We start from the raw sequence: 144,179 nt of genomic DNA, 5'->3' as shown, positions 1-144,179 counted from the left end.
CCTAAGTTATCATAGAATCCCTACAGTACAATGCCTACATTCTAGTACGAGGGCGTAGGATAAGGGGTAGCAAATTTAAAACAGAGTTGAGGAGAAACTACTTCTCCCAAAGAGTTGTGAATGTGTGAAATTCACTACCCCAAAGTGTGGTGGATGCTGGGACAGTGAGTAAATTTAAGGAGGAGTTAGATTTTTAATTGGTAATGGGTTGAAGGGTCATGGGGAGAAGGCGAGAAAATGGGAATGAGGAGAATATCAACCGTGATCGAATGGCGGAGCGGACTCGATGGGCCAAATGGCCTCATTGTGCTTCTATATCTTATGAACTTATGAATATATGAAAGAAGTCAAATTACTTTTATGGGACTGGTGGACCGGAAATGAACCAAGGGCCCAAAGGATAATCTGGGATCCTACCCTCCATGTCAACCTCCCGCCCCACATCCTCAACCTCATCCCCAGCCCCTTCTCTGATAGGCCGGGTCTGATGTAAACACCTCCTGTACAGGAGTGCTGCTGTTCAGTTACATGAGCTGCTGGGACTTGATCGATTAACGGGTCGTGCGAGGGCTGCTCTTGGATGTTTCGAGAGTAACCTAGTGCTTCACGTCGTTAGTGTACGCTTAAACTGGACCAAATGCTGGGCAAGACGACATCTCTGTGACTATCACTGTTTGCTGTGCAGATACATGGATTTGGGCCAGTATCTGTGGGAGTTTGTGCATTCTCCCCGTGCTTGCGTGGGTTTTATCCGGGTGCTCCGGTTTCCTCCCACACCCCGAAGATGTGCTCTTAGGCTGATTGGTGTAACAAATTGTCCCTAAATTAGCCTCCCCTCAATCTGGTTTCCAATGTGGAGTGCCATAAGTGCAGACAAGGGTCATGGGCCGAAGAAGGAACTCACAATGTTAAAATGGCGGCGCGGGCTCGTTGGGCCGAAGGGCCTGTTTCCCGTGCTGTGTAGTTCTTTGTTCTTTGTCTCTTCTTGCCATTCTTTGAGGAGAGGTTCTGCTTCCTTTCCTGTGCAGCATGGGGGAGGATATGTTGCGGGGAGGTCTTCATAAACTGTGGGGCTATCTGGTGTCGTTCCTCAAGCCAGTTTCCTGCAGCCTCCTAATGGGCTGCCGGACCCCTCAAACAGGCAAACCTTCCATTCGATTCCATAGTCTTCAGGCTAAGGAATCAGGAGGGATCCACCTGGAGACGATGCCCCCTTCCAGAGTGTTGCTGTGCTGGACTGCAAATGTTGGACTGAATGCAGGGCTAGCCAGCTTTTTAAAACAGCAACAACACTTGCTTCTGCATAGGATGGTGCCTGGATGGGTGTCCGGTGCCTGGCTCATGCCCACATTGAATGTGCCCTATGCCCCCAGGCTGGTAGGTGATCCCCTGCCACATGATCACTGTCAGTCTGCCACATTCCTTCAGTTCAGCAGCAGCATTTACCATCAGGCATCGCCACCCAGGAGACAAACTCAGCATCTCAATAAACAAGACAAAATACAGCAGGCACCCTGTCTCTTTTAGCAATGTCCTGCTGGACATTATCACAGTTATCTTTTGAAAATGTTTGGGTGATTTTTGGTCATCCAGGCACTCTGAGGCTGCAAATCCACTGAGTGTGAAACTCTGATCATTCTGCAGCTCAGTTTCAGACACCCGAGGTTATATTTAAGAATGAACAAGCCAGTACTTCATGTCCATTTCTGACTGGCCAGCAAAATAACCTTTAAACTTATAGCTTTCAGCAACAGGTTTGTGCCCACCCACAAAAAGCTGGTTGAAGACAGGACCAATGTCCCCCTCCAAGATTCCCACAGGGATGAACCAGGTTCAATTCCCGACTTGGATACAGCCATCTCAGTGTGTCTTCACGTGTGATTAGATAGGGTGGCACTGGGCGATGGCCCAGGTCACAAGTGATGCAGCAGGAGGAAACAGAGAACAGATGCAGCTGGAGGAATTGGTGTGAGCTAGGTACTTTTCTGCTTTAGTTTCATTTCCTTAGCTGGGCCTCAAATTTAAGCTGACTTTAAATTCCCCGTTTGAGCCACGACTCAGCAGCAGCACTCAGGCCTCTCACTCAGATTGAATTCCAGTCAATCATGAGTGAGAGGGCATGAGTACACAATGGAAGTGGCGAGGTGTTGTACAGTCAGAGTGCACAGATTCAGTGAAGTCACAGGGAGAGAGAACCAACAGCGATAGACGTGCTCTCACATATCGGAGTTTCCTGAGGCACTGTGGGGTCCTGGGCAGGATGTTGAGGGGTCCACCTGCAGCTCATGTGTGTCACCATAGCTTAGGGCTATGAGCACATGAGCTCCTCCACTGAGAAAGTGGCCAACCTCATAGAGAGTCATAGGCTGCAGTACCTGCAGGAACTGTGCACTGACTTTCACAGAACACGAGGCACATTATGTAACCTTGACCAGTCAGTGGTTTATAGAACCACAGAAAAGTTACAGCACAGAAGGAGGCCATTTAGCCCATCTTGTCCATGCCAGCCCGAGGACACCGGTGTCTTCACTAATCCCACCTCCCTGCACCTGGCCCAAAGCCCTGTAGTTTATGGCACTTAAGCGTTTAGGATCTCAGTCTCCATCACCAACTTGGGCAAGTGGATTACAGGCACCCACCACCCTCTGTGTAAAAATAATTCTTCCTCATGCCCCCTCTACACTGATTGCCACTTATCTCGAATCTATGTCCCCTGCTTCTAGAATTCTCCGCCAAGGGAAACAATTTTATCCTGTCCACTCTATCCTTCCCCCATAATTTTGGCCAAAGTCTAGTCAAGTACTTATTCTATCGTTTTCTGAAGTTGGAGAAGAATCATAGAGGTTTAAAGAATGGAAACAGGCCCTTGGGTCCAACTTGGCTCTGCCGCCCCTTTTTTTAAAACCCCTAAGCTAGTTGGAGAAGATCGGCTAAGGGTATTTTATGTAACTGCGATCCAATATACATTAAAGCCTGCTCACTGTTAGTTGCCTGGGTTTACTATAAATCACCCAGACAATGTGCACACTTCAAGTCACAGGGAGCATTGCTGACCATCTCCAGAATGGCAGAGAGGCTGAACTCATCCCCTCCAGAAGAAAAACAGCCAGTATTTCTAAGCCTAAGTCTCACATCGGTAGTGGGTGATGAAAGATTGATACTCACTTAATGCCTTTCCCAACATCTCAAAATGCTTCAGATTTTATTTTAAATTGTAGCACCGTTGTGGGGAACATGGCAACTGGTTTCCACTCAAGGTCCCACAAACAGCAAATTCATAATGACCAGATAATCGGCTTTTCTTTCAGAGAGAAATATTGACTGAGACAGCAGGAAGAACTCCACCGCTCTTTTTCAACATAACGGCATCATAAGGGAATTTTTTTTGTTCTTACGTCCAGCTTTGAGGGTAAGCGGGACCCCTTGGTTTAAGGTTTCATCCAAAAGACTGGCAACCACTGAAGGTGCAACACTGGAGAGTCAGCTCAGATTCTCTGCTCATGTCTCTGCAATGTGACTTGAACCCACAATCGACTGGGTGAGAGGCAAGAGTGCTGAGTCATGGCTTAGAAAAAGAAAGATTAGCTTGGGTCATCTCAAAGAGTGATTAATATTGAGGTTCTTACAAGGAAATGAAAGCTAAAAGTACCTAAATATCCCTGATTCTAATGTAATTTGACTGAGTATCCTATTTTCGTTTTGTTTGGGTTTGTTTAAAAGCAGGAATTTTAAGGTTACATTTGTAATATCTGACATATTATTGTCACTTGTCTATTTGTCCCCAGTTGGCCCATGTTCAATCCTTGTGTGGCAAAACTGGGGATTTTTTTTTGATTTGATTTATTATTGTCACATGCGTTAGTATACAGTGAAAAGTATTGTTTCTTCCGCACTATACAGGCAAAGCTTACAGTTCATAGGCAAGGAAAGGAGAGAGTGCAGAATGTAATGTTACAGTCATAGCTAGGGTGTGGAGAAAGATCAATTTAATTCAAAAATTCATATAACTCCAGTCGAACAGGGTGAAAGTGTGGGTGGCACGGTGGCACAATGCTTAACACTACTGCCTCATAGCGCCAGGGACCAGGATTCGATTCCCAACTTGGGTCACTGTCTGTGCACGTTCTCCCCATGTCTGCGCAGGTTTCGTCCGAGTGGTCTGGTTTCCTCCCACAGTCCGAAAGGCGTGCTGGTTAGGTGCACTGGCTGTGCTAAATTCTCCATCAGTGTACCCGAACGGGTACCGGAGTGTGGCAACTAGGGGATTTTCACAGTATCCTCATTGCAGTGTTAATGTGAACTTACTTGTGACACTAATAAATAAACTTAAACTTAAATAATGCCAGCGTGAAGCCAACTCTCAGAAACACTTACCTAAAAGGAGACGGGAGATCATAGACCCACAGAGGAGATTGTCTGATCTGTAAATGAATCAGGATTCTGGGGCTTTTGCCCACATGCTGACAAATATATTCTTGGCCGAAACATTAATAGATTTTGGCTGAACAGCTATGAGGGCTGAAAATCTTCAGCAACTCTGTTATTCTCTTGCAACAACTGCTGGAAACATTGCTGAGGGCCAGATACACCAGATCCCAGGCTTATTCCCAATCTTCCCCTTTGTTCTATCAGGGTGAAGCCTTTATCTATACCAAATATAGCATCATCATAAGGGAGTGCAGGACCAAGGATAGGGATTCTGCATGTTAGGAATTCCCGTGTTGGACTCTCAGGGATCCCATCAGAATCACGGCCTGGACCCTGGAAATGTTTCAATGGGCCTCCTACGATTTGCTTCTGGGTGGAGGAATGGACTCAATATCCAGTTGTAGACATCCTTTAGTAGGCATGAGTGTTTGCCACTGCCGTGAATATCTGACTGATCCAGGATCAAAGGCAGAAATGTCCAGAAGGTGTCTTTCAAGTGTGTGAGGGTTTCCATCCTCAGCATGTGTCCATGGCAGAGGTGGTAGGAGTGATCGCTACTCAGTCCTTGTGGGGGCTATTACCATCTTTACATTGAAGACGTCACATGCAATGTCATATAGTACCATAGCACCATGCCAAATAGGACACATTGAGGACAGATCTGACCGTTCGAAACTAGATACCATGGGACAGTGTGAATGATCAACGACAACAGAACTGTACTCCAGCCCAAGCTGTAACCTCATGGCTTGGTATGTCAGTGAGTCCCCCATCAGTTACATTAATATCACCAAATATGGTTGAATGAAGAACAAAAGGGTATGCCAGCAGCAGCATCATACAGATCGGAAATGAGGTGCCAACCTAGAGAAGTACACAGAGCAAAACAGAGGAATTCAGATCTAAGTGGTTCCAAAACCAGAGGACCAAGTCTTAGATCCAAACACTGGTGCATCCAGTTATAAAATGCCTTGTACATATGCTGGCTGAAAGAAGGTGGGCTTGTCTCCAACTGTTAGACCCAAGTGTAAGATTCAGCCCTTTGTGTACAGAAGGCTGAAGCGTTCACAACAATGTGGAAAAATCTGGCACTCTATAAAATTGGAATGTCTCGTCATGCAGCTGCCAGTTGTCATGGATGAAATTGTTTTCTCCCGCAGCACCGAAATAAATAAATCACCCAAATTAAACCATAAATAAAGTTTGTGTACATTCTCCAGATCCTGCTGCTGATCTCTGCTGCCTTTACTCAAAGTGCCTAACAACCCCAAATACTACTTGGCAGCAGCGAGAGCACAAATACAACAGAAATCCGTAGATTCCTTGGATTTTCCAGCACAGAAGGAGGTCATTCGGCCCATCCTGGGGTTGCTTGACAAGAAGCCACCCAGCTTAATCTCACTCTCTGGCTCTTGGTCCACACATTGCCTTGAAGGTTATGGCACTTCAAGTACTTTTTAAATGTTGCCATGGTTTCCTCTTCATTCATGTGAGCGAGTATGTCACTACATCGGCATGTGACCTCCCATTCTGCGGGCAATCCCTTCCCCCAGATTCAGGAAATGAGAGAAAAACAGGAGGAAGAATAAGGTGAGCTTAATGAAAGGTCCATTTCTTTTCTGCTCCTAGTTGTCTGGTTTACATGATTCAATAGATGGCTGGAAATGGACAAATGGACTATTGACTTATTTGTTATTTTAAATATTGTACTTTTAACTTATTTCTGTATGATACCGCTGCTCCATGTCATCTCACTTTATAAAAAAGTCTGATTAACAGAATTAGCCTGAATGCAGCTTTTGTATTTCAGAGATGAAATACTAACATGGTAGGGAACCCATGCGATCGCAACTGTAGTACACTCAATTATAAGAGAATTATTAGATCCGTATCACTAACAGAACATGCATTGGTAGAATTATTGGTTAATGGAACTTAAACTGCTGGTAGAAAATGCACAAAACTGATATAGAGGGAGGAAAATTTAACTTTGCAGAAATTAAATTCAAATCAGGGGAGGTGGTGGTACTGTCACTAGACTAGTAATCCAGAGACCCATAGCAAGATCTGGGGAACTGGGTTCGAATCCCACCATGATCCTGGCAGATGGTGAAATTTGAATTCAATAGAAATCTGGAATTAAGAGTCTAGTGATGACCATGAATCTATCGTCAATTAGTCTAAAGATTGAGTGGGCAGGAAGAAAAGCAATGGTTGGGAAATCTGCCATCCTTACCTGGTCTGGCCTACATGTGACTCAGGATCCACAGCAATGTGGTTCACTCTTAGGTTCTCTCTGAAACAGCCTAGCAAGCCATTCAGTTGAAGGACACTTAGGGATTGCCAACAAATGCTGGCCCAGCCAGCAATGCTCACACCAAGAATGAATAAAACAAAATGGGAGTACCACTCCAATAATTTTTCTTGCTAGCACTGAGCTAACAAGGAAAAAAAACAGCCAGAGTTCCTCTCACTAAGTACTTCCATTGAGAAATAAGGTAAAGAAATGATTGTGTTTTACAGTACTGCTTCCTCCCAAAGTTTATGATCTTACCCACATTCACTGTCAGTGACCAAACATGATTCATGGGTAAGATATTGGAACACTGTTTAAAAAAGTTGCACTTATATAGCAATTTTCACAGCTTCAGGGCTTATAGACAATGAAATGCTTTTGTAGTGTAGTCACTGGTATAATGCAGAAAATGTGTCAGTCAATTTGAGCACAGCAAGATCCCGTAAAGAGCAATGTGCTAACAATCCGACAACCGGTTTTAGTTTTGTAATATTGGCTGAGGCAGCAGTATTGGCCGGGGCAACTCCTTAACCTTCTGTGAATTGGTATCAATGAATTTTCTACATCCACCTGCGGAGGCAGTTTCACATCTCCTTCGAGCAAGGACAGCATGGTAGCACAGTGGTTAGCACTGCTGCCTCACAGCACCAGAGACCCAGGTTCGATTCCGATTCAGGTCACTGTCTGTGTGGAGTCTGCACATTCTCCCCATGTTTATGTGGGTTTCCTCTGAACGCTCCGGTTTCCTCCCATAGTCCAAAAGACATGTAGGTTAGATGCATTGGCCATGCTAAAATTCTCCCCCAGTGTAGCCAAACAGGCACCGGAGTGTGGCGACTAGGGGTTTTTCACAGTAACTTCATTGCAGTGTTAACGTAAGCCTACTTGTCACACTAATAAATAAACTTTAAACAATAGCACCTTCAACACTGCAGCACCCCCTCAGTACTGCACTGGGAGAGTCAGCCCAGGCTTCAATGCTCAGAGTATCTGGAACAGAATTTAAATGTACAATTCTGACTCAAAGGGGAAGTTGTGTCAATACAGCCAAAGCTGGCATCCATTCACCTGAGCCTTGCCAGAACCTTCCAGAAGATCGGCTGAGCACTTCTTTGTAAATCTTCAGTGATTGGTTTCAGACATAGTGTCATGTCTCTGAGAGGAAATAAAACAGATTATTATTCAGACATATAATAAAGATAAGCTGGCTGAAACCATAAGGATAATCATTGTATGGGATGGCTTTCTAAACAATCACTGCACCTGTTGTAAGATCTTGAGAAATTTGCCACACTTTGTCCCACAGTACAATAATGTCAGCTCAACTGATATTGGGAAATGCCAGGTACAGATTGCAAGTACATGGTACGAATGGGCATTTATGACTAGATATTTCACAATTACTGGTTAATGGATAATGTTTAGCAGAAGGCAAGCCCAGACTGATGACAGTTTTCAAAGATTCTCTCCTTGCTACCATTATGAACGCCAATTGAATCTTTGTTTTTCTCCCCCAGCAGTCTGTCACTGGTTCAGTCATTGAGCTGGGGTCAATCTGGATGAGGATTTACAATTCTCGTCTGTTCCTGGAGGTTTGGGTTACAGTGGTTAGCACTGCTGCCTCACAGTGCCAGGGACCCAGGTTCGATTCCCAGCTTGGGTTACTGTCTGTGTGGAGTTTGCACATTCTCCCCGTGTCTGCATGGGTTTCCTCCGGCTACTCCAGTTTCCTCCCACAGATCTGTAGTGGTAAGTTGTTAGAGGGTATTCTGAGAGACAGGATCTACAGGCATTTAGAGACTCAAGGACTGATTAGGGACAGTCAACATGGCTTTGTGAGTGGAAAATCGTGTCTCATAAATTTGATTGAGGTTTTTTGAAGGGGTAACCAAGAAGATAGATGATGGCAGTGCAGTTGATGTTATCTACTTGGACTTTAGCAAGGCCTTTGACAATGTACCACATGGTAGGTTGTTGCATAAGGTTAGACCTCACGGGATCCAGGGAGAGGAATCTAAATGGATACAAAATTGGCTTGATGACAGAAGTCAGAGGGTGGTTATAGAGGGTTGTTTTTCAAACTGGAGACCTATGACCAGCGGTGTGCCTCAGGGGTCAATGCTGGGTCCACTGTTACTTGTCATTTATATTAATAATTTGGATGAGAATATAGGAGGCATGGTTTGCAGATGACACCAAAATTGATGGCATAGTGGACAGTGAAGAAGGTTATCGAGGATTGCAACGGGATCTTGATCAATTGAGCCAATGGGCTGACAAATGGCAGATGGAGTTTAATTTTGATAAATGAGATGTGATGCATTTTGGTAGATTGAACCAGGGCAGGACTTACTCAGTTAATGGTAGAGCACTGGGGAGAGTTATAGAACAAAGCGATGTAGGGGTACATGTTCATAGCTCCTTGAAAGTGGAGTCACAGGTGGACAGAGTGGTGAAGAAGACATTCAACATGCTTGGTTTCATTGGTCAGAACATTGAATACAGGAGTTGAGACACTTTGTTGAAATTGTACAAGGCATTGATAAGGCCACACTTAGAATACTGTATACAGTTCTGTTCGCCCTATTATAGAAAGGAAATTATTAAACTAGAAAGAGTACAGAAAAGATTTACTAGGATACTACCAGGACTTAATGGTTTGAGTTATAACGAGAGGTTGGATAGACTGGGACTTTTTTCTCTGGAGCATAAGAGGCAGAGGGGTGATCTTATAGAGCTCTATAAAATAATGAGGAGCATGGATCTGCTAGATAGTCAATATCTTTTCCCAAAGGTAGGAGTGCCTAAAACTAGAGGGCATAGGTTTAAGGTGAGAGGGGAGAGATACAAAAGTGTCCACTGAGGCAATTTTTTCACACAGAGAGTGGTGAGTATTTGGAACAAGCTGCCAGCGGTAGAAGTAGGGGTGGGTTAAGTGTTTAGACAGTTACATAGGTAAGACAGGTAGAGGGATAAGGGCCAAATGCGGGCAATTGGGACAAGCTTAATAGTTAAAACAAAGGGACAAGTTGAGCCAAAGGGCCTGTTTCCACGCTGTAAATTTCTATGGCTCTATAACTGTGTGTTCGGCACCAGCCACTCACCATCATTGAAATTCTACCCATAGCTTCAATCTCCATTAGCAATTGTCAGTTTGGATGAGTGGAATCTGTGACCTACATGGCGGTCTTTAACAGGACTGCAGGCTGCTCAAAAACAGATGCAAAAATGCCTCACAGCACCAGAGACCCAGATTCAATTCCAGCCTCAGGTCGCTGTCTGTGTGGAGTTTGCACATTCTCCCCGTTTGCGTGGGTTTCCTCCGCGTGCTCCGGTTTTTTTTCCCACAGTCCAAAGATGTGCGTGTTAGGTGGATTGGCCATGCTAAATTGCCCCTTAGTGTCAGAGGGATTAGTAGGTTAAATGTGTGGGGTTACAGGAATAGGGCCTGGGGGGGATTGTGATCAGTGCAGCCTTGATGGGCTGAATGGCCTCCTTCTGCACTGCAGGGATTCTATGATTGTACATGCCGGAGCTGCCAGATTTCCAAGCCAGCAATCTTACCTTTTTTTTTGCCGTGAGACCTTTTTCTTTTCAAATAAAATGGACTAATTTCTTCACTCTGTCAGCAATCTTACTCCCGTGGCCAAGTGAGCTTGGCTTGCAGACAACATCCCAGTGGCAGTCTGAAAGCAGCCACCAGGAGATGATGGTGTGGGGTGGATTCCCCTCTAATTTCCCTCCTTCACTACGGAGAAGCATCTATTCTTAGCTTGACTGCTTTTCACAGAGTGGGTGTGAGTCACTGTCACTGACCTTTCTCCCACCCTGGGATGCAGGGCATCGGGACTCTGCCCCGTGAAGCCACCGACTCGATTTATTCCCTGAATCTCAATTTAAAGTCTCAACATTTGTGAGGCTGAGAGGTGATGGCTGACTTGTCGAGGCTGTCGCAGCGTCTAGGACGCCATCGATTACAAACCCGGTAATGTGTCTTGTTGGCTATCAATCAACATGAATCCCTTAGCAAGGGAATTAAACAGAAACACACGTGAAGCCTGTTAGTTCCAGTGGATGAGTGTCTAAAAATATTACAACCCAGATTGCACTGGCATTCTGGATGAAGAAAGCAAATTCTTTTCATTCTGTCGGAGAATATATCTGACAAAAATACAAGCACATCTGTTAAAAAAAAATTAAATTAATGGGGTGGCACATTTTGTGTTCAGTGCGAAGAGGTTTACTTTATACCGACAGGGCAACGTGCAGAGAAACCTAAGTTATACTGAACATGTATTTACTGCAAAATGAACAGTTTCCAGCTGATTGACTGGATGTCTTTGAAACTTTGTTTATTAACAAAGAACAAAGAAAATTACAGCACAGGATCAGGCCCTCCAAGGCCCCGCACCGACCATGCTGCCTGACTGAAAAACAATCACGTGTGACCATCTTCATGTTCAGAACTCCAGAGTGAAGAACTTCCTCTTCTTCTGAGTCCAAAATGGTCGCCCTCTTTTCCTGGGACTATGAACCAAATTTGCACAGGGTGGGAAATGCTCCAGTGGGAAATGCTCCAAACCTCTGCCAGAATGGTGCCGGAGCCTTGATCCCGGATATCCTGCCTCCACACCCAGCACCCACCATTTTTACCAAGGGGGGATTGGGTGTGGGTTGTAGCTTACACATTCGTGGGTCATGGAGGAGCTGCATATCTGAAAGAGCGGCTGCGTGTGGTGTTGAACATTGTGCACCCATCAGCGAATGTCACCACTTCTGACCTTATGGTGATAGGTCATTAATGAAGCAGGTGAGGGACGCCTGCAGTGATGTCCTGGAACTGACCCCCACCTTCCTTTGTGCCAGGTGTGACTCAACTGGCAGAGAATATTGTCCGGATTCACATTGACTCCAGTTTTGCTCTTCGATGCCACGCTGATGTCTGCCTTGATGTCAAGGGCACTCACTCTCACCTCACCCCTTGAGGTCAGCTCTTTTGTCCATGTTTGAAGCAAGACTGTAATGGGTTTAAGAGCTGACTGACCTTGGTGGAACCCAAACAGTGCGGTAGCGAGTAGTTAATTGCTAAGCAAGTGTCGCTTAATAGCACTGTCGATGACTCCTCCCATCACTTTACTGATGATTCATTGCATTAATATTGGCCTATTTAACTCAATCTCTCCATATAGGAAGATCTCTTCATCCAAGGCATCAATTTAAAGTTTTTTAAAGTTTATTTATTAGTGTCACAAGTAGGCTTACATTAACACTGCAATCAAATTACTGTGAAGATCCCCTAGTCGCTACAATCCAGTGCCTGTTAGGGTACACTGCGGGAGAACTTAGCACAGCCAATGCACATCGTTTGGACTGTGGGAGAAAACGGATGCACCCAAACGAAACCCACGGGGAGAATGTGTAAACTCTGCACAATCAGTGATCCAAGCTGAGAATCAAACCCAGGTCCCTGGAGGTGTGAAGCAGCAGTGCTAACCACTGTGCAATCATGCAATTTTGAGAGCCTCTCTTGCAAGTTTTTGCAAGGCAAGTTTATCCTGCCTTTTGGTAAACCGTATACTCCAGATGTGGTCTCACTGAGGACCGTAGAATTGCAGCAAGACTTCCTTACTCTGGTAGACCAAACCACTTGCAATACCATTTAGCATCCCAATCGCTTGCCTGTATGTCAACTTTATAATTCATGTAGCCAAGTACCTGAAGATAAGCATTCATGAACCATGCACCATGTAAGGATCCTACAGTGCAGAAGGAAGCCATTCAAGTCTGCACCGACCACAATCCCACCCGGCCCTATCCCCATAATCCCATGCATTTACCCTGCTAATTCCCGACACCACAATTTACCATGGCCAATCCACCTGACCCATACATCTTTGGACTGTGGGAGGAAACCAGAGCATCCAGAGGAAACCCACGCAGAGAATGTGCAGTCTCCACATGGGCAGTGACCCAAGCCAGGAATTGGATCCGGGTCCCTGGTGCCGTGAGGCAGCAGTGCTAACCATTGTGCCACCCCTGAAATATTCTGCTTTTCCATTCTCCCTGCCAACGTGGATAGTTTCACTCTTTCTTGAATTATTGCACGGCACAATTTTCAGGCTAATAGCGTGAACCTTTGGGCTTCTGGTCAGAGATCTAGCAGAGAAATGTAACTTGGTCTAAACAGGGGCACAGAATGCACTTTAATGTGTAGTTTGGCACTTGCAACCGCATTATCTCTTTGTAATACATTAGATGGGAATTGGAGCAACATTTTTCATGCGACTACAGTTCCCAGCCATTAATTATCTGATATTAAGAACGTAAAATAGTCGAAGGAAACGTTACAGTGACAGAAACTGGCAGTTAATAGAGTAATCAATGCATAAGTACATAAATGATCAAGCACAGGGCGTGTTACGAATGGACTGTAGTCAGTGGAGCAATTTAACCTTGCTACATGTTCACCACAAACCTCAGACCAGCTTAAAGACCCACATGTCATCCTGTTTACAAAGAGTGATGATTAGTTTTGAGTTATTTACCACTTTAACTTCCACAAAATACACATTACTGTGCAATGCCATATTCGGTGCCTGTGCTGGAACGTCCTAACCATGTATGTCCCTACAACACAGGGACTGCAGCTCACCACCACCTTTTCAACAGCAATTAGGGACAGGTAATAAATGCCAGCCTAGCCAATGACACCCACGCCCTGGAACTGAACAGAAAGAGTTGGATTTCTGCGTCAGTGTCACCCTATCATCTTAGAACTTAAACACAAGTCAGGAGACACTCAGCAGTACATAAAATCACTTGAAAAATTCCAATAGCAATGCCACAGCCGCACTCTGTGGATTTAATGAGAGAATCACCAAGCAAATGCCAGTGCACTTCCTGCTCCACAAGCACCGAAGAAAAATCTTATGAAAAATCCATCTGGATGGACTGGACCTTGTATAGTCCTGCCAGATCCTGTTTTTTCAACTTTCAAATGGCCTATATTCGTAGAGTCCATAGAATCATAGAATCCCTACAGTGCAGAAGGAGGCCATTTGACCCTTTGAAGTTGCACTGACTCTCTCTGACAGAGTATCTTTCCCTATCCCTGTAACACCACCCATTTACCATAGTCAATCCACCTAAACTAACCATTTATAGAGTGTGGGAGGAAATCGGAACACTCGGAGGAAACCCACACAGGCACAGGGCGGATGTGGAAACTCTACTCAGACAGTTACCCAAGGCCAAGAATTGCGCCTGGGTCCCTGGTGCTGTGAGGCAGCAGTGGTAACCACTGTACCAATGTGCTGCCCTATAATATTCCAGGGGGAACGACAGAGAAAGTGCTACAAAGACACTCTGAAACTCTCCTTGAGTGAAATAGACCTTAATGACGGAGAGGAGCTTGCTGCCAAACATTCATTTATTCATCAGGCTGCGTCACACTTTGTTCTTCATCATGAGTAAGAGCGGCAGCAGAGAAGGAAAGAGAAGGAAGCAAATCCTGCACGCCAAATCCATCTAATTTTTGGACGCCCTGCCCCATGTGGTCAAAGATCTGTGGGTGAGGAATCAGCCTGCTCAATCACATGGAGAATGGTGACAGAAACATATGATCCTGAGAAGACATCAACCTCAAATGGAGGGACAGCTGACAATGATAATTAAAAGAAGAAGCTGTGATCAGATTCCTTTATTTTAATTATAGAGTAAAAATATCATAGAACAAATGAGAGGTTTTCCTTTTAATGAGAAAGGAAGATGCGTTTCAGAAGAAAAGGATGATTGAATATCTTGCAGAGGCTGATATAGTTGAAAGAAGATAGAAGTTGTGGGTGGGTGGGCTCATCACTGTTGTTGAACTGACATAAGGGAGGAAATTCTAATCTGTTACAGAAGTGTCTAATGACATTGTCATCAGGAGAAGCAATAGAGGTGTTAAACTATACTGTTAAATTAGTTGGAAAAATTGAACTTTGAGGCCCACTACATTGCTGAATTTTGATTGTAGTATTTTTGCTGAAGAGAGAAACATAGGCCAGAATTTTGTCACACTCTGGTGGGTTCCGAGGCAAAGTCATGGGGTAATGTAAAATTGTAGGACCGGACTCACTCCAGGATCCAACCACTCCAACCCAGCTGCAATTCCATGGTTGGGTGGGCAGGGCCATGGACAGGAAGTTCACCCACGCCCCTATTAAATCCCTCATTAAGGGCCATTTCTCATCCAGCCTCAATTTTTAGGCTGGTAGGTGCCAGTAGGATCAGAGTGCCAAACTGAAAAGGAAGGCCCCTTCAAATTTGGGGCACCCATCCCTCAGTGGCCTAGGAGTTCTGGTCCTCCATTCCCTCCCGGCCCACCCCTTGACATCAAGATCATCCCCCTGGGCATCCCCTGCTCTCCTGCCCCTGGGACCGCTTGTACTTACCTGAAGTGCAGTTCCGGGACTTAGGCTCAGGAATGGCACTGCAGTACCTCTTCTGATCACTGCAGTGCTATGCCAGGAGAGGCTGGAGAGCTATCGGCCAATTTCTTTGATGAATAATTCTCCAAGACAAGATTTCCATCCAAAGGCAGATGGGAGTCATGACTGCTGCCAATCAATGGGGATGTATTCTCCACCAACAGTCAGGGTGGAGGGCATCAAGCCCTCTCCAACCAAAAATTCAGGCTCTACAGTTAAAACTTTTAGTCTTATTCCCATCAGAACAAATTTGCAAGAAATCTAAAAAGGAAAAATCATTTATACTGCATGAGGAGAAGGTGATGATCCATTGGCAAGTGAAATCTGATTAGTTGAGACATTGCAATAGAGAATGGAACTGTTAAGCTGTTGTTTCAGTTCAAACCCTGCAGGCCAACCCTGTTTAGGCAAGGTATTGCTATGGGAAATGAACCAGGAAATGGTTTTCCCCAAGCTTTTGTTTTGTCGAAAAAGGCACAATGCATGAATATGTTATTTCTGTCTGCATAGGACAGGACCCTGTGGGAGAATATATGCAGCTTCTATCACACCCACGTAAGACACATTGTGAGCATAACTGATAATCTTAAATTGGTTGTCAGTGAAGCTCTTAACACAATTAGAATTGTTTGGCAAATGTTTCCAGTTATGGAACCACATCTTATGATAGAAACCATGGCCACACGCACACACCCCAAGACTGGAAATTCCCTCCCAAGATCAACAGACATTCACATGGTCCACTGAATTCTATCCTGCACATCACAATTCCCACAGTGGGCTGGATGGGAAAATTTCATCCAATGTCCTGCAAGCACGGCCTGGTTGAATACATTAGGTAATTTGCTTGCTGCAAACAGCCAAAGTGTTGTTTACATGTCCACCAGTCATTGGTACATATGACCTACACTGGCACTTAAATTCATATACCACACTACTCATTCATGTGGCAAGCAAAACATCTTGATGTTGTTCCCTTTGAGAGTTGGTATTCTTGCTAATCTGTCCTGATGAGTCCAAGACAAAAACTTTGAGAACATGTCTCTTTTTTTCAGCAATACACAAGTTCTGTACCACCTAGCAATTATTTGTAGTATCTTTGTTAAAGTTCCAGCTACATGTTAGCAAATGGAACAGTTATTCAGCTGGACCAGACATGTGAGGTTCAGGCTGATTCAAAGGGTATATATACTACTTTGTTGGGGCGGGGAATTCATTTTTTAAAGGAAGGAACATTCCAGCTGTGTTTGGTTCCCTTGGAGCAAGATAAACCAAAGACCAGATAAAGTCATGGGCATTTGTTGAAAAAATTAAATTTGTTATATTTTGAATATAATGTTCCGATCTGCTTAAGAACAGGACATGGCGTTCTCGTGGGACATTCTTTTGAATGTCAGGGATGAGGGGGAGGGCAGTAAAATGCCAAGCTTCCCAGAATGCACTCCCAACTTGGCGTAAGACCAAAGTGTGTCCCTGGTCAAGTCCAATTCGTAGCAAGAAAACCCGTTTCTCATATACCGTAAATTTACTGTTTAACCGAATGGACCAAGCTAAAGGAGTCAATGAGGCAATACATCACACATTACAACTTACTACTGATGTTTTGTAGGAACTTGAGGCAAAAGAGCTTCGAGAAGAGTTGGTGATTCCCAGGAGTCTTAGCAGCGGATTTGTATCATTACGTCTAGCAGTGAGAAACCTCACCCATCACATGTTCGAAAATTCTAGGCAACGTACCATTAATTCATCTAATTTAAATGGATAAACACCTCTGTTAAAAGAAGTTGACAGAAGAGCTTCACACAGGCTGTTTCTCACTTCATGTTTTTAAGGGTTTCACAGGTTAAGGGGATAGGATCCCTGGGAGGGATTATGGTTACTGCAAGCTCGATGGGCTAAAATGGCCTCCTTCTGCATTTAGATTCTGTGTTTCTATAAGTCTTGACTTGGAAGGTAGAAAGAAATAATATTTGCCCAAATGCAGAAAACAAAATGCAGGAAATAGTGTCAGAGGGTGACTTCCAAGGAAATAAATCTCATGCCTTTACCGCTTATATTACCAATAAATTCCATATCCATCACTGGATATACTGCACTTCTGTATAATTTAGAGGGCTGATTTTACACTACCCCACCAGCTAATGTATCCAATTAACAGCAGGCCATATTTCTCCTGAACTATCTAAATTTATCCCTATTGTTCCATTTACTGTCACATCAGCCACGCTGTTTGTCTGTTTAAACTGGGCATTGCAGTGTATGGATGGCCTCTTTCTTTATTGCTACTTTTGATGAACACTTAGGCTTTTTTTTTTGCCTTGCAAACCTTTTCTTTCCAAATTAGTATCTTACACCCTCTTGCTTCCATCTGTTATGTACTTTATACTAAACAGTGAACAAGAATCAAATTCCTTTCAGAGTCTGGAACAGTCCTAGTGGATTTGAAGTTAGCATATGCAACTCCACAATTCAAGAAAGGAATGAGCGACAAAATAGGGAACTACCGTCCAGTTAGCCTGACGTCAATCATCGGGAAAAAGTTGGAACATTTTATTAAGGAAGCCTTAACAATGGTAGCAAGGTCAGACAAGGTTACTATGATTCCATGAACTGGAAATCATATTTGACAAATTCATTTGAGTTTTTTTAAGGCTATAATGAGTAAGGTAGATAAAGGGGAAGCAGTAGATGTAGTATACTCGGATTTCTAAAAGGCATTTGATAGGGTGTCACTCAAAAGATTAAGTGGCAAGATAAAGGTTTGTGAAACTGGGGGAAATATATTGGCATGGATAGAGAATTTGTTAATAGATAGAAAGCAAAGAGTTGGGTGCTATTTTCAAGTTGACAGGCCATGCCTAATGGAGTGTTGCAAGGATCCACTACTAGTGTTGGGTCCACTACTACTTATAATCAATATTAATAATTTAGATGAAAAGACAGAGAATAATACTTATAATTTTATTAATGATACAAAGCTATGTGGGAAAGTAAGCTATGAAGAGGACACAAAGCAAAGAAATAGACAGATTAAGTGAGTGGGCAACAAGGTAGCAATGGAATATAATGTAGGGAACTTTTGTTGATTTTATTTATTATTGTCACATACAGTGTAAAGTATTGTTTCTTGCGTGCTATACAGATAAAACATACTGTTCATAGAGTACATAGGGGAGAGGGAGAGGACAGAGTGCAGAATGCGCAGTCAAAGCTAGGGTGTGGAAAAAGATCAACTTAATATAAGGTAGATCTTTTCAAAAGTCTGATGGCAGCATGTTGGAACATGACCTCAGACTTTTGTATCTTTTTCTCAATGGAAGAGATTGGAAAGGAGTATATCTAGGATGTGTAAGGTCAATGTTTACGCTGCTGCTTTTCTAAGGGAGTGGGAACTGCAGATGGAGTCAATGGATGGAGATTAGTTTGCGTGGATTATGTTCACAACCTTTTGTTGTTTCTTGCAGTCTTGGTCAGAGCAGGAGCCATACCTGTGGTACATCCAAAAAGGATGCTTCATAAAATCAGTGCAGAAGGAGGCCATTCAGTCCATTGAGTCTGCACCAACCATAATCCTACCCATGCCCTTTCCATTGACTTTAGCTAGTCCCCTGACACTGAGGGGCAATTTAGCATGGCCAATCCACCTAATCTGCACATCTTTGGATTGAGGGAGGAAACTGGAGCACTGGGACACTGGAAGATGTGCAAGATCCACACAGTCAGTGACCCAAGCCGGGAATCAAACCCAAGTCCCTGGTGCTGTGAGGCAGCAGTTCTAACCACAGTGCCACCATGCATCTGTAAAAACTGGGGAGAGTCATAGGTTGTAAGAAGAGAAAAATTGAATATTTTTCAAAAGATGTGAAACTTGTAAATATTGATGTTCGGAGGCTTCAGTGAATTTGTACGAGAGACATAGAAGGTTAGCATGCATGAGGAAGGAAAATGGCACGTTGGCCTTTATTGCAAGACGATTGGAGTACAAGAATAAAGAGATGTTTCTACAATTGTATTGGGCTTTGGTGAGACTAAACCTGGAGAACTTTTTGCAGTTATAGGCTGCAATCTTCTGGAGGCTGGAATTGTCCAGTGCCACTGAGAGTGAATGGGGTTCTGGAGCACCAAACGTTCCATTCTCACTTGAGATGGATTTCGCCAGAGATGAGACCAGAGAATCCTACCTGTACGCTGGAACTTCCCAGCCGTTCTCACCAGTGAGATTTTCCAGTCCTGCCGACAGCATATCCCGCTGCAAGTTTCACTGCAATAATGGGTGCATTCAATAGGGAACTCCATTGACGACAGGGGGGCCAGAAGATCCTTCTACTGGTCAATAGTGGGCTACCGCCCAAAACACACGGCTGTTGCAGTGTAAACCCGGCCCGTAGTCTCCATTTTTAAGGAATGGTATTGTTGCATGTTCAGTAATCTCAGAGATAAAAGAGTTGTCCTATGATGAAAGGCTGAGAAAATTGGGCCTATAATCCCCAAGGTTCAAAAGAACGTGCGAGGAGATCTCACTGAAACTTATGAGATGCTGAAGGGACTTGATAGGGTGGAATGTGAGGCTGTTTTCACCTGGATGGGGAGTCTAGAACAAGGGGTCACAATCTCAGGATAAGGGCAGGCCACTTAGGACCCAGATGAGGAGAAATTTCTTAGCCAGAGGGTTGTGAATCTTTGGAATTCTCTACCTCAGAGGGATGCTCCAACACTGAATATATTTAAGGCTGGGGCAGACGGATTTTCCCCGTCTCAGGTAATCGAGGGGTATCATGGGAGCAGGCAGGAAAGTGGAGTTAAGGCCAATGATCAGGCATGATCACATTAAAGGACAGGGCGAGTTCATGGGATGTGTAAACTTCTCCTGTTCCCATTGCTAATGTTCTGGTGGAACCTCCAGACAGATGGGATGGCAAAGGGAGGTGGTGAAGGTGTTTCCATTAGTGGGAGAAACTAGGGCACAGCCTCAGAGTAAAGGGACGATGCTTCAGAACCGAGATGAAGAGAATTTCTTCAGCCAGAAGATGGTGATTCTATGGAATTCATTGCCACAGAGGGCTGTGGAAGCCAGGTCATTGAGTGTCTTTAAACAGAGATAGATAGATTCTTGATTGGTAAGGGGATCAGAGATAAAAGACTAGAAGAATGGGTTTGAGAAACATATCAGCCATGGTGAAATGGAGGAGCAGACTCAATGGGTTGAAAGGCCCAATATCTTATGGTCTTATTTCCTTCAAGGGTTAAATGCTGCTCGCCCTTTTGCCAAGAATCACCATTACCGACCAGAGAACTCTCTCAAACAGGAGACCTTCAGTGCTTGCTCACAATGAGGCTGACATATACTTATGGCATCAGTCAGAGGTTAGGTTGTAGGCAATGTGTTCTCTGCTAGTTATAGTTTTGGTAGAATTAATGGTACTGTTTTGTTCTGTTCTCACTTGAGTTTCAAAGTTCCAAAGTCCAGAGTGAATGATTTTGTATCATTTTCTGTTTTGCTGTGCATATAACAGAACAATGTTTATATACATAACAACAATGATTTCAAAAAGTCATTCATTAGACAGGAAGCACAAAGGAGGCGGAACTGCTGTCTATGTACAAGTAACTCAAAGAAATATTGCAAATTTGAAACACAAATTTTGGTGGCACAGTGGTTAACACTGCTGCTTCACAGTGCCAGGGACCTGGGTTCAATTCCAGCCTCAGGTGTGGAGTCTGCACGTTGTCCCAGTGTCCACGTGGGTTTCCTTTGGGTGTTCCGGTTTCCTCCCACAGTCCAAAGATGGGTGGGTTAGGTGGATTGGCCATGCTGAATTGCCCCTTAGTGTCAGGGGGATTAGCAGGGTAAATATGCAGAGTTCCAGGAATAGGGCCTGGGTGGGATAATAAACAGTGCAGACTCAATGGGCCAAATGGCCTCCTTTTGCACTGTAGAAATGCTATGATTCCATGAAATCAGAAATTGCTGAGGACAATTACAGGTTCAGGCAGCAGAGAGAATATAGACAACAGAGAAACAGAGAAAGTAAAAAACAAGATTGTTGACTAACCATAGGGGTGGAATTTAGCTTTGGCGACAGAGGTGGCACCCACCAGTCAGAGAACCAGTGGGATGTGCCACGTTGTTTCTCTCCAGGAGACTGAGTGTTGTTACAAGGTGAGCAGTCACTTACTTGAACAGCCTCAGGTTTCCCCCACACCCATATAATTAATCCCCCAGGAGAGTGGAAATCCCCTTCACAAGAACTGCTGGCCAATCAGATACCAATGGCATTCCAGTGGTGGCAATGCCACTGGCAGAGATGACCACCATTGGCATGAGCCCGGGCCTTGACCAGGGATCACCGCTGGATCCTTGGAGGGAGGTGAGTGGGGTGGGATTGGCAAAGGGAGGGGATAGGATGCAAGGACTGAGGCACCCTCCACCCTCCACCTTCCTAATGCTGGGTCCCTCGATTGAACACTACGACCCGAATTTTCCGGCCGCTCACGCCAACGGAATTCTCTGATCCCGCTGCAGTGACCGGAGATTTGGCCTAGTGTCAAAATCTTCACCCTCTTTTGCAGAGGCAGAGGGGCGTGAATAGAAGGGAAATTCCGGCCTGAATGTCTACGAACAATGACTCCCCCCACCCCCACCACCACCCGCTCCCCCAACCGCACCCCTCCCCCCATCCCCCACCTTCCGATAAGCAGAGCAATAGGTGGTTTTCTGGATGGACGGGAAGCCCATTATTAAATCTCAGTAGGCTCAGGGATAATTGGTTGGAAGAGCTTCATGAGCCTAATTGTCTTCCCATCACGATGGGGTGTGTTTCCCACATCACCTGCTTCACGTCACCCATCCCACTGCCAGGAGTCAGACCTCCGAGCCTGGCCCCCATCCTGTCTGATCTAGTGGGCTCCATTAAACACCACCCAGAAGTCAATCTCTATCAATCAGGCGACAGAGCTGGAACAGCAACAGAGGCCAAAGGGAACCCTAGGTCCAAAGCAGAATTATTTCCCTCTCCAGCACACAATGCTTACCACATATCACATTAAGAATTACTCATAATTACTCCCTATTTTTCTTCAGCAAGTATGATGTGGTGTTTGAGGTTTCTAAAAAAATGGCAGGGACTTCCTCCGAAGTTTCAGTCACTTACAAGAATATAGATAAATCATCTCTAAGGGAATGAACTGGGAAGTTTAACGTTGTATTACATATCATTTTAAAGTATCTATTTCTGTCTAAGACTGTGAATTCTAACTGCTCCAAATACATTTTTTAAAAATATTCTTTCACGGGACATGGGCATTCCTGACTAGGCCAGCATTTATTGCCCATCCCTAATTGCCCTTGAGAAAGTGGTGGTGAATAAAGCAGGACAAAAGATATTCCGCAAATGCTATGGTGACATTGTAATGTGATTTTTGTATTCAAACCAAGTTTGTCTTCATCACATCTGCTGATTTATGTGCACCAGGCGGCATAACAGGTAGAAAAAATATAAGAGATTCAGGACATGGAGAAGTAGAAATGTTTTTCCACAGTCATAGAACATAGAACACTACAACACAAACAGGCTCTTCGGCCCACAAGTTGCGCCGATCATCTCCCTACCTACCAGGCCTATCTGGTCACAAGACTATGAAATGCACTCAAACAAAAGCAATAAACTATAGATACAGGAAACCTGAGGAAAAAGCAGAAGCTACAGGACACCCAGCAGGTCTGGCAGAATTTGTGAAGAGTGAAGAACAGAGTTGATAATTGGGTTAACAGGCTTTCACCAGAACTGGAATGTCAGTGGTTTTTCTTCAGGACTGCTGTACATGGTGTTTAGGAATCCTCCTCCCACTGGTTGGAGAGAAGTCTTGCCACCTACACAGCATCCACAGTATTTTGTCTTTATCCGCTTGTAGCCTCCTTATGTCCTCTTCAGAACATACTTTCCGAACCATCTTTGTGTCATCTGAAAACTTAGACACCATACCACTGGTCCCTTCATCCAATTCATTTATATAACTTATAAAGAGTGGAGGTCCCAGCACTAATCCCTGTGACACACCAATCATTATATCCTGCTAACCAGAAAATGACCCATTTATGTCTACTCTCTGTTTCCTGTTAGCTAACCAATCTTTTTTTAAATTTATTCATGGGTCATGGGCGTCACTGGCTGGCCAACATTTATTGCCCATCCCTAGTTGCCTGAGGCTAGTTGAGAGTCAACCACATTGCAGTGGCTCTGGAGTCAAATGTAAGCCAGACCAGGTAAGGATGACAGATTTCCTCCCCTAAAGGACATTAGTGAACCAGATGGGTTTTTCTGATAATTGACAATGGTTTCATGGTCATCAGTAGATTCTTCATTCCAGGTTCTTTTTATTGAATTCAAATTCCACAATCTGCCATAGCGGGATTTGAATCCGGCTCCTCAGAACATTGGCTGAGTTTCTGGGTTAATAGTCTAACAATAATACCACTGGATCATCGCCTCCCCTTCTATCCATCTTATCCCTGCAAGTGTTTATTTTCTCCAGAACCTTCCATATGGCACCTTATCACTTGCCTCCAGAAAATCTAAGTACAGTACATCCAATGGTTCCCCTTTATCCATTACACCTGTTATTTCTTCAAAGAACCCCAATAAGTTGGTTAAATATGACTTTCTTTTCACAAAACCATGCTGACTCTGTCTGATAACGTTGTGTTGACCTAAGTGCACTGCTATAACATCTTTAATAATAGCTTCTAACATTTTTCCATGATGGATGTTAAGCTAATTGGCCTTGGTTTCCTGCTTTCTCTCTCCCTTTTTGAATAAAGGAGTTACATTTGCTATTTTTCAATCTAAAGGAACCTTACGCGAATCTCGGGAATTTTGGAAAATTAAAACCAATGCATCAACTAACTCGCTTGCCACTTCTTTTACAATCCTAGGATGAAATCTATCAGGACCCAGGGACTTGTCAACACACAATTTCAGTATAACTTCCCTGGTGATTGTAATTTTCTTGAGTTTCTCCCTTCAAATTCCTAGTTTATAGCAATTTCGGAGATGTTACTTATATTCTCTATAGTGAAGATTGATGCAAAATACCTGTTCAATTCACCTGCTATCTCCTTATTTTCCATTATTAATTCCCCAGACTTACTTTCTGTAGGACCAACACTCACATTGTTAACTCACTTCTATTTTAAATATTTCTAGAATCTGTTGCAGGACAGCAAGGTAGCACAGTGGTTAGATTTGCTGCCTCAAAGTGCCAGGGACCTGGGTTCAATTCCCTGCTTGGGTCACTGTCTGTGTTTGCACTTTTTCCTATTCGCTGTGTAGGTTTCCTCCAGGTGCTCCAGTTTCCTCCTTCAATCCAAAAGACACACTGGTTAGATGCATTGGCCATGATAAATTCTCCATCTATGTACCCGAACAGGTGCCTGAATGTGGCGACTTGAGGATTTTCACAGTAACTTCATTGTAGTGTTAATGTAAGCTTACTTGAGTCAGTAATGAATAAAAAAAACAACTATCTGACTTTATAATTCCAGCCAGTTTTTTCTCATACTCTATTTTTTTCTATTCATTCATGGGACATGAGCGTTGCTCGCTGGTGAACATTTATTGCCCATCCCTAGTTGCCATTGAACTGAATGGCTTGCTAGGCCATTTCAGAGGGCAGTTGAGAGTCAACCACATTACTGTGGCTCTGAAGTTACATGTAGACCAGACCAAGCAAGGACGGCAGATTTCCTTCCCTAAAGGGCATTAGTGAATGTTCCCCTCCTTATTAATCTGTTAGTCATTTTTTGTTGTTTCTTATATTCTAGCCAATCTTCTGATCTTCCACCCCCTTTATACAATTATGTGCTTTTTCTTTAAGTCCCGTATTATCTTTCACTAGCCCTGCTTTCGTAGTTCATAATGGCCTTTGTTTCAGTTTAAAACACTAGTCTTAGGCCTACTTCTCCCCCTCAAACTAAATGTAAAATTCAATCATACTATGATCACTGCTATCAGGGACACCTTCTCAATGAGGTCATTAATTAATCCTATCTGATTGCACAATACCAGGTCTGGTATCTCCAGCTCTCTGGTGTGCTCTAGAACATGCTGATCTAAGAAATTATCACAACAACATTTTATGAATTTGTCATCTACATTATCTTTGTCCATCTGATTATTCCAGTCTTTTTGTAGGTTAAAATCCCCATGGTAATTTATAAACCTTTCTGACAAGCTCCCATTATTCCGTCTTTGATAAATTTTAAGTTTATTTATTAGTGACATAAGTAGGCTTACATTAATACTGCAATGAAGTTACTATGAAAATCCCCTTGTTGCCACAGTCTGGCACTTGTGCAGGTACACAGACGGAGAATTTGTTATGGCCAATGCATCTAACCAGCACATCGTTTGGAGTGTGTGAGAAAACTGGAGCACCCGGAGGAAACCCATGCACGGACTGGGAGAATGTGCAGACTCTACATAGACAGTGACCCAAGCTGGGAATCAAACCTGGGCTCCTGGCGCTGTAAGGCAGTAGTGCTAACTGCTGTGTCACCATGTCACCTGATCCCCCATCCTACTACATGATTACTGTTCGGGGTCGTACACCTCTCCTACAATTGACTTCTTGCTTTTATATAACCTCATCTTTACCTAAACTGCTTCTAAATCCCGCTTTGCTGAATTTAATCCAGCCTTCTCTATTGCGCTAATGTCATCTCTGATTAACAGAACCAACCCTCCAGCTTTTCCTAACTGCCCATTCCATCCTAAAAGTCACCCTTCAATGCTTGGGTCCTGATCGATGCCGTCCTGCAGCCACATCTCTGAAATGGTTATTAGATCATTTTTATTCATCTCTATTTACATTGAGTTTATTTGTTTTGTTTCAAATGCTACGTGCAGTTACAGACCTTTACTTTTATAAGAACATAAGAAATAGGAAATAGGAGCAGGAGTAGGCCATCCAGCCCTTCGAACCTGCCCCGCCATTCAGTAAGATCATGGCTGATCTGTCGCTGCTCAGTTCTACTTTCCCGCCCTCTCCCCATAACCCTTAATCCCCTCTCCTATCAAAAACCCATCAACCCGCGTCTTAAAAATATTTAGCGAGGCAGCCTCCACCACTTCAACGGGCAGAGAATTCCAGAGATTCACCACCCTTTGAGTGAAGAAGTTCCTCCTCAAATCCGTTCTAAACCGCCCCCCTTTTATCTTGAGGCTGTGCCCCCTAGTCCTACTGTCTTTTTTGAGCGGGAAGAGTCTCTCCACCTCTATCCTATCCATCCCATTCATCATCTTATACGTCTCAATGAGATCTCCCCTCATTCTTCTAAACTCTAACGAGTACAAGCCCAGTTTATTCAGCCTCTCCTCATAGCTCAACCCCCTCAACTCCGGTATCAGCCTAGTAAACCTCCTCTGCACTCCCTCCAAGGCCAAAATATCTTTGCGCAGGTGCGGCGCCCAAAACTGCACACAGTACTCCAGCTGCGGCCTCACCAATGCCCTATACAGCTGCAGCAAGACCTCCCTACTTTTATATTCAATCCCCTTCGCTATGAAGGCCAGCATCCCATTAGCCTTCCTGACCACCTGCTGCACCTGCAAGCTGGGTTTTTGCGACTCATGCACAAGGACTCCGAGGTCCCTCTGCACCGTCGCCTGCTGCAGTTTTTCGCCCCGTAAGTAATAGTTCTTCCTACCATTCTTCCTACCAAAGTGGACCACCTCACACTTGCCAACATTTAATTCCATTTGCCATTTGTAACCTCTAGTCTTTTTTGGTGAAGACTGGTGCTCTCTGTCCCTTCCTGTTACAGCCCTGTTTAGCATTTCCCATATTAATAACTCTCTCTCTCTTGCCTTTTCTCTACTCTTTGATTTACCACACCTTCATATACAACTACCATGAGCTATTATAGGGGTAGCGATGACCTAGTGGTATAATCGTAAGACTATTAATCCAGAAACTCTGGGGACTTTAGGTTTGAATCCCATCCTTGGCAGATTGTGGAATTTGAATTCAATTTTAAAAATCTGAAATTAAGAATCTACTGATGACCACTGCCGATTGTTGGGAAAAACCTGTCCGGTTCATTAATGTCCTTTCGGGAAGGAAATCTGCCATCCTTACCCGGTCTGGACTACATGTGAAACCAGAGCCACTGCAATGTGGTTGATTCTCAAGTGTCCTTGGGCAACTGGGAATGGGCAATAAATGCTGGCCAGGTATCGCGACGTTCATGAATAAAAACAAAATCATTCAGATACCTCAGAGTATGGCAATACCTAACACCACTCAAAAACAAATGTGTCTCAAACTCAGAATTTCCATGAACGTTGTTCTTTCACTTCTGTCACTTAGTCTTGGCTTTGATCATTTCCAGATTACAATGGGCCTGACCCTGCTGTCTGCAGAATAATCCGCTTTAACTGCAGCCTCAGAAGGCCACTCCTCGCTACACCGATGTGAGCATTTATCACAGCTATTTTTATTTATCTCCTGAGTGAGATTTGAAAACTTGAGTGAAATTTGTACTAATCAGGGCCCAGATTGAGATCATGTTAAATCTATTTCATGTGAGTACTTGACAATCAACAGAAACCTTCATATGTCAGAGCTGCATTGATTCCAGAAGTGAAAGGACCCTGTGGTAAGCCAACATTACAGGGTTCCCCATTTCAGTTGTACTTGGTACCTTGTATCCAAGTAACACTGGGTGTCACAGCCGATGGGAGCCTGTTTCTGACATAATAAACAGGTGGGTATTTTCACCACGGATCCAGAATTGCTTCCTTTTTCTTTTAGAAATTGTTGAATTGCAAATTTATCGTTGATGAAATTTTGTTTATTCATTTTACTGCCACGTGGCCATATTTAATAACAAAGATCAAACAGCTTGCTGCAGATCATCAAGTTATCAAATACTTAACTTCAATGTATTTTACCTTTTAGCCTGCCATGAGTAAAGCAGCAAATTATTTTTGCAAGCCTGAGAAATGCAGACTGGAAACCAGACTTTATTGTATGGGGATGGCACAGTGGTCAGCACTGCTGCCTCACAGCACCAGGGACCTGGGTTCGATTCCCGGTGACACAGTGGTCAGCACTGCTGCCTCACAGCACCAGGGACCCGGGTTCGATTCCCGGTGACACAGGGGTCAGCACTGCTGCCTCACAGCACCAGGGGCCCGGGTTCGATTCCCGGTGACACAGGGGTCAGCACTGCTGCCTCACAGCACCAGGGACCCGGGTTCGATTCCCGGTGACAGAGGGGTCAGCACTGCTGCCTCACAGCACCAGGGGCCCGGGTTCGATTCCCGGTGACACAGGGGTCAGCACTGCTGCCTCACAGCACCAGGGAACTGGGTTCGATTCCCGGTGACACAGGGGTCAGCACTGCTGCCTCACAGCACCAGGGGCCCGGGTTCGATTCCCGGTGACACAGGGGTCAGCACTGCTGCCTCACAGCACCAGGGACCCGGGTTCGATTCCCGGTGACAGAGGGGTCAGCACTGCTGCCTCACAGCACCAGGGGCCCGGGTTCGATTCCCGGTGACACAGGGGTCAGCACTGCTGCCTCACAGCACCAGGGACCCGGGTTCGATTCCCGGTGACACAGGGGTCAGCACTGCTGCCTCACAGCACCAGGGAACTGGGTTCGATTCCCGGTGACACAGGGGTCAGCGCTGCTGCCTCACAGCACCAGGGGACTGGGTTCGATTCCCGGTGACACAGTGGTCAGCACTGCTGCCTCACAGCACCAGGGACCCGGGTTCGATTCCCGGTAACACAGGGGTCAGCACTGCTGCCTCACAGCACCAGGGAACTGGGTTCGATTCCCGGTGACACAGTGGTCAGCACTGCTGCCTCACAGCACCAGGGACCCGGGTTCGATTCCCGGTGACACAGTGGTCAGCACTGCTGCCTCACAGCACCAGGGACCCGGGTTCGATTCCCGGTAACACAGGGGTCAGCACTGCTGCCTCACAGCACCAGGGAACTGGGTTCGATTCCCGGTGACACAGTGGTCAGCACTGCTGCCTCACAGCACCAGGGGACTGGGTTCGATTCCCGGTGACACAGTGGTCAGCACTGCTGCCTCACAGCACCAGGGACCCGGGTTCGATTCCCGGTAACATAGGGGTCAGCACTGCTGCCTCACAGCACCAGGGAACTGGGTTCGATTCCCGGTGACACAGGGGTCAGCACTGCTGCCTCACAGCACCAGGGACCCGGATTCGATTCCCGGTGACACAGTGGTCAGCACTGCTGCCTCACAGCACCAGGGGACTGGGTTCGATTCCCGGTGACACAGGGGTCAGCACTGCTGCCTCACAGCACCAGGGACCCGGGTTTGATTCCCGGTGACACAGTGGTCAGCACTGCTGCCTCACAGCACCAGGAGCCCGGGTTCGATTCCCGGTGACACAGTGGTCAGCACTGCTGCCTCACAGCACCAAGGAACTGGGTTCGATTCTCAACTTTCGTCACGGTCTATGCAGAGTCTGCACATTCTCCCCATGTCTGCATGGGCTTCCTCCGGGTGCTCTGGCTTCCTCACACTGCCTGAAAGATGTGCGGGTTAGGTGCACTGAGCCGAACAGGTGCCAGACTGTGGTGACTAGGGGAATTTCACAGTAAATTCATCGCAATAAACTTTTTTTAAAAATCTGCTCTTACCCTATATTTTTATGAAATACGTTTGCTCACCCATGCCATGATCACAAGCAGGAGATTTAGTGACTCAGTGGCACCATTGTACATGGCCTACATGGGTTTGTAGAGTGACATTTTTGCCAGCAGACAATATCCTCACTCTTAAATGGTTCCCTGATGCCTTTGTATGTGCTGTCCATTGCTCCAGGGACATTGGGAATCACTCCAGTATCCAGCAAACCATCCTGACCTGTTGTTACTGTGCGTGGAACATTATGAAGCGAGTATAAGGGATTGCAGCCTGGCGAATGCAGTGCTAACCCGGATTATAAATTCCAAATGTATCATCAGTGTCGTGGAGCAAGGGTACGTCAACCACGAGAGATAGTTTAGAGCTTCCAGGTTTAGAATTCTTAGATTGCAATCAGGGAGCAAGCTTGGTTTTCTTGGCTCCTTTTTTGAATAAAAGGTTATAAAGGTACCTGTCATTGATTTTCACCCAGGGCAGGTGCCAGAGAGGGGAGGAGAGGGGACAGGTTATTTGGGGGCTGTTGAAGAATCCTGATCAGAGTAGGCCCCAATCCCTATCCAACAGATCAGTCATCACTTCCTGTTAAGGATTCTTGAATGGGTGTTAGACCTCTGACTTACATATGTAAGGAGCCTAATATCTGTCTCCCTGACACAACAAATTTAACGATGCCTGCATGATTGACCAGAGGCCTTCCGGAAAAGTACCCTGTCAAGTGCCTATTGTATGCCCAAACAATGGGCAAAAATCATAACAGTTTCACCTTCAAGCCAAAGAGAGTCAAGCACTTTGCGAAAACTTTACATATGAAGTTTGGGAGGGAGGAGGAGGTGGTGGCCTAATGGTATTATTGCTAAACCATTAATCCAGAAACCCAGCTAATGTTCTGAGGACAGAGGTTCAAATCCAGCCACAGAATTTGAATTCAAGTTTTTAAAAATCTGGAACTAAAACTCTATTGATATCCATGAAACTATTGTCGATTGTTGAAAAAAAAATCTAGCTCACTAATATGCTTTAGGGAAGGAAATCTACCATCCTGACCTGGTCTGGCCTACATGTGACTCCAGAGCCTCAGCAATGTGGTTGAACTCCAAGGGCAACTAGGGACAGGGCAGTAAATGCTAGCCAGCCAGCGACACCCCGGTGCCACAAATGAATATTTTAAAAATGATGTAGTGCAAACAAAAATGTCCTCTCAAAATGCATCTCTGAAAATGATCTTCTTGTTATTGTGAAGGCTTTCTGTGAGAAGAAGTATTTAATATAGAAATATTGAAACATAAGTTTGAATACATGTGTTTGTTCATAACATTTTGTTATTGATTGTTATCCCTGTCATCAACATGCTCATGATTGATTAATCTGATCTATTGACTGGATACCTCAATTCTTAAGAGTGCAATGAAGTACCTCCTCTTGCCTTTCTTCTTTCCAGCTATGAAGCCCAGAGCTTGAACCCATACCTAACCTTCCATCTGACCTCACTTATCAGGAAAATAATTGTGAAGGCATTACAAGCAGACAGAAAAAGAAACTTAAAATGGACAACCTCTCCACTCATTCTAGAAATATTTGCAGTGATGTGTAGAGCCCCCACCTTGTAAATCTTGCTAGCTAAGATATTCCTCGTGATCCAAGGAGTGTCCCCTTCCAACAGCACTATAAATTGTCTGGGTTTTTTTGCATTTCCCTTTTGTTGTCTTTTGGCATAATTTACTGACAAGAATACCATTGTTATACCAGAGAAAGAATAAAAGGTTGCATTTTTTAAGTGCCATTTCTGTAGGTAAGGTTGCAAGTATAGAAATCAATTTATCATAGTGTAAAGCGATATAATGTAACTGTAGTTGACACCATAATGCAGCTGTTTTATCTCAACTGTCAAAGCTTTGTCAGATAGTTATATATCACATCTGATCCAAGTACTGTATTCTTGATTAGAAAGTACTTGAATGCTGGTGGGTTATCTATCAACTGCACGTTACACACATCTGTCTGGGAAAGCAGCTGACTTGTATTAACCATTTAGGTATTAGACTCGCTGCTTATATTTTTTTCCAACTGATTCATGAAAGGAACTTGTAATCGAATCAGTTCATCAGCTTGAAGGATGTAACAGTTCACAGCTCAGGACATCCGTGTGCTTTGGGAGTTCAAATCCTCATTGGTATGGGTCTAGTAAGTCGTGTGGGTTCGTGGCCAAGGCTTCAGATGATTGTCTCTCAGGCATGTACGGTTTCACCCAAGGGAAGGGGGTAGTACACGCACTAAGATTTCACACCTACAGAATACTTGGCACACTCTTCTTGGCTCTGAACCTCACTGCGAACAGGCAGTTTGCCCTATTCATTTAACATTGAGCAGGAACTGTACACAGGATGCACACTTTACTGCAACAGTCAGTATCTCCTACTCACCTTCATTGATTTGGGCGTTTCTGACAGACTGTGTGGTTACAGCTTTCCTGTTCTGAGAAAATCTCAATTTAGGTATATGGGGGAAGGGGAGGACTGTTAAAGATTTGAGTCTTTTGCCTTGTGAAGCTTTAGTGTGAAACTAGACCAGATTTCACAACGTGGTTCAAAACATTATCAAGGGAAACAGAATTTGTGTTGAGAAAGCGTAACCTTCCGTTGCAAATCCATGTGACAGTGGCCTTTTCTTGAGTCCTTGGCAACTATTTTCATAAAGTTTTGACTCAGTTAAAATGCACAAAATGAGCATTGTACCGTGACATGAACAAGATCTTTTTTGCAAAAGAATTGCACCTGTGGAAAATATTAATGTGCTAATGCGCTGTATGTGGTTAATGTGCGAAACTGTAATGTAAAAACAAAAGATCACTGTCTCATTATTGTCTTTAAAGGGAAATAATTTCACAGATATTTTGAAGTTTTTTTTGTAATTTTATTCGTATCTGTCCTGACACCTCTACAGTTCCCAGGGTAACCACCATTCTGCCCATCAACAATCACTCCTTTCTGCGAGGGTGCATCATAATTTCCAGCAAAGGGCCACCTTCCATCACCACCCCCTGCATGGGCACAACTCCGATCGGGAGATAAGGACTCAACTTGCAACCTAGCTTTACGTTACTGAGAGTTACAGTACTAATGCTCAACACCACTCAATACTTTTAATTAGAACCCATTTAGGATTCCCCTGAGCAGGTACTGCACAGTGGCGAAAGGAGCAGCAGCAGGGCAAGAGGAGCAGCAAGATCAGAGGTGAGAGGGGCAGCAGTGGGGCGAATGGAACAATGAAAGCGGGGTGAGAGGAACAGTCCTGACAGTTTGGGTGTAACACACCGAAGGTGCCCACCGATCCCAGCACCTTGTTTCCATGGTGACTTTGATGAGGGTGGAAGTGAAACACCAACACTTCTTTTTTAGTTTTTAGTCTATTTATTTTTTACCAGTAGGCTTACATTAACATTGCAGTGAAGTTGTTGTGAAAATCCCCCAGTTGCCACATTCCGGTGCCTTTTCAGATAGAACATAGAACATAGAACATTACAGCGCGGAACAGGCCCTTCGGCCCACAATGTTGCGCCGACCAGTCTTATTTTTAAAAAAAAACATTGACCCACTAACCTAAACCAATCCCTTTTCGTCCATAAACCTATCCACAAATCTCTTAAACGCCCCCAAACTAGGCGCATTTACAACTGCAGCAGGCAGGGCATTCCAGTCCCTCACCACCCTCTGGGTAAAGAACCTGCCCCTGACATCCGTCCTATAACTACCCCCCCTTAATTTAAAGCCATGCCCCCTCGTGCTAGCTTTCTCCATCCGAGGAAACAGGCTATCACCATCCACCCTATCTAAACCTCAATAAACTGAAGAATTCAGATAAACTGAAGAAGAATTTAGTGTGACCAATGCACCTCTTTTGGACGTGGGATGCAACAGGAGCACCCAGAGGAAACCAGCGCAGACACGGGGAGAATATGCAGACCACACAGATAGTCACCCAAGCTGGAAAACCCACGCAGATACCCGGAGAACGTGTAGGCTCCTCATAGGCGGTGACCCAAGGGCAGAATTGAACCTGGGTCCCTGGCACTGAGAGGCAGCAGTGCTAACCACTGTGCCGTCCTATATGCACCGTTCAACCACATGCTTAGTGTTAGGGGGCCTGTATGCCACTCCCACAATTGACTTCCTGCCTTTATGATATCCTCATCTTTACCCAGGCTGCTTCTATATCCTGCTTTGCTGAATTTAATCCAGCCTTCTCTATTGTGCTACTGTCGTCTTTGATTAATAGAACTACTCCTCCACTTTTCCTTTCCATGCTAAAAGTCAGCCTTTAATATTCAGGTCTGGATCTATGCCATCCTGCGAGTCATGCCTCTGTAATGGTTATTAGATCATAGATCTGACCCTAGGCCGGAATTGAACCCCAGTCGCTGGCACTGTGAAGCAGCAGTGCTAACCACTGTGCCACCGTGCCACCCTTTAGCTTAGTTGTTTGTAGTCATTGGTGTTATGTGCTTTGTGCTGTGTGAGGGGTCAAACAGCCTTCAAATGGGAGCAATGGGATTTAGGAAAGTAACAATCTGATGTTTCGGGACAGTTCACAGATTTTCAAATTAATAAAGGAGCATATCTAATTAGATATATATACATAATATATATGTACGGAAATGCTCAAGGTGGGTGATAACACCTTCCTGCTCCTGTGAGTGCTTGTCTCTTACTAGAGAGCATATTCCACCATCTTTTAACAATGGCTGCTCTCTGCTTCAACCCCATTTATCTACCTTTGTTCCATTTCCTTTGATACACTAACCTATTAAAAATCACAGTTTGAAAACGCTGTGGGGAAGGTATTTCTGATTTTGTACATCAATAGCAAAAGCTTTAATTTGACGATTTTGCCCGTTTATTCAGGATCCGTTACCAGAAGAAATTGTTCATGCGCGGCAACCACGCTGAGTCACTCCATCATTTTAAATGCCTTATGATCTGATCACCTCCTGAACCCAAGGGGAATACAAACCAAATTTATGCTGCCTGTCCGTATAATTTAGTGTTTAGGATCCCTGGTGCTATGGCGAATCTCCCTCCAAGGTCAGTGTAACTATCCTGAGGTTCTTCGTCCAAAACTGAACATAATACTTCAGATCAGGTTTGACTCTGCATGAAAAGGATCACTTACCTCTCCATTGAAATCCAGCTGTCTGAAGCTAAAAGCCAACATTATATTAGCCTTTTAAAATTACTTTTGATAGCTGTGTGGTTGATTTTAGTGATTCATGCACCTGGACCCCTAAATATCATTGCTTCTCTACAGCTCATAATCTCCCTTTATTAATAAAATATCCTTATTTGTTTTTCTCAAATTCAAAGGCCTCACACTTCCCCATGTTGAAGTCCATTTGTCATCACTTTGGCCATTAATTAGCCATTAGCAAGAACTGTGCTGGCCAGGCCCACAGAGAGGCCATATATCTGTCTCCCAGTTGAAGCAAAACCTCCCCTGGTGAATCCATAGAATTCCTACAATGCAGAAGGAAGCCATTTGGCCCTTTGAGTCTGTACTGACCACAATCCCACCCAGGCCCTATTCCCAAAACCCCCTCTGCTAATCCCCCTGTCACCAAGAGGCAATTATCATAGCTGATCAACCCGCACTTCTTTGGAGTGTGGCGGAAAACCGGAGCACCCAGAGGAAACCCACGCAGACACGGGGAGAATGTGCAAACTCCACAGTTAGTGACCCAAAGCCAGAATTAAACCCAAGCCCTTGGCGCCATGAGGCAGCAGGGCTAACCACTATGCTATCATGCTGGAGGGTAGAGGGTGCTCATGTGGGATTCCCAGCTCCTGGTGACAGGGCGTCCATTAGGCTCATTAATGAGCCAATTGACACCCATTCTCCAAAGCCCACAGCCATTTATTAGTGGCTCAGAAAGTAAATAGAGGCCACACAGCTTTCCCACACCCCATTGGCCTCCCAGGATTGGAGGAGAGTGGGGTTCCTCATAATCAGGCCTAGATGGCCTAATGGCATTATCGGTAGACTATTAATCCAGGAACTCAGCTAGTGTTCTGGGGACCTGGGTTCGAATCCTGCCGTGGTAGATGGTGAAATTTGAATTCAATTAAAAAAAGAATCTGGAATTAAAGAAGTGGAATGATGACCATGAAACCATTGGCGATTGTCAGAAAAACCCATCTGGTTCACTAAAGCCCTTTAGGCAAGGAAATCTGCCATCCTTACCTGGCCTGACCTGCATGTGATTCCACAGCCACAGCAATGTGGTTGACTCTCAACTGCCCTCCAAGGGCAACAAGGGATGGGCAATAAATACTGGCCAGCCAGCGACACCCATGTCCCACAAATGAATAAAAATAAATTGAAAGATGTGCTATTAGGCTGATTGGAAGTAACAATTTGTCCCTAAATTAGTTTTCCCTCAATGTGGAATGCCATAAGCATAGATAAGGGTCATGGGTAGATGGGGGACTGGTAATGTTAAAATGGCGGCACGGGCTCGTTGGGCTGAAGGGCCTGTTTCCCGGGCTGTTTTTGTTCTTTGAAAGGGGGGAGGAGGAGAAGGGGATGGGAGGTTTCTGTTGAAACCAACCTGCTTTGTTCTCTGATCCCCTGTCCCCCACCTCTCAATCTGCAACCTGTTTTCCATATGTGTTCCTTGGCAAAATGATCTTCTCCATCTTCATTCCATTCAGAGTTTTTAAATGGGAACAAGCGTATGGCCGTCTAAAATCTGGTCTTAAGGTCATGATTGTAGCCAATCCATCACGCAAACCAGCCTCCCATCCATTGACTCTGTCCACACTTCCCGCTGCCTCGGCAAAACAGCCCCCAGCATGATTAAGGACCCCACGCACCCCGGACATTCTCTCTTCCACCTTCTTCCGTCGGGAAAAAGATATAAAAGTCTGAGCTCACGTACCAGTCGACTCAAGAACATCTTTTTCCCCGCTGCTGTCAAACTTTTGAATGGAGTTGCATTTAGTTGATCTTTCTCTACACCCTAGCTGTGACTGTAACACTACATTCTGCACTCTCTTGTTTCTTCTCTATGAACGGTATGCTTTGTCTGTATAGCACGCAAGAAACAATACTTTTCATTGTATACTGATACATGTGACAATAATAAATCAAACCAAATCAATACTTATTTTTTGCGGAATGGTGGGGTGGAGAATTTCACTTTCGTTTTCCTTGGATATTGTGCTGTCGGAATGGTAAATTTGGTTCCAAATGGAAATGGTGGCACAGTGGCACAGTGATTAGCACTGCTGCCTCACAGCGCCAGGGACCCAGGTTCAATTCCGGTCACTGTTTGTGTGGAGTTTGCACATTCTCTCAGTGTCTGCGTGGTTTCTTCTGGTTTCCTTCCACAGTCCCCAAAAATATGTGGAGTAGGTGGATTGGCCATGTTAAATTGCCCCTTCGTGTCAGGGGGACTAGCAAGATAAATATAAAGGGTTACGGGATAGGATCAGGGTGGAGCTGTTGTCGATGGGCCAAATGGCCTCCTTCTGCACTGTAGAGTTTTTATGATCCAGCATGTCGCTGAAATTAGTTAACACTTGCTGCAGTTGTGCAAATCTAAGCTATGAAAAGGAAAAGAATTGTGTGGTGCATGTTAAAATTTCTTGTGAAAGAGGATTTTTTTGTTGAAGGGATAGATAAGTTGCCACTACACCACCTGACCCTATTGTATGTCTCTCATCTCGCTTCTGTTTGTTTGTGGTTGATACTGACCTTGGGTAGAAGCAGAGTTCTCAGAAAAGTTTCATGCAAACTTCCCCTGTGTTGAGGTTTACTTATTCCTGATACTGCTTTTCAGTTTAGAGGGGGAAAGCTGTTAAGCAGTCACAATGGTGTTACAGGTCTGCAAAATTACTGATTAACTGTGCCACATCACCAGAAAACAATAAAAACGGCACATTTTATAAAACGCTCATAAATGTGTTTGATCTCAGCTGGCAAGATAGTGAGTTTATTAATTGAATAATTTGCAACAAAACTTTGTTCATTATCATAGAACTCCTACAATGCAGAAGAGGCCATTCAGCTCATCAGGTCTGCACTGACTCTGACAGAGTATCTCACCCAGGCTCTCTCCCCACCCCACCTCTGTAACCCCATGGCTAATCCATCTAATCTTGGCACACGACGGGACAGTTTAGCATTGCCAATTCACCTAACATGCACATCTTTGGACTGTGGGAGGAAACCATAACACCCGGAGGAAACCCACACAGACATGGAGAGAATGTGCAAACTCCACACAGACAGTGACCCAAGGCCAGAATTGAACCCAGGTCCCTGTGAGTCGGCAGTGCTAACCACTGGGCCACCGTGCCACCAGGAATGAACATTGTAAAATTGAAACTGAAACATTAATATGTATTTTGTAGTGAAATCTGGCAAATATTAATGATTTGAATTGATTTGATTTATTATTGTCACATGTATTGGGATGCAGTGAAAAGTAATGTTTCTTGCGTTAAACAAAGCATACTGTTCATTGAGTTCATTGAGGAGGAGGAAAGGAGTGCAGAATGTAGTGCTATATAGTGCTATAGCTAGGGTGCAGAGAAAGATCAGCTTAATATAAGGTAGGTCCATAGTCTGATGGCAGCAGGGAAAAAGCTGTTCTCCCCATGTCTGTGTGGGTTTCCTCCGGGTGCTCCAGTTTCTTCCCACACTCGAAATGTGCGCAGATTAGGAGGATTGGCCATCCTAAATTGGCACTAATATCCCAAAATGTGTAGATTTAGGGGATTAATGAGGTAAACATGTAGGGTTACACAAATAGGGTGCGGAGAGAGCCTGGGCTAGATGTTCTGCGCAAACCTAATGGGTCGAATCCCCTCTTCTGCACTTTTACGGGTTCTATGATTCTACGAAATATTGGACAATGACAATTGTCGTGGAAGTGTGAGAAGGTTTTGGACTTTGCCTTTTATTTAGCCAAAGCCAAGTTGCTGGACCTGACATGGCATTCATTACAATCCAGTCAATACGGTGTCTGAACTTTAACAAAGTATCGCTGCATATAGTTAATTCAGTGACTTTTTAATGAGAGGTTATTTAACAAGGGTCGCCGTTAATGACACTTAAATTGGAGTGAACCTGAGCTGAGTGTTCTGGATGCCATCTTAAAGTGCTGTTAACATTGGAGCCAGGATGGTAGAATGCTAAGGACTAATAAATGAAAGTCCACACAGCTGATTTAATATGGAGTCCATTAACAGAACTAAAATAACAGAGTTGAACATCTTTGAGTCACGTACTGCCAAGCAGGTCAAAAAATGCAATTAAGGAGTTCAGAAGGCCTCTCTACCTTTCACGTTTGAACAATGGAAGGAACCCCTATTATGATTCCCAGCCCCATTCAATCATCTTCTCCTGTATTTCAATGCATTCAGTCAGAATCTTTCAGACTCTCCCATGTTTATACAACATTAATTGCTGAAGTGTGCTTTTTACCTTAAAACGTTATTAATTTAGAGTTGTCAGGGCAGGCTTATTCATCATTGAGACATAGAATCTCTACAGTACAGAAGGAGGCCATTTGTGTCTGCACCAACTCTCTGAAATAACATCTTATTCAGGCCCTTCCCTCCACCTTATCCCTGCAACTCTGTGCATTTACCCCACTAATTTCCCTCTAACCCACACATCTGGGGACACTCAGGGGAAATTTAGCATGGCTAATCCCTGTAACCTACACATCTTGGGATACTAAGGGGCAATTTAACATGGCTAATCCCCATAACCTACACATCTTTGGACACCCAGGGGCAATTTAGCAAGGCCAATCCACCTAACCCACACATCCTTGGACTGTGGGACGAAACGGGAGCGCTCGGAGGAAAACCCACGCAGACACGGAGAGAACATGCAGACTCCACCCACAGCTCACCCCAGGGTGGAATTGAACCTAGGTCCCTGGCACTGTGAGGCAGCAGTGTTAACCATTGTGCCATTGTGTCCCCATGTACAAAATATCCATGAGGCAATGTACCAAAAATCCTTGGGAAAGGAATTCACAGAAATAACTTTAAAAAATTGAGGTGTAATGCTAATTTGGTTACTGAGATCAGTTATGTTTGTGACTGGAATGAAAACAAAGTAAGACCATGTTCTCCCCCCCTCCCCTCTCTCCCCGCATCCCCCCACCTCCCCCCCACCCCCCGCTCCCCCAACCACCCACCCACCCACCCTTGCCCGCTCCAAGCAGTAAAGTTATGAAACAGACAGAAAAAAAGACCTGGCAGCCATTCCAAAAAGTGTACAGACAGCAGTCTAAGAGCAAATTTCAAGCTTAACTTCTGTGCCACAAGCAATGGGTGAAACAACCAGAAAAAGACAAGAAGGAGAAATTGATTCCGGGGTTGACGTACGAGGAGGGATTCAATAGTTTGGGCTTGTACTTGCCAGAGTTGAGAAGGATTCTGATTAAGGTATATAACATTTTAAAAGGGACTGATAAAGTAAATGTAAACCAAGGCTGGAACTCTCCCACTTCACCACTGTGGAATTGGCGAGGGCAGGTGTCCAACATCAGAAACCTCCAATGACCTTGGACAGGAATTTCCAGTCGAGCAAGGCCATAAAATCCCGCTCCAAATGTTTCCTCCTGTGGGGCAGTCTAGAACAAGAGGTGCCAGTTATAGGTTGTGAGGCAGTAGATTTAAAACTGAGATGAGGAGAAAATACTTCTTGCAGAAGGCAGTGAATTTGTGGAACTCGCTGCCCCATAGTGCGGTGGAGTCAGAATCGCCGAATGGTTTCAAGGGGGAAAGAGTTTTATTTCTAATTTAAAAAAGAAGAGAGATATGGGGATCAGATGGGGAGGTGGATTTGAGGCCAGGGAAAGATCAACCATGATCTGATTGAACGGCAGAGCAGTCTCAAAGAGCTGGATTTGTCTATCATAGAAACCCTACAGTGCAGCAAGAGGCCATTTGGCCCATCAAGTCTACACCGACCACAATCCCACCCAGGCCCTACCCCCACATATTTTACCCACTAATCCCTCTAACCTACGCATCTCAGGACACTAAGGACAATTTTTTTTAGCACGGCCAATCAACCTAACCCGCACATCTTTGGATTGTGGGAGGAAACCAACACAGACATGAGGGGAATGTGCAAATTCCACACAGACAGTGACCCGAGCCAGGAATCGAACCCAGGTCCCTAGAGCTATGAAGCAGCAGTGCTAACCACTGTGCTACCGTGCCGCCTACTTCTGCTATTTGCCTTCTTCCTCCTGTGTTCCTATGTACTTATGACCTGTCCAAGTATCATTGTCTAAGTACCATGCCGAGCAGTGTCGGCAAGCATGGTCTTCCAAACTTTAATACCATAGTAACATTGGGTGACCTCATTGTTAGGGTTCTGGTGATGCCAGTTTTTAATGCTGCACCACCCTCAGTTCATGGATGCCCATCCCATGCCATTGAGTATTGACACAAATAGTGCCAACGGCAATCGTACTGCTCACAACTGTTTATACTGACCGTACTTGACGAAGAAAAAGGGGAAACATGAGGTGACATCCTGCCTTCCTCACTTGTATTTGAAGGGAACACAAACCCTTTCCCAAAGTAACCTCCGTCTGGCACCAACCAGCCCGTGTCCTTCGAGGTCACGTCTCCTCTAACTCCATCCGCTGGATCTAAAATTGGCCATCACTTGTAACTCTGAGCATGAAGTCCTTTCTGGTACTATTAGCTAAGCCAATTGGACATGTTGAATACGTGATGAAATAAAATGAGTGGCATTGGGCAGCTCACACTGATCCACAGGGAGGTAGACATGATGGGTGACCCTTCAACTCTCCAGGAAATAGGAACAAGCTCCGTTACAGCACCAAACGATGGCAAGTGGAAAGCAGACACTTTTTCAGAGGGAGAGGCAATGAACAGGCCAGTCCCCGCAGTCCATCCCCTCACACCTCACTGCAGCTAACCCAAAGAGTGCACACTCAGCAGATTAAGATCAGACGTCAAGCTTATCTTCTGTGCCACTTGCAATGGGTACAACAATCACAAAAAGATACCAGGGAGAAATTGTGTAACGGAAATAAATTAAACTGTGGAATTTCAGTGGTGATTGCTAGGTTTAAAGCCAATTTTGCTTTCTAGTTCTGGGATCTGATGTGGGCCTGCGAGGAAAAAATAGGAGAATCTCTGCACTCATTCTTACATTTTATTTATTGCTAACATTGTTGTTAATCGTTTTTACTTATGGACAAAGAAAAGAGAAACTAAAGAATATTGTCACTCTGTTTCTCCCCCACCCTTTCACTTTCTCTCTCCCATTATTTATTGTAGATGTCACAGATTTTCTCATTGCCATTGTACCTTTCTGATTTCCAAATTCTATTCTGTACATTTAGCACGCAGAGGAGTAGATTTTAACATTGTGGGATGGTGTACAACTCTTGGCGCCAAATGGGAAGCCACAACTTACCTCTCACAATTGATTTCAACAGAAATTCAGATCGAGAGAGGTGTAAAAATAGGTGGGCGGCACAGTGGCGCAGTGGTTAGCACTGCTGCCTCATAGCGCCAGGGACCTGGATTCAAGTCCAGCCTTGTTTACTGTTTGTGTGGAGTTTGCACATTCTCCCCTTGTCTGCGTGGGATTCTTCCGGGTGTTCCAGTTTCTTTCCACAGTCCAAAGATGTGTGGGTTAGGTTGAATGGCCATGCTAAATTGTCCCTAGTGTTAGGGAAATAGCGGAGTAAATATGTGGAGTTACAGGAATAGGGCCTGGGTGGGATTGTGATCGGAGCAATCCTGATGGGCTGAATGGCCTCCTTCTGCACTGCAGTGTTTTTATGAAAACAGGCTGTTGAGTTACTAGTACTGCCTCTATAACATTGCAAAAGGTCTGCAAGAAATTACAAAGACCATGAATGAAGCCTAGTCCATCACTCAAACCATCCTTCCATCCATTGATATTGTCTAAACTTCCCGCTGCCTCGGAAAAGCAACCAGCATAATCAAGGACCTCACACACCCCAGGCATTCTCTCTTCCACCTTCTTCCGTTGAGAAAACAATACAGAAATCTTAGATCATGTACCAACTGACTCAAGAACAGCTTCCTCCCTGCTGCCATCAGAATGGACCAACTTCACATTAAGTTAATCTTTCTCTGTACCCTAGCTATGACTGTAGCACTACATTCTGCACTCTCTCGTTTCCTTCTCTATGAACGGAATGCTTTGTCTGTATAGCGCACAAGAAACAATACTTTTCATTGTATATTAATACATGTGACAATAATAAATCAAATCAAATAAAAGATCTACTTCTAAATCTCCGTATATTACACGTATGTCAGGATTTCCTGCCCCCACTTTCGACGGCAGGAAAGCCAGCAGAGGAGCAAGGGGGAGTCCCAAAGTGGCTGTTAGCAGGCGGACATTCCCCGTTTGATTGTCCTCACCATCCCCACCAGTAACATAAGAGTGTCCCACCATGAAAGGTCCGGAATGCCATTACCATAAATCTAAATATCATTACCAACCTTCCCCGCTCTATTACCTGCCCATGTTGGATCTGGACTAATGGGGACCTGGCAATCAGTCCCTGACAGATGTGCACATGTAAGTACAGCCCCCGGGTGGGAGAGGATCAAGGAGTGGGATACTTCTGTAGGTGAGGTAAATGCAATTTTCTTCTGTCCGCGTGTGTGCGTTTGGGGAGGGGGGCTGCATTGCTGTGGGGGGTCCCATATCTATGGAATAGGGCAGCACGGTGGCACAGTGGTTAGCATGTTGCCACACAGTGCCAGGGACTCGGGCTCGATTCCCAGCTTGGGTCATTGTCTGTGTGGAGTCTGCACGTTCTCCCCATGTCTGCATGGGTTTCCTCTGGGTGCTTTGGTCTCCTCCCACAATCCGAAAGACACGCTGGTTAGATGAACTGACCATGCTAAATTCTCCCTCAGTGTGTCCAAACAGGCACCGGAGTGTGGTAATTAGGAGATTTGCGCAGTAACTTTATTGCAGTGTTAATGTCAGCCTACTTGTGACACTAATAAATAAACTTAAAATTTATCAAAGAAGAAATAATGGGAGCTTGTCAGAAAGGAAATTACCGTGGGAGATTTTAATCTACATATAGACTGGGAAAATGAGACGGGCAAAGGTAATATAGATGGCAATGTAGATGTGAATTCATAAAATGCTGTTATGGACTAGGGGATTTTCACAGTAACTTCATTGCAGTGTTAACGTAAGCCTAACTGTGACAGTAATAAATAAACTTTAAAACATTAAAGCTTGGTTCCAGTCTCCCTGAGGAAAGGTACCTGTTTCTGTTGGGGGGGATTCCATGGTAGAGGTTGGGGGGTGTGTACATGGGGGCGTGTTCCCTTCGGGGAGGGGACCTTTGTGGTTCTGGGGGTGATACTTTTTCTATTTTTGTAGCTTGAAAGTTGAGGTTACAGTGGGGTGGCCTCGTTCAGAGCCTGCTCCACCGCTGTGGCCTCATGGGACCCGCCTCCAGGATATCCTTTAACTAAATGGAAAAGCCAGCAGAGGGGCGGGCGAGCTACACATCTGCTTTCTCGCCTGAGTTCACACTCCGCCAAAAAGTAATAAAATTCCACCCTTTGTCTTTCTCTTTGTTTCAGGTAATTTTGTACTTCTTTCACTCACTAAAATTAGTGCAGACCAGGTTGTGTTTTAGGCTTTTTGTCAGGAGCAGGGTAGCTTTGGTGTTGGATTTCCCGACCCCCTTCTCTGCCGAATGCACCTCCCCACAGGTCCGTGCCCTTTCCAACTCTGGCGTTGACGTCACCAAGGCGGGTGAGCTTGTCATCTGTTGGGACTTAAAATACAAGGTCTTGTCTCAATCGACACCTTGTTCCATCAGTGGCACAAGCACAAGTCTCATAGCAACAGTCTCCAAGCACTGGCACCCGTCAATTATGTCATCATCCGAGTGAGGGACCACAAGGATGTGCGAATCACCTGCCCCGTGACATTCCTGGACAAGCCACCATCCAATTCACTCTGTGATCAATGTTAGTGTAGTTCCTAGACTGTAACAGCAACAGAAACAATGCTGCAATAACACTCAAAGACCATGATAAGAGAGCCCTATTCAGCCAGCACCTCAGCATCAAGAGGATTCCCAGTGACCAACTGTGTCCACAACGCCTGGTCTGCCCTTCAAACCTCCATGATCAGCAACTGCAAAGAGACGCTTGGTCACTCAACAGGAAACACCAAGACTGGTTAGATAAGAATGACCAGGAGATCCGCAGGCTGATAAGCTGTATGTGCAAGGCTTTTCTGATCCTGAAACAGCAACCCAACTCAAGAGCAGGAAAGCAGCTCAACAGATGCCTGAAGGCTGAGGCCCAGAAAAAAAAGGTGATCGAAGAGCAGATGGTGGGTGGAGAACGTGCAGGAGGTCCAGCAGTTAACCAACAACCACATGTAAGGTTCCTCTAGCGCAATCAAGGTCACCCAAGACCCTATCCCACTGCTGACCAAGAACAGAGAGGTACTCATGGAGAACAGAGGAGCAGTCAGCGTCTGCTGGAATGAGCACTTTGAAGAATATTTAACAGAGACTCTGCCTTCAATGCGAGTGTCCTGGTCTCCATTCCACAGCATGCTACCCACCACCATCTTAACACAACCCCAAACTGGCACAAGATTAAAAAGGCCATACAACAGCCGAAGATCTACAAGACATCAGGAACAGATGGAATCACTGCCGAGGCACTAAAACATGTGGAAAAGCACCATTGGCCCAAATACATGACATAATTTCCCTTATCTGGAAGGAGAACATGCCAGGAGATCTCAGACACGCCATAATTGTGACCATCTTCAAGAAAGATGATAAGTCTGACTGTAGACGTACAAGAGCATGTGCCTTACACTAAACATCCATAAGACAGAGGTCCTCCACCAACCTGCCCCAGACACACTGCACGTGCTGTCCCCTGGTTATCAAAATCCACAATGAGTTCCTAGACCACATGGACCACTTCCCATACCTCGGGAGCTTACTGTCAACAAGGACAATGAGGTTGAACACTGCCTTCTGTGTGCCAGCACAGCCTTAGGTCACCTGAGGAACACAGTGTTTGAAAACCAGGACTTCAGACTCAGCACCAAGTCCCTGGTTCATACAGCGACTGTGCTATATGGCTCAGAGACATGGACTATGTACAGAAGGCACCTCAAAGCCCTGGAAAACTAGCACCAGCACTGCTTCTGCACGATCCTGCAAATCCACTGGCAGGATCGATGCACCAGCATCAACGTTCTTGCTCAGGCCATGATGTGAAGATGCCAGCATTGGACTGCAATGGGCACAGTAAGAAGTCTCACAACACCAGGTTAAATTCCAACAGGTTTATTTGATAGCACGAGCTTTCAGAGCGCTGCCCTTCATCAGATGGCCTTGTTCAGGCCAACATTCCCAATCAGCTCCGCCTACCTAACACGAGATTGCTGAAACATCTGCTCTACTCAGAGCTTCAACATGGCAAGTGAGCTCCAGGAATGGAGAGGAAACACTTCAAGGACATCCTCAAAACCCCCCTGAAACAGTACAAAATCCCTACCGACAACTGGGAAACCCCGGCCTAAGACTGCCTGGAGAGGGGGAAAGGCATCCAAGAGGGAATTGAATACTTTCATCATCGAGAGCAAGATGAAGCCAAGTGCCCAACGGTGAAACGAATACTCCCCACCCACTCCTCCAGTCACGGCGTGCCCCACCTGAGACAGAGACTGTAGGTCATGCATTGGACTCCTCAGTCAGCCGAGAACTTATTTTTAGTGTGGAAGCAAGTCACCCTCGACCCCGTGGGACTCCCTGAGGAGAACAGTGCAGAGGAGGCCATTTGAAAGAGCTGTCCCAATTGGTCTCATTCTCCTCTCTATAGCCCTGCAATTTCCTATTTTTCATATATATACCCAGAACAACCTGCCGCATAAGGTAAATTCTCCTTATTTCCCCTCCCCACCATGCCAAATATCTTCACACCCATATGTTTTTGTTTAAATCAGTACTTGATTCTCCCAAATCTATTAAGTGACCATTTTTATTTCTCTGTATTTCTATACACAGACATTCTCACAGGGATAAAACCTTAACTTGTGACCAGTTGTATAATAAATTGTCTCAGTGTTAGATTTTTTTTGATTCAACTTCCCTCTTATCTTTTCTGCACATAAAATTTACAATGTTAAGTGTTATCAGTTTGTGAGAAGGCACTCGACGTTGCATTGTACTTTTACTTTCAACCAAAAGGCACTTTGCAGCACACATAATGTACTTTTGTATTGCAGTAAGGCCCTTATCATGGGTCTTATTGTGTGAACATTCACTGGGTACACTGACTGCAGATTGCTTGATCAGCAAAGAAGAAAGCACATAGCATTAAGTGCTGCTATCATTCAGATTAAGTTTATTTATTAGTGTCACAAGTAGGCTTACATTAACACTGCAATGAAGTTACTGTGAAAATCCCCAAGGCGCCACACTCCAGTGCCTGTTCGGGTACACTGAGGGAGCATTTAGCACAGCCAATACATCTAACCAGCATGTCTTTTGGACTGTGGGAGGAAACTGGAGCACCCAGATGAAACCTACGCAGACACAGGGAGAATCTGCAGACTCCACACAGACAGTGACCCAAGCCAGGAATCAAACCCAGGTTCCTGACACTGTGATGCAGCAATGCTAACCGTTGTGTCACCGTGCCACTCCTTTCTAAACATTAGTAATAAACAGTGCAAATGATAGTGAAATTGCAGTTCATTTTTATAATCCCTAAAATCACAGAATCCTGGAATCTCTACAGTGCACAAAGATGCCATTTGGCCCATTGAGCCTGGAATGATAACAGTCCCACTCAGGCCCTACCCCTCAACCCCACACATTTACCCTGTTAATCTCCCTGATACAAAGGTGTAATTTAGCAAGGCAATCAACCTAACCTGCATATCTTTGGACTGTGGGAGGAAACTGGAGCACCCAGAGGAAACCCACGCAGAAATAGGGTGAATGCACAAACTCCACATAGACGGTCACCCGAGGTTGGAATTGAACCTGGGTCCCTGGCGCTGTGAGGCAGCAGTGCTAACCACTGTGCCACCATATCCCTGTGCCACCCTAAAGTCTGGGCCTAAAATTTCTGCATTATTGTGCAGTTAATACTGGGTAATTTGTGCAGATTCATCCACCTAGGACCTCGCAAAAGCAGCTCACTGCAATACATAGGGTAGAATTTTAAGGATGGTTACCTGAGAGTCAGTGCATAACGTGCTAACACCAACGCTCGGAAGTCCACTGACATTTAATACTCACCTGAGCATCAGTTGGCAGTGGAAGGTTCTTCCACCCAACCTTGGAAGGAAATCCCACCCGTGAGAGCTGTCGGCCAATCAGACGCCCTAGCAAGAGACCCGAGGCCAGAAGGGATCCAAAGCAAGTGGTTTGACTGCACGTACAGGTTGTCCAACAGTCCACCCACTGCTGAATTTAATGCAGTTTCACCACTTTTATCTGCAAGAAATAGGAACAACGCTTAGCAACGTTTCCTTTCCTAAGCAAAAACAAAATACCGCAGATGCTGGATGTCCAAAATAAAAAATTGCTGGAAATTCTCAGCCAGTTGGCAGTAGCTGTGGAGAGAGAAAGTGCTCACGTTTCAGGTCAAGGAGCTTTATTCAGACAATATGTACTTCCATAAGCCTCCTGTTGTAATGTAAGTATCTAAAGTTCACCCTAAAAGCACTCAGAGTGTTCCATATTCAATACGGTAACACTGCACATATAGGAAGAAAAGTTACAGGCTAGAGCAATTTCTGTGCAGTTCATTTGCCCCAAATGATTCAACAATGGTAATTAACATCCGGCTTTTCTTTACCTTTTCTTTCCCTTTGCTTCCCCTTTCCCCCTTTCTCTCTATTTTACCTCTCTCCCACACATTTCGCCCCCCCCCACATCTTCATCTGTCACAATTTACCCTCTGATTTCAGCTTCTCTGCCATTTGGCCATTCACACTCTCTATTCTCTCTGCAGACTGCCATTAGCAGCCTTTCCCCTGGTTTCTCTGGCGATAATTCATCTTTTATTCCCTCCCCGCTGCAATATAAATATCTCTCAATTTCTCTGCCTTTTAGCTTTGACAACAAGTCACCTGGGCTCGAAACGTCAGCTCTTTTCTCTCCTTACAAATGCTGCCAGAACTGCTGAGATTTTCCAGCATTTTCTCTTTTGGTTTCAGATTCCAGCATCCGCAGTAAATTGCTTTTATTACGGTAGTTACCACAGCAGATACACCACCCTAAAAAATTTCCCGTTATTAAATTTAACAATTAAAGTGTCAAGAATTACATAACTCGCCTGTCCTGACGCCCATACCTAATTGTCTACAAGACTGTGCTTCTGTCAAGCAGCATTTCTCAGTGAGAATGCAAATTCACACCATTTAACATCAATAACTCCGCTGAAACCTGGGATGGGGCAATAGCCAGCTTATGAAGAAAGGTTAGGCTGGCTTGTCCCGTATCCATTGGCGTTTAGAAGAATGAGTGTCGATCTTATTGAAACATATAAGATCCTGAGGGGACTTGACAGGGTCCATGCTGGAAGGATGATTCCTCTTATCATAGCTTATTGTGGGAGAAACTAGGACTAAAGGTCACAGTTTAAAAATAAAGGGTCCCCCATTGAAGGTGGAGGTGAAAAGCAATGTTTTCTCTCAGGAGATGGTGGAGTCAGGATCATTGAATATTTTTAAGGCAGATCTAGATAGATTCTTCACCAATGAGGGAGTTTATTGGGGGTAAGCAGAATGTGGAATTGAGGCCACAGTCAGAACCACTAAGATCTTATTGAATGGCACAGCAGACTTGAGAGGCTGAATGGCCTACTCTTGCTCCTAGTTCATGTGTTGCTATGTAAAGCTTTTTACCGGATAAGCCATGTTAATGTAAAAATGTCAGCATTTTAATGGTCACTATACCCAACAAATTTAATATTTTCTGGTGGATCTCTTTGTGGGTGGCACGGCGGCACAGTGGTTAGCACTGCTGCCTCACAGCGCCAGGGACCCAGGTTCAATTCCTGTCTTGGGTCACTGTCTGTGTGGAGTTTGCACATTCTCCTCGTGTCTGCGTGGGTTTCCTCTGGGTGCTGCGGTTTCCTCCTGCACTCCAAAGATGTGCAGATTAGGTGGATTGGCCATGCTAAATTGCCCCTTAGTGTAGGGGGGTGTCTAGATAGGGTAAATGCATGGGGTTAAGGCGATAGGGTCTGAGTGGGATTGTGGTCAGTGCAGACTTGATGGGCTGAATGGCCTCCTTCTGCTCTGTAGAATTCTATAAATCCATGTACTCTGAGATCTAGGTGGTTAAAAGGACTCTAATGGATTAGTTCTTTCTCTAATAAACCTTTTCCCTGAAGTCTCCCTGAAATCTGTGCATTTTGCAGATCATTAGATGTTACAGCTTCACCTCACTGCCTTCACCACGTATCCCTCAAACTCCACCACCCCCCCCTTCCCTCAGGACCAACAACAACCTTGGGATATTTTGTCCATTTTCAGTTGTTGGCAGGGGGAGCTTTGCTTTTGCACACATTGGCATTTTTGCAGATGTGCTTTCCCTGAATTTTCATCCATGAAATCAATGGATGGAAAATCCTGGGCACGATGCCTGTGTTTTCCCAGCCCGATCCCAGCTGTGAGGTTCCCCACAGGACGTGCGAGTGAGGAATTGAGGAATGTTGACCCTCCAGTTGTTCCGAGATTGCCTTATCTACAAGCCTGCCACTGTAAATATTTGAACAAACCTTTCCTCACCGCCCTTGTTACCCTTAACTCCGTTGTTTTACTCTGCTTTTAACTCTTCGCACAAAACTAATTTCCTGAATGAACTGTGTCAAATCTGCATAAAATTGAATAATGCTGGAAAATCCCTGCAGGCCTGATGGCATCTGTGCACAGTAAGAAGTCTCACAAAGCCAGGTTAAAGTCCAGGGTTTATTTGGTAGCACTCAGTTGGACTGTAACCTGGTGTTGTGAGATTACTTCCTGTACCTACCCAGTCCAACGCTGGCAACTCCACATCATGGCTAGCGACTGTGGAGAGAGAATAAGGCCAACGTTCTGAGTCTGGATGACCTTTCATCAGCTCTGACGAGGGTGGTCATCCAGATTCGAAACATTGGCTCTATTCTCTCCCTGCCGATGCTGTCAGACCTTGCTGAGATATTCCAGTTCTTCTTTCTGTTTTTGTTTCAGGTTCCAGCATCCGCAGTACTTTGTGTTTTTCTTAAAATTGAGTTCTTTTATTCCATCAGCTTGGCCTCCCTTTCTGAGTGGGATGATAAATGAACGACTGATCTGCATTCCCCAGTTCTTGTTACTTTCCATCTTTGCTAAAAAAAACCCTTTCATTACCCCGATGTTTCAGAGTTCCTATTCTAATGTGCATAATTCCACTTTTTCCCGTATTTAATCCACTTCACATCCCTTAGCCCATTCATTTTATTTGTTTTAAAATAAGGGGGATACCGTTTAGCATTGAGATGGAGAAATTTCTTTAAACTGGAGGTTGTGAATCTTTGGAACTCTCTACCCCAGAGGGTTGTGGAAGCTCAGTCATTGAGTATAGACACAGTGCAGAAGGAGGCCATTTGGCCCATCAAACCTGCACCGACAACGATCCCACCCAGGTCCTATCCCCGTAACCTCAGCCTGCTAATCCCCCTGATACTAAGGGGCCATTTATCACAGCCAATCAACCTAGCCCGCAAACCTTTGGGAGGAAACCAAAGGACCCAGAGGAAACCCACACAGACACAAGGAGAATGTGCAAACTCCACACAGATAGTGACCCAAGCCGGGAATTGAACCCGGATCCCTGGTGCCGTGAGGCAGCAGTGTTAACCACTGTGCCACCATGCTTCCTGTGGCTGGATTTTTAATGCAACATCCGTTTGTCTGCACAGGTTTCTCCCCAGAGCACCTGAAGAAGGCACTCAACGATAGCACAACACCAACCAGGGTATCTGCAGCAAGGCAAATGCCATCCTTTATGTCACCATTGTAACATGATCATCCATTGAATATGGAATTAGATATGGAAGCAGAACCTCTCCCGACCCTGCACTCTAAACCAAATAATTAACAAGACCACTACAATGTAAGATGACTCAGTAGTTCGAATGAATTCCATGGTATGTGGATCCCTTCTTGGTAGAATTTCTATTAGCTGTGAATGTTTGTCTAACTACATTGAGTGTAGGAACCAGTTATGTAGATCTTTTCGGATCGCAGTTTGTTGTGAGAATTAGTGTTTGTGACCTACTGGCTGGTGAACTAAAACATGCTCACCTGCTTTGATGTTGTTGCTGAGAGGGATGTAATAATGAGTATTGGCGTGGATGGCATTAAACTTATAACCTACATTATTTGAATAACTGCCTCAGGCATTATCAAAGTTCAACGCAATCATATTGTTGCTTCCTGCATGTATCAGCCAGAGTATCAAGCCCTGATGTTCAAGAATAGGCCCACATATTTCCATTCTGACTCTTTGTACTGCAGCCTAATGAACTAGGCCTCCCTACGCAAAGCAAGTTGTAACTTACAGAATACTAAGAGGCCTAGATAGAGTGGGCATGAAGAGAATGCTTCCACTAGTGGGAGAGACTAGAACTCGAGAACACAATCTCAGAGTGAAGGGACACTTCTTTCAAAGTGAGATGAGGAATTTCTTCAGCCAGAGGGTGGTGAATCTGTGGAACTCATTGCCATAGAGGGCTGTGGAGGCAAGATCATTGAGTGTCTTTAAGATAAGTTCTTGATCAATAAGGGGATCAAGGATTATGGGGAGAAACATAGAAGATAGATAGGAGCAGGAGAAGGCCACTTGTCCCTTCAAGCCTGCTTCACCATTCATTACGATCATGGCCGATCATCCAACTCAATAGCCTAATCCTGCTTTTTCCCCATAACCTCTGATCCCATTCACCCCAAGTGCCATATCCAGCCACCTATTGAATATAGAAACATAGAAGATAGGCAGGAGAATGGGAATGAGGATCATATCATCCATGATTGAATGGCAAAGCAGACTCGAAGGACCAAATGGCCTAATTCTGCTCCTATATCTTATGATCTTATGGTCAAAGCAGGATCCTGTGACATCAAAGAGACCCTGATACAATTGTCAGATGTTTTCATAAGATGTAATCACTGAGAGGGTGGTGGTGAACCGCTTTCTTCAACTGCTGTATGCCGCAAGTTGTAGGTACACCCACAGTGCTGTTAGGGAGGGTGTTCCAGGATTTTGACCCAGTAACAGTGAAGGAATGGTGATTTATTTCCAAGTCAGGATGGTGAGTGGTTTGGAGAAGAACTTGTAAGTGATGATGTTCTCATGTACCTGCTGCCTTTGAACTTGGTAATGGAGATCACGCATTTGGGAGGTGCTGTCAAAGGAGCCTCGATGATTCCCTGCAGTGCATGTTATAGATGGTACACACTGTAGGTACAGTGCACAGTGCATCAGCACTGGTGGGAGTGAATGTTTAAGTTGCTGGGTGGTGTGCCAATCAAGCAGACAGCTTTCCTCTGGATGGTGTTGAGCTTCTTGAGTGTTGTTGGAACTGCATTCAACCAGGCAAGAGGAGAGTATTCCATCTCACATCTGCCCCGAAGCCTTGTAGATGGTGGACAGGCTTTGGAGAATCAGGGGAAGGGATGGAGGTTGGGGGGGGGTGAGTTACTCACCACAAAGTTTCCTGACCTGCTGTTGCAGCCACAGTATTTATACAACTGGTCAGTAGGTTTCTGATCAATGGTAACCCCAAGGATTGTGACAGTGGGGCCTTTGAATGTTGAAGGGGGGGGTGATTAGATTTTCTCCTGTTGAAGTTGGTCATTGCCTTGCACTTTATGTGGCAAGAATGTTACTTGCCACTTCTCAACCCAAACTTAAATATTGTCCAGGTCTTGCTGCATTTGGACATGGACTACTTCAGTATCTGTGGAGTCACAAGGTTGCTGAACTTTGTGCACTCACCAACTAACTTCCCAACAAATAAGGATATTTCTTATTCTAGAAATAAGACCATTGATGAAGCAGCTGAAAATTGTTGACCCAGGACACCATCTGAATAACTTCTGCAGCAATGTCCTGAAGCAGAAATCTCCAACCTTAACCACCACAACCATTCTCCTTTGTGCCAAGTATGACCCTCCCCAATCTGCAGCAGAGACTTTTCTCCTATGATTCCCATTGACTCCTATTTTGATAGGGCTCCTTGATGCCAAACTTGGTCAAATGCTACCTCATTGTCAAGGGCAGTCATGCTCACCTTCTAGAATTCAGTTCTTTTGTTCATGTGTGGATTGGAATTGTAATAAGGTCAGGAACTGAGTGGCCCTGGTAAAACCCAAACTGAGCATCAGTGAGCAGGTTATTGCTGAGCCAGTGTCAGAGCCATTACTATACTGCTAATCGAGAATAGTCTGATGGGACATTAATTGGCCAGATTGGATTTGACTTGCCTTTTGTGTACAGAACATACCTGGGCAATGTCCTATATAGTTGGGTGATGCCAGCCGTATGGTTGTACTGGAACAGCTTGCTTAGGGGCATTCTGTTTGTGGATTCACTGCCAGAATGCTGATCATTTGCTTTGGTCTGCAGGCTCCACCGTCACTGAGGATGAGGGTATTTGTGGAGCCTCCTCCTCCAGGGCAACGGCCCAGTGGTATTATCGCCAGACTATTAATCCAGACATTCAGCTAATGTTCTGGGGACCTGGGTTCGAATTCCGCTATAGCAGATGGTGAAATTTGAATCCAATAAAAAAAATCTGGAATTGAGAATCTACTGATAATCATGAAACCATTGTCGATTGTCGGACAAACCCATCTGGTTCACAAATGTCCTTTAGGGAAGGAAATCTGTTGTCCTTATCTGGTCTGGCCTACATGTGACTCCAGGACCACAGCAAAGTGGTTTACTCTCACCTGTTCTCAGGCAACTAGGGATAGGCTGTAAATGCTGGTCAGTCAGCGACACCCATGTCCCACGAATGATTTTTTAAAATTTTTAGTTGTTTAACCGTCCACCACTATTCATGATTGGATGTGGCAGAGTGACACGGCCAAAGCATCTAATCAGCACGTCTTTCAGGAGGAAACCGGAGCACCCAGAGGAAATCCACACAGACACAGGGTGAATGTGCAAAGACAGACAGTCACCCAAAGCCGGAATGGAACATAGGTCCCTGGAGTTGTGAGGCAGCAGTGCTAACCACTGTGCCACCTAGAAACTAGGCCCAGATTTAACTCAGTACTTTATGGATAAAAATGGAAGGCAGGTAGAACTTTTCACCCAAACATTGATTAATTAGTCAGAAAGAATTGAAGCAGACAGTAGAATTGGATTCAACAAAAGTATGTGAATCTGAGCATTATTGTATGAATGATTAGCATGCTGGTATTAAATTTCTATCTCGCTTACTTTAATACAGGCGTTAACCAGTATATCTTAATCCTGATCTATGATAAAAAAGGACAGACTCATTTGTGCCTTACGGGTTTCCCAGTACTGAAAATTCCTGTTTTCCTATTCAGAATGCCACCTATACTCATCTCAGCCAGATAATAGCTTGCATTATTCACTGTGTATCCAGAATGTTAAAAACACAAGCTGCCTCTCAGTGGGAGTGGTTAGCATTTCTCTACTCTGGTCCCTACCTTCCTTTTCTTCCTGCCCATTGAATTGAACCGATAAAGGATTGCCCTTTTTTAGGTGTATCTGAACAAACACTCAAATTGGTGGGGTAACAACTACTTGTTTCTACTTCCAAACCCTCTAGAAAATACCCATCTAAGAGTATCAAAGCAATGCAAAGAGAGAATGGAAGATTCCAGCCATTAACTACATGTTAATGTTTTGTCTCTTTTAATCTGCAGGTGTGTCGGTCCTCCTTGTTGTCGAACGAGGGGCATGCACACGATGGGTCGTGTGTGGGCTGCTCTTGGAAGTTCCGAGAGTGGCCTAGTACTTCGTGTCGTTGTGTGTGCTTAATCCTGGACCAGCAGATGGGCACCGCAACAGCTCAGTGACTATCACTGCTAGCTGTGCAGATACATGGATTTGGGCCTGTGTCTGTGGGAGTTTGCGCATTCTCCCTGTAGTTGCGTGGGTTTCCTCCGGGTGCTCCGGTTTCCTCCCACACCCCAAAGATGTGCTCTTAGGCTGATTGGTGTAACAAATTGACCCTACACTATTCTCCCCTGAATCTGGTTACAATAGGGGTACCATTCGCATACACACAGGGCAAGGTAGGTGTAGGAAAATGCTTTGTTAAGATGGCGGTGCGGGCTCATTGGGCCAAAGGGCCTGTTTCCCGTGCTGGGTTGTTCTTTGTTCTTTGGGTGATTGTCCATATGGAATTTGCACGTCCTTCACATGTCTGCGTGGGTTTTCTCCAGTTTCCTCCCACAGTCCAAAGATGTGCAGGTTAGGTGGACTAGCCATTGTAAATTGCCCCCCAGGGTGGAATTTTCCCATCCCGCCCGCTGCAGGAGTTGTAGCAGGCGGGGTTGAGGGGGGGTGGTGGCGGACCATGCAAAGGTCCGTTGGCCTCAGGCAGGATTTTCCAATTTTGGAGCGAGTGTGGCCAGAACATCCCGCCCTTCATTGTCCAAAGATGGGTAGGTTAAAGAGATTAGTCCTGGTAAACATGCATGGGGGGATAGGATGGAGGGGAGGGCCTGGGTGGGAAGAGGGTTGGTGCAGACTCTATGGACTGAACAGCCTCTTTCTGCATTGTAGGGATTTTATGATTCTATGATTCTAAGAACCTTGGAGCATAATTGCTACAATACATCTATTCCCATCAGGGAACCATCCAGTATTTGGTCAACAATGTACAAGTACACATATCACTGAAGGAGTGATTCTGAATATCCTCCAGCATTACAGAAGGACATTGGGATAATCTGTGGAGCTTCGGATCCAAAATGAGACTGAAACCTCTGATATATCTCCATTTCTCTTTAACCTTCATCCAAAGCCCTGCCAGAAGGCAGGTGGACTCATAACGTGTCTGATCACATACAGATAGAATTATATCAAATAGGTGATTGCATTTTCTTTATTCATTTGTGCAACATGGGTGTCGCCGGTTGGTCAGTATTTATTGCCCATCCCTAGTTGCCCTTGGAGGGCAATTAAGAATCAACCACATTGTTGTGGCTCTAGAGACACATGTCAGCCCGACCAGGTATGGACAGCAGATTCCCTTCCCTAAGGGACATTAGTGACCCAGATGGGGTTTTACCGACAATCGACAAAGGTTTCACAGTCATCAGTAGATTCTTAATTCCAGATATTTTTCACTGAATTCATATTCCACCAGCTGCCTTGGTGGGATTCGAACCCGGGTCCCAGAACATTAACTGAGTTTCTGGTTTAATAATCTGGTGATAATACCACAAGGCCATCGCCTCCCCTAATATCTTATCACATATGTGCCCAATATACCTTTGTATTTTGGAGATTAGGTTGGGGAGAGCCTAGATTTTTAAAGGATAGTTTCAAGAAAGAAATTAATTGCCACCTTTCCAGTGGTGAAGGCAAGAAATACCAATAGCCTATATTTACATAGCACCCTTTCATGAAGCAGACCTTCCCATGATGCTTCATGTTGTTGTGCCTGTTAATTCTCAGATACTTTCGACCACCTTGCTTACTCCAAGGCTTTACCCCAGTACCCTTATTTGCAAGCTGGACAAAGGACAAACACAAGTAAACGTTCAATAAGTTTATTAATAATAACACTATTAACCCTTAAATTGCCCACATAAAACAAGAGGATACCCCAGCTTCAAATATACTACTCGCAAAGATAGTTTGGCTAAACTGTAGGCTTGATTCTCTGAGTCCTTGTGCTCCATCATCATGAAGGTGAGTCTTGATGGCACCTTCCTCCTTCCTTCCTTCTCTGGTCACTCTTCCGGATGGTCAAGGTCGCCTCCCTCATTGAGTCTTCCCGGCCTTTCCAGAAACTCCTCTGGTTTCTGGCTAATGAGGTCCCAGGAGGGGGTTCCAATACCCAGTGGGTTTCTTGATGTCTGTCTGACAGGACACCGGAGGAACAATTTTCTAAGTGGGGAGGGACACCAGTCTGGTAATTATGTTCCTGCTAAATCTACCACTACTGGTACTAATTCATAGTGTGTGTTGTCGAATAATATTTTCTCTGTATGTTTTAATATCAACCCATTTTGGGGCCGTGGTGTGGTTTTGGGACCAGTGAGGAGGATTGTGCTAAAAGTTGGTCTTAGCCCATTCTTAACAGATATATTCATTCTGAATAACCTTACCGGGACACTTCTTTCCTAATTCTAGCCCTTTCTCTGGGCCACGGCCTAGACAGGCTAGCTCCATGCACTCATCGTTTGTGTATGCCCACCAATCACTTGGGAGCAGTAATCAGAGCTCCCACTATCTTTCCTGTACACCACCCTTTGGCTGTTACACCCATTGGTGATACTCTTATTGGGGTATACCCATAGGATGCCATCCTCACATTTGCCTACATCTGATGGGGTGAACCACATATATCCGCGGTATCGTAGCCTGCTCTTCTGGTCTTTGGTTTGTGTGGTGTCTGTGATTCAGTTTGAGACGAGGAGGCCCAGATAGCAGAGAAGTATGTAGTTCATTCTGGCGGAGATCAAGGTAGCACCTGTTAATTCTTATCAATACCTGATTCTCTTTTCTTTACTAGAATGACTCCGCTCTTTTTAAAAAAAAGTAAATGAATAATAAAGGCCCAATAGTGTCATATTGTCGGCAATCAGTGTTTAATAGGGTTGAGTGGGGTAAGGAGTTTGCAGAGCGTGAAAAAATGTTGGGCCTGTGGCCTTGTTGTTGGAGGACTATGGCACAGTATATAATTGGCCTGCCTGAGGTTTAACTGTGTTTGATTTTAATATGCCTAATTCTTTAATAAATTGGGCTTAATTAGACCGCAGGAGGCAAGGTCAGAGTGTCTATCCCACATGTTAACCTGTTTATTCATTCATTCAATATAATGATGTCAGTGCATATTTCCAGCCTATCTTGTTTACTTTGAGTGATCAGATTATAGAATCGAAGACCCCTTGCAGTGCAGAAGGAGGCCATTCGGCTCATCGAGCCTGTACCGACAACAATCCCACCCAGGCCCTATCTTTGTAACCCCACGTGTTTACTCTACTAATCCCCCTGACACCAAGGGGCAATTTAGCGTGACCAATCCTCCTAACCCACACATCTTTTGAACTATGTGAGGAATCCAGAGCACCCGGCAGAAACGCACACAGGTACGGAGAGAACCTGCAAACTCCTCACAGACAGTGACCCAAGCCGGGAATTGAACCCAGATCACTGGCACTGTGAGGCAGCAGTGCTAACCACTGTGCCACTGTGCCATCCATCATTTGAATTTGAACGGTATAGATTCTCTGTGTCAGCCTGTCGCTACGGTTATAGTGAATCCAAATTGCATGCTATGCAAAGCTTTCTGCCTTATGTTAAGGTGGCAGACTGTCAGAAAAGTTCCCTGAGAGACAGTAAGAGTCAGTTGGCACCTGCAGAGCAAGCTGCACAATAAAACTTTCTGTTTCAGGTTACTGAATGCTTGTTCTACAATGAGTTATTGCCTCTTGTACTTCACTGTAAGTGTGTTCTTTTGGCATTTGAAGGTGGAGCCAGTGTATTCTAAGCCGTGTCTTTAGGCCATATTCATCAATCCCTAACAAGGATACTATTCTTTCCATGCCCTGCACAGAGATCTTTGACAGAACAACACACCGATTCACAATGAAGACATTGTGAGAGCAGCCAGGAAAACTTCCAGTTGCTTGTCCGCTTTTTAGACCACCTGCACATGGAAGGGTCCGGATTTACTTGCAACGGCAGAGGTTTGTGGTTTAATCTGCATTTAGAGCTTCAAACACACCAAAGTGCGCCGATCGCAGGTCTGCTAATTGTAACGCATCACAGGAATTTTTAAAACAGTTTTCTCAAACATACATGCGCACATACTTCAAGGGATCCAACGTAAATGGCTGCAAAAGACAGTTGGAAGCTATCCCGATGGCTAGGAGATAGTCCACTGGATAGAATATGTGACAATTCAACAGCAAAGGAACCAAGGTGCAGATCAACTATCATCACATTGAATTACAAGAGGCGCATAAGGGGCTAAATGTCCTGCTCCAATCCTATGTTCTTAATCATGAGCTTCCAGATTGCAGATCATGAGCTGCTCCTTCATCAAGTGACTCACCTGATAAAGGAGCAGTGCTCCGAAAGTTTGTGCTACCAAATAAACCTGTTGACCTTTAACCTGGTGTTGTGAGACTTCCTACTGTGCCCACCCCAGTCCAACACCGGCATCTCCACATCATGTTCTCAATAATCTTTGCCTCATGCAAAACAGCCTTCCTCCCACCCTTTGACTCTGTCTACACATCCCGCTTGCCACTGCCTTGGCAAAGTAGCCAGCATAATTAAGGACCCCACGTACCCTGCATATACTTTCTTCCATCTTCTTCCTTTGGGAAAAACTTACAAACGTCTGAGGTCACGTACCAACCGACTCAAAAACAACTTCTTTCCTGCTGCCATCAGACTTTTGAAGGGACCTACCTCACATTAAGCTGTTCTTTCTCTGCACCCTAGTTATGACTGTAACACTACATTCTACACTCTCTATTTCCTTCTCTATGAATGGTATGCTTTGTCTGTACAGCATGCAAGAAACAATACGAATACATGTGACAATAATAAATCAAATCAAATCAATCATTCCCTGTGGCAAAATAGTCAATACTCCAACAATGTTTTGAGTAAAGAAATTCCTCCTAACCTCCTCTTTCATTCTTCTTTCATTTTAAAAGATGACCACCAATGCCTCCAATGTTTCCAGGGTCATTTCCTTTAATACTCTGAGATGGGCTAAAAGAGGACATGAGATGACTTTGGCTGATAGGATTAAGGAGAATCCTAAGGCGTTCTATAGGTATGTCAAGAACAGAAGGTTGGTTAGGGCAAGATTAGGGCCAGTTATAGACAGTAGAGGGAAGTTGTGTGTGGAACCGGAAGAGATTGGAGAGGCATTGAACCAATATTTCTCTTCGGTGTTCACGCAGGGGGACATGAATGTAGCTGTGGAGGACACTGGGGTGCAGGGGTGTAAAATAGAAAGTATTGCAGTTGAAACCAGGGATGTGCTGGATATTCTAGAGGGCTTGAAAATAGATAAGTCCCCTGGTCCGGATGGGATTTACCCTAGGATTCTCTGGGAGGCTAGAGAGGTGATTGCAGAGCCTCTGGCTCTGATCTTCAGGTCATCGTTGGTCTCTGGTATAGTACCGGAAGATTGGAGGACAGCGAATGTTGTCCCATTGTTTAAGAAGGGGAACAGAGACTTCCCCGGGAATTATAGACCGGTGAGTCTTACTTCTGTTGTGGGCAAGGTTTTAGAAAGAATTATTAGGGATAGGATTTATAGTTATTTGGAGAGTAATGAATTGATTAGAGACAGTCAGCATGGTTTTGTAGCAGGTAGGTCGTGCCTTACTAACCTTATTGAGTTCTTTGAGAAAGTGACCAAAGAGGTGGATAGGGGTAAGGCAGTTGACGTGGTATATATGGATTTTAGTAAGGCGTTTGATAAGGTTCACCATGGTGGGCTTCTGCAGAAAATGCAGATGTATGGGATTGGGGGTAATCTAGGTACTTGGATCAGGAATTGGCTGGCAGATAGGAGACAGAGGGTGGTGGTTGATGGTGAATATTCGTCATGGAGTTCGGTTACGAGCGGTGTGCCTCAGGGATCTGTTTTGGGGCCACTGCTGTTTGTAATTTTTATTAATGATCTGGATGAGGGTATAGTTGGGTGGATTAGTAAGTTTGCTGATGACACCAAAGTCGGTGGTGTGGTAGATTGTGAGGAAGGGTGTCATAGTTTGCAGGGTGACTTAGACAGGTTGCAGAGCTGGGCCGCGAGGTGGCGGATGGAGTTTAATGCGGAGAAGTGTGAGGTAATTCATTTCGGTAGGAGTAACAGATGTGTTCAGTATAGGGCTAACGGGAGGACTTTGAATAGCGTGGAGGAGCAGAGGGATCTAGGTGTATGTTGTGAGAAACACAGCTCACAGTTAAACAATTTAGTCAAGTCAAGTTCTGAAGGAGCAAGATTTTATTTGACGTTCTTGCAAGACCGGGTGTCTAGCGAAATAGGCACACCTCACATAGATTTACAGCACATTTTATACCTTTTTTACAAGCATTGTGATGGCTTTGCAATGTGATGTTCTCTCCTAATTGGTGGTCCCTGTCCCATCTATGTGTTGACATTCTCCTATTGGCTCGAGGTGCCCTAAGTTCCTATCCCATCTAACAATGTCTCCTGTTATCACAAGAGTGCATTAGCAAACTCATCCATCTTATCCAATACTGTTACATGTCCAGTTCAGATTGGCGGTAATCAATCCTTTGCCAACTTAATCACTGCTGTCCCAACCATCTCAGTGACCTTTTCCCCTTTTATGCTTAGTTGTAGAAACAACACATCTTGCAGACCATTTGCTTTTTATAACGTGGGCCTCTTACATTCCTGCAGGATGTGGTGTATGCTTCACTGCACATCACATCTCTGATGTTATCTCTACATTACAGGCAGTCTTTTTATTATCCCTAATTATTGCTGTGTTAGCAGCATCGAACCTTATGTCCTATGTTTGTGACTAAACTCACAGTTGTTTCCATAAAGTGGGTTATCAATATGCCTAACTATATCCAATCTATTTAACTTCAAGCTATTTCTCTATGCTCTACAAATATATGTGTTAACAACATCTTTACCTATTGCTCACAATTCCCCCCTTTTCTTTTTAATTTGTTGTTGACACATCCATCCATCCTCACATTTCAAATTCCTGGAGCATTTGTTCTGCTATTTTATTTACTTCATCATCCAGTTCATTTCCAATTTTCAATAAATTCATTCTCTCTCCATGATCTACCGTAGACATTTTCTTTGTTAGTGTTGTTTCAATAAGCCTTTGGACCAGTCCCCTTACACAGGGGATTATGCAACATCCCACGGTTATCAATATCCTTGCCATTATTATTAAGGAAGTTAGTACTGACACCACCATTCCTTTCCATTTTCCAAACCAGGATTCTAACCAGACAGTGAATACGTTGTTTACCCCAGAGTTTTCTGCTATTTCCTCTGCTAAGGTTGTTAGTCCTCGTAAGGCTCGGGTTATAGAGCCATCAGGGGCCGTATTATTTGGGATAAAGGTACAACACTTTCCCCCCAACATTACACATACACCTCCTTTTTCTGCTAACGTCATATCTAAGGCTATCCTATTTTCCCACGCCATTCTACTAGTGGCGTCTAGTTGTTCCGCCAACTCCTTGACAGCATCCCTGGTTTAGTTAATGAATCTCTGTTGGTTATAGTATATATAATTTATCCAATCTACGTTCTTATTTATTGTCACCCACCAAAACAAGGATTCAAACCCAGCTGTAATTTGATTTCGAGCTTTAAATTCATCTGGGACTCCCCGAGGCACTCCTATGGGATCTAGATATATCTTTTCATCAAAAGAAATTCCTATCACTGATCTCTTATTTTTCCTTATCTTTTTCGATTCTTCAAATGCCAGGGTAAATGGTATAGCCAATTGGACAATTGCACATGTACCTTTCCACTGGGGGGGTAGAGTTGGCCGCAGTACCCTTCCTCCACAATACCACCATATATCTGCTCTGGGGATTTTCAATGATGAATAGTTCCCTCCCATTCCGTTCTCTGTAATGCTCCTGATCTCTGAGCATGATTCTAACTCCCCCATATTATGAGTTAACTCTGCCCCTCGTCGGTTCACACATGAAGTGTGATTCACAACAGCAGTGAGAAACTGAGGGGGAGTTTTTAAGTTCTTTGCTTCCACGGGAGGGAACATCAGGGATAGGGATGTGCAGTTCGGATTGCCCCATGCTTCCTTTTCTTGATACAGGGCTAACATGCACTCCACACCTCTTCTGTCACGTTTCCATCCCAGAGGGAAGGGTACTATTTGAGCCACTGGCCTCCCAGACGCACAGGCATAGCAATTGTTTGTATTTAAGCTTTTTACAGTGTATTTGATCCATTCTACCCAGGCATTGGTCTCCTCATACCCAGTCTCTATTTCAAGGGTTTGTTTTAGGTTGTTTACTTCTACCATTCTTACTGCCCTTGGGTCATTTTGGGGAACCTGATCATTTCGGTCGGGTGTTTTCAAATTTTTATCTACATAGATTCGGAAACAGCATTTCAATTTGCTGTCTTTTCCTCCCTCCTTTACCCTGATTCTAAATACTGCCTGGTGCAGTTGATAGTCTCTGGTCCAATTAACCGTAAGGAAGGGTCCACCAGCTATGGAGTACCGGGAGAGGTTTTTAGGATCTAGAACTGGACCGTTTATTTTTTTTTCGGTCCATTTGGTCCCTTTTATTGTTTTATATATATAGGATTGCATTTCTTATCTAAGCATTCTGATCTGGACTGCATATTTTTCTGATGAAGGGATATTATGGAAGGGTGTCCACCCCAAGGATATTTTCCATCAGCATAAAATTGTAAGGATTCTACCGAATATTTTCGCTGGCTCACCAGATCTCCACACACTACCAAAGAACATAGGTCAGTTTCTACCACCTGTGTTGTAGGGAGATCCAGAATCGTAATTGAGCTTATAGTATTTTTCCTTTCCTTTTCTAATTTATCTGAATTATATCCCATACTTGTAAGTACTTTCTGAGACAAGAGGAAGGAAAGCATTATCCAGGTTACCCCTTCCATTCTATCCCTTTCTCGTTACCTTTTAGGAGAGAACTTATTCAAAACAGTTTCTTTCCCGCGCTCACGCCGCTACTAGAAATTGATTATTTAGAGTCTTTTAAATTTCAGCTTTAAAGGTTCTTCAGTTGGTTCGACCTTCCACGTGTCGGAATTATCTGGAGGTTTTACCAGTCCTTTTGATTCTAGTATGATGTGTCCACCCCTTTTCAGCAGTCCTGATTGCTGTCTCAGTTGTTAGGAGTGCTTGATATGGTTCCTCCCATTCCAGTTGCAGCTTAGTTTCTTTCCATGACTTTACCAGGACCCAATCTCCCGGTCGAATTGTATGTACCGTGAAGTCGAGGGCTGGAGTCTGCGACAATAATCCTTGTTTCCTAAGGGAAGATATCGAGGAGGACAGGCCCAGTATATATTTCTTTACAAATTGATCATTCATTTCAGGAACCGGTAACTCCCCGACTGTCCCCATATAAGGCAGTCCAAATAGCATTTCATAGGGGGATAAACCCAAATCCTTTCGAGGAGGTGTACAAATACGCAAAAGCGCTATTGGTAAGCACTTAGTCCAAGGGAGTTTCGTTTCTATTATCAGCTTAGATCCTCTGTCCACTCTAAAACATTAGGTTCTTCTTCTAACAGTTTCAAATATAGTTGTTTAGTTTTCTGTGCGTACCCTTTGATCCACAATCTACAGTATCCTACTAATCCCAAGAACCTCCTAAGTTCTTTTTGAGTCCGTAGTATATTTAGATCTAGGATTCCTTGTATTCTTTCTGGATCTATTCTTCTCCTTCCCTCACTGATTAGGTGTCCAAGGTATTTAACTTCCTTCTCTACGTACTGCAGCTTTTTCTTTGACACCCTGAATCCCTGTTGTCCCAGAAAATTCAATAAGCTATTTGTGGTTTCTATTACCTTTTCCTTTCCTCCTCCTGTTACTAGTAGGTCATCTACATATTGTAGTAACGTGATTTCATCAGGCTTTTTAAATCTTTCTAACACCTGCTTTAAGACTTGACTGAAAAGATTTGGGGACTCTGTGAACCCCTGTGGGAGCACTGTCCACCTGAACTGTTGTTTCCGTCCTGTGACAGGATTTTCCCACTCAAAAGCAAATAAGTCTCGACTTTCTTCCACCAGTGGGCATATCCAAAATGCATCTTTTAGGTCTACTACACTGAACCATCCATGATCAGGAGGAATCTTGCTTAATAAAGTATAAGGATTAGGGACAACGGGGTGTCGTGTCTGCACTATCTGATTCAGGGCCCTTAGGTCTTGTACCAGGCGGTACGTTCCATCAGGCTTCTTTACAGGCAATATAGGGGTATTATAAGGGGACATGCAGGGTTCTAACAGTCCATCTCTAACCAATCCTTCAATTACTGGCTGTAATCCTTGTTTTCCTTGCAAAGGTATAGGGTATTGCTTAACACACACCGTCTCTCCTTTTTTTTAAAATTTATTTGCAGAGGAGGAACGTCTAATCCCCCTCGGTTTTCCTCCCCTGCCCAGACTATCGGGTCTATTTGCTGTTCCTGTTCGTCTGTTAATACTGCCAATGGTTACTGTTAATTGGTTCTTTTCTACTCCAATTGCCAAACCCAATTTAATTATTAAGTCTCTGCCTAATAAATTACTGCCAACTGCTGGTATGTATAAGAGTTGACCCTCTATCCGCTCAGTCTGATATTTAAGCATAATCGGTTCAAACATGGGGACTGTAAAACCTTCCCCTTTCACTCCTGATACCATTAATTTTTTATCGATTAACTTTATTCCTCTCGGTATATAATTCAGAGAGGATCTAGTGGCCCCCGTATCCACCAGAAACACCGCATCTTCTTGTTGGGGACCCACCTGCAGATTTATCAAGGGTTCCCGGTGGATTCCCGGGGGTAGGAACCCCTGACCTCCCTAATCTTCATCCATACTCATGAGAGGCACTACCCTCTCTTCTCTTTGTAATTCAGGGCACTGTCTTCTAAAATGTCCAACCATTCCACAGTGATAACACCCCTTTTGGGTTTTTTTGTGTTACCCCACCTTTTAGTGCCCCACCTTTTCTACTTCCGCGCACCTTCCGTTCAACATACTGATACCCTCGTGTCCTTTCCTCAGTTAGGGGATTTACCCTCTTTCTCACAATCTCATCTACGGTCGCTACCATTATCTTTGCATTCTGTTTCTCTGTCTCATTATCTCTCTTCACAAATACCTTCTGTGCTTCTCTTAACAATTCATCAAGTGGCTTCTCACTCCACCCTTCTATTTTCTGAATTTTTTTTTTATCCCCACTCCACTTCTTAGTGGAAGTGACTACTTGTTCAATTAGTCCAGCTAACTGATGTATTAACAATACTGCTATTTTCGTTGTTTGGTTTCTCTTTTCTAACTCTCTAATCTGTGATTCTGACGTTTCAATTCTCTCCTTGTCGCCAGCCCAATTTATTTACCCAAGACTGAGATGTGTTCAATTAATCCAGTTTAAACCTGTTTAATTAATTCAAACTAAGAGAATTCCAATTATCTTAGTTCCGTCCTTTTTTTTTCCCAATCATTTCCATTGTTGATCTAGTGGGTGAAATGGATCCCACCCCTAGGTCGCTCTTATCACAGTCCGGTGATACCTATCAGGGGTGATCAGTCCCCTCCGTACCACCGCTTACACTCGTGGGCTTACACCCTTAAGCTCACACTATTAAGCCGGCTTTCCCTTCTACTCCGGCGATCTCTCAGACAGATTCTTTCTTACTCTCATCTGAACATCACATCCCAGGCATCCTTTTCTAGCCTTTACACTCACTTCAAACTTCTGAGCTTCACATAGGGGGCTACCCCTCTTAACAACTGGTCTAAGGCTGGGTGTAAAGACAGACACCTCCTTATCTGCACGTGCTCAGCTCAGACCTCTCACACACTCTCACACTCTTTCATCACAGATGAGCACCTACTGTACTTTGATTCACTTCCTTAAATTCGGTAATCTATTCCGGAGCTCCGGTTGTGGCCATTCAACCGGACCCGTAAACAGATCCCAGGTTTCAGCACCAATTCTTGTAGGTAAAGATACCTCTGAATCCAATTGTGAGTCAAAGTACAGCAGTTTATTTAACAAAAGCCTGATTCAGAAAATCCAAAATAAGATTTATTTTTATCACCTTTAAATATCCTCACTAAATCAAGACCCTTGCACATTCTTACAATTCTGGTACAATAAAACAAAACATCACTTGGAACACAGATGCACGAAGAAATACTGAAAGCATTCTAATGTGCAATCTACATGTTTAATTATTTCTACAGCTCTGCCTTTGTAACCAACACAGGCAAGTACAAAATCAAATCTACTGTTTGCCTAAATGGTTAACTCTCCTCACAACTTTAAGATGCAATGTAATGCCACCTTTCCCACTTGGCAGAATTCAAATCTCTGTCTGATCCCTACCTAATTTATTAAACTTAAAGCAATTCACTTTGATTGGCTATATCTATTACATCACCTGAGGGTCTCAATTACACAGTTACACCCTCTCTCTCTCTCTCTCTCTGTACCATACAGAGTCAGCCTGCTTGTCTCTTTTTTTAACCCTTTACTGGTGGGAGCTCACTGGCCTCTAATAAATTTGACCTGTTTGATTTGGGTGCCCCATGCCGTGACAAATCCCCTTCTCTCTCAAACAGTCATATAGTCATGCACAATTCCAAATACATAACTGCTATTAGCGTTCACCCCGCACCTCAGTAAAAGCCTATGTCAGGGTTCCCAGTTCCACTGACATACTTCTCTCTACTCTTTCTGCTTCCTCATCACATAACCTCCCCCGCAGCCCCGAAATTAACATTATCCAGCAACTTGCATAGTCAATTCCTTTCTGGGACACCGGCTGCTTCTATCTCACATATTCATTAAGAATATGACAAACCCAATCCTCCTCCGATCCGTACTTTGGCCAGAAGACAGACGGACTCCGGATTGCTTCTTTCACCCAAACAAGACAACAATATCCTCTCATTGTCGTCTTGTTTTTATCCCTAGTACAGCTACTAGTGCTCCAACCTTCCAACATCCTTCCCAACGGACTTTCTGGAGGGATGTTACCTGGGGCCCCAATCCTGACACCTTTCCCGGGGGACTTCTTCCAACTACCCCCATTTTTCCATGGTTTACCGACCACGACCCGGTCGCCAAGGCAATACTTAAAAGTCACTTTTCTTACCTTGGTCCGTGCACAGCGTTGCCCGACCACACGACGGTGCCTATCGTATCCCACTTACTCGTTCAGAACAACTTTCCTAGGATTCTTAACAGTCAGTGGCAGAGAAGCCCACCGATGAGCACCTGGGACCGTTCAATTTGGAACGGGACGCGTCTTCCCAGTTGCCACCGGCAACCTCCCTACCAGGGATGTTAGGATCCCGGACGAGCCCCCAATTGTGAGAAACACAGCTCACAGTTAAACAATTTAGTCAAGTCAAGTTCTGAAGGAGCAAGATTTTATTTGACGTTCTTGCAAGACCGGGTGTCTAGCGAAATAGGCACACCTCACATAGATTTACAGCACATTTTATACCTTTTTTACAAGCATTGTGATGGCTTTGCAATGTGATGTTCTCTCCTAATTGGTGGTCCCTGTCCCATCTATGTGTTGACATTCTCCTATTGGCTCGAGGTGCCCTAAGTTCCTATCCCATCTAACAATGTCTCCTGTTATCACAAGAGTGCATTAGCAAACTCATCCATCTTATCCAATACTGTTACATGTCCAGTTCAGATTGGCGGTAATCAATCCTTTGCCAACTTAATCACTGCTGTCCCAACCATCTCAGTGACCTTTTCCCCTTTTATGCTTAGTTGTAGAAACAACACATCTTGCAGACCATTTGCTTTTTATAACGTGGGCCTCTTACATTCCTGCAGGATGTGGTGTATGCTTCACTGCACATCACATCTCTGATGTTATCTCTACATTACAGGCAGTCTTTTTATTATCCCTAATTATTGCTGTGTTAGCAGCATCGAACCTTATGTCCTATGTTTGTGACTAAACTCACAGTTGTTTCCATAAAGTGGGTTATCAATATGCCTAACTATATCCAATCTATTTAACTTCAAGCTATTTCTCTATGCTCTACAAATATATGTGTTAACAACATCTTTACCTATTGCTCACAATGTGTACATAGATCCCTGAAAGTTGGGAATCAAGTAGATAAGGTAGTTAAGAAGGCATACGGTGTCTTGGCGTTTATTGGTAGGGGGATTGAATTTAGGAGTCGCAGCGTCATGTTGCAACTGTACACAACTCTGGTGCGGCCGCACTTGGAGTACTGTGTGCAGTTCTGGTCCCCACATTACAGGAAGGACGTGGAGGCTTTGGAGAGGGTGCAGAGGAGGTTTACCAGGATGTTGCCTGGTATGGAGGGGAGGTCATATGAGGAGAGACTGAGGGATTTGGGGTTGTTTTCGCTGGAAAGAAGGAGGCTAAGAGGGGATCTTATTGAAACATATAAGATGATTAGAGGTTTAGATAGGGTGGATAGTAATAGCCTTTTTCCTCTGATGGAGAAATCTAGCACGAGGGGGCATGGCTTTAAATTAAGGGGTGGTAGTTATAGGACGGATGTCAGGGGTAGGTTCTTTACCCAGAGGGTGGTGAGGGATTGGAATGCCCTGCCTGCTGCAGTTGTAAATGCGCCTAGTTTGGGGGCGTTTAAGAGATTTGTGGATAGGTTTATGGACGAAAAGGGATTGGTTTAGATTAGTGGGTCAGTGTTTTTTTTTAAGAAAACTGGTCGGCGCAACATCGTGGGCCGAAGGGCCTGTTCTGCGCTGTAATGTTCTATGTTCTATGTTCTATGTTCTATGTAGATTATAAGGCCTTGGTGATTTGTCAGCCTTGGGCAGCGCTCCGAAAACTCAGACTTTAACCTGGTGAGGTAAAACTTCTTACTGTGCCTACCCCAGTCCAATGCCGCCATCTCCACATCATGCTTTGTTATGGTGAATGTCCTTCACAGCCTGTCCCTGTCCAAAGAAAACAGGTTTCGCAGCTGTTGTTATCAAAACTTGTTTTGCTTGCTGCATATTTTTCAGGAATGTGATCAATTTTTAGCTAAACCAGCATGCCTTCTGAGTTTTAAAATGTAGTCAAATGTTAGATAATCCCTACAATCTAGCATATAAATGTGTAGCTGCATGCAATTGCACAGGCGGAAATATCTTAAAATGAAGTCTTTGCGAGAATGAAGTCTCTGGCGTGGACTGAAGTAAACAGGCCAAAGCACACACAGGAATCTCTCAATAGGCCTTGACTTTTCAATCTTAATTCAGTCCCCTCTGGCTTTTGGCTGAGCTTAGTCCAGGTCCTCAATGTCGCCATTAATATTACAATGGCTGAGAACATGCCACACTGGAGGTAAAATATTGATTTTTAGCGCTTTAACCTCTTGACCGAGCTTTTCAGGGTTGAGGGAGGGTTGTTAAATTCAAGATTGAAAATTTTCAAATAAATTCCTTTATGAAGGCAAATCTTCGACGTGGCTGATGCTTTTGCAGCTTGTTATGTCAAGTATGGGATCACTCCAGTCAGAGTATAGGAGTTAAATTGACAACTGCACACACTGCCTCTATATTAATGCTACTTCCAAACGGAGGAGAGATTGAGTCAGTTAATGTATTCACTGGAGTTTGGAAGAATGAGAATGGCGGGTGGTGGGGGGGGCAGGGAATGTCGTAGAACCTATAAAATTCTAACAGGACTGGAAAGGGTAGGTGCAAGAAGGATGTTCCCGATGGTGAGGGTGTTCAGAACCAGGGGGGTTACAGTCTGACGATATAGGGTAAGCTGTTTAGGACGGAGATGAGGAGAAATTTCTTCACCTACAGAGTGGTGAGCCTGTGGAATTCGCCACCACAGAAAGTAGTCAAGGCCAAATTATTGTGGGCCAGATTTTACAACCTCGCTTGGGCAAGACCAGAAACTTTCGCCTCACTGGAGATTTCTGTTGTCGGACCCTCGCCCGCGGGAATCCCGTGGCAGGCGAGGCGGTAGAGTTCCAGCCTGTAGGTTTTCAAGAAGTGGTTGGATATAGCAAGCAGTTAGATATAGCAGTTGGGGTGAAGGAGATCAAAGGGTATGGGGGAAGGCAGGATCGGGCTATTGAATTTGATGATCAGCCATGATCAAAAGAATGGCAGAGCCGGCTTGAAGGGCTGAATGGCCTCCTCCTGCTCCTATCTTCTATGTTTTCACATTGTGGGGATCACGTGTTTCCGGGACACCCAATACTCCCCAGTACCTTTCCAGGAAATCTTTGACCCGCACAGGACCTTCCATCTTGTAACAGCGCGGAAACAAATTCAAAAACTCTTTAATATTTCCTTATCAAAAGTCTCAGCCACAAACCGGGCCTCCTTGGTGCTCCATGAGCTTCCTACATCGGTCATTCGGTCACCAATCCTGATAAACACACTGGCACCGCTCAAACCTGGGAATGGTAACACTAAAACAAGCAAATACTGAGGATGCTGGAATCTGAAACAGGAACAGAGGAAGCCAGAAAAACACAGCATCTGTAGGGAGAGAAAACAGAGTTAATATTTCAGGTCCACCTGACTCCACGTCAGAACTAAAGAGAGGGAGAAATGTGTCAGATATAAACGGTGAGAGATTGCAACAAATTTAGGAACCTTCATAACAAAAGTTAAAGTTTACGTTAACGCTGCAATGAAGTCACTGTGAAATTCCCCTAGTCGTCAAAGTCCAGTGCCTATTCGGGTCAATGCACCTAACCAGCACTTCTTTCAGAATGTGGGAGGAAACCCACGCAGACACGGGGTGAATGTGCAGCCTTCACACAAACAGTAACCCAAGCCAGGAATTGAACTCAGGTCCCTGGTGCTGTGAGGCAGCAGTGCTAACCACTTTGCTACAGTGGCCTCGTGTTTTGCATCAATGTTTGAGATATTTAAAAAAGGGATTAAGATGGAGCAGAAAGGTCACAGTCTAAAGTTGTGGAACTCAATATTGAGTGCAGGAGGCTGTAATCGGACTATGAAATGCTCTTCCTCCAGTTGGTGTTGGACTTCACTGGAACATTGCAGCAGGCCAAGGACGGACATGTGGGCACGAGAGCAGGATGCTGAGTTAAAATGGCAAGCGGCAGGAAGATTAGGGGTAATGCTTGCTGACTGAGCAAAGCTGTTCCACAAAGTGGTCACCCAGCCTGCGTTCAGTCTGCCCTGTGTGGAGGAGACCACACTGGGAGCTGCAAATACAATGAAGCAAATTGGCGGAAGTGCAAGTGAAACACTGCTTAACCTGAAAGGAGTGTCTGAGGCCTTGAACAGTGAGGAAGGAGGAGATAAAGGTTACGAAGGGAGCTGTGGAATGCTGATGGGGTGGAGGCAGAGGGAAAGATGTGCTTCGCATTTGCATCTAGCTGGTGCTGGGAGAAATGGTGTCAATGATCCTTCGAATGCAAAGGCTGGTGGGGTGAAAAGTGAGGATCAGGCAGGCCCTTTCGTGGTTCTGGGAGGGAGGGGAAGGGATGAGGACAAACATACAGGAGATGGGTTGAACCCAGTTGACCACAGTGGGAAGGAAACCTCGGTTAAGGAAAAAAACAGGCATGTCCGAAGACATGTCACATTTTCGAATGTGGCATCTTCAGAACAGATATGACAGAGATGGAAAAACTGGGGGGCTGGGATGGAGTCCTTACAGGAAGTGGGGTGTGAGGTACTGTAATCAAGGTAGCTGTGGGAGTCAGTGGGTTTGCGATGAACATTGGCGGTCTGTCAATCACTGGAAATGGAGACAGAAAGGTCAAGAAAGGGAATTAATGGACAATGTGAAGGTGAGAGAGGGGTGGAAATTGGAAGCAAAATGAATAAATTTTTTCCAGGTCTAGATGAGAGCATGAAGCAGGACCAATACAGTCATCAGTGTAAGGGGAAAAGTGTTTCAGGAGTGGGCCTGACAAGGATTGGAACAAGGGCCTATGAACTATGTTGGACCTTCCTATTTTCAGCACTAGCCCTGCTACTTGCTTTGCTATAGATCTTCTTTTAGGCAGAGATCCTCCCCTTATAAAGTTTGCAGAATTCTCGGTGCACAGACAAGATCTCGCATAACTGGCTCTGAACCAAATACACACTCCTGTCACAGACACAACACCACGCACCAGGAAGGTCTGAATCTTCAGCCACCATCTTCTTAGGGGAATTTCACCGTAACTTCACTGCAGTGTTAATGTAAGCCTTACTTGTGACTAATAAATAAACTTTAAATCTCATTTTATACCATGACACTCAATGTATCTCTAACCAAATCATTAATGTTTCTCAGCTCAGAGTGGCATTCCTCAATACAATTTCAAACCAGATTAAAGAATAATTGTCCGCCCCGCCCCGCCAACCCCCACTCTGCCACACCGCCACCCACTCCTTTTGCTTAAATGAGGACAGTTATTCATTCCATTACACAAAGACATGGAATGTGGTGGAACAAGCTATGTTCACCGTGTAACCGAAAAACTGCAGCTTCTGTGCAGCTCAGCTGAGTTGACTGGTGGCTCTGGCTGCAGTGAGTGTTAGTTCTAGACTTTCAGCATGTGGCTTCCACTGTTGACTAATTGGCTGCGATCCCTCCCTACATTCTCTGTACACAGTGATATTTACATTCTCTGTTAGTTCTAGTTATCACAATAAACTATTTTGGACTAGTAACTGGCACACTGTATTTATTTTTCTTTTCATGATATGTATATACTTTACACAAGGCCATTTGAGTCCAACTCCGTCCAAGGTGGTGCGCACATGATGTGAATCGATTACGATTCTTTTTCTAACTATTCTTCCCATTGCAGCAGTACTGCAGCGCAGTGGCACGGCGGTTAGCACTGCTGCCTCACAGCACCATGGGGCTGGGTTCAATTCCTGGCTTGGGTCAGTGTCTGCACAAAGTTGCACGTTCTCCATGTGTGCGCGTGTTTCCTACAGGTGCCCTGGCTTCCTCCCACAATCCAAAAGACGTACTGGTTAGGTGCATTGGCCGTGCTAAATTCTCCCTCAGTGTACCTGAACAGGTGCTGGAGTGTAGTAACCAGGGGATTTTCACAGTAACTCCATTGCAGTGTTAATGTAAGCCTGCTTGTGACACTAATAAATAAACTTTACATAAGTCCTTTGCAGCTGATGGTTGTAGCAGTGGACACCAACGCAAAGGTTTTGAGTTCAAATCCAACTGGGGCAATGATTATATCAAAAATCCAACTATCGAATAATTAACACCTCCCCACCCATTCTAGGTTTAACCACATAGAATTGAGATAGAATCATAGAGGTTTACAGCACGAAAACAGGTCCTTTGGCTCAACTTGTCCATGCCACCGTTTTTTTAAAAGATTAGATGAGGAGGAATTTCTTCAGCCAGAAGGTGGTGAATCTATGAAATTCATTGCGCAGAAGACAGCAGAGGCCTGGTCATTGAGTGTCTTTAAGACAGAGATAAATAGGTTCTTGATTGGTAAGGGGATCAAAGGCAGGATAATGGGGTTGAGAAACGTATCAGCTACGATCAAATGGCAGAGTAGACTTGATGGGCCAAATGGCCGAATTCTCCTCCTATATCTTCCAGTCTTATATATATTGATAGGCATGCCCTGTCAATAATTTCCATTATAAATTGCTGTGTCTACATTTTAATGAATCCATTAGCACATATGACATGCTTCCTGTGCAGCACTGCCATTATCAGATATCAGTTGCTTATGGTTTTTCAGCTTGCTTTGGATCCTGCGTGGCAATGAACTGTTTTGACCTTTTGTACATGTGTCTATGTTTTGACAGTCATGGGGAGATCCAAAGTTAAAACAACACTGGCGAAGGCACTTTCTTTCTCTCAGCCCTGATTCAGTTCCTGATCACCAGTACTTTTCCTTTTTTCAGGCGGGTAGGTGAATGCCTGCCTCCTATTAATGAGGTGCATTTTCTGCATTCGTCCCCTCCCTCCACCCAGTGCAGTTCACTTCACTGCAGGTACATCTATGTGCCTGTCAATGCCAATCAGCATTCCCTCTGAGTTTCAATTGATCTGGTCAGATATACTCTTTCTGAAATGTACAGGCGAGGAAAGCCATTTCACTGTAGCACCAAATAGAACATAGAACATAGAACATAGAACATAGAACATAGAACATTACAGCGCAGAACAGGCCCTTCGGCCCACGATGTTGCGCCGACCAGTTACAAAAACAATGACCCACTAGCCTATACCAATCCCTTTTCGTCCATAAACCTATCCAGAGATCTCTTAAACGCCCCCAAACTAGACGCATTTACAACTGCAGCAGGCAGGGCATTCCAATCCTTCACCACCCGCTGGGTAAAGAACCTACCCCTGACATCCGTCCTGTAGCTACCCCCCCTTAATTTAAAGCCATGCCCCCTCGTGCTAGCTTTCTCCATCCGAGGAAAAAGGCTATCACTATCCACCCTATCTAAACCTCTAATCATCTTATATGTTTCAATAAGATCCCCTCTTAGCCGCCTTCTTTCCAACGAAAACAACCCTAAATCCCTCAGTCTCTCCTCATAGGACCTCCCCACCATACCAGGCACCATCCTAGTAAACCTCCTCTGCACCCTCTCCAACGCCTCCTCATCCTTCTTGTAATGCGGGGACCAGAACTGCACACAGTACTCCAAGTGTGGCCGCACTAGAGTAGTGTACAGTTGCAACATTACACTGCGACTCCTAAATTCAATCCCCCTACCAATAAACGCCAAGACACCGTACGCCTTCTTAACAACCTTATCTACTTGATTCCCAACTTTCAGGGATCTATGTACACACACACCTAGATCCCTCTGTTCATCCACACTATTCAAAGTCCTCCCGTTAGCCCTATACTCGACACATCTGTTGCTCCTACCAAAGTGAATTACCTCACACTTCTCCGCATTAAATTCCATCCGCCACCTCTCGGCCCAGCTCTGCAACCTATCTAAGTCTCCCTGCAGACTATGACACCCTTCCTCACAATCTACCACACCTCCAATTTTGGTGTCATCAGCAAATTTACTAATCCACCCAACTATACCCTCATCCAGATCATTAATAAAAATTACAAACAACAGTGGCCCCAAAACAGATCCCTGAGGCACACCACTCGTAACTGTACTCCATGATGAATATTTACCATCCACCACCACCCTCTGTCTCCTATCTGATAGCCAATTCCTGATCCAACTTCCTAGATTACCCACAATCCCATACATCTGCATTTTCTGCAGAAGCCTACCATGGTGAACCTTATCGAACGCCTTACTAAAATCCATGTATACCACGTCAACTGCCTTACCCCCATCCACCTCTTTGGTCACCTTCTCAAAAAACTCAATAAGGTTAGTAAGGCACGACCTACCCGCTACAAAACCATGTTGACTATTTCTAATCAATTCATTACACTCCAAATAACTATAAATCCTATCCCTAATAATTTTTTCTAAAACCTTGCCCACAACAGAAGTAAGACTCACCGGTCTATAATTCCCGGCAAAGTCTCTGTTCCCCTTCTTAAACAATGGGACAACATTCGCTATCCTCCAATCCTCCGGGACTACACCAGAGACCAATGACGACCTGAAGATCTGAGCCAGAGGCTCTGCAATCACCTCTCTAGCCTCCCAGAGAATCCTAGGGTAGATCCCATCCGGACCAGGGGACTTATCTATTTTCAGCCCCTCAAGAATTTCCAGCACATCCTCTTTATCAACCGTAATACTGTCTATTTTACACCCCTGCAACCCAATGTCCTCCTCAGCTATATTCATGTCCCCCTGCGTGAACACCGAAGAGAAATATTGGTTCAATACTTCTCCAATCTCCTCCGGTTCCACACACAACTTCCCCCTGCTGTCTGTAACTGGCCCTAATCTTGTCCTGACCAACCTTCTGTTCTTGACATACCTATAGAACGCCTTAGGATTCTCCTTAATCCTATCAGCCAAAGTCTTCTCATGTCCTCTTTTAGCCCTTCTCAACTCACTCTTCAACTCCCTCCTAGCCAATCTAAAGCTTTCTAGTGCACTATCTGAGCCCTCCAATCTCATCCTAACATAAGCCTCCTTTTTCTTTTTAACCATCGACTCAACTCTTTTAGTGCACCACGGTTCCCTAGATCTACCAAATCCACCATGCCTGACAGGGACATACCTATCAAGGACTCGCAGTAGCTGCTCCTTGAAAAAACTCCACATTTCAGACGTTCCCAGTCCCTGTAATCCCCTAATCCAATCCATGCTTCCTAATTCACTCCTGATAGCCTCATAATCGCCCTTACCCCAGCTAAAATTGCTGACCCGAGGTTCATGCCTATCTCTAGAGCTTATTTGCTTGTAATTACTTTTGTAATAATTATTTCCGGTTTCTATTCTGTAAAGTTGTCTTTTGGGCAATCTGGATTCTGTTCTTGTGCCTGTGCTTGAGGAACCAGAGTTAACTTTATCTATTTAGAGATGCACACAGAACTTAGCCCCATTGTGTGCGATGTTTCAGCTCATTAATGCGATCAATAAAGCTGAGCGGCACCCTTTGTGCAAACACCGTAGTTACAGCACTAACAAAAGAACCATCCAAATATGTTGACATGCTTGAAAAAAGTAACATCAGGATGCACTGCCAAGGTGCATGGCACAGTGGCACAGTGGTTAGCACTGCTGCCTCACAGTGCCAGTGACCTGGTTTGATTCCCGGCTAGGGTTAGTGTCTATTCAAAGTTTGCATGTTTTCCCTGTGCCTGTGTGTGTTTATTCCGGATGCTCCGGTTTCCTTCCATAATCCGAAGGACGTGCTAGTTAGGTGCATTGGCCATGCTAAATTCTCCCTCAGAGTATCCCAATAGACGTCAAAGTGTGGCAGTTAGGGGATTTTCACAATAACTTCATTGAAGTGTAAATGTTGTGACGCAATAAATAAATTAAACTTTATAGCGCAAAGTTTAGGTTGACAGTTAATTGAATCTTACGCATTGAAGAATTTGCTCACCAACCTTGCTGATTACTTCCATGAGCTAAATAGCAATCAAAACCTAATTTCTAGAACATTTATACCTGATTAATGAGGATTATAATAATGCAATGTTCCTTTAAAAAACCACGGGGCGGCACAGTGTCACAGTGGTTAGCACTGCTGCCTCACAGTGCCAGGGACCTGGGTTCAATTCCGGCCTTGGGTCACTTTCTGCGTGGAGTTTGCACGTTCTCTCCGTGGATTTCCTTCCACAGTCAAAATTGTGCAGGTTGTGCAGGCTGGGTTGATTGGCCATGCTAAATTGACCCTAGTGTCAGAAGGATAGCAAGGTAAAGATGTGGGGTTATGGAGATAGGGCGTGGATGGGATTGTGGTTGGTGCAGACTCAATGGGCCGAATGGTCTCCTTCTGCACTGTAGGGATTCAATAATTCGATGAAACACTGAGAAATTGTGGCCTCAATCTTTGTTTTATTCTTTTACAGGATATGGGCATTGCCAGCTAGGCCAGCACTTATTGCCCCTCGATCTTGTCCACTGTGATGGCAGGATGTTTATACCTGCGAGGTAGTGATCGCAATCTATTGTACTCAGGTACAAAGGCAGAGTGCGTCTGCAAAAAGGAACTCGATACAGGCACGACTTGTACTTCCCACCTTCTCTGAGAGTTCATCGGGTTCAAATTATTGCAAATGCTTTTTAGATACTGTTATTTGCTGGCACAATATGTAATCTGCTACTCAATTATCAGGCGTGAGGTTTTTAAACAATAGTTAGCACTTAATTTGTCCAAAACGTTCTGGTGTTTGTAATGAGGTCAAGAGTTTTGCTCAGGTGTTTTAGGAATATGTGAAGTGCGGCTAACTATTGAGTTCGCATTCTCCTTCGCTATTAGGAAAAAAACTAAGAAGTTAAATTATGAGTCATTTGATTAATTTAAAAGGTGCCCCTTTCAGTCAAATTTTCATACACATTTCAGATGTGACTGTCCCTTTAAAATTTGAATACAGATGCACTTGTGGACAAAACTCACGTACGCACCAGCATTGTATCAGATCACCTGTTCCCTGCTGTCACTGCAAATGTCAGGTGTCTAGCTGACTTGAAGGATCACAGGTCAACGCAGGCGTGTTTCTCCTTGACTCACACCGTAGTAATTCAGCAAGGGAAGAAGGGGAGAGGTTTGGTCGCTGACAGTCTAATGACAAGTCGGCAAGCATTCCCTGAGAAAGGAGGATACCTTTAACAATGGGAGAATTGCTTTTCTCTTCCCTCTCAATAACTAGTGACAAGACATCCATTCTCCCCAAATAGAAGTATAAGATTGCAATGTACAGCTGAAGGTAAAGTTATTTTCTCAAAGGTGTGGAAGTGGTTTGGGAGGGGAGGTGGGGAGTAGGGTGCAGGTCTAAGCTTTCACCAGATATCCCAGAACACCTTGCAGCCTATTAAGTTGGAGCAGCACGGTGGCACAGTGAGTTCGATTCCCAGCTTGGGTCAATGCCTGTGTGGAGTCTGCACGTTCTCCCCATGTTTGCCTGGGTTCCCTCCAGGTGCTCCGGTTTCCTCCCACAGTCTGAAAGACGTGCTGGTTAGGTGCATTGGCCATGCTAAATTTTCCTTCAGTGTACCCGAACAGGTGCCGCCAGCATGTGGTGACTAGGGGGCTTTCACAGTAACTTCATTACAGTGTTAATGTAAGCCTACTTGCAACACTAATAAATAAATATGTACTCCCTCCACCAAGGGCACACATTAACATTAGTGCCAGTAGGTGGAATCTTGTGTGTGTGACAGGAGCTGGGCAGTGACCACTGAACCAGTGAAAATCCTGTGTCACTTCTTTCCAAGAGGCTTACTAAATGATGGGCCAGTCCAGTACTTGACAGACCACCTTTACCCTGGATCAGGACCCCTTGGGTGGAGGTCATTCAGGCACCAGCAACTCTCTGAAGCAGAGGCAGTGGCTGCTACCAGAGTAACAATGACCCGAGACTCAGGACACAGCTGAGTGATTGGAGCAGGAGGTTACGGATCATGGGGAAAGGGATTGTAGGGGAGACCCCTTCTCAGCGCTGGCCAATGATACAAACACACATACAGATTAGGAGTGGGATTAGGCCATTCAGCTCCACGTGGCTACTCAATAGCATCATGGCTGATCAGATCATAACCTCAACCCTACGCTCCTGCTCACCCCCAGTCACCTTTCACCCCTTGTTAATCAAGAATCTCTCTCTTTCAGATAGGTAGGTAAATGTCTGCCTCCTGTTAATGGGGTGCATTGGATGAATCCAGCCACACTACCACCCACCCATAAGAACATAACATAAGAACATAAGAAATAGGAGCAGGAGTAGGCCATCTAGCCCTTCGAGCCTGCCCCGCCATTCAATAAGATCATGGCTGATCTGACGTGGCTCAGTTCCACTTTCCCGCCTTCTCCCCATAACCCTTAATCCCCTCTCTTATCAAAAACCCATCAACTCGCGTCTTAAAAATATTTAGCGAGGCAGCCTCCACCACTTCAACGGGCAGAGAATTCCAGAGATTCACCACCCTTTGAGTGAAGAAGTTCCTCCTCAACCACCCCCTCCAACCCCAGCCAACTGCAGCCAAAGATGTGCGGGTTAGGTTGATTGGCCATTTTAAATTGGCCCTCAGGGTCAGGGGAATTAACCGGGGTTACAGGGATAGGACCTGGGTAGGATTGTTATTGGTACAGGCTCGATGGGCTGAATGGCCTCCTTCTGCACTGTAGGGATTCTATAATTCTATATTTAGCTGTGCCTTAAAAATATTCAAAGATTCTCCTTCCACTGCTTTTTGTAGGAGTTCCAGAGACTCATGACCTTCTGAGAGAAAAAGAATTCCTCATCTCTGTATTAAATGAGCAACCCCTTAGCTTTAAACAGTGATCCCCTAATTCCAAATTAACCTACAAGAGGAAACACCTTCTCCACATCCCACCCAGTCATTACGTCTCAAGATCTTGAAAGTTTTGTTCAAGTTACCTCTTACTCTTCTAAACTCTAGTGAATACCTCTTCAAACTTGTAAAACAACCCACTCATTCCCGGTGTTATCAATAAACCTTCTCTGAATGACTTCTAGCACATTTATACCTTTCCTTCAATAAGAAGACCAACACACAATACTCCAGATGTGTTCTCACCAATTCCCTGTTCAACTGAAGAATAACCTCCCTCCTTTTTCAATCAACTCCCCTCACAGTAACTGAGAGCATTCTATTAGCTTTCCTAGTTTCTTGATTTGATTTGTTATTGTCACATGCATTAGTATACCACAAAAAGTATTGTTTCTTGTGCACTGTACAAAGCATATTGTTCATAGAGAAGGAAAGGAGACAGTGCAGAATGTAGTGTTATAGTCATAGCTAGGCTGTAGAGAAAGATTAACTTAGTACAAGGTAGGTCCATTCAAAAGTCTGATGGCAGCAGGGAAGAAGCTGCTCTTGAGTCGGTTGGTGACCTCAGGCTTTTGTATCTTTTTCTCAACAGAAGAAGGTGGAAGAGAGAATATCTGGTGTGCATGGGGCCTTTAATTATGCTGGCTACTTTACCGAGGCAGCAGGAAGTGTAGACAAAGTCAATGGATGGGAGGCTGGTTTGTGTGATGGATTGGGCTACATTCATGACCTTTTGTAGTTCCTTGTGGTCTTGGGCAGAGCAAAAGCCATACCAAGCTGTGATACAACCAGAAAGAATACTTTCTATGGTGCATCTGTAAAAGTTGATGAGAGTCTTGGCTGACATGCCAAATTTCCTTAATTTTCTGAGAAAGTAGGGGTGTCGGTGGGCTTTCATGACTTTACTGTTGGTAGGGGGGAGACCAGGACAGGTTGTTGGTGAACTGGACACCTTGGGCAGGATTTTCCAGTTTTGGGGTGAGCACAGCCAGAAAATCCTGCCTTAGTGTCCCAATTTCGTTTGACGTTGGCATCCATAATAATGGGCATCTTAGGGGTAGGCCAAGTCTTATTGCATTCTGGTACTTTTGGCTGATTGCTGTACTTGTATGTTGATCTTTACATTGCTTCAGTATGGGGATGTTCACAGAGCTCTGTCTGGCTAGTCATTAGCTTGTCCACATCCTTCCTTCTCAAATTAGAGGTCCAAAACCATTAATTGCAAAAGTATTCAGCTCTGTCTCTGACGTGTTTGGTGTTTTGCATTCAGATAGCCTAATTCTGATAAAGAGTCATACAGACCTGAAACATTCATTCTATTTTCTCTCTCCACAGATGTTGCCAAACGATTTGAGCTTTTACAGCACCTTTCACAGAATCACAGAATACTACAATGCAGAAGAGGCCCTTCGCCCTGTTGAGTCTGCACTGATGCATGAAATGTCCTGACCTGGGCACCTAGTCCCACTTGCCAGCATTTGGCCCATAGCGTGGAGTGTTATGGCGTGCCAAGTGCTCATCCAGGTACTTTTTAAAGGATGTGAGGCATCCCGCCTCTACCACCCTCCCATGCAGCGCATTCCAGACTGTCACCACCCTGCAGGTATTTATTTTCTTTCAGATTTCCAGCATTAGCAGTATTTTGTTTTTATTTTAGCTCAGTCTTGTAGCTGTGATTAATTGATACCATATTCCTGGCACATTTCTCCTGCCCCTGCCTTTACCCCCTCTTCTGGTGTTGAAACACTCATTCATGCTTTGGCCATCTTCAACTAGACCTCTGCAATCCTCACTTCACCAGCTTCCCAAGTTCTACCAACACAGGCTATAGCCAATCTAGAACTCAGTAGCTTGAATCCTCACCCACATAAGCCTTGCCCCTCCACCCCATCTTCTTAAGGTTCCTTCCTCATGTTGAGGATTTGGAACGATATTATGCCAGTTGCTTCTATTGTAAGCAACGGCAGTTTTGTGACAAGGTTTTATTGTTAATTATAGGGTGAGGTCCCAATTTATGTTTGATTGCTAACAATGAGGTGAGGTTCCAACCTTTCCCAAGATGGTTGCCCACAAGTCCTCTTCGTCAGGAGCATGTTCTGGATATTTCACATCATTCCAGTGTCCATTTTCAGAATCATTGTCCTCTTGCTAGGATCATCTGCCTCTTCCATTCTAATTCCTCAGTTGTTGCCAATCACTTTTGCCTGTTCATTCCTCATTGTGTTATCATCAAAATCCTAGTCATCTTAAAGATGTGGGCGCCACGGTGGCGCAATGCTGCCTCACAGCAAGAGGGACCTGGGTTCAATTCCGATTTTGGGTGACTATGTGAAGTTTGCACATTCTCCCTGTGTCTACATGGGTTTCCTTCAAGTGCTCTGGTTTCCTCCCATATTCCAAAGATGTGCAGGTTAGGTGGATTGACCATGCTAATTTCCCCCTTGGTGTCCCAAGATGCGTAGGTTAAGTAGATTAGCCATGGTAAATGGGGGTTGGGGTAGGCTTGGGTACAATGCTCTTAGAAGATTCAGTGCAGACTCGATAGGCCTAATGGCCTTCTTTTGCTTTTAGGGATTTTGGTAGGAATAATGGTAGGAAGGACTATTACTTACGTGGCGAAAAACTGCAGCAGGCGACGGTGCAGAGGGACCTCGGGGTCCTTGTGCATGAGTCGCAAAAACCCAGCTTGCAGGTGCAGCAGGTGGTCAGGAAGGCGAATGGGATGCTGGCCTTCATAGCGAGGGGGATTGAATATAAAAGTAGGGAGGTCTTGCTGCAGCTGTATAGGGCATTGGTGAGGCCGCAGCTGGAGTACTGTGTGCAGTTTTGGGCGCCGCACTTGCGCAAAGATATTTTGGCCTTGGAGGGAGTGCAGAGGAGGTTTACTAGGCTGATACCGGAGTTGAGGGGGTTGAGCTATGAGGAGAGGCTGAATAAACTAGGCTTGTACTCGCTAGAGTTTAGAAGAATGAGGGGAGATCTCATTGAGATGTATAAGATGATGAATGGGATGGATAGGATAGAGGTGGAGAGACTCTTCCCGCTCAAAAAAGACAGTAGGACTAGGGGGCACAGCCTCAAGATAAAAGGGGGGCGGTTTAGAACGGAGTTGAGGAGGAACTTCTTCACTCAAAGGGTGGTGAATCTCTGGAATTCTCTGCCCGTTGAAGTGGTGGAGGCTGCCTCGCTAAATATTTTTAAGACGCGGGTTGATGGGTTCTTGATAAGAGAGGGGATTAAGGGTTATGGGGAGAGGGCGGGAAAGTGGAACTGAGCAGCGACAGATCAGCCATGATCTTATTGAATGGCGGGGCAGGCTCGAAGGGCTAGATGGCCTACTCCTGCTCCTATTTCTTATGTTCTTATGTTCTTATGATTCTATGTCCATATACCTATCACTTTGCCTGCTCCAAAATCGGAGTGTGTGAGATTCTCGAAATCGCCATTGGCATCGGGTGGAATTTTACAATTTTGCCCAAACGAGGCCATAAAATCCCGCCCTATGTCTCCGTGGCTTCATCCTTCCCTGCCTCTGTTATCTTTCACTGTGTTACATGTGATTGTGCTCTCCCCACTCTTTCTTTTAATTTCTTTCAATTCCTTATTCTTTTCATTCCAACTATCTACCCCCACATTCTATCTTGTTCCCTCCACACTCCCCAGAGTTTCCTTCGGTGCCTTATCCTCCACCAACATTTTCCCATCACCAGTTCATCGTGCTCCCTCAAAGGCATTACACAGATGGGAACGAATATTGCAGAAACCTCTGAAACTAAGCAACCGACATTACTCAAGCAATTGTACTGCAATCGATGCATAATAGACTCCAGCTGATTGATTAAAAGAACCTCTTCATTCACAATCAGGGCATCATTACAACCAATAGTTCTCATTCATTTAATCGGTGGTAAACCTGCCTCATTTGTATTACTGTTTATTGACTTATTGTAATCTAAACTAAATCGTTTCCATGTATCCTTGTTTGACTAAATAGAGAAAGTGAATGTAACATCACAACTCACTTGTGTATTCATCACTCACGCAGTGTTTAGGGAGTTTGTTGATCTGGATAAATAGGATATCCCCTGTTCTGGTATTACTGTAAAATGGGCTGACAACTTTAATGCAACTAAATTTACATTTTGCGAGTCAATACTGGAGTCTTACCTCGTAAAGGCATTATGTCATCCTAATAAAATAGAGGAATGCAGCAGGTAATGTTTGGCATTACATTAAGTTATTTTCATATCATAGAAGGGCAACAGTGGAAGTCATTTGAGTCTTTTTCCATTAGCTTCCCTCCATCATGGGGAGACAATGCCCCAGTGGTATTATCACTGGGCTATTAATCCAGAACTGAAACCCACCATGACAGGTGAAGGAATTTGAATTCGATAAAAGATATCTGGAATTAAGAATCTACTGATGATCATTAAACCATTGTCAATTGTTGGGGGAAAAAACCCATCTGGTTCACTAATGTCCTTTAGGGAAGGAAATCTGCCATCCTTACCTGGTCTGGCCTACATGTGACTCCAGAGTCACAGCAATGTGGTTGCCTCTCAAGTGCCCTCTGAAATGGCCTAGCAAACCACTCAGTTCAAGGACAACTAGGGGTGGGCAATAAATGCTGGCCAGCCAGCAGTGCCATGTCCCACGAATGAATAAAAGAAAAATCATACAAGCAAATCCTGTTTGAAAGACTAACACCAAGAGAAGTTTAGATTATAAATAAGCTATTGAATTACCGGAGTGGATCCCCCATATTCCAGTGAGATTGTTGCTGGAACTGGGATTTTATATGGAGCCAGTGGCCCCATCCACCAACCAGAAAGTCAGGGGAGGAAAGCCCACCTCCTCCAGCCCTGGAAGCCGTGACTGGTTTTTACAGTCACCAGGCAGTCAACTAACAGCCCTGGCAACCTCTGCCACTCTAAGCTGGCCAATCAAAGGGTTGAAAGCTCTCAAGCCCCAGCAGGGCTGTCGGGAGCAATGGCCACTGCCAAGATTGCCACAGAGCAGCCACAATGATATCACATCGGCCTGGTTTGAAAACTTAGTGGTGGAGGGTTGGGGTGGGGGGGTGGGGGTGGGTCAATATTTGTTGACAGGGCGTGTTAATAATAGTAACAGTTTTGAATTTTATGTAAATCAGGTTGACGCCAGTGAGGGGCAGGGAAGATCTCCAGTGAGATCTGCAACTTTTGAATCTTGGGCCCCCGCAGCATTCCCTATGGAATGGACCCAAGATTGCCTCCATTGTTTAAAGGGTATACCAAATTCAAATGAGGTGTTCCTTCACAGAGGTGCATGGGCTCAACCCCAATGCTGTATAATTCACTTTTCCAATGGAGTTGGGTTCACATGAGGTGAATCAGCCTTGTTGGCCTGAACAACGGGGAGACAAAGAAAATGCTTCAAAGACACCCTAAAGGTTTACCTTAAGAAATGCAACATAGACATCAATGCCTGGGAGATCCTCCTCAGAAGAGACCTACTTGGAGGAACCTCCTGATTGAAGGGACCCAATTCCAAAGGTGAGCGGATTAGGTGGATTGTGCCAGCATTTCCTTCCCTAAAGGCGGTCCAGTAGCACAGTGGTTAGCACTGCTACTTCATAGCTCCGGGGACCTGGGTTCGATTCCAGGCTCAGGTCACTGTCTGTGTGGAGTTTGCACATTATCCCCGTGTCTGCATGGGTTTCCTCCAGGTGCTCTGGTTTCCTCCCACAGTCCAAAGATGTGCAGGTTAGGTTGACTGGCCGTGCTAAAATAAATTGGCCTTAGTTCCTGAGGTGTGTAGGTTGGATCTGGGTGGTGCAGACTCAATGGAACTGAATAGCCTCTTTTATATACTGTAGGGTTTCTATGAAAGGGCATTACCAAACCAGACAGGTTTTTAACAACAATGGCTTCATGGTCATCATCAGACCTTTAACTTCAGATTTTTTTTTATTGAATTCAGATTCCACTATCTGCCGTGGTGGGATTTGAACCCAGGTTCCCGGAGCATTACCCTAGGTCTCTAGATTAGTAGTCCAGCAACAATACCACTATGCTACTGCCTCCCCTGGTCCACTGGGTAGCAAGTGGCACAGTGGTCAGCACTGCTGCCTCACAGTGCCAGGGAACTGGGTTCAATTCCTGGCTTGGGTCACTGTTTGTGTGGAGTTTGCACATTCTCCCCGTGTCTGCATGGGTTTCCTCCAGGTGCTGTGGTTTCCTCCCACTCTCTAAAGATGTGCAAGTTAGGTGGATTGACCATGCTAAATTGGCCCTTAGTGTCAGGGGGATTAGCCAGGGTAAATATGTGGGGTTATGAGGATAAGGCCTGGATTATGATCGGTACAGACTCGATGGGCCAAATGGCCTCCTTTTGCAGCACAGGATTCTATGACTCTCCAGCATTTCAGCCGAATTGCATCTGAAGGGTCACAGATTCTTGGCCCAAATCCTTTCAAGCCAATCAGTTTACTGGGGCCAAACTCCCAAGACTCCTGCTTCAACACTGAAAAGATGGTGGGCCAGGGTGGGATCTCTGTGCTGCCAGTCACATCCCAGCATCAGCTGATTTGAATAACACTGGGGGAGGGAACAGGGCTGCGAACCCCGCAAACAATAGGTTCATCCACTAGTAGAGTTTACTTCTTTCATCGCTGCTAGATGAGCAGATGAAGCCACAGAGGCAAACTAATTGTTCAAAAAAACCCCCGGTAGCTCATGTATTGAAATACATGGCCCGTGTAAAACTGTTCCTGATCTCCAGGCAGTTGACACAGTCAGAGGTCAACCTGCATTAATGAGGAACAGACTTTGTGGCTACTCATGTTTCACAAGGCTTGAAAACCAATAAAACCTTAGATATTGCAAATGATATCAGTAGCTGAGCGAGGGACGGAAACTTTACTTTGGCCCAAACAGCATCTGATGACCGTGATGTGTTAGAAATACATTAAGCACAGGATGTTACAACATCTGATGTGTGCAGTTGCTGATGCCAGGGGAAAGAAAGCTGAGGAGGAAACCAGATCCTTTACAGCAGCTTTATGGCTCCCGCTGGAGTGTCTTGGCTCTTAATGAAAGACAAATCAGACGTAGATTTAAAGTAAGCACATGCTGACTTCAGGGGGTTTTGGAATCGTAGCAGCCTTGCAGTTAGCAAAGCTCGCAGGCAGTTTCCAAACTTCCAGTCTTCTTCGAGGAATGTTTCGCCCCCACTCTTTTCAATCTCCATCTGCAGATTTCTCCAATGTTAGGCACTGTTGAATTAATCAAGTTGTGAATGATCTTTCTCAAGCAATAACGTTTCACTTCTTTGGAAAATAAATTAAAATAAGCAATGGTGGCCAGTACTGAGGATGTCAGGTGTCATATAGAATTTGTTGCCACAACTATTCAGAGAATAGAAGCACCATTTTCCACTCCGCCACTCAAATACAGCTTCTCCCCTGCTGCCATGGGCCTACCTTGCACTAAGCTGATCTTTCTCTACACCATAGTTATGACTGTAAATTATATTTTGCAATTTCTCCTTTCCTTCTCTACGAACGGTATGCCTTGTCTCTATAGCACATAAGAAACAATACTTTTCACTGTATAATAACAATAATAAATCAAATCAAAACCCAATTTTGATGTGTCATGAGTCAGCACTCTGCATATCCCACAGCCTTGCTGAAGAGAAGTGGCCAGAGAGCCCTAAGAACCTGAAGATCCTGTTGAGGGATAAAGGGAAACCATGGGGAAGTGGTGGTATAGTGGTATTGCTGCTGGACTTGTAATTCAGGAAATGCAAGGTTAAGCTCTGAGGACCAGGTTCATAATCCCACCACAGCAGCTGTGGGTTATTGTAAAAATCCATCTGGTTCACTAATGGAAATCTGCCTTCCTCACCTAATCTGACTGATATGTGACTCCAGACCCTTAGCAATGTGGTTGACTTTTTTACAAAATATACAGCAAGCTGCTTAGTTCAAGGATAATTGGGGGATGGGCAATAAAAGCCCATCCAGCCAACGACACCCACATGCCATGAATGAATAAAAACAAACATACTTGCTGTGGTGCTCCTCTACCTGGGCCCCCTGAGGAGAGTGCCAAGCCCTGGCATTCAGGAATTAGAAGCAGAAGTAGGCAGTTCAGCCCCTTGATACCACTCCACTATTCATCTCAGCCTCATCTCCACTTTCCTACCCAGTGTTATTCGGGAGGGAGCTCTCGGATTTTGACCCAGTGACAGTGAAGGAATGACAATATATTTCCAAGTTAGAATTGTGTGTAGCTTGGAAGGAGAATGCACGGGTGATGGCTTTCCCATGTGTAGATCAGCAGCCTTTGTTCTACTCAGTGACAAAGTTTGAATGTCCTGCTGAAGGAGGTTTGGTGATTTGCTGCAGTGTATCTTGTAGATGGTACACACTGCTGCCACTGTGGCATCAGTGGTGGAGGCAGTGAATTTTGAAGGTGGTGGTTGGAGTGCCAGTCAAATAGGTTGCTTTGCCCTAGATGGTGTCAAACACCTTTGGTTGTTGGAGCTGCACTCATCCAGGCAGGAGATGAGTTTTCCATCATACTCCTGACTTGTGCTTTGTCAATGGTGGACAGGCTTTGGGACGGGTCAGGTGGTGAGTTACTTGCCTCAAGAAAACCTAGCCACTGACCTGTTTTTGTAACCATAGTGTTTATACAGCCAGTCCAGTTCAGTTTCTGGTTAATGGTAACTCCCAGCATGCTGATAGTGGGGATTCAGCAATGTCAAGGAGAGATGGTTAGATTCTCTTGCTGGAGATGGTCATTGGCTGGCACTTGGGTGGCACAAATGTCATTTGCCACCAATCAGCCCAAGCTTGAATGTTGTCCAGATATTGCTGCATATGGATAAGGACTACTCCTGTATCTCATGAGTTATTAATTTTACTGAACTATAGAACAATCATGAGTGAACATTCCCATTTCTAACAGTATGATAGAGAGAGGTCATGGATGAAGCAGCTGTAGATGGTTGTGCTGAGTACCATCCTTGGGAATTCCTGCAGTGATGATATGGGACTCAGATGACTGGCTACAAACCAGTGGAGACTTTTTCCCCTCTGATTGCCATTGACTCCAGTTTCCCTAAGGCTCCTTGACACTACATTTGGTCAAATGCTGCCTTAATGTAGAGGGCAGTCACCTCACGTTGTGCATTCAGCTCTTTGTTCCATGTTTGAACCAAGGCTGTAATGACATCATGAGCTGAGTGACCCTGGCAGAACCCAATTAAGCATTGGTGAGCATGTTATTGAAGACCCTGCTTCATTCATCATCAAGTAGGTTTTATATCTTGAGTAGAAACTAGAAGCAGGAGTAGGCCATTCAGCCCTTCCAGTCTGCTTCACCATGCATTTTGATCGTGGCTGATCATCAAATTCAATATCCTGATCCCTTCATCCTCCCATATCCTTTGATCCCTTTAGCCCCAAGAGCTATATCTAATTTCTTCTTGAAATCAAGCAACATTTTGGCCTCAACTACATTCTGTGATAGTGAATTCCACACATTCACCACCCTCTGGGTGAAGAAATTTCTCCTCACCTCAGTTCAAAAAGGTTTACCCCCTTATCCTCAAACTGTAATCCCTAGTTCTGGACTCCCCCACCATTGGGAACATTCTTTCTGAATCTAACTATACTAACAATAAGTCAAAGGCAGTAATAGCAATAATGCTGCACTATCATTAAGGCTGTTACATTAAGGTAAATGCACAAGACTTGTAACAATGTGAGACTTAGTGAGATGTAAGTGAACTGAAGTAACTCTACAGGCAGGATTTTATGGCCTTGCTCATCCCAAAACTGTAAGACCCCACCTGAGGTCAATTGGCCTTTCCCTTGTCTGCCCCAGCCCACTCCAATTGCGGGCCGGGGGGATAGAATTCTGGCCCATATCCATAACTATATGGATATATATAGTAGAGGATACTGGTATGGACTTAACTCCATCCTCAGTCCTTACACATCTCTGTTCACCTCCAGACTGACCTTGGCTCTGAGTCATGCACCTTCTTAAATCACTGTGTGGGTGGCACTATACTCAGTCCCACATTAACTCTTTATATACCAGACCCTACTACTACTATTATTGCTGAGTAAGTGTTGCCTGATAGCACTGTCAACAACACCTTCCACCACCTTGCTGAAGATTGAGAGTAGATTGATGGGGCAATAGTTGGCCAGGTTGGATTTGTCCTACTTTTTATGTACAGGGCACACCTGGGCAAGTTTCTATTTTGCTGGGTAGATGCCAGTGTTGTAGCTGCACTGGAACAGCTTGGCTAGGAACAATGCTAGCTCCAGAGCACAAGTTTTTAGTACTCTGGCTCTGATGATATTTGAAGCTAGGAACATAGAAGATTGGAGCAGGAGGAGGCCATTTGGCCCTTCGAGCCTGCTCCACCATTTATTATGATCATGGCTGATCATCCAACTCAATAGCCTAATCCTGCTTTCTCCCTGTAACCTTTGATCCCATTTGCCCCAAGTACTATATCCAGCCACCTTTTGAATGCATTCAGTGTTTTGGCATCAACTACTTCCAATAGTAATGAATTCCACAACTCACCACTCTTTGGGTAAAGAAATATCTCCTCACTTCCATCCTAAATGGTCTACCCTGAATCCTCAGACTGTGATCCCCAGTTCTGGACTCTCCCACCATCGGGAACATCCTCCTGGTATCTACCCTGTCTAGTCCTGTTAGAATTTTATAAGCCTCTATGGGATCCCCCCTCATTCATCTGAACTCTAGCAAAACCAATCCGAACCTAGTCAATCTCTAGTACATCAATCCCACCATCCCCGGAATCAGTCTGGTAAACCTTCGCTGCACTCTCTCAAGAGCAAGAACATCCTTCATCAGAAAAGGAGACTAAAACTGCACACAATACTCTAAGTGCAGCCTCACCAAGGCCCCGTATGATTGTAACAACACATCCCTGCTCCTGTACTCGAAACTTCTCACAATGAAGGCCAACATGCCATTGCCTTCTTTACCACCTGCTGCACCTGCATGCTTACCTTCAGTGACTGATGCATAAGAACACCCAGGTCCCGCTGCACATTCCCCTCTCCCAATTTACAGCCATTCAGGTCGTAATCTGTCTTCTTGTTTTTGCTTCCAAAGTGAATAACCTCACATTGAACCCATTGCCATTGTAGCATCCAGTGCCTTCAGCCATTTCTTGATATCATGTGGGGTGAATTGAATCAGTTGAATGTAGAGTGGCATCTGTGATGCTGGGGACCTTAGGAAGAGATTGAGATGGATCATCCACTCGGCACTTCTGCTGAAGATTGTCGCAAATGCTTCAGCCTTATCTTTTAAACATAGAAACACAGAAAATAGCAGCAGGAGGAGGCCATTTGGCCCTTTGAACCTGCTCTGCTGTTCATTATGATCATGGCTGATCATCAAACTCAATTTCCTGATCCCACCTTCCCCCCACATCCTTTGGTCCCTTCACCCCAAGAGCTATATCTAACTCTTTCTTGAAAACAAATAGTGTTTTGCCCTCAACTGCTTTCTGTGGTAGTGAATTCCACAGGATCATCACTCTCTTGATGAAGAAATTTCTCCTCATCTCAGTCCTAAAATCTTTACCCTGTATACTTAGACTCTGACCACCGGTTTTGGGTTCCCCTGCCATTGGGAACATCCTTCCTGCAACTATCCGTCTAATTCTGTCAGAATTTTATAAGCTTCTGCGAGATTCCCCCCTCATTCATCCAAATTCCAGCAAATATAATCCGAACATCAGTCCCACCATCCCAGGAATTGGTCTGGTAAACCTTCACCACACTTCCTCGATAGCAAGGACATCCTTTCTTAGATAAGGAGACCAAAACTGCACACAATATTCCAAGTGTGACCTCACCAAGACGCTGTTTAATTACATCAAGACATCCCCGCTCCTGTAATCGAATCCTTTCGCTATGAAGGCCAACATACCATTTGCCAAAACTATCGCTGCACCTGCATGCTTAGCTTCAGTGAGTGGTGTATGAGGACATAAGAACATAAGAAATAGGAGCAGGAGTAGGCCATCTAGCCCTTCGAGCCTGCCCCGCCATTCAATAAGATCATGGCTGATCTGTCGTGGCTCAGTTCCACTTTCCCGCTTTCTCCCCATAACCCTTAATCCCCTCGCTTATCAAAAACCCATCAACCCGCTTCCTAAAAATATTTAGCGAGGCAGCCTCCACTACTTCAACGGGCAGAGAATTCCAGAGATTCACCACCCTTTGAGTGAAGAAGTTCCTCCTCAACTCCGTTCTAAACCGCCCCCCCTTTATCTTGAGGCTGTGCCCCCTAGTCCTACTGTCCTTTGAGCGGGAAGAGTCTCTCCACCTCTATCCTATCCATCCCATTCATCATCTTATATGTCTCAATGAGATCTCCCCTCATTCTTCTAAACTCTAACGAGTACAAGCCTAGTTTATTCAGCCTCTCCTCATAGCTCAACCCCCTCAACTCCAGCATCAGCCTAGTAAACCTCCTCTGCACTCCCTCCAAGGCCAAAATATCCTTGCGTAAGTGCGGCGACCAAAACTGCACACAGTACTCCAGCTGCGACCTCACCAGTGCCCTGTACAGCTGCAGCAAGACCTCCCTACTTTTATATTCAATCCCCCTCGCTATGAAGGCCAGCATCCCATTCGCCTTCCTGACCACCTGCTGCACCTGCAAGCTGGGTTTTTGCGACTCATGCACAAGGACCCCGAGGTCCCTCTGCACTGTTGCCTGCTGCAGTTTTTCGCCCCGTAAGTAATAGTCCTTCCTACCATTATTCCTACCAAAGTGGACCACCTCGCACTTGCCAACATTAAATTCCATTTGCCAGTTCCTGGCCCATTCGCCCAGCCTATCTAGATCCTTCTGCAGACTCTCCACACCCTCCGCGCAATTTGCCGTTCCACCAATCTTGGTGTCATCAGCAAATTTCAACACCATACACTCAGTTCCCTCCTCCAGATCATCTATATAAATGGTAAATAGCTGAGGCCCCAGCACCGACCCCTGGGGCACTCCACTGGTCACCAACCGCCAATCCAAATAGCACCCATTGACCCCCACTCTCTGCCTCCTATTTGACAGCCAATCCTCTATCCATGCTAACACCCTACCCCCAACTCCATGCCCCCTGACCTTCTGCAATAACATCTTGTGAGGTACCTTGTCAAACGCCTTCTGAAAATCAAGAAAGACCACATCCACCGGCTCTCCTCTAGCCACCGCCCTAGACACATCGTCATAGAACTCCAATAAATTTGTCAGACACGACTTCCCCTTAATGAAACCGTGCTGCGTCTGCTCTATCAAGCAATTCCCCTCAAGATGCCTTGCTATTTCCTCCTTGATGACAGATTCTAACATTTTACCTACAACAGTCGTTAAACTAACCGGCCTATAATTCCCTGCCTTTTGCCTGGCACCCTTCTTAAACAACAGCATAACATCAGCCGTTTTCCAATCTTCCGGCACTTCCCCGGAACCCAGCGACATTTGGAAAATAACCACCAAGGCATCCACTATCATCTCTGCCATTTCTTTCAGAACCCTCGGATGCATTCCATCCGGTCCTGGGGACCTGTCCACAATCAGTCCCTCCAGTCTGTCGAGCACCACCTCTCTAGTAACAATAATATCATTGTCCCTCCTGTCCTACCATCTTTCCATCGCTAACACCCGGCAAATTATTCACGTCCTCCTCCGTGAAGTCCGAAACAAAAAAGTTATTCAAGGCCTCAACCATTTCCCCATCCCCTACCACTAAATCCCCCCTCTCATCCTCTAAGGGTCCAACGTTCACCCTAACCAGCCTCTTCCTTTTTATATATTTATAAAAACTCTTGCTATCCTTTTTTATATTAAGCGCTAGCCCAGCTTCATAGTTTCTCCTACCCTTCTTTATCAACTTCTTTGTCAATCTTTGTTGACATTTAAACCTCTCCCAATCCTCTTCTCGCCCACTACTCTTAGCTACTCTAAACGCCTCCGCTTTTAATTTAACACTTTCCTTCACCTCCTTCGTTATCCACGGCTTATTACCTCTCCTCCTACGGTCCTTTTTAACCATCGGAATAAATTTCTGCTGAGCACCAAGAAAGATCTCCTTAAGGGTCCTCCACTGCTCCTCAGCAGACCTACCTTCCAACGCGCTCCCCCAGTCCACATTCGTCAATTCTTCTCTCATCCTACCATACTCCCCTCTGTTCAAACAAAGGACGCGTGTCCGGGAACCCACTTTCTCCTCCTCCATCTGCACCAGAAACTCCACCATACAATGATCACTCTCCCCAAGAGGATCCTTCACCACAAGGTCCCTAATTCTACCCGCCTCGTTACATAACACCAGATCCAAGATAGCTCGCTCCCTTGTCGGCTCCAACACACACTGTTTAAGGAAACTATCCCGGCAGCATTCCAAGAACTCCTCCTCGAGCCCACCGCGTCCAACATGGGTCGACCAATCAATATGTAGATTGAAATCCCCCATAATTATCGCCGTTCCATTCTTGCAAGCCACATTTATTTGCGCGTTAACAGCCCGCCCCACCTCCAGATCATTATTCGGGGGCCTATAGGTGACACCCACCAGCGTCTTCCTCCCTTTGCTGTTCCTAATCTCTACCCACAACAATTCCACCCTCTGCTCCTTGGCTCCAATATCATCCCTTGCTACCACCCTGATGCTATCCTTAATCAGCAGAGCTACGCCCCTCCCCCGCTTTTTCCTCCCGCCTATACTTCCTAAACACTTGACACCCCTGTACATTCAGCTCCCAGTCCCTGTCACCTTGCAGCCACGTCTCTGTAATGGCCACCAGATCATATCCATTTGTGCTGATCTGCGCCACCAGCTCATCACACCCAGGTCTCAAAGCACATTCCCCTGTCTCAAATAATAGCTAATCAGATAAGAAACAACCTTTCTGTTTTTGATACCAAAGTGGATAATCTGACATGCAGTCAAATTATTTTCCAACTGCCATGCATTCGCCCCCTCAGTCAACTTGTCCAAATCACACTGTGACATCGCTGCATCCTCCTCACAGTTCACCCTCCACACAACTTCGTCTCATCTGCAAATTTAGAGATATTACATTTAGTTCCCTCATCTAAATCATGAATATACATTGTCAATAGCTGGGGTGCCAGCATGGATCCCTCTGGTACTCCATTCACCACTCTGTGCCATTTGAAGAAAGAGCCATTTAGTCCTACTCTGTTTCCTGTCTGCCAGCCCAGTTTTCTGATGTGTCGGTGTCCCCCCCTCATTGAGAATGGAATAATTGTGGAGCCTCATCCTCTGGTTAGTTGTTTAATTGACCATCAATTTTGAGTTATTAAAAGTAGGCGAGTTACATAGGAACAGGAGAAGGCCATTCAGCCCATCAAATTCAACCCACTATTCAATTAGATCATGTCTGATCTGAGGCTCACCTCCCTTTATCCGCCTCAGATATGTAATAACTGACAAATCTGCCCAAGGGAAATGTATCAATTTAATTTTTTTAAGTGGTCAATTAACCTTGCCTCAACAGACTTCCAAGGAAAGAGAGTTCCAAACACCTTCTGGAGTCAAAAAGTTTCCCAGAGCTTTTCCTTAGTGTGCCCAAAGCTTTTCTTTTCTCCCCCTTTCTTTAAGCCTCACCCAACAGCTTGCAGGACTGTGATGGGACGGAGAATGGTGATGTACTACACATTGTAACACATTAAGGACAGACAGGTTTGGTGGGTCAGAAGGTCTTTTCCAGTCCATTTACCATGTTTGCAAATTAATTGTGGTTCAGCAGCTTAATCTGCTTTATCACTTAAGTTTACAAAGAAAATTATGTCCTAAAGATGCCACAGTGTGACTTTAAGAATCCAACAAACCAAAAAAATCTTATTGTTCAAGTTATAGCAACAAATCCAGGGCATGCCTTGATTCCCTTGCCTATCTGCCTATTTGACATAGATGTGCATACAGCATATCCCCTGGGAAAGATGACTAAAATTCTCACACAAAGTCATTCAAATTCCAAATGAAAATGTTAAAATGGCACTCCCACACGGAATGTGGTGTCTGCTGGAAGAGCTGTTTAATTGGGTGGGCCAGCCCTGCCACTCACTGGACTTTGTGGTGCCTTTCTCCTCCATCCTGTGGGTGGCATGGTGGCACAGTGGTTAGCACTTCTGCCTCACAGTGTGTGGGACCCAGGTTCGATTCCCTTGGGTCACTGTCTGTGCAGAGTCTGCATGGGTCTGCGTGGGTTTCCTCCGGGTGCTCCGGTTTCCTCCTACAGTCTGAAAGATGCACTGGTTAGGTGCATTGGTCATGCTAAATTCTCCCTCAGTGTACCCGGAGTGTGGCGACGGGCGGATTTTTATAGTAACTTCATTTCAGTGTTAATGGAAGCCTACTTGTGACACTGATAAATAAACTTTAAAAAAATGTAACTGTACTAGTATAAAGGATGGTTTATCAATGCTATGGTCCATCATTCTGCCTTGCACTGATCTTTGTAAATCCCACCTACAGGGGTAGGATCTGCATTCTAGCCTCCAGAAAGGGGATAGGAATTACTGAAGTCCCTATGTTCAGATGATTTATATACCTGGAGTGCAAAAGCGATCCCTGCTCTGTCCATGGGTCAGGTCTGCCCTTGGGCAGAGAAGTCAAGTAGAAGGATGATCTCTACATAATCTTTTAGTGACATAAGACTAATCGGACAAAGGCTTATCCTTTCTTATTGCTTTGAACAGACGTCCACCAATGGCCCCTGGCATGCAGAAAATCCTGATCAACAATCCAATGGACTGGAAAGGTTAACTCTGTTCTCTTTGCATACAGACGCTGCTGAGTTTTCCAGCATTCTATGTCCTTGGCTCAGGTTCCAGCATCCACCGTATTTTGCTTTAAAAAAAATCATGCTGTGTCAATGAAACTCTACAGTGCAGAAGGAGGCAATTTGGCCTATCAAGTCTGCACTAACAACAACTCCACCCCAGGCCCCATCCTCACACATTCACCTGGCTAATCCCCCTAACCTACACATCCTGGGACACTAACTGGCAATTTAGCATGACCAATCAACCTAACCTTTGGACTGTGGGAGGAAATTGGAGCACCGGAGGAAACACAGGCAGAATAGGGAGAACGTGCAGACTCCACACAGACAGTCACCCAAGCCAGGAATTTAACCCAGGTCTCTGGAGCTGTGAAGCAGCAGTGCTAACCACTGTGCCACCATGCCGCCCCTCTCTCTGATACCTGTCGTGAGGCAGGTTCCTGCCCTTACATTTAACAGGGTTTCTAATGCATGGAGAGAGAAAGAGCAGGGCCACATTGACAGATTCAGGAAGCCCTGCCAGGTTTCTGCCCTTAAAGGGCTGCAGATGGCCATTTTGAAAAAAATTGTTGCCCTGGTGACTGTCACAGGCACTTGGTATTTGCTCTCTTATTTACATCCCTGTGTGTGGCTTGTTCCTTGCCTTTGGGCACTGTGTGCCTTAACCTGGCATCAGAAAGTGGGGGGGGTGGGTGATGGGCACTGAAAACCAGTTGCTGCCTTTGTCTTTGACCTCCCTCCCCTCTCCTGAAAACCACCCCCCATCCCACCTCCACCCACCGGACACTGGCATGTGGACAACCGCCGGTCTCTGATTGGGTGGTGGATCTTGGCAGGCTAGGCTTCTTGGGGAAGGCTTTGGCCTAGTGGTATTATTGCTAGACTGTTGATCCAGAAACTCAGCTAATGTTTCAGGGACCTGGATTCAAATCCCACCACGGCAGATGATGGAATTTGAATTCAATAAAAAATATCTGGAACTAAGAATCTACTGAAGACCATAAAACCATTGTCAATTGTCAGAAAAATCCATCTGGTTCACTAATGTCCATTAGGTAATGAAATGGGCCGTCCTTGCCTTTCCTGGCCTACATGTGACTCCAGACTACAGCAACGTGGTTGACTCTCAATTGCCCTCTAAGGGCAACTGGGGATGGGCAATAAATGCTGGCCAGCCAGCAACGCCCATGTCCCACGAATGAATTAAAAACAACTTCCAACTCCGAGAGCCTCAGTTGTGGAGAAGACCTGACGATAGTCACTTGAGTGCCTGAAAGGAACTCAATTCCATTGGACTCCAGCACCCACCCTCCTCCGTTTCCCCCCCACCCCCCTCCCACCCCACAGAGCACTGATGGGGTTCCCTGCCAGTTCTCTGAATGGGGGAGTAAGATCCTTGTTGACCCATTAGAATCCCAGGCTTTGACAGTGCAGCGGTGTAAAATGCCTGACGGTGAATCAGTGCGTGTGAAAGTCAGTCAAAATACATTTTATGAGATTGTAAAGTATCGCTCCGAAATATGGAACGAAAAGAGAAGTGAAGATAAAGGAGTGGATGGAATACGCTTCAGTGGCTGAAAGTGGGCCTAATCTGCATGAATTTGCTGATAAGATAGAATATAGAAGAAAACAAGAAAAGGAAGTAGCAAAGATGTTTTGCAGCACATTACGAGGTAAAGATGAGTTAAAGAGTGATGGCTATACTTAGAGATAACAGGCTCTTTTATAGCTGACAGTAAGGTAATGATAGAGGTGCTTAAAAATACCTTGCTTTTGACAGTGGATGCTGAAAGCAGAGTTGTGCAAGTAAGAGTGTAGAGTGTTGATATTAGGTACAGGTGTTCAATAAGAATGTACTAAGGAAAGAATGGAGCTAAAAGCAGGTGGGACGCATGTTAGAGAGAGCCTGGAAATTGTAGAGTGGTTTGTTACGCAGTGACCACTTTTCAAACTCACGCTAGTGGCTGGGAAGCACTTAGGGATGGTTCAGGCTTCTGGAGGAGACTGCAAATTTTCTGATCGTAATGGATTGAAAATCACAGTTTGCTTGCCTTAATTTCCCCAAGATGCACTGCTTGTGACGCTGCTCCTGTTAAAACTGCAGGTCACACCATCTATGCTATAGAAACACAAAATGAATCACAATAAGGATATCAGGAATTAATGATGATGTTCAATGATAAAAGACAAAACACTGACACTTTTTTCCCTTAAAACCATAGGACATAGGAGCAGAAGTAGGGAGGCAATGGTGTAGTGGCATTGTCACTGGACTAGTATTCTAGAGACCCTGGGGACCTGGGCTCAAATCCCACCACAGTAGATGATGAAATTTGAACTCACTAATAAATCTGGAATTAAAAGGCCAATGATGACTATGAAACCATTGACAATTGTCATTAAAAACCCATCTGGTTCACTAATGTCCTTTAGAGAAAGCAATCTGTCACCCTTACTCAGTCTGGCCTCCATGTGACTCCAGACCCACAGCAAAGTGGCTGATTCTCAAATGCCCTCTGAAATGGAGGGCAGTTAGGGATTGGCAATAAATGCTGGCCCAGCTAACAATGCCCACATCCTGTGAATGAATTAAAAAAAAATGGCCATGGAGAATTATTTTAAAAAAACTTTTAAAAAATGGCTATGGAGAATACTATTCAATGCAACCATGGCTGATCTGATGTGATAATCCTCAGTTCCATTTTCCCGCTTTATCCCTCTTCCCACCCAAACAGCGAAGATCAAGTGGGATCCAGAATTAATGAGCTAAAAGCTCAGTCACTATGCCCATCATTGCCTGGGTATGCAGAGTTCCCACCAGTGTGCATGTTTGTATAAAGTGGCTCCCCAGAGTTCCGGGTAAGGGTCATGTTGGGGAACTAGGGCATAAATACAATCATTTAAGAGGTTTACGACAGGGGGGATAGCGCTGCCAGATTTGGGGACCTCCAGCTGTTGACCTTCGCTGCCTGCTCTAAGCTGTGCAGTTTGGGTACCCTGCACAGGCATGTTGGCACAGTGGTTAGCACTGCTGCCTCACAGCACCAGGGACCCGGGTTCAATTCCCAGCTTCGGTCACTGACTGTGTGGAGTTTGCACATTTTACCCGTGTTTGCATGGGTTTCCTCCCACAGTCCAAAGATGTGTGAGTTAGATGGATTGGCCATGCTAAATTGCCTCTTAGCATCCCAGGATGCATAAATTAGAGGGATTAGTGGGGTAAATATGTAGGGTTATGGGAATAGGGCTGGTGGGATTGTTGTTGGTACAGACTCAATGGGCTGAATGGACTCCTTCTGCACTGGAAGGATTCTATGATCCTATATATAACACTGGGGAAGAAAGCGAGGCAGGAGGAGTGGGAACACCACTTGAGCCTCACAGAGAAGTTACAGATGAATAGTGTGTTTACATCGGAGATTATTGGTGCTTTCAACATGGCAGTATGGCAATAAGGCAGTCTACCGTCCCTCTTCAGGGCCATCTTGCTAACGTCTCAAAACGGCTAATGTTACGCCGTTGTTTAAGAAGGGTGCCAGGCAAAAGGCAGGGAATTATAGGCCGGTTAGTTTAACGTCTGTGGTAGGTAAAATGTTAGAATCCGTCATTAAGGAGGAAATTGCGAGGCATCTTGAAGGGAATTGCTTGATAGGGCGGACGCAACACGGTTTCATTAAAGGGAAGTCGTGTCTGACAAATTTACTGGAGTTCTATGAGGATGTGTCTAGGGCGGTGGATAGAGGAGAGCCGGTGGATGTGGTCTTTCTGGATTTTCAGAAGGCGTTTGACAAGGTACCTCACAAGAGGTTATTGCAGAAGGTCAGGGGACATGGAGTTGGGGGTGGGGTGTTAGCGTGGATAGAGGATTGGTTGTCAAATAGGAGGCAGAGAGTGGGGGTCAATGAGTGCTATTCGGATTGGCGGTTGGTGACTAGTGGGGTGCCCCAGGGGTCAGTGCTGGGGCCTCAGCTATTTACCATTTATATAGATGATCTGGAGGAGGGAACCGAGTGCAGGGTGTCGAAATTTGCTGATGACACCAAGATTGGGGGAAAGGCAAATTGTGCGGAGGGTGTGGAGAGTCTGCAGAAGGATCTAGATAGGCTGGGCGAATGGGCCAGGAAATGGCAAATGGAATTTAATGTTGGCAAGTGTGAGGTGGTCCACTTTGGTAGGAAGAATGGTAGGAAGGACTATTACTTACGTGGCGAAAAACTGCAGCAGGCGACGGTGCAGAGGGACCTCGGGGTCCTTGTGCATGAGTCGCAAAAACCCAGCTTGCAGGTGCAGCAGGTGGTCAGGAAGGCGAATGGGATGCTGGCCTTCATAGCGAGGGGGATTGAATATAAAAGTAGGGAGGTCTTGCTGCAGCTGTATAGGGCATTGGTGAGGCCGCAGCTGGAGTACTGTGTGCAGTTTTGGGCGCCGCACCTGCGCAAGGATATTTTGGCCCTGGAGGGAGTGCAGAGGAGGTTTACTAGGCTGATACCGGAGTTGAGGGGATTGAGCTATGAGGAGAGGCTGAATAAACTAGGCTTGTACTCGTTAGAGTTTAGAAGAATGAGGGGAGATCTCATTGAGACGTATAAGATGATGAATGGGATGGATAGGATAGAGGTGGAGAGACTCTTCCCGCTCAAAAAAGACAGTAGGACTAGGGGGCACAGCCTCAAGATAAAGGGGAGGCGGTTTAGAACGGAGTTGAGGAGGAACTTCTTCACTCAAAGGGTGGTGAATCTCTGGAATTCTCTGCCCATTGAAGTGGTGGAGGCTGCCTCGCTAAATATTTTTAAGAAGCGGGTTGATGGGTTCTTGATAAGAGAGGGGATTAAGGGTTATGGGGAGAGGGCGGGAAAGTGGAACTGAGCCACAACAGATCAGCCATGATCTTATTGAATGGCGGGGCAGGCTCGAAGGGCTAGATGGCCTACTCCTGCTCCTATTTCTTATGTTCTTATGTTCTTATCTCTTCTTAGCCTGGGACCTCACCATTTTCCAGTCACGTCAGAGAGGAAACTCTTCTACATCATTTTAACTGTGGTCTAACCAACAATTTGTCTATATATAGTATTTCACATTAGCATTTGTACTTTATGCCTCTACTTGTAACACCTTACGTTATTTCCTGAATAGCATGATTAACTGTGAGCACTTTCGTCAGTCTCTCATCCTCTACAGTATTTGCTTCCTTCCCCACATTTGCTACTCTTGCACTGTCCTCCAAGTTCCCAGTATTATCCTGGTCACTTCCAACTATTAGCCTGTCTTTATCTCATTTCTTCTCCAAGGTTGTCTTTGGTACCCAGTGTTGCACCCACCTTTTTCTCACTTCTTGTGTAGATAGTTTCTGCTGTGTCCACCATGTTGACAATATCCATGATGCAACATTCATCTGCAACCTCTCTACGCAGTCCACCCCCCTCCACTGCTTCTTCTCTATCATCATAGCAACAAGAGGTGGCCACTCATCCCATCATGGGGACGCCTCTCATGGTTTCCAGTGTAATTGGTACGTCACACTTCCCCATGCTCTCCGTTGATTCTTCTCTTATCTATCTAAATTCAACCAGCAATTGGCTTCTTTTTCCACCCCACCCCCATCCAGTTACCTCCAGTGTCCCCCAAGAATCAATCCTTGACCCTCTTACATTTCTCATCTAATGCTGCCCTTTGATGACACCATCAGAAAGCACAGCATCAGTTTCGACATGTACGCTGAGGAAGGCCAGCTCAAACTTATCACCACCTCGCTGGACCCTCACACCATGTAGGAATGATCAGCCTGCTTGTCCGATATCCACTGCTGGATGAGCAGGAATTAAATACTGGGAAGACTGGAACCATTGCCTTCGGCTCCTCTCCTATGATCTCCGTTCTCTAATTATCAAATCCATCCCTATCCCCTGTGAGCTCCCTGAAGCTGAACCAAATTGTCCTCAGTTTTGGTGTCATATTTGTATCAGAGATGAGGTTTGAACCACATGTCTGCACCTTCACCACAATACCATAGCTCTGTAACAATCAGCTGATTCCACCCACCTCAGTTCACCTGCTGCTGAACCCTTCCTTCGTGCCCGTGTTCCCTCTATACATGACTATTTCAATGCACCCCTGACCAGCCTCCAATACTCTAGCCTCCATAAACCTGAGGTCATCCAAACACTCGGCTGCCCATAGAGTCATAGAGGGTTAAAGCATAGAAACAGGCCCTTCAGCCTAACTTGGCCATGCTGCCCTTTTTCTAAAACCACTAAGCTAGTCCCAGTTGCCTGTGTTTGGCCCATATCCCTCTATACCCATCTTACCCATATAGCTCTCTAAATGCTTTTTAAAAGATTAAATTGTACCCGCCTCTACTACTACCTCTGGCAACGTGTTCCAGACACTCACCACACTCTGTGTGTAAAAATTGCCCCCTGGACCTTTTTGTATCTCTCCCCTCTCACCTTAAACATATGCCCTCTAATCTTAGACTCCCCTACTTTTGGGAAAAGATGTTGACTATCTAACTGATCTATGCCCCTCATTATTTTATAGGCCTCTATATGCCTCCTACACTCCGGAGGAAAAAAGCCCCATGTCCTAACATTCACCAAGCTCCATTTACAGTATACTTGCTGACCTACATTGGCTCCCAGTGAAGCAACTTTCAATGTTACAGTTCTCATCCTTATTCTCAAAGCCCTCCATGGCCTTGGCATTCCTTATTTCTGCAATCTCCTCAGGCCTACTATCCATCAAGATAATTGCATTCCTCTTATTCTGGCCTTTTGTTGTTATTTCTGTTCTTCCCACACCTAGTGGTGTACAAGGCATGATTTTCATTTGTTCCCACAGCGAATCATTCCCAGAACAAGTCATCAGTCTGTTTCTAGAGGCTTATAGCTTGAGGGAATGCCACTCTGAATCAAGCATGGCTGACCAGGAATCTCTCCTGCTCTTACCACCAGCTATTGGTGTGTTGGAAGGATTTGTAAATTGACACACTCAAAGTGCTGACCACGTTATGACTGCACTTCCCTTGGCCATTAAATCCTTGGGCAGACTCAAACCCAGGTCTGATTTGATTTTGATTTGATTTGGTTGATTTATTATTGTCACATGTATCAGTATACAATGAACAAAGAACAAAGAACAAAAACAGTATTGTTTCTTCCGTGCTATACAGACAAAGCATATTGTTCAAAGAGAAGGAAAGGAGAGGGTGCAGAATGTAATGCTGGCAGCAGGGAAGAAGTTGTTTTTGAGTCAGTTGGTTCATTGCCTCAGACTTTTGTATCTTTTTCTCAATGGAAGAAGATGGAAGAGAGAATGTCTGGGGTGTGTGGAGTCCTTAATTATGTTGGCTGCTTTGCCGAGGCAGCAGGAAGTGTAGACAGAGTCAATGGTTGGGAGGCTGGTTTGCGTGATGGATTGGGCTACATTCGTGACCTTTTGCCATACCAAGCTGTGTTACAGCCACTACTGGCTCAGAGGCAGGGACACTACCCACTGCATCACAAAACCAATGCTGGCCTTTTGCACACACCCAATGTTAATTACTCTACATTTGTAGCCATGTTTTCAGCTGGCCAGGCCCTAGCATCACTAAAACTCTGTACCTCTCTTCCTCTCTCTTCCTTTGAGATGCTGCTCAAAATCTAGCTCTTCGATTGAGCTCCTGGCCATCTGCCCTAATATCACCTTATATGGCTTGGTGTCAAAATCTGTTTTACGAAGCTCTGGTAAAGCACCTTGGGTGCCAGTTGACCCAGTGTTTCCCAAGATTTCACCTTTTGCCCATTTCGAACCTTCAAAACATCTCCCTGTGACATGATCCAGAAACATGGGGTCAGATTCAATGGAGAGAATTTTCCCATTCCACCCACTCCAGGGATCTTAGCGGGTGGGACACGGACCATGCAAAGGTCCATTGGCCTCGGGCAGGATTTGCTGGATTTGGGACCAGTGCAAATATGTATCTTGACAACACTTGCCTTTTCCTGTCAGCCTTGTGACTGCGACCATGCCTCTCAGGGTTCCAGGACGTCCTATCCTTCCACTCAGCAAGCATTTAATATAAATATATCATATATATGTGTATAATATCTTTATATATGTATAATCTTGATGTGCACTTCTTGGAATATTACTAACGTTGCATCAAACCTACATCATAGGCCAGCACGCTTTCATTCCAGCTGTCCGCAACATTGTCAAATAAAAGCAACTGCTTCGTGAGTGTTCTTTCACTCATTGGTTGATTCGATGCAGCCACAGAGAACGTGAGTCGCAAACCACAGGAAATATTTCCAACTATTATTAACAATCTGCAATTTGGAGCACCTTTTAGCGAAGGAGATAAGAGTGGCCTATTTTCAGACTTGTCAAGCATCAAGGCACTTGAGGTTACTGATGATTTTTTTTCAGTTGCACCAGCACTGACCTTTGGAAACATGCTCGATTTGTATTTCAGGGCACTTTGCAGCCAGCACAGGAGAGGCCTTGCATCAAATCGTGCACAATAATGGCCCCAAAGACTGGAGATTAGAGAAGTGGCCATTTAAGACTGTTCTTATTGTGTAACATTCATTGGCCTCAATTAATAAAGTGACCTCTTGGAAGGAATCCTTCCATGTCCTTCCCCAACAGCATGATCAATGGTCAGGAAGAGGGTAGAATCCTACGGGAGGGCAGAAAGTCGGTGATATCACAGTAAGATCTTCCAACATTGTGAGACCAGGCTGTGACACAGACCTGGAAATCAGACGGCAGTGAGCACAGGCTTGAACCAGTGAGCAGCAGAAGAGAAACAAGGTGAAATGCAGAAATAATTCTGGGGCTCAGTCAATGGTTGGAATCCACCCTACCACTCCCAGAAACCTTTCAAAGTGAGGAAGGCCCACAAAGTGGGACAACTGGAGAAAATAGGTTTAAAAGTGCAGGAACTGCTTCACAATTACATTATAAAGATCAGAAAGAGCAGGTCAGTACCCTACCTCATACAGTAGGAACTATCACTGATGATAAGATAACAAGGCAGTGGGGGGGGGGGTGCTGATGCGATTTTAGCTTCTTCTGAAGAAGTCATGAAAGCTGTCAATGACCATTGGACCTTAATAATTTAGAAGGTTACATTTAACAGATGAAATCAAAGGCGATGTGAAAATGTGGGTTGATTTATCGATGATCTCTGTCGGTACAAGAATCTATACTTATAGAGTTTGAAAAGACAAGCTGATTCATGACAGGATTATTGTAGGGGTGTTAGGTTCAGCATTATCAGATCTCTTACAGGCAAGGGAGGATTTAACGCTGGTGAAAGCTGTGCAGATTGTGAGACGAACGGAGCTTAGAAAACAGAATCGGGTGCGCATTCATGGCAAAGAAGAGATCCCACGGGGAAGATCGAACAAGACCGTTTCATCCATAGACCATAAAACAGAAAAGGCGCCAAAGTCTAAGACTACCAACCATCCTTTTGGAATATCTCCAGTGTGACAGATACAAGCCACACAAACAAGAGGAATGTCTTGCTGGTGGGGGGTCGTGTGGGAGGCAGAGCAAGGACTGCAGAGAAAGAGGCCATCTTAAAACTCATTGTCATCCGAAAACGTTGGCCACTTGTAAAAAGAGAGAAAATTTACAGCAGAGCGATGCACAAGAAATGGGAGAACCACAAGAAGAATAATAAACCTTCCTGGGGGAGAGAAATGACATGGAAAACAAATGTAAGGTCACATCTAAGCATCACCATTTCCTTTTTGGGATGTGCCAGAATGCATGAAGCATCCGGCAGCCATGACAGTGCTATTTCTGTTAACAGAGGGGCCAAGGTCAGGGGGCATTGATTTGAAGTAACTAGTAGAAGGATTTTTGTGTGGGGAGGGTGGAGGTGGTTGAGGAATATTCATTTTCACCCAGATGCTGGTAAGGGTCTGGAGCACACTAAGTGCTAGAGGCAGAAACTGCAATTAAAGAGCATGTGAATATGTACCTGGGGTGCTGTAGCCTGCAGAGTTACAAGTGAAGATGGGGAAGGTGGCATTAGGCTGGAGAGTTCTTTTTCAGCCAACATGGACCCGATAGGCCAAACACTCTTTCTACACTTTTTAAATGGCACTGGGAATTCCGTATTCACCCTCGTGACCCGGCACAGGGACATACAGAGTCATCTCTATCCCACCAGACTTTCAGCGAAACCTAATGCATAACACCCAGCCATCACAGTTAGATTCCCACTGGGGAAGTGGTTAGATGTAGCATGACATCATGTTCCAGGAGAAACAAAACCAAACACACTCACCAAAAGGAAGTAAATACTGGACCCACAAACACTTCTAGTTGCATTTTATTTCTCAGTTTAATTTTGTTATTGACCAAGCTTAATCTCCCCTCCTCATATCTGACCCTCTGGATCAGCACCCATTTTTATCTATGAAGCAGCTTTAGATGTTTCCCCATGGTAAAAGTGCCATATAAAATCAAACCATTCTTTATTCTAATGGGATATCTGGAATTCTACTTATAGTACAGTACTCATACTGGATATTGGACACAGGCCAGATGGCACCTGTCTTTAAGTGTAAAACATTACAACAGAACACATCAAAAGCATTTCATTGACTGTAGTCCTCTGCGTTATCTATAGCCCTCCATACCCATTTTACCCATGTAACTGTCTAAACACTTTTTAAAAGACAAAATTGTACCCGTCTCTACTACTACCTCTGGCAGCTTGTTCCAGATATTTACCACTCTGTGTGAAAAAACTGCCGCTCTGGAACCTATTGTATTTCTCCCTCTCATCTTAAACCTTGGCCCTCTAGTTTTAGACTCCCCTACCTTTGGGAAAAGATATAAACTATTTAGCTGATCTATGCCCCTCATTATTTTATAGACCTCAATAAGGTCACCCCTCATCCTCCTACGCTCCAGAGGAAAAATTCCCTGTCTATCCAGCCTCTCCTTATAACTGAAACCATCAAGTCCTGGTAGTATCCTAGTAAATCTCTTCTGCACTCTTTCTAGTTTAATAATATCCTTCCTATAATAGGGTGACCAGAACCGTACACAGTATTCCAAGTGTGGCCTTACCAATGTCTTGTACACCTTCAACAAGAGGTCCCAACTCCTGCAATTCAATGTTCTGACCAATGAAACCAAGTATGCCTAATGCCTTCTTCACCACTCTGTCCATCTGTGACTCCACTTTCAATGAGCTATGAACCTGTACCCCTAGATCTCTTTATTCTGTAACTCTCCCCAGTGCCCTACCATTAACTGAGTAAGTGCTATCCTGGTTCAATCTACCAAAATGCATCACCTCGCATTTATCTAAATTAAACACCTTCTGTCATTCATCAGCCCACTGGCCCAATTGATCAAGATCCTGTTACAATCCGAGATAACCTTCTTCACTGTCCACTATGCCACCAATCTTGGTGTCATCTGCAAACTTACTAACCATGCCTCCTATATTCTCATCCAAATCATTAATATAAATGACAAATAACAGTGGACCCAACACTGATCCCTGAGGAACACCACTGGTCACAGGCCTCTATTTTAAAAAACAACCCTCTATAACTAGTTCCCTGGCTTTTCCCTGCAGCCCTTTTTAAACAAAGGCACAACATTTGCCACTCTCCAATCTTCAGGCACCTCATGTGTGACTACTGATAATTCAAATATCTCTGCTAGAGGATCTGCAATTTCCTCCCTAGCCTCCCACAATGTCCTGGGATACACTTCATCAGGTCCCAGGGATTTACCTACCTTGATGCGCTTTAAGACTTCCAGCATCTCCTTCTCTATAACATGTACTCTCCTCAAGACATCACTATGTATTTTCCCAAGTTCCCTAACATCCATGCTTTTCTCAACAGTGAATACTGATGAGAAATATTCATTTAGGATCTCGCCCATCTCTTGTGGATCCGCACATAGATGACCTTATTGATCCTTAAGAGGCCCCACTCTCTCCCTAGTTACTCTTTTGCCCTTTATGTCTTTGTAGAAGCTCTTTGGATTCTCCTCTGCCTTATCTGCCAAAACAGTCTTGTGTCCCCTTTTTGCCCTCCTGATTTGTCTCTTAAATCTACTCCTACACCCTCTATACTCTTCAAGGGATTCGCTTGATCCCAGCTGCTGACGCATGTCATGTGCCTCCTTCTTTCTCTTGATCAGGGCCTCAATATCCCCGAAACATCCAGGACTTCCTACCTTTACCAGCCTTGCCCTTCGCTCTAAGAGGAACATACTTACCTTAAACCCTGGTTAACACACCTTTGAAAGCTTCCCACTTATCAGACCTTCCTTTGCCTTCCCACAGGCTCCCCCAATTAACTTTGAAAGTTCCTGCCTTTCTTGGCTTTGCCCCAATTTAGAATTTTAACTTTTGGGATAGACCTATCATTCTCCGTAGTTATCTTAAAACTAATAGAATTATGCTCACTGGTCCCAAAGTGATCCCTCACTAATATTTCTGTCACCTGCCCTTCCTTATTTCCCAGGAGGAGGTCAAGTTTTGCCCCCTCTCTAGTCAGGCCATCCACAGAGTGAATGAAAAATTCCTTCTGAGTACTCTCAACAAATTTCTCTCCACTCAACTCTCTAATACTATGGCTGTCCCAGTCAATGTTAAAGTTAAATGTTAAAGTTAAAATCCCATACTATTATCACCCTATTTTTCTTGGAACTATCTGTAACTTCCTTACATATTTGCTCCTCGATTTCCTGCTGACTATTTGAGGGCCCATAGTACAACCCTATCAAAGTGATTTCACCCTTCTTAGTTCTACGCATATAGACTCAGTGGCCAAACCCTCAGATATACCCCCTCTCAGTACAGCCGTGATGCTTTGCCTAAACAAAAGTGCAACTCCCCCTCCTCTCTTAATTCCTGTTCTATCTTTCCTATAACATCTGTACCCTGGAACATTGAGCTGCCAGTCCTATCCTTCTCTTAGCCATGTTTCAGTAATTGCTATAATATCCCAGTCCCATGTACCCACCCATGCCCTGAGTTCATCTGCTTTACCCATCAGACCTCTTGCATTGAAATAAATGCAGTTTAATCAGTTCCCTTGCTCTCTGCTTTGCTCTGGCCTGATCTGTCTGGTACTAGGATTACAGCCTTTATTACTTAAAGTGCTCTCTTTAACTTCTGTGATATCCTCAATCTTCTCTTCTGTCTCTCAGCCACTTTGGGTCCCACCTCCTGCCAAACTAGTTTAAACCCTCCTGTGTGGCTTGAGCAAATCTCCCCACCAGGATGTTAGCCCCCTCCAGTTCAGGTGTAACCTGTTCTTCTTGAACAGGTCAGCCCTTCCCCAGAAAAGATCCCAATGATCCAAACATCTAAATCCCTGCCCCCTTGCACCAGCTCTCAAGCCTTGCATTCATCTGCCTAATCTTCCTATTCCTACTTTCACTAGCACGTGACACCAGTAGTAGTCCAGAAATTACTACCTTCGAGGTCCTGCACTTCAGCCCTCTGCCTAACTCTCTCTATTCACACTTGAGAATCTCATCCCTTTTCCTACCTATGTCATTGGTACCAATATGTACAGTGACCTCTGGCTGCTCACCCTTCCCATTAAGAATGTCCTGCAACTGCTCAAAGTTGTCCTTGACCCTGGCATCCTGGAGTCTCGATTGCGGCCACAGAAATGCCTATCTATGCCTCTAACCAGCGAGTCCCCGATTACTTCTGCTCTCTCGCTCTTTGCCCGACCTGCTCTGCAGCAGAACCAGGTGTGGTGCTGGGGGTTACAGGGACAAGGCAGTGGAGATGGTCTGAGTGGGATGTCTTTTTGAAGTCTCTACAGAATCAAGGGGCCGTATTGTAAGACTACTGTGATTCTAAATTTACCTAAAGCTATGCTTTATTTTTAATACCCACAAGAACAAATATAGATTACATAAAACTACTTCTGTTTCCTAACATTATCACTTATATTGTTTTATTTGTAGAGTTGAAGTCACCATATACTCACTCACTGTTCACAATCAGTTGTGAAGGTGACTTTTGGTTTTATCAACTTTATCCACTGTTAAACTGCTTTGCACCTTTATGGTTCAAAGGGAAGATATTTTGTCACAGATTTTGACTTAACTCCCCTTTCTGATTGCCCGCCAAGACCAGTCTCATCCCCCCACCACTCCCACCCCTCCACCACTCCCACCCCTCCATCACTCCCCCCCACCACTCCCAGCCCACCACTCCCACTCCTCCACCACTCCCACCCCCTACCACTCCCACTCCTCCACCACTCCCACCCCTCTACCACTCCCACTCCTCCACCACTCCCACCCCTCTACCACTCCCACTCCTCCACCACTCCCACCCCTCCACCACTCCCACCCCTCCATCACTCCCCCCCACCACTCCCAGCCCACCACTCCCACTCCTCCACCACTCCCACCCCTCTACCACTCCCACTCCTCCACCACTCCCACCCCTCTACCACTCCCACTCCTCCACCACTCCCACCCCTCTACCACTCCCACTCCTCCACCACTCCCACTCCTCCACCACTCCCACCCCCTACCACTCCCACTCCTCCACCACTCCCACCCCTCTACCACTCCCACTCCTCCACCACTCCCACCCCTCTACCACTCCCACTCCTCCACCACTCCCACTCCTCCACCACTCCCACCCCTCCACCACTCCCACCCCTCCATCACTCCCCCCCACCACTCCCAGCCCACCACTCCCACTCCTCCACCACTCCCACCCCTCTACCACTCCCACTCCTCCACCACTCCCCCTCCACCACTCCCACCCCTCTACCACTCCCACCCCTCCACCACTCCCACCCCTCTACCACTCCCACTCCTCCACCACTCCCCCCCTCCACCACTCCCCCTCCACCACTCCCACCCCTCCACCACTCCCACCCCTCCACCACTCCCATCCCACCACTCCCCCCCTCCACCACTCCCGCCCCTCCACCACTCCCACCCTCCACCACTCCCACCCCTCCACCACTCCCACCCCTCTACCACTCCCATCCCACCACTCCCACCCCTCTACCACTCCCATCCCTCCACCACTCCCATCCCCCCACCACACCCACCCCTCTACCACTCCCATCCCCCCACCACACCCACCCCTCTACCACTCCCATCCCCCCACCACACCCACCCCACCCTGCCATTGCCTTAACCAAGAAACACTTTATTCAAGTTCTGTGTGGAACATTAATTTTATGTAACATTCTAACAAAACCAACCCGCAATGGGAAGGGAGGACAGTGGGAGAGTTGTACTCCCCGCCATTCACCACAATTTCATTGGAGTCTATATGTGCTAGATGCCATTATTGGCTTGTGACACATTCATATGACATGACTCCATATTCTATCCCAATGCAGACATTAACCTATTTAGAACCATCAGGTTAACAATCTTTTACCATGTAAAAACAGGCACTGCGTTCCAAGAGTATTTGTCACAAGTAGGCTAACATTAACACTGCAGTGAAGTTACTATGAAAATCCCCGAGTTGCCACACTCCAGTGCCTGTTTGGGTACACTGAGGGAGAATTTAGTATGGCCAATGCACCTAATCAGTATGCCTTTCAAACTGTGGGAGGAAACTGGAGCACCCAGAGGAAACCCACTGTGGCACAAGGAGAACGTGCAAACTCCACACAGACAGTGACCCAAGCTGGAAATCGAACCCAGGTCCCTGGCGCTGTGAGGCAGCAGTGCTAATCACTGTGCTACCGTGCCATCCAAATTAATTGAATGTGAAACATATTCTGAGTGACTTCATAGGCATATAACAAGATCTAAATGCAATTATTTTGTTATTTTATGCCTTTGTTGTCACTGAGAGCCATGGAGAGACATGGAGAGACATGGAGATGTACAGCACAGAAACAGGCCCTTCGGCCTTACTCGTCATGCGTACTAGGTTTCCTAAACTGAACTAGTCCCATTTGCCTGCATTTGGCCCATATCCCTCTAAACTTTTCCCATCCATTTACCTGCCCAAATGTCTTTTAGATGTTGTAATTGTACCCGCCTCTACCGCCTCCTCTGGCTGCTCATTCCATATAAGAACATAAGAATATAAGAACTAGGAGCAGGAGTAGGCCATCTAACCCTTCAAGTCTGCTTGGCCATTCAATAAGGTCATGGCTCATCTCTTCATGGACTCAGCTCCACCTATCTGCCTGTTCACCATAACCCTTAATTATTTTACTGTTCAAAAATTTATCTATCCTTGCCTTTAAAACACTCAATGAGGTAGCCTCAACTGCTTCACTGGGCAGGGAATTCCACAGATTCACAACCCTTTGTGTGAAGAACCATAGAACTCTACAGTGCAGAAACAGGCCCTTCGACCCATCGAGTCTGCACCAACCACAATCCCACCCAGGCCATATCCCCATATCCCTACATATTTAACCGCTAATCCCTCTAAACTACACATCCCTGGACACTAAGGGGCAATTTTAGCATGGCCAATCAACCTAACCCGCACACCTTGGGACTGTGGGAGGAAACTGGAGCACCCGGAGGAAATCCACACAGACACGAGGAGAATGTGCAAACTCCACACAGACAGTGTGGAGCCGGGAATCAAACCCAGGTCCCTGGAGCTGTGAAGCAGCAGTGCTAACCACTGTGCTACCGCTCCTCCTCAACTCAGTCCTAAATCTGTTCCCCCTTATTTTGAGGCTATGCCCCCAGTTCTAGTTTCATCCGCCAGTGGAAACAATTCCCTTCTTCTATCTATCTATTCCCTTCATAATCATATATGTTTCTATAAGATCTCCTCTTATTCTTCTGAATTCCAATGAGTATAGCCCCAGTCTACTCAGTCTCTCCTCATAAGCCAACCCTCCCAACTCCAAAATCAACCTAGTGAATCTCCTCTGCACCCCCTCCAGTGCCAGTATATCCTTTCTCAAAGTAAGGAGACCAAAACTGTACACAGTACTCCAGGTATGGCCTCACCAGCATCGTATACAGCTGCATCATAACCTCGCTGTTTTTAAATTCCATCCCTCTAGCAACGAAGGACAAAATTCCATTTGCCTTCTTAATTACCTGCTGCACCTGCAAACCAACTCCTTGAGATTCCTGCACAAGGACATCCAGGTCCCTCTGCAATTTTTTACCATTTAAATAATAGTCCATTTTGCTGTTATTCCTACCAAAATGGATGACCTTCTCACCTTTTTTCTATGCCCTCTAGTTTTGCACTACACTAACCTGAAGAAAAGACATTGGCTTTTCACCATACATATGCCCCTTATGTTTTATAAGCTTCTTTAAGGTCACTCTCATCTTCCTAGACTGCAGGGAAAAAAGTGCCAGCCTATCCAGTCTCTCCTTATAATTCAAACCTTACAGTCCTGGTAACATTCTTTCCAGTATAAAAACACCCTTCCTAAAGCAGGGTGACCAGAATTGTATGCAGTATTCCAAATGTGGTCTTATCAATGCCTTGTTCAGTTGATACATAACATCCCAACTCCTGTAATCGATGATCTGACCAATGAAGGCAAGTGTGCTAAACACCTCCTTCATCACCCTGTCTACCTATGACACCAACTTCAAGGAGCTATGTACCTGCACCCCTAGGTCTCTCTGTTCGACAACAGACAAGTCCGACCATTAACTGTGCTAGTCCTGACCTGGTTTGTCTTACAAACATTAATCTGAATTAAACTCCATCTGCTATTCCTTGGCCCATTGGTCCAGTTGATGAAGGTCCCTCTGTAATCTTAGATAACCTTCTTCACTGTCCACTACTCCACCAATTTTGGTGTCATCAGCACACTTACTAACCATGCCTCCTAGATTCTCATCCAAATCATTTATATAAGTGAGAAGCAACAATATTCTGGGGTATATCCCATCAGGCCCTCAGGACTTGTCTATCTTAATGTTTCTCAAGAACCCCAATACCTCCTCCTTTTTGATCTCAACATGACTGAAACTATCTACACACCCTTTCCCAGACTCATCATCCACCAAGTCCTTCTCTTCAGTGAATATTGACACATTTTACTCATTTAACACCTCGCCTATTTCCTCTGGCTCCATGCATAGATTCCCTCCCTTATCCTTGAGTAGGCCAAACCTCTCTCTGGCTACCCTCTTGCTCTTTATATATGTATAAAAAGCCTTGAGATTTTCCCAATGGCTTTGCATGCCTCCTTTTAGCCCTTTTTACTCCTTGCTTAAGTTTCTACTTTCCTTGTATTCCACACTTGTTTTGTGTGTTCTCAGCCTCCTAGCTTTTTCTTTTTCTCTTTGACTAGACTTACAATATCTCTCGTTATCCAAGGTTCCCAAAACTTACCATACTTATCCTTCATCCTTACATGAATGTGCCAGTCTTAAATCCCTATCAACTTACACTCGAAAGCCTCCCACATGTCAGATGTTGATTTGCCCTCAAACATCTGCCCCAATCTACATTCTTCAGTTCCTGCCTCATATTGTTGTAATTAGCCTTCCCCCAATTTAGCACCTTCACTTGAAGACTACATTTATCTTTATCCATCAGTACCTTAAAGCTTACTGAGTTATGGCCACTATTCCCGAACTGCTCCCCTACTGAAATGTTGACCACCTAGCCAGGCTCATTCCCCAATACCAGATCCAGTACGGCCTCCTTCCCTAGTTGGACTATCTACATACTGTTTCAAGAAGCCCTCCTGGATGCTCCTTACTAACTCTACCCCATCCATGCCCCCAGCACTAAGTGAGTTCCAGTCAATATAGGGAAAGTTAAAATCTTTCACCACAATAACCCTGTTACAAAATTGGCCTACATATCTGTTCCTCTGTTTCCCGCTGGCTGTTGGGCGGCTTATAGTAAAACTAGGGACTTGTGACTACACCCTTCCTATTCCTGAGCTCTACCCATATTGCCATGCTGTTTGAGCCCTCCGCGGTGTCCTCCCACAGTACAGCTGTGATATTCTCCTTAACCAGTCATGCAACCCCCCCACCCCCATTCCTTTTAAATCCCCTTCTTGTCTTTCCAAATGCATGTAGATTCTATTTCTCAGATTCCCCTCCAACAGCTTAGCCAGCACTGATGTTAAGACCACCAGTCTGTAATTCGCTGGCTTTTCTTTGCTGCCTTTGTTAAATAGCAGCACAGCATTATCCTTCCTGTAGTCTTCTGGGAGCTCAGCCATGGCTGCCAATGATACAAATATCTCCTCTAGGGGCCCCGCAATTTCTTCCCAAGCTTTCCACAATGTCCTGGGATACACCTGATCAGGTCTCTATCTTTATGCGTTTTAAGACCTCTTCTTCCATAATGTGAATGCTTTTCAATACATCACTATTTATTTCCCCGAGTTCCCTAGTTCCATGTCTTTCTCCACGGTAAATACTGATGAGAAATATTCATTTAGGATCTCACCCGTCTGCTGTGGCTCCACGTGTAGATGACCTAGTTGATCTTCAAGGGGCCCTACTCTCTCCCTGGTTACTCTTTTGTCCTTAGTATACTGTAGAATCTCTTTGAATTCCCTTTTATCTTATCTGCCCCCTTTTTGCCCTCTTGATTTTCATTTTAAGTATACTCCTACACGCCTATACTCCTTGAGCTGCCTGTACCTGACATATGCTTCCTTCTTCTCATTGACCAAAGCAGAATTTTCAAAAGAATTCAGGAACAAGCCTGACTGAACTAGTTTAATTGTTTTTTTTTACGGAATTGTTTCCTCATTTGTTTGGTTTCATTGACTGCTCAAGGAAAGGGAATTAATGGTTAAACCAAGGCAATATTGGTCAAACCTTAAGTATCTGTATACATTACTGTACTCCTGGTAGTACTTCATTCAAACTTTTATGCTGGCAAAGGGGTTAATAATGTGATGATAATTCAGTGCTTCTTGCTCCTCGTGTAAGAGTTTATAGTATAATCAATTCCTTTCAAATTATTTTTCCACATTACCAAAATGCAGTCCATAGTCCATTATTTCTGAAATACAAATGCTTGGATAGACTCACAAGACAGATTGAAAGATCCACTGAAACTTGGATCAAAGTTTCCCATATGAAATGATCCCACAAATGATCCCAATAGAGGTTTTTTGGCCTGCAATCGATTTTCAGGCGTCATACTGTTGGGTTTGCACTTCTTCCAGTCAGGGAACACAAGAACACAAACAGGGCCTGCAGACCTTCCAGGCCATTCTGCCAATCAACCAGATCATGGCAGCTCCGTACCTCAATTCCATTTACGCACCTACGTTCCATAATCATTCTATCCCCTTCCCTATGACAAAAGAACATCAAGCTCCATCTTCAACATTTCAATTGATTCACAGACTTTTGGGGAGGCTACGGATTGGGGTTGGGATTGGGAGTAGGTTGGGGGTTGGAGTGGGAAGGTTGGCTTAGCAGAGACAACAAGGGTCCAGACTTCCACTGTCCTTTGTGTGAGAAATGCCTCCTGGTCTCCAATTCACCCATCTACTCACCTCACTCCTGAATAGCCACTCTCTAATTGTAAGAGTGTTTATGGGTGACACGGTGGCACCAGGGACCCAGGTTCAATTCCCAGCTTCGGTCACTATCTGTGAGGAGTTTGCACATTCTCCTCGTGTCTGTGTGGGTTTCCTCCAGGTGCTCCTATTTCCTCCCACACTCCAAAGAAGAGCAGGTTAGGTGGATTGGCAGTGCTAAGTTGTCCATTAGTGTCCCAAGATATCTAGGTTACGGGGATAAGTGGGGTAAATACATAGGGTTACAGGGACAGGGCATGGGTAAGATGACATGTCAGAGCATCGGTGCAGATTCAATGGGCCAAATGGTCTCCTTCTGCACTTTAGGATTATATGATTCCCTCCTTCTACCCACCAAATAAAATAGTTTCTCCCTAAATAGTCCATTGAATTTTTTTTTGTCATTCTAAACAATCTCAATTAAATAACCACAAGGGAATACAAATCAGGTTTATGCAATCTGCCTTCAGAATATAATTCTTTAAGCTTGGTGTAATTCTGGTGAATTTGCACTGTACTCACTCCATATCATTCCTAGGGTGTGATGCCCATAGCTGAACACAGAACTCCAGCGGAGGTTTGAAAAAGGCTCCATACAACAGAAGCATGGTTTCCTCCCCTCACTTGAGAATGAGACAAATGTCCAAATCTTCAGGTCTCTGGAATGTCAGAGGTAGGAAGTGAGTTGGGAGATGTGTGCCTGCGGCTATCCTGATAGATATGCAGAAATAGCCTGAAAGGTTTAATGGACAGGTTTGTGCTGCCTGTGATCCGCTGTGAATGTCTTCAATATTGAACTAACGTGGAGATTTGGACCAGATGTGCAGGGCTTAGCTGCATGCTTACCCAGGAAATGTTAGATAGTTTCATACCTAGCCTAACTCATGGTTACTGAGCAACATTACTGAACACTCCAATCATCACCTTCCCTGAGTAGACCCATCTATCGCCTCTCTGCTGACCTAACTAACCAGACCCCACTCCCGCCAACCACCCGACTAAACCCTGACCATTCCCTCGATGCAACAACCCGTTGATTCAACAACCCACTCGCCTACCTAATCCGCCTCAGCCACCTCGCTCACTTCACTCACTTCATTCACTCAGCCATCTATTCACCTCACCCACCTCCCTAACCACCCAATTCACCCATCTACCCAGTTCCATAACCTACCCACTAACCCACCTTACCCACCCCCCCCCAGCCACCTCACCCACCTCACAAACCTACCCACCTCCCTAACCACCCAATTCACCCACTGACCCACCTCACCCACCTCACAAATCTGCCCTTTTCACTCTCTCGCCCAGTCACCCATTAACAAACTCATTCACTCACTGGAAGGCTTGGACCTTTACAAACTGCCCTTAACACAATGTGCCCAACAATCTTCTCCAGGACTAGCGTTGCGGCTTCAATGCTTCAGACAGGATGGGAAAATATGGTTCAGAAATCGGAGAAGGGTTGTGTTGCAGAAGTATTCGCAGGCAGCATCAATGTGCCTAGAATTGATCCTGCCCGGAAGATTTAGGACAATCTTTTGGGTTTCTTTTTGTATCTATTCAGCAGATTTTGGTGATTTGCATATGTGGACGTGTCTGTGGAATTCCACTCTCCAGATAGCAGAGGAGATAGGGCTGTGGACTATTGTTAAGGCTGAATAAGGGAAATTTTTGTTTGACAAGGGAGTCAAAGGTTCTCGAGGGTAGGAAGGAAAAAAGAGTTGAGGACAGATTAGCCATGTGCTCATCAAATGGTAGAGCAGGCTCAAGAGGCCAAATGGCCTACCCCTGCTCCTAATTCATATGTTTGGATGTTAGTATGATACCGGACTCTCTGTCCTTCTCCATAGTTCTGATTGACCCTTCATGCCCAGTGCCAGCAAGTTAAACATGCTTTTGTGGGACAAAAAAAATCAAGAGTGACCATTAATGCGAGTACAGCATGTCATGGATGTAAGAGGGGGGAGGCGGAGGTGGGTTGACGTTACGCCGAATATAGATGCAAGTTAAAATATGGTTTTTGGGGCTGGAAAGTTGGGGTTTACTTATACTCCAGAGTTTACAATAATCTGGCTATATCTCTTTGTAAATTCCTGATCCCATCTGCGCAATTTGCTGTGCTTCCCAGCTTAGTATCAGGTGTAAAAGTGGAGGCATCCAATTTATAAAATGAATCCATTATAGCCCTGTACCTAACTGTTCTGTATTATTTTCCTAACAGCCAATTAATGACACTGTGGGAAACAGAGTGCTCATCGTTTTTTAATCTGGATGTGGTAATGTCCAAAAACGGTGTAAAATTGCTTTAGAAAATCATCTCTAGCTGTTTAATGACTAATATTTCATTCAACCTTATTGTTAACTTTGCTATTTTTAACTGCGTAATGATGCACAATTACAGACTTCTCAGAAACACGAAAGGTATTTATTAATCAGGGAAATCAGAGGATGGCAGCGCCCCCCCCGATGGCCCTGGAGCGTTCCCACAGATGCCCCAGTCCCTACATGTCTTCTAAATGTCTTCTGCCCAAGAGAGACTGCTCCAGCGGCTGGAGTGATTAGCCACTCTTGGTCCCAATTGGTCCCTCAAGACAGATGACCCTCTTCTGTTGTATTGCCTTTAAAGGGACAATCACCACAAAGTAATTCTTTGGCCAGGAGAGGAATTCCCTCATTACTTCCTGAGTGATCAACAGACACAAGTTTTAGTATTGAAGCTATATAAATTCCGATTTGCCTTCTGACGGGAATAGAAAGCGCACGATGCACAAAAACACAAAGCTGTCTCCCTCTTAATTTATGTGTGAAAGTATTCTTCACGAGGCGATGAATCACACCGAGATTATTCCAACCCAGAGTGAGTCACAAGTTAAAAAGACTTAGAGACACGAAGATGTGCGTGGGACAATTCGTGTAAGGGCCGCATCTTCAGAGTCAGTTGAAAAATCTCTTTCTTTTCCCAAGAAAGGCTTACACCTCGGTCTCAGTGAATTGTCAAACTGCGAGTGATTTTTAATATGTATACCTTGCCCCCAAGCACGATGAAGGTCTCCTTAATCATCATTAATAAGTAACAGTGCCACGAGGATCTGCGTGTTATTTTATACCCTTGAGATCTGAATAATTCATGAGGAGTTTTCTGCGGATGGGGATACTTGTCAACTTGTCAGTGTTGTCAGAACAGGTGAAGCAAGTCTCACATTGGTGTAGCACCTTTCACGAGCTCAGGACATGTCCAAGGTAGTTGTAGACAATGAAGTCCTTTTTTAACTGTAGTTACTGCACTGATCAGGAAACTTAGCAAAGACCCAGAACAGCAATGAGATACTGACCAAGTAATCTGGGATTGCTTTTCGTGATATTGTTGAGGGTCGAGAACCCTCCTCTTATTTTTGAAAATAGGACTTTTACATTCACCCAAGAGGAAAATCAGTTTAACTCAGTTTAACATTTTGGAGCAGCACGGTGACACAGTGGTTAGCACTATTGCCTCACAGCGCCAAGGATCCAGGTTCGATTCCTGGCTTGGGTCACTGTCTATGTGGAGTTTGCACATTCTCCCCGTGTCTGCGTGCACTTCCTGCAGATGCTCTATTTTCCCCCATAGTCCAAAGATGTACAGGTTAGGTGGAGTGGCCATGCTAAATTGCCCCTTGGTGTCAGGGAGCTAGCTAGGGTAGATGTATTAGGTTATGGGTATAGGGCCTGGATGGGATTGTGGTCAGTGTACACATGATGGGCTGAATCGCCTCCTTCTACACTGTAGGATTCTGTGATCCCTTCATATTTTAGTAGCCAACACTGTCGTGACATTTCAATGTCTGGTAGATAGGTTGTCCCTTGCTGATGTGTCTGAGCATATGAGAGTTTGAGTGAGGGCAGATATTGCTGCAGGAACAGCCCCAAGCTGGTTGGTCACCAGTATTCCCCACTTCAATCCGCTTCGCAATATCCAGGCTGTGTCGGTGAATGTTCAGGGCCCTTCCAGTTATGTGTTTCCCTTACCTGCATTCAAGAGTTCAGTGAATTGCTTAGCAAACTGACCTTCTCTAAGTAACACACGGAACATACAGCATGCACACAGGCCTTGGTGGAGTCCTGCATAACTGAGAGTACTAAATGTGTGAAATCCATTCACTTGGGTCACCTTGTGCTGGTGTTAGAGAGAATGAAGGCATCCATGAAGCTAAAGCCACGAAGCTAAGGGCAGCACTGTGGCACAGTGGTTAGCACTGCTGCCTCCCAGTAAGAGGGATCCGGGTTTGATTCCCAGCTTGGGTCACTGTCTGTGCGGAGTCTGCACATTTTCCCCATGTCTGCATGGGTTTCCTCTGGATGTTCTGGGTTTCCTCCCACAGTCTGAAAGATGTGCTAATTAGGTGCTTTGACCCAAACAGGTGCCAGAGTGCAGCAACTAGTGGAATTTCACAGTAACTTCATTGCAGTGTTAATGTAAGCCTTACTTGTGACTAAGAGGTAAGCTTTACTTTACAACCTTAAAGAAACACTCCACCTGAGGATAGAACTGGATGAGTTGAAAAGAAAGCAAAGCAGAAAATGCTGGATAAACTCAGCAGGCCTGGCAGCATCTGTGGCGAGAGGAGCAGAGTTAACACATGGTGCCCAATATGAATCCTCTTAAGTTGAAAGTGTTTGTGGCTGCTCCTAACAGCAGAACACTACAAAAAGATAATATCAACAGACAATCTCACTTCGACAAACTTCACTGAGGCATTGAATTGTTTTCCACATTGTGGAGAAATTCCCAACAGTGGAAAGTTCATTGACTGGTTCGGTCGCCTCTTTTTGTAAATTTTTTATTCCACTCTTCAAGTTACAAAGCCAATGTGCAGAGTGGGACAGAGCAACTTGCTTGCTTGCTCCTTACTTGCTCCAAAAACCAATTCAAGCTGAATCCAATTCTTGATCCCCAAGAGAGAGAAAAACAAGATCCAATGTGACAAGGAAAGGCATTGCGCCTGATTTTGGGCTTGACCTGACACTTGACCTTAGCCAACCCATTCTGCTACCTCTTCCTCACAGCCCTATTTCACACCTTTTCAATACAGTGTACATTGTGGTCAAGCCTATCTTGTTGTGTTTCTGTCAGCCTGACTTACAGTTTTCTGACTGCCAAAGGAACTGTTTTCCCTTCACATTTTCTATCTCCTGATTCCTTCACCAGCAAAAGATTTGACCAAATGTTTTCGTACAGGAAGCAGAAATGCATCTTTTAAGAGACTGCATATGAAGATTCAACCAGTTTTCCTAGTGTGCTCCCAACTACCAATTAGGGCGGCACAGTGGTTAGCACTCACAGCGCCAGGGACCTGGGTTCAATTCCCGGCTTGGGTCACTGTCTGTGGAATTTGCACATTCACTTCATGACTGCGTGGGTTTCCTTGGGTGCTCTGGTCTCCTCCCACAGTCCAAAGATGTACAGGCTGGGTGGATTGGCCATGCTAAAATGTCCCTTAGTGTCAGGGAGATTAGCTAGAATAAATGCATAGAGTTATGGGGATAGAGCCTGGGTGGGTTGAGATCGGTGCAGCCTTGATGGGCTGAATGGCCTCCTTCTGCACTGTATGACTCTATAATTCTATACCATAATCCCAGCTGGGCCCAGTTATAGCCTTTCAATAGAAGAAGAGAAGTGTTTAAACCCTTTGCTGGCCTTTGCCACTTAGGGTGATGGGAAAGAAATTACACCCAAAAATGAAATGAAAGGGTGGGATTTTCCAGCCCCTCCCACCAGCGGGATCTCCCAATCCCACTGAAGTTGATGGAGAGTTGAATGGCTCGTCACATCTGCCATGGGGAGAACCCGCCGCTTTGGGGCCAGAAAATGCCCCAAGGTGGAGCTTCAAATCAGAGGAACAGCCCAATTTCTAACACCCTACTTAATGACTGCTTCAAGAATAGCATGTTGTAAAAGAACATTCCAGCAAAATGATTGGTCAGGCTTTCACGTCTCTCATTTGTACCATCAGGTCCACTGTTCAAATCTCCTCGGTAATTGAAATGCTCACATTGAGGGGAGATGGTAACGTAATGGTAATGTCAACGGAGTGGTGATCTGGAGGCACAGGCCAATACTCTGGAAACACGGTTCAAATCCCACCAAGGCAACTGATGGAGTTTAAATAGAATTGGAATTGAAAGCTGGTCAGTAATGGTGAACGTGGTGATTGATTTTTATAAAAACCCATCTTGTTCACTAAAGTCCTTTAAGTATGAGGTGAAGATGCCGGAGCTGGACTGGGGAGGCACAGTAAGAAGTCTCTCAATACCAGGTTAAAGTCCTGATGAAGGAGCAGTGCTCCAAAAGCTCATGACTCCAGATAAACCTGCTAGGCTTTAACGTGGTGTTGTGAGACTTCTTACTGTCCTTTAGGGAAGGAAATCTGCCATCCTTACCTGGTCTACATGACTAGCTAGGATAAAGGCACAGTAATGTGGTTGACTCTTAAATGTTCTTTTACAGTGAGATTAAATGTTCTAAATTTACAGAGGAGATGTTAGGGGTAAGTTTTTCACTCAGAGGGTGGTGAGTGAGTGGAATCGGCTGCCATTGGCGGTTGTAGAGGCGAACTTGCTGGGGTCTTTTAAAAGACTTCTGGATGAGTATATGGGATTTAATGGGATTGGGAGTTATACATAGTTCTATGGCCTGGTAGGTATGGATATGATCGGTGCAACATGTGGGCTGAAGGGCCTGTTTGTGCCATAGTGTTCTATGTTCTATGATCTCTAAAACAGCCTGGCAAACCTTTCAATTCTTGGGCAATTAGGTGTGGGTAAGAAATGTTGGTCTTGCCAGTAAAACCCCACATCCCACATGGAAGGGTAAACTTTACAATTGGGCCTCTGTCTGCTAATCTTCCTGAAAATATAAATGCCCACATAATAACCCTAGGAAGTATCAAGAAACATGTTGTAGAAATGGACTGAAAGTTGTTCCCTTCTCTTCCTGCTATAACTTTTAAATACATTTACACACACACACACACACACACACACACACACACACACACACACACACACACACACACACACACACACACACACACACACACACACACACACACACGGAAAGGGTCCAGGGGAGGTTCACAAGAATGATCCCTGGAATGAAGAGCTTGTTTCAAGAGGAACAATTGAGGACTCGGGGTCTGTATTCGTTGGAGTTTAGAAGGATGAGGGTGGATCTTATTGAAACTTACAGGTTGCTGCGAGGCCTGGATGGAGTGGACGTGGAGAGGATGTTTCCACTAGTAGGAAAAACTAGAACCAGAGGGCATAACCTCAGGCCAAACAGACAATCCTTTAAAATAGAGAAAAGGAGGTATTTCTTTAGCCAGAGAGTGGTGATTCTCAGAATGCTTTGCCGCAGAAAGCTGTGGAGGCCAGGTCATTGAGTGTCTTTAAGACAGAGGTAGATAGGTTCTTGATTAGTAAGGGGATCAGGGCTTAATTGAGTGATTGAATGGCAGAATGAACTCAATAGGCTGAGTGGCCAATTTCTGCTGCTATGTCTTATGGTCTTACAGTCAAAAGTTAACTCACCTCACTTTGGGAGGCAGCAAATACATTAAGTTTGACTGCCAAGTCCTGTGGAGGTTTTAATCAAATATGATGCCCCTGCATTTAAATAGCTTACAGTGCGCAGCACTGGGACTCACACAAAATAAACGACCACATTTGGAACGGCACAGTGGCACGATGGTCAGCACTGCTGCCTCACAGTGCCAGAGACCTGGGTTCGATTCCCAGCTTTGGTCACTGTCTGTGTGGAGTTTGTACATTCTCCCCGTGACTGCGTTGGTTTCCTCCGGGTGTTTCAGTTTCCTCCCACACTCCAAAGATGTGCAGGTTAGGTTGATTGGCTATGCTAACTTGCCCCTTGGAGTCAGGGGGATTAGCAGGGTAAATGTGTGCGTTATGGGGATAGGGCCTGAGTAGGATTGTTGGCAGTACAGGCTCAATAGGCCAAATGGCACTGGAGGGACGCTATGCTTTTACATGCATGGGGATCCAGAGGTCTATTATGCTTCAAAGAGTCAATCAGTAAAGACAAGAAAGTATTTTCTTTCACAACCTCAGGATGCCCCAACTAATGTATACTTAATTTATTACAACCAGTGAGGCATTTTTGGAACTGTAGTTGCTGTTCTAATCCAAGAACATGGCAGCCAATTTACAAAAAGCCAGCTCCGGAAAACAGCAATGAGCTCATGAGCAGATAATCTGTGTTTTTCGGTTATATTGGTGTGGAGTTGAGAGCTCTCTTGCTGTTCTTAAAAGTAGATCTTCTACTTCCACTTGGGAGGGAAGCCAGGGTAAACATCTCAAACAAAAGACTGCACTGGAATGTCAGCCTGGATGCCACGCTCAACATGTGGGGGTCTAAACCCACAGCCCTCTGACTGTGAGGGAGGGGCAGCACCAGCTGAGCTACAGCTGACACTGAGGCTGTTAGCAACTGTGGGCTGGGATTTCCCACAGAAGCTGCACATCGCAGCCGAATAGTGGCTCTGAGTTTAATCTCGCCAGCAGCGAGACTGAACACAATCTTTCAAGAGGCTAACATCTGCCAAGTCCCTCTATTAACATCACAAAACACAGAGAATTGCTGTTTGCAGGGTGCAAACTGGCTGTCACATTCCCTACGTTACATGGGGCAGCATGGTGGCACTGCTACCTCACAGTGCCAGGGACCCGGGTTCAACTCTGGTTTTGGATGACTGGTGTGGAGTCTGCACGCTCTCCCTGTATCTGCGTGGGTTTCCTCCGGGTGCTCTGGTTTCCTCCCACAATCCAAAGAAGTGCAGGTTAAGTGGATTGGCCATACTAATTTTTTTTAATTCACTTGTGGGACATCGGCCTAGTAGTGGTCAGCACTAATTGCCTTTCCCTAGTTGCCCTTGAAGGGACAGTTGAGAGTCAACCCCATTGCTGTGGCTCTGGAGTCACATGTAGGCCAGACCGGGTAAAGACAGCAGATTTCTTTCCCCAAAGGACATTAGTGAACCAGGTGGGGTTTTCTGATGATTGACAATGGTTTCATGGTCATCAGTAAATTCTTAATTCCAGATTTTTTTCACTGAATTCAAATTCTATGGCGAGAACTCAGGGCCCCAGAACGTTAGCTGAGTTCCTGGATTAATAGTCTAGCGACACCACCACTGGGCCATCATCTAGAATTGTCCCTTAGTGTCCAAAGGTGTGTAGGTTAGGGAATTAGTGGGGTAAATAAGTGGAGTTACACGGATGGAGCAGGAGGAGAACCTGGGTGAGATGCTGTGTCAGATATTCGATGAAGACCCGATGGGCCAAATGGCCTCTTCTGTACTGTAGGGAATCAATGATGAAACAATGCCAACACTTCAAGAAAGTACTCATTGGCTGCAAAACACTTTTGGACTTCCAGTGTCCACGAAGAGCAGTATATGAATATAAATATCTTTCTTATAATTTTAAACACCTCTTTTAAATCTTCTCTTCACATACTTTGCTCCAAGTAGGGGCAATCTCAGTTCCTCTAATCTTCATATCCCTCATGGGTGGCACGATAGCACAGTGGTTAGCACTGCTTCTTCACAGCTCCAGGGACCTGGGTTCGATTCATAGCTTGGGTCAGTGTCTGTGTGGAGTTTGCACATTCTCCTTGTGTCTGCGTGGGTTTCCTCCAGGTGCTCCAGTTTCCTCCCACAGCCCAAAGATGTGCGGGTTAGGTTGATTGGCCATGCTAAATTGCCCTTAGTGTCCTGAGATACGTAGGTTAGAGGGATTAGTGGCTGGAAAAGGGGGGTAGAGACTGGGTGGGATTGTGGTTGGTGCAGACTCGATGGGCCAAATGACCTCTTTCTATGATTCTAATCCCTACAGTACAGAAGGAGGCCATTCAGCCCATCAAGTCTGCACCAACCACAATCCCACCCAGGCCCTATTCCCGTAACCCTTACTTACCCTGTTAATCCACCTGACATTAGGATCAATTTAACATGGTTAATGCATCTAACCCGCACATCTTTGGATTGTGGGAAGAAACCAGAGCACTTGGAGGATATTCAAGCAGGCATGAGGAGAATGTGCAAACTCCACGCAGACAGAGACCCGAGGCCGGAATTGAATCCTGGAGCTGTGAGGTAGCAGTGCTAACCACTGCGCCATCACTGGTATCATTTTATTTCACCTCCTTCTGAGCTTCAGAACATTTAAATCCGGAATTAGACACATAAAGCTCTACATCTAGAATGCAGAAACTCATTGATAATAGCTCGCCCAAATTCTCTTCTATTTGAATAAATTTGTTGAACAAAATCATTCTCCAAGCGAAGATACAAATTAAGGCGTTTTTTTGCACCTAACCTACTTCTGAGTGAGCAGAATATTTTACAGACTGCTGCCTTGACTTGGAAAAGGAATTCTTTTTTTTGCATTACATCATTGTCCTCTTTTAGTGCATTATGTCATTCGCAGAGCAAGTCATCCTATCTGCGGCCACACTTTGCAGCCCAGGTATAACATATTGCGCACAGAGCGCTCTTTCCTGGGAGAAGGACACTAAAAGAGATAAAAATAAAACTGAAATATTTACTTTCACCATCAAGAAGCTTAAAAATCAGCCTGAGAACACACGAAAGCTAATTAGTAGTTGGCAAGATTCAAAAGGAAGGTGTGTTCGAGGTGGTTAAATAACATGAGTCAGAGGCAAGTGAAGCTATGCAGCCTGTACAGTATCCAACTGTGATTTTAACAATACCTTATTCCTCTTCCCCAGCTAACTCGATTGCTGTAAATGTTTAGCATTCTTTTACTAAAGGCATTTTTCCGACTATTTTTATCAAAAGTACTTTCGGTTAATTTTGCTTTATCTTCCCTGCCATTTCCTTCAAGGGTTTGGTGACTAATGAACACAGCACTTCTCAGTCTTCTCACATCTGATTGAGTTTACGCACCGCAACCACCCCCCCCCCCCCCCGCCCCATCCTACCCTGAGGTTACATCAGCCCACTCTATTATATCACGGAGCCACAATCCTTCGCCTATCGAAAGCTTCGCCTATCGTTTCCACCTTTTCAAAACTGGGCGACGGGTAAATAATGGGATTGAAATTAACTCCCCTCCCTCGCATCCCTCCCTCTTCCCCATCCTCCATCTCTTCCACCCTCTCTCTCCCCCACCCTCCCTCTCTCCCACTTTCCCTCTCCCCCACCTTCCCTTTCTCTCACCCTCCCTCCTGACAGGCGGGAACATGGTAAGAGAGGAGCTCATGCAAATTTAACCTGCAAGTGTGGTTAAACTCAAGTTAAAATCGACCCCAATTTGTGTAAAGGAAATCATTTTTCCCACCACTTCCAACCTTTTCTCCTTGTGCTAAAATCAAGCTTTCTCTCATTATTCACTTGACTTTGCCAAATCCATTTGTTAACTTGTTTGAAGTACTTTGAAATAACCTTATCTAAATGATTAATATTGTAATCCATTGATCGAGGGCTGGGAGGAGGGTGGGGCCAGTCCTGCATGATTTGCATGGGGTAGAAGACCTGGAAATTGGGTGGAACTTGATTTGATTTATTGTTGTCACATGTATTGGTATACAGTGAAAAGTATTGTTTCTTGCACGCTATACAGATAAAATGTACCGTTCATAGAGTACATAGGGGAGAAGGAAAAGAACGTGCATAATGTGTTGTTACAGTCACTGCTAGGGTGTAGAGAAAGGTCAGCTTAATATGAGGTAGGTCTATTCAAAAGTCTGACAGCAGAAGGGAAAGGGCTGTTTTTGAATCAGTTGGTACGTGACCACAGACTTTTGAACAAGAACAAAGAACAATACAGCACAGGAAACAGGCCCTTCGGCCCTCCAAGCCTGCGCCACTCATTGGTCCAGCTAGATCATCTTTTTCCCAACAGAAGAAAGTGGAAGAGAGAATGTCCGGGGTGCGTGGGGTCGGTGATTATACTGACTGTTTTTCTGAGGCATTGGGAAGTGTAGACAGAGTCATTGGAGGGGAGGCTGGTTTGTATGATGGACTGGGTTTTGTTCACAACCCTTTGTAGTTTTTGGCAGTCTTGGGCAGAGCAGGAGCCATACCAAACTGTGATACAACCTGAAAGAGTGCTTTCTATGGTGCGTCTGTAAAAGTTGGTGAGAGTTGTAGCAGCCATGCTAAATTTCCTTAGCCTCCTGTGAAAGTAGACTGATGGGTTTTCTTAACTGTAGCATCTGGACACTTAGAAACTTGAAGCTGTCGAACATTTCCACTTCATTATCGTAGATGTAGACAGAGACATGTTCTCTTCTACATTTCCTGAAGTGGATGACTATCTCAGCTGGATGGAGGGAGAGGTCACAGGCAGAGGGGATTCGGGGTAGCTGGGCACCCTGAGAATGTTCTGATTGGGGCTCCCAGGGTATCTAGCTGACCCCTATCCTCCCTGTGGGTGCCTGTTGAACCCTCCCTGATTCATAAGGAGAAGAAGCACCTGGAGGGAGGTCGATACCTTACCCCTCCACCTCTCACCCAGGCACTGATGGTGCTCACCAGAGTGTGTAGCTATGGAGTGCAGGGCCAAGCACAAATCCAGCAAATCCTACTGGACCAAGGTCTCCATGGGAGTCACCAATCTTCCCATGGTGATCTCGAGGCATTTGCTTTGGGCAGATTGCAGACAGACTCCTCCACACTTTGCTCCAGTGTGTTGAGTTACTGTCACATCTCCGCTTGATGGTGCTTCTCCAGTATTGTGTTGGCAGCCGCTCGTGAAGCCTCATCAACTGACTTGGAATCAGCAAGTGGCAGATCTTCAGCAGCCCTCTGAGTAATGAAGATCTTGACTGTCCCTGCCTCCAACTGCCGTGGAGATGTGTCAGTGAGATGAACCCACCTAACCTGGAGCTATGACTCACTGAGGCATATGTCTCTGCGCTGCTGAAGGGTGTGGGGGAGCACATTGACAGTTCTTCCTCAGTGGATTCCTCAGGTTCCTCCTGTGAGCTGATCTGGGGGCTGGGGCTTATGTTGTCCTCAACCTGTTTAAAGTTTAAAAAGTTTATTTATTAGTGTCACAAGTAGGCTTACATTAACACTGCAGTGAAGTTACTGTGAAAATCCCCTAGTTGCCACACTCAGGCGTCTGTTCGGGTACTCTGAGGGAGAATTTAGAATGGCCAGTGAACCTAACCAGCACATCTTTCGGACTGTGGGAAGAAACCGGAGCACCCGGTGGAAAGCCTCACAGATACAGGGAGAATATGCAGAATCCGCACTGACAGAGTTTTAATTCATGAGAGGCAGGTGACAAGATTGCAAATCGCTCACTGTAAATGTCACGATGTGATGAACTCACGGAGGTGTCTTCTGTACTGGGTTGCTGGGAAAGGCCAATCTCCCTGTCCCCACAGGGACTATTCCTGTCCTCCCAAACCAGCATCCTTCTCAAACACTGTGAGAGGTGTGATGTTGGTCATCCCATATCCGGCCTGCGATCTTTTCCTTTGATTTTGAGCCAGGTTGGCCTCTGTGAGGATGAAAGAAAGGAATGTGATGAGAAGGGATGGAGCAGAGGTTGGGAAGGATGCATTCTCCCTGTGTGTGTGTGTGTGTGGTGAGGCCTCCTCGGAAAGGGCTGAGAATGGAGAGTGAGGTGCATGCTAGATGTGAAAATATCTTTGCGGCAATGAATGATGATGTGTGCACCCCATTCATAGTCATGGCCACTCGAGTACATGATGCCATGTTGAGAGTTTGATACAGGATGAAGTTGACTTATCCTGGCAGAAAGTCATTTGACAAGGTACTGCATAGTAGGTTGTTGCATAAAGTTAAATCTCAAGGATCTAGAGTGAGGTATCTAAATGTGTACAAAATTGGCTTCTTGACTGAAGCCAGACAGTGGTTGTAGAGAGTTGTTTTTCAAACTGGAGACTTGTGACCAGCGGTGTGCCTCAGGGATCAGTGTTGGGCCCACTGTTATTTGTCACTTATATTAATGATTTGGATGAGAATATAGGGGGCATGGTTACTAAGTTTGCAGATGACACCAAGATTGGTGGCATAGTGGACAGTGAAGAAAGTCATCTCCAATTGCAACAGGATTTTGAGCAATTGGGCCAGTGAGCTGACGAATGGCAGATGGAGTTTAATTTAGACAAATGTGAGGTGATGCATTTTGGTAGACTGAACTAGGGCAGGACTTACTCAGTTAATGGTAAGGAACTGGGGAGAGTTACAGAACAAAGAGTTCTAGGGGTACATGCTCATAGCTCCTTGAAAGTGGAGTCACAGGTGGGGACAGCATGTTGAAGAAGGCATTTGGCATGCTTGGTTTCATCAGTCAGACATTGAATACAAGAGTTGGGACATCTTATTGAAGTTGTACAAGACATTGGTAAGGCCACAGTTGGAATACTGTGTGCAATTCTGGTCACCCTATTATTGAAAGGATATTATTAAACTAGAAAGAGTGCAGAAAAGATTAATTAGGATACGACCGGGACATGATGGATTGAGTTATAAGGAGAGGCTGAATAGACTGGGACTTTGTTCTCTGGAGCGTAGGAGGCTGAGGGGTGACCTTGTAGAGGTCTGTAAAATAATGATGGGCATAGACAAGGTAGATAGTCAATATCTTTTCCCAAAGGTAGGGGAGACTAAAACTAGAGGGCATAGGTTTAAGGTGAGAGGGGAGAGATACAAAAGTGTCCAGAGGGGCAATTTTTTTCACACAGAGGGTGGTGAGTGACTGGAACAAGCTGCCAGAGGTAGTAGTATAGGCGAGTACAAATTTATCTTTTAAAAAGCACTTAGATAGTTACATGAGTACAATGGGTATAGAGGGATATGGGCCAAATACGGGCAATTGGGATTAGCTTAGGGGTTTTAAAAAAATAAGGGTAGTATGGACAAGTTGGGCCGAAGGGCCTGTTTCCATGCTGTAAACCTCTATGACTCTATGACTATGACTCTAAAGGGTGAGATCATTCATTCTCTTCCTGAATTGGACTGTGCTGCTGATGTAGTGGCCAGCCACACTGACCTGCTCTGCTGAGCCTCCTAGGGCACAGAGGTGAGGTCGGGATGCTTCTTGGAGGTGTCCCTGGGATGAAGCAATCCTTATGCTGCCCTATCCCTCTGATCGAGGCCTTGCTGGACAAAAGCATGGTGCAGCCCACTTCTATTGGTTGGCAGATATCTCTAAATGCCTCCTGGAGGCAGACGGGCAGGAGAGAGTGAGATGTGTGACTTTTGACCCCATTACAGCAGGCCACACCTGGAGTATTGTGTGCAGTTTTGGTGTTTATACCTGAAGAAGGAATTCATTGCTATAGAGAGAGTACAGCAAAGGTTTATCAGGCTGATTCCTGGGATGGTAGGTCTGTCGTATCAGGACAGACTACATCAGTTGGGATCATATTCACTGGAGTTTAGAAGAGTGAGAGGGGATCTCATTGAAACTTACAAAATTCTAACAGGGTTAGACAGGGTAGATTCAGAAAGAATGTTCCTAATGGTGGGGAGTCCAGAACTAGGGGTCATAGTTTGAGGATAAGGGGTAAACCTTTTAGAACTGTAAGAAGTCTCACAACACCAGGTTAAAGTTCAGCAGGTTTATTTGATAGCACAAGCTTTCAGAGTGCTGCCCCTTCATCAAGTGAGTGGAGAGTTGGGTTCACAAACATGGCATATTTAGATGCAAACTTAATTGCAAGAGATGGAATGAGGGTCTTAACAGATAATCAAGTCTTTACTGATACAGACAATGTGAGTGGAGACAGGGTTAAGCACAGGTTAAAGGGGTGTGAATTGTCTCAAGCCAGGACAATTTGTGAGATTTTGCAAGCCCAGGCAAATCATGAGGGTTACAGATAGTGTGAAATGAACCCAAGGTCCCAGTTGATCCTTATGTGTGCGGAACTTGGCTATCAGTTTTTGCTTGGCAATTCTGTGTCGTGAAGGTTGCCTTGAGGAATACTTATCCAAAGATCGGAGGTTGAATGCCCTTGACTGCTGAAGTGCTCCCAACAGGAAGAGAACACTCTGCCTGGTGATTGCTGAGCAGTGTTCATTCATTCGTTGCCATAGCATCTGCATGGTCTCCCCAGTGTACAATGCCTCGGGACATCCTTTCCTGCAGTGTACCAGGCAGACAACGTTGGCCGAGTTGAATGAATATGTAGCATGTACCTGGTGGATGGTGTTCTCACATGAGATGATAGCATCCATGTTGATGATCTGGCATGTCTTGCAGAGGTTGCTGAGGCAGGGTTGTGTGGTGTCGTGGTCACTGTTCTCCTGAAGGCTGGGTAGTTTGCTGCGGACAATGGTCTGCTTGAGGTTGCGTGGTTGTTTGAAGGCAAGTAGTGGGGATGTGGGGTTCGTCTTCATCAACGGCATGTTAAAGGCTCCAAAGATGTTGTAGCTTCTCCGCTCCAGGGGAGTTCAGCAAGACGAAGGGTACTCTGTCCACCATGTCCCATGTTTGTCTTCTGATGAGTTTTTCCCTGTGGCGCATCGGAACTGTTGATCGATGAGTCGAGCACCAAATCCGTTCTTATGAGGGCATCTTTCAGCATCAGTAAGTGTCTGTTGCGACCCTCCTCATCTGAGCAGATCCTGTGAATACAGAGGGCTTGTCTGTAGGGGATGGTTTCTTTAATGTGTTTAGGATGGAAGCTGGAGAAGTGGAGCATCGTGGACTTGCAGTACAGTGAGGTGCTGAGGTGACAGTCTTTGATGGAGATGCGTGTGTCCAAGAATGCAACAGATTCTGAAGAGTAGTCTATGGTGGGTCTGATGGTGGGATGGAACTTGTTGATGTCATCATGTAATTGTTTTAGTGATTGTTCCCCATGAGGCCAAAGGAAGAAAATGTCATCGATGTATCTAGTGTATAGCATCAGTTGTAGGTCCTGTGCAGTGAAGAAGTCTTGTTTGAACCTGTGCATGGAGATATTGGCATAATGAGGTGTGAATTTGGTCCCCATGGCTGTTCCATGTGTCTGGATGAAGAACTGGTTGTTGAAGGTGAAGACATTCTGGTCCAGGATGAAGTGAATGAGTTGTAGAATTGCATCTGGAGGTTGGCAGTTGCCGGCATTGATAGTAAGGCAGTGGCAGCGATGCCATAGTCATTGGGGATGCTGCTGTAGAGTCCAAGATGTCCATTGTGACAAGGAGTGTTCCTGGTTCAACTGCTCCATGTGTACTGAGTTTCCGTAGGAAATCCGTAGCGTTGGGACAGAAGCAGGGGATTCTTTGTACAATGGGTTTCAGGATGCCCTCAACATAGTCAGAGAGGTTCTCACACAAAGTCCCACTGCCTGATACATTGGGACAGCCGGGTGTTAGGCCTTGTGTATCTCCAGGAGGAGGTAGTGATCTCCAACGTGAGGAGTACATGGGATGAGAGCATGGAGGGTGTTTTGAAAGTCCAGATCAAAGGTCTTAATCAGTCTGTTGAGTTGACGGATGTGTTCTTTGGTCAGATCTGAGGGTAACTGTCTGTAATGTTCCTGGTTGTTCAGTTGTCGGCACACTTCTTTGTGGTAATCCGTTCTGTTGTCTGCTGGTGTGATGACAATGTTGCGGTTGGTCTTGAGAGCACGGATGGCGTTGCGCTGTGCTTGGGTGATGTTTGGGGCTGTCTTGTGAGTGCGGCTGATGAATCTGGCATTGACGCATCTCCTGACGGCTTGGGCATACATGTCGAATCGAGGGCAGTGGCCTTCCGGAGAGGTCCAAATCACCTTTCTCCTTTTCAGTTGCTGCACCGCACAAAGATCCACACATCTTTGGGCTGTGGGGGGAAACCGGAGCACGGAGGAAACCCACGCAGACATGAGGAGTATGTGCAAACTCCACACAGACAGTGACCCAAGCCAGGAATTGAACCCAAGTCCCTGGAGCTGTGAAGCAGCAGTGCTAACCACTGTGCCACCATGCCGCCCCGAGAGAGTGGCCAAGGTATGGCAAGGACCATATAGCAAGTGGCACCCTGTGGTTCTCCCATCCTGTCCAGCATCAAATCCATCACCTCAACAAGGCCAAAACGTCAGCAGTTAGAAAACTGGATGACATGTGGATTGGATCGAGGTCAGGCAAATTTATTATAGTTCAGCAAAGGAAGGTCATTTACTTCTACCCTAGCTTGCTCTAAAAGGGGAGAGGCTGGTGCTTCCTACTGTTTTATCTCATTTAAAGTTTATTTATTAGTGTCACAAGTAGGCTTACATTAACACTGCAATGAAGTTACTGTGAAAATCCCTTAGTCGCCAAAATCTGGCACTAGTTCGGGTTCACTGAGGGAGAATTTAGCTCGGCCAATACACCTAACCAGCACATCTTTCAGACTTGGGAAGGAACAGGAGAACCAGGAGGAAACCCATGCAGACACGGGGGGAACATGCAGACTCTGCACATGCAGTGACCCAAGTCAATGGTCGAACCCAGATGGTGCCCGGAGGCTTGCTGGCATATTATGGAGAAGTTTGTCCGGTGATGATAGAGGTCGGACTAGAGGAAGGGAATTTGATTTGTCCTGAATTGGTCCAGAAATTCCAGAAACATCAAGCGGGAAAGCAGAGGAAATCCACCCAGTGCTCAGTACTCAGAAAACACTGCAAGAAGACATTGGCTTCTGTAAGCGTGGCACTCAAATTGAAGACCTCACACTGTTTGGAAGACAGACTTGCCCATTGGACATGTCAAAGTGCTTTGCAACCAATGATGTGCTGTTTGAGGTGTCAGCAGTGTTGTGATGTGGGGAACGCAGCAGCCTATTGGCACACAGCTAACCCCCACAAGTAGCAAATGTGAAAATGACCAAATAATCTGCTTTTGATCTAATTTGTTAATGTCATGTTTTGATTTGATTTATTATTGTCACATATATTAATATAACAGTGTATTATTTCTTGTGCGCTATACAGACAAAGCATACCACTCATAGAGAAGGAAACGAGACAGTGCAGAATGTAATGTTACAATCATAGCTAGGGTGTAGAGAAAGATCAACTTAATATGAGTTGGGTCCGTTCTTGAGCTTGTGTTGGGACACCGTGAATAGTGTTGTTTCCTGCGCACTATACAGACAAAACATACTGTTCATAGAGTACATAGGGGAGAAGGAAAGGAGAGGGTGCAGAATGTAGTCTTTCAGTCATATTGGCCAGGACACTAGGGATAATTCCCTTGCTCTTGTTCAAAATAACGCTCAGGGGGTTTTTACATCTGTCCAAACAGGCTTCCCTATTGAAAAGACAGCACATCTGACAGTGTCGTGCTCCTTCAGTGCTACACTGTTGGCTGCCTTGAAGTTTGCAGTCAAGTCCTGGAGTGGAACTTGAATCTCGAACCTTGTGACTCAGAGGCAAGTGAACCGCTGACGTCGCCACCATTAGCACATTCTGTACTGGTGAATGATATTGCTTGCAGCACAGAAGGAGGCTCTTTAGCCCATCCAGCCCGTGCCAGCCTTTTTGAAAGAACTCTCCATCTTGTTTCACTTTCCCATTCCTCCCCTGCACCCTGCAATATCCCTCCCCCTCCTCCTCTTCCTCACGGATTTATCCACTTCCCTTTGAAAGATGCGGTTCCCAGCACCCTTCCAGACGGTGCATTCCAGATCACAACAACTCACCGCGTGACAACAAAAAAAATTTCTCCTCACCTCGCCCCCACCCCCCGATTCTTTCGCTAATTATCTTAAATCTGCGCTCGCTGGTTAATGACCGTTCTGCCAGCGGGAGAAGAAAGCTGAAGTCACTCCTTGGCAGGAGGATCTTGGATTAAGAAAAGTCAGGAGACGGGGTAGGAGGAGGGGGGCGGAATTTACCAAACTTGAGGTCTGACTCAGACGCCTAAAGCTCGACATCTAGAATGCAACTACTAATTACAAGTACAAAAAAAACCTTTCCATTTCAATGCTTTGCTTATGAAGGAGAAAACGCCCCCCACTCAGGGTAAAATAGGCTGATTAATGAAGCTGATGTTTTTTTTTTCATTTTTGTGCATAACCTACTTCCAGAGCGAGCAGAATATTTTCTCTGCTGCAGCCTAACTTGGAGAACGCCTCTTTTCACATTACCATTACATCATTGCCTCCTTTTAGTACATTATGTCATTGGCTGTCAGACCCATCCTATCGGTGGCAGCACTCTGCAGTCTGGGTGCAACATATTGTGCACGGGGTGCTTTTTTTTTCACGTTGGAAATCCGTTGAAGAGAAAACGCTATTAAAATAGCATTTTAACATTTATTCGCACATTTAGAAAATGAGGTAATTGCACAGACCAAACAAATTTTAATAAAAAAACAAGTATTCTGCTGTGGGTAGCACTGATGAACGGTTAGAAGCTCAACTATTTTAGTGAGCATATAAGCACTCAGGCCCAATCAACCACATTACTGTTGGGGTTTTTCAACCTAAAATATGCCACCATCGGCTGCAAAGATGCCTGCAGTTTCTGGCACTCGTGGGAAGTTTGTAATCCTTCAGGCTTTGCTGACAAGATGCATTTGCCGATAAAAGTTGTTTGGATCTGCCTTATCTGATGTGAATAATTGGATGTCAATTCAGAGCATTCAGTCGCCTAGATAGAAGCTTAAAATGCCCTACAAGTGCTGGGAGGGACATCTCTTCTCGATGTGAAAGCTTTCTCTGGACTGGAGAAAAGTTGAAGGTTCAGGTGACTGCAAATTAAAATTTGAGACGCCCAATTATGGAGTCAATAACTCAAAAGGGCAATATAATAAAGAGAAAAAGTTATAAATCGGCAATAAAATCAGAAAATGCTGGTTGTGCTCCCTGGGTGCAGAGCAGAGGTTCCTCCTGAATTCTTTATTAGGTTTATTAATGGCTATCTTATATTTATGGTGTGTAATGATCAGCATCTGTAATAAAAAGAAGACCAGTTATGGCGCTTTGTGTGTACCTGATGTAATATATGCTTTATTGACCTGTCGTGGTATTTTAAAGGCAGCATTATTGGGGTGAACGGTCTTGCCTGCTGTTTGCCCAAGTTTGCCATCGGAAATAAGTTAATAAGTTTATTTATTCGTGTCACAAGTAGGCTTACACTAACACTGCAATGGAGTTACTGTGAAAATCTCCGAGTTGCCACACTCACGCGCCTGTTCAGATACACTGAGGGAGAATTTAGCGTGGCCAATGCATCCAACCAGCACGTCTTTCAGACTGTGGGAGGAAACTAGACCACCTGGAGGGAACACATGCAGACATGGGGAGAATGTGCAGATTCCACGCAGACAGTGACCCAAGCTGGGAATCGAACCCAGATCCCTGGCACTGTGAGGGAGCAGTGCTAACCACTGTGTCATGACAGCATCATTGCATCACCGATCATGCTTAAGCCAAAATTGCTTCCTGATTAGTGACTAGGCCGCATCCAACATTGAGCTTATGGAGCAGGCTAGAACTGGTTGCATTAGGAATAAAATACGTGGATATGCTGGAAATGTGAAATTATTAACAGAAAATGCTGGAAATACACAGCAAATCTGGCAACATTCATCCAGACCGAGGGCAGAGCGGTAGGAATGCTGGTGTTGATTTAAAATGAGAACAAAGAACAAACAAAATTACAGCGTAAGATCAGGCCCTTCGGCCCTCCAAGCCTGCACCAACCATGCTGCCTGACTTAACTAAAACCCCCTATGCTTCTGGGGACCACATCCCTCTATTCCCATTTCATTCATGTACTTGTCAAGGCACCCCTTAAAAGTCACTACCATATCTGCTTCCATTACCTTCTCTGGCAACAGGTTCCAGGCACCCACCACTCTCTGTCAAAAATCTGCCTTGTACATCTCTTTTAAAACTTGCCCCTCGCACCTTAAACCTATACCCCCTAGTAACTGACTCTTCCACCCTGGGAGAAAGCTTCTGACTATCCACTCTGTTCATGCCTCTCATAATCTTGTACACTTCTATCAGGTCTCCCCTCAACCTCCGTTGCTGCAGTGAGAACAAACCAAGTTTCTCCAATCTCTCCTCATAGCTAATGCCCTCCATACCAGGCAACATCCTAGTAAATCTTTTCTTACCCTCCACATCCTTCTGGTAGTGTGGTGACCGGATTTGAACAATGTATTCCAAGGACGGCCTAACTAAGGTCCTATAAAGCATCAACATGACTTGCCAATTTTTAAACTCGATGCCCCGGCTGGTGAAGGCAAGCATGCCGTATGCCTTCTTGACTATCTTCTCCACCTGCATTGCCACTTTCAGTGACCTGTGCACCTGTACACCCAGATCCCTTTGCCTATCAATACTCCTAAGGGTTCTGCCGTTTCCTATCTGTATTAGACCTTCCAAAATGCATTACCTCACATTTGTCCAGATTAAACTCCATCTGCTATCTCTCCACACAAGTCTCCAACTGATCTATATCCTGCTGTACCCTCTGATGGTCCTCATCGCTAATCACAAATCTACCAACCTTTGTGTCATCCGCAAACTTACTAATCAAACCAGTTACATTTTCCTCCAAATCATTTATATCTATTACAAACAGCAAAGGTCCCAGCACTGATCCCTGAGGAATGCTACTTGCCTCGGCCCTCTATTCAGAAACACACCCTTCCACTGCTACCCTCTGACTTCTTTGACCAAGCCAGTTTTGTATCCATCTTGCCAGCTCATCTCTGATCCCATGGAACTTCACCTTCTGCACCAGTCTGCCATGAGGCACCTTGTCAAAGGCCTTACTGAAGTCCATGTAGACAACATCCACTGCCCTACCCTCATCAATCATCTTCGTCACTTCCTCGAAAAACTCGATCAAGTTAGTGAGACATGGCCTCCCCTTCACAAAACCATGTTGCCCCTCACTAATACAGCCACTTAGTTCCAAGGGGGAGTAAATCCTGTCTTGAATAATCCTCTCCAATAATTTCCCTACCACTGATGTAAAGCTCACCGGCTTGTAATTACCCTTCTTAAACAAAAGAACAACATTGGCTATTCTCCAATCCTCTGGGACCTCTCCCATAGCCAGTGAGGACACAAAGATTTCTCTCAAGGCCCCAGCAATTTCCTCTCTTGCTTCTCTCAGTATTGTGGGGTATATCTCATCAGGCCCTGGGGACTTGTCTACCTTGATGTTTCTCAAGAACGCCAATATCTCTCCTTTTCGATCTCAACATGACTCAAACTATCTACTCACTCTTTCCGAGACTCATCGTGCACCCAGTCCTTCTCTTTGGTGAATACTGATGCAAAGTATTCATTTAATACCTTGCCCAGTTCCTCTGGCTCCTCACATAGATTCCCTCCCTTGTCCTTGAGTGGGCCAAACCTCTCCCTGGCTACCCTCTTGCTCTTTATATATGTGTGAAAAGCCTTGGGATTTTCCTTAATCCAGCTGGCCAATGCTTTCTCATGACCCCTTTTAGCTCTTCTTACTCCTTCTTAAGCTTCTTTCTATGAGAATGGGATAAATTTCCAGTGAATAAGCACCTTTCTAACTGGAATCGCTACTCATGATGCAGTCTCCTCTACACTGGGGAGCAGGACAAATTGGGCATCTTTTTAAAAATTAATTTATGGGTGTAGGCGTCACTGGCTAGGCCGGCATCTATTGCTCATCCCTCGATAAGGTGGTGGTGAGCTGCCTTCTTGAACCAATGCAGTCCCTGAGGCGTAGGTGCACCCACAGTGGAAAATGGCTAATGTTACACCGCTGTTTAAAAAAGGTAGCAGGCAAAAGGCAGGGAATTATAGGCCGGTTAGTTTAACGTCTGTAGTTGGAAAAATGCTTGCATCTGTCATCAAAGAAGAAATAGCGAGGCACCTAGAAAGGAATGGTTTGATCGAGCAGAAGCAGCACGGATTCGTTAAGGGGAAGTCGTGTTTGACGAATTTATTGGATTTCTATGAGGATGTGACTAGTGCGGTAGACAGAGGGGAACCGGTGGATGTGGTGTTTCTCGATTTTCAAAAGGCGTTTGATAAGGTGCCGCACAAAAGGTTGCTTCAGAAGGTTAGGGGGCATGGAGTTGGGGGTAAGGTGTTAGCATGGATAGGGGATTGGCTGTCTAATAGGAGGCAGAGAGTGGGTGTCAATGGGTGTTATTTGGATTGGTGGTTAGTGACTAGTGGAGTGCCGCAGGGATCGGTGCTGGGGCATCAGCTATTTACCATTTATATAGATGATCTGGAGGAGAGGGCTGAGTGTAGGGTGACGAAATTTGCTGATGACACAGATGAGTGGAAAAGCAAATTGTGCGGAGGGTGTGGAAAGTCTGCAGAGTGATCTAGATAGGCTGAGCGAGTGGGCAAGGACCTGGCAGATGGAGTACAATGTAAGCAAGTGTGAGGTTATCCACTTTGGCAGAAATAATAGTAGGAGGAATTACTATTTAAAGGGCGAAAAGCTGCAGCATGCTACGGTGCAGAGGGACCTTGGGGTCCTTGTGCACAAGTCACAAAAACCCAGTCTGCAGGTGCAGCAGGTGATCAGGAAGGCTAATGGGATGCTGGCCTTCATAGCGAGGGGGATTGAATATAAAAGCAGGGAGGTCTTGCTGCAACTGTACAGGGCACTGGTGAGGCCGCAGCTGGAGTACTGTGTGCAGTTTTGGTTGCCGCACTTGCGCAAGGATATTTTGGCCTTGGAGGGAGTGCAGAGGAGGTTCATGAGACTGATACCGGAGATGAGGGGTTTGGACTATGAAGAGAGACTAAATAGACTGGGTCTGTACTCGTTGGAGTTTAGAAGGATGAGGGGGGATCTTATAGAGACGTATAAGATAATGAAAGGGATGGATAGGGTAAAGGTAGAGAGATTCTTCTCGCTCAGCAGGACTAGGGGGCACAGCCTCAAGATAAGGGGGGGGTGCAGTTTAGAACGGAGATGAGGAGGAATTTCTTCACTCAAAAGGTGGTGAATCTCTGGAATTCTTTGCCCGTTGAAGTGGTGGAGGCTATCTCGCTAAATATATTTAAGTCACGGGTAGATAGATTTCTGATAGACAAGGGGATTAAGGGTTATGGGGAGAAAGCTGGA

This window comes from Carcharhinus amblyrhynchos, chromosome 5 (genome assembly GCF_965287045.1).
Source record: "Carcharhinus amblyrhynchos chromosome 5, sCarAmb.v2.hapA, whole genome shotgun sequence".
Classification (NCBI taxonomy): domain Eukaryota; kingdom Metazoa; phylum Chordata; class Chondrichthyes; order Carcharhiniformes; family Carcharhinidae; genus Carcharhinus; species Carcharhinus amblyrhynchos.
This window is presented reverse-complemented; position numbering follows the sequence as displayed.